The sequence below is a fragment of the Glycine max genome, chromosome 5, assembly GCF_000004515.6.
Source record: "Glycine max cultivar Williams 82 chromosome 5, Glycine_max_v4.0, whole genome shotgun sequence".
NCBI lineage: Eukaryota > Viridiplantae > Streptophyta > Magnoliopsida > Fabales > Fabaceae > Glycine > Glycine max.
The window spans coordinates 41,425,315-41,564,072 of record NC_038241.2 but is presented as its reverse complement, the minus strand read 5'-3'; the positions used below and the strand labels follow the sequence as shown (position 1 = coordinate 41,564,072).

Here is a 138,758-nt window from a genome sequence, read left to right as displayed (position 1 = left end):
AGTTTTAACAAATAAATTTGAAGAATGAGAACAAAAAACCCACTTGAATAATAATAATAATAATAATAATAATAAAAGAATACAAAACCCACCCCAGCTTCACCCTCGTTGTTGTACCTTTTTAAAAAATAAACACGTGCACGTAGAGCTACTAACAAAGAAAATAGTACATTTTAAATTTATTTAAAAATAAATGAGACAACGAATTTGAAAAAATAATATGTATTTTTTATATAAATTAAAAACAAACATATCCTTAATTTTGTTTTTTAAAATTTTTTATCGACGTGAAACTGTAACCGCAATAACACTCTCACGTTATTAGTAGCAAAACTGTTAAACTTTGTCTTTTTTAATAAAATTGTTAATAAATAGATATCAACAAAATTTTGAGAAAAAGGTATCAAAAGATTTTCAAAATTAATGCAAGACAATTTACTCTTTTTTCTTTCCCAAACCTAATTCAAACATTTGCTAAAAGACAAATTGAATAGTTGTGCCATTATATATTAGGGATGGTGGCTTTGTGGTATGGATGAAGGGAAAGGAATAGATGAAAGAAGGAGATGATAACAAAAGAAAAACTTAAAATAAAATAATTTAAATCTTGAATTCTCACAATTAAAAATGAATTTAAACTTGTAATCAGTCATACATTAAAATAAGACATACTAATTTATAAAAGAAAATCTATAAAATAACATAAAGAAGAAGAACATAAGATAAAAAAAAAAAAAAAAAACACAAGAGTTTTTTCTCCCTACTTGTTTTACAACTTTTTTCTCCCTCCAGAAATTTTTTCAATTTTTTTTTTATTTTCTAAAGTTCCTAAACTATCAATTAATATTTAATATTATCAAGGGTAAAATAATTTTAAAAAAGTAGAGATAAAAAACAGTTAATTAATGCAAATGATATCCCTTCATATAATGATATAATATAAAGATGATGATATAGATAAAACTATATCTACGTAGGTAATAATTAATGTCGGGTGAAGTGAGGTTGAGAACAAAAGGAATATCTGTTTTCGGTTATATTGTTTCCCAAAATACCTTGATCTCTAATTAATTAATTTAAACCAGAGAGGTGTGCATTTGAATTTGAAACAGAATTACTTATCAAGTAACTACCGACCAGTGTCATCAGTACATAACAAATCACAGTAAATTTAAATTAAATTCGTTCTCGGTTCTAAGGTCACAAACTGGTGAGCAATGGCCAAAATTCCAACTCAGGAGAAGGTTCCCAATCAATGTCCTGTCGTTCTTAAGGTCCTTGTCATTGATCATGATTCAAATGTTCTTGAAAACGTTAAGCAAATGTGCAATGGATGCCATTATGAAGGTTTTTTATACCATGTTTAATTGTTAACTATTTCTTAGAGAAAGTTTAGTCCATTTTTTAATGATTTTTTTATTTTTTTTATATGGCAGTTATCACATACTCTAATGCTCTACTTGCATTGAATCATGTACGGAGAAACAAAGAAGGGATTGATCTGATACTCATTGATGTTGGTATGCCAAACTTGGATGACTATGAATTGGTCAAGGAAATCCGCAAAGAAATTGACGTTCCTTTTATCGGTGTGTGACAAAACATTGTCCTACGTACAAATTCAATTGAAGTTGTTTTACTTATTAAGTGCAATCTCTGCAGTGATGTCATTTGATGATTCTAGGAGCAGTAGGATGGAGTCTATTAAACAGGGGGCTTGTGATTATTGGAAAAAGCCTTTTCATGAGGATCAAGTTAGGAATATGTGGGTGCATGTTGCTAGGAAAGCCTGGAATGATAATAAAGTAGATATAAAATGTGGCAGATTGGAAGATAATGATAAGAGAAAACGGGAGGAAAATGATTCTAAAGCAACAAGAGGAGGAGTCAAGAGGGGCAGGGAGCCAAAAAGGGTCAATGCAGGCACATCATCAAAGAGGCAACGTATAGTATGGACAGACGAACTGCATAACAAATTTCTCGATGCTGTCAGCCAACTTGGGGACATTAACAGTATGATTCTTCAACAATTGATTTTCTCTTTCTCTTTTGTTTTATACCCATACAATTTCTTAATTATTATTTTCCAGCTGCTGTGCCAAAAAGAATTCTTGAACTGATGAATGTCCCCGGTTTGACAAGAGAGCAAGTTGCTAGTCATTTGCAGGTTCGTTTCTCTGTGTATTTGGATTTTCCATACATGCATTTTGTGGTGTTCTAAACAGTAATTAATATCTCATTGCCATTGTGATGGGCAGAAATATAGACATCAGCTTCTGAAGAATAATTCTAACGAAGTGAAAATGCAACAAAAGAATGGGGAGCCATTGGCAACTACAAAACCTGCAAGACTTGAGGATCAAGCTTTTGCTGTTACTGGCCGTGTTCCTTGTGAGATGCCAATAGAGGAGCAATGGCCTAACCATCCTGGTCCCGGAGTGGAACAACAGGGAACATCTTATGGTCATCATCCTCCTCTTAACATTGGCAATGCCGAAACAAGAATTCCTCAGTCCATGATCATGAATGTAGATGAAGAATCTGGATATAGAGTATGGTCTCCATCTGCTGATACAATGAGACAACTGAGTATTCAGGATAACAATGCGCTGACGATGGTGGATACATTGCACTTGCAGCATCGGCAGCAAAGACAGGAGCCACTTATAATGCATCCTCCTTCAGTGAACTTGCATCCATCTTGCATCCTGCAGGTGTCTGAAGACTCCCCCATTTTCCACGGCTATACTACTCCAGCACCAGCACCAGCACCAGCACCAGCACCACCAGCTTTTCATGCTGCTGCAAATACACTTGTTCCCTATGTCTCTGGATCCAGTGATTCACTCTATCAGCAGCCTCCTCTTGTGAATTTTGGATATGATGACAAACAAATGTACATTCCAGGGACACCTCGGGGACATCAAATTAAAGAATCTGCAGGCGACGAGGATCACGATACTCTTGTAGACATATATATGTCCACCAATACAGGTATGGATTTTGCATCCAGAAATCACTTGGTGCGTGTATGAATTACAGCCACAAAATTGATTTTGAATTAAATTAATTTTGGTAACTTTTACTTGCTTCAAGTCTATCATCATGTTTATACCTCATAATTGGTTATCATAATTTTAAAAATAATCCAAACATATAAAATTTAATCAAAATTAAGATAGATACACTTCACCATGATTTACCATAATTTTAGAGACTATTCAAACACACACTCACTAAGGATAAAACACAACAAAGTGATGATGTCATTAAACTATTAAAACACTATTTCCCCCATGCCTATAAGCATAGTCTCCTTTTTCATGTATGCTCGTTCGTTTAATACTAACTAAACATTACTATCCACAAATTTAACTTGAGCTTCAAAATTTTAACAGGTGGCGACGACGTTGATGAAGCAGCCGCATAATCTCCACCTTTAGCTGTTAGAAGTTTGATATTTCTTTTAAGTGTAGTGGTATTATACTATGCAATTTTTTATTATTTTTTTGTTGGGGTGCAATTATTCTGTAAGACATTGGTTAGACGTAATTGTGTTATTTTTCTTCTTCTAATGATTACTTATTTAATGAGACGAGACTTATTAAACAAATTATGTGGAGGATGGTGGGCAATAGTTGACCAACATCATTATTACATAGATCTAAATATTTTACACAAAATTCGTTTTAATACTAAACTTTTATGAGTCCTTTCGTTAAAAAACAAAAATCTTAATTTTGTTACTCTAGTGCTTGTACAAGCAAAGTTTGGTTATATGCTACAACCTAGACTCAATTTTCATAATTTCATTTTCTTTATTGTTCTAGACCATTGCACTTAAAATTTAACGGAAATCCAAGAGAGAGCTAAGACCTTTGAGAAATACTGCCAGTTTCACGAGATTTCAATCCCTCGTTTTTTACGGCGTCATTGTATTTCTTGACCTTTTTTCTTCTCTCCCTTTATGGGTGCATACATTGTGTTGAGACTTGAGAGTGTCGTTTCTAGTTGCAGCCTTGCAGGGATGTTTGCTTTCCGTGATAAATAACCAAACATCATTCATTAGTTATTCTGTCTTGAAGTCAAAATTTGAGGAAATAGGTGGAAACTAAGTTAATAAGAAGCTTAGACGAATTAATTCATGACTGTTTTTTTTCCCACAGGATTTATGACTCTGCTTTAAGTAATTGTAAGTGGATTAATTTTGTAATGTTAATTATATATATTTCAAAATGGTTAAATGCTATTTTAAGAATCAACATAATTTATTTTTCAAAATAGAAAATAACTAATAATCTTTGTGTAAATACCTCTTAAATATAAATTGTTTGAGATTGGTTTTGTTGTAATTCATTTATTAAAAGAACCAAATATGTTCAATTTATCTAAATTTGATATGCATAATCATCAAGATGACATCACATAATTCAACAATTGGATTTACAAAGTATGTATTTATAAAAAGTTATTAAATACACAAATAATTAAATAAATACATTATAAAAATAAAACAAATTTCGAAATTTGGATATTGGAAGGGCATGCAACTTATCTGCATCAAATATCAGATGCAATGACAAAAAGGTTAAGGTTTGTGCATGTTGTTCACTGCCTAACACAACCCTACTCTTTTAGTTGGGCTTGGAACCAGTTATGTAAAGAGTTGTAATAAAGTACAAAATAGGCAGAATGTTTTGAGTCTAGAACTCTTCAATTTAAGTTTAATAAAATGTTTGTTTTTCTTATCTGTTAATTTCTATTAAGTGTGTATGTGTTCAAATGTAAATTTGCATTTTAGTTGGAACTTACAATTCATTTAGGACCCTAAACTCTACTCCCCTCCATTTGGCTGTGCTTTACAAGGAAAGAAAGACAGATGGAAGACCTTACGTAAACAACAATTCAAAGAGAAATGTTTCTCATTTGCACTTCCCAATAGCCTGAAATTGACCTCCTACAGAGTACATACTATCCAAGAGAAATGCTTCTCATTTGCACTTATAAACAACAGATTCCTCTAATGTACCTATTTTCTCTTTTTTCTGCTGGCTGAAGTAATTAGAAAGGTGAAAATAAAGAGTAACAGAAAAGTATATTAATGGAAAGCTTTCCCTTTTGAAGCTTGCGGAGATCGTTGGCTTTGTTCTCCAATTCGCGTTGAATGGCTACTGCTTTGCATTTTGTTGGGTCGGCCCAAACCATCAACGGACCAGCCCAATCACATTCACTCCATCTCTTCTAAAGGCAATTTGCTATTTCTACTCCCATCTTTTTATTTTTAATAAACTTCACCCCCTAAAATAGCCTGGTTCCAGAAAATTCACTCCCCTTTTGACCTCTTTAATGCATTGATTCATATTTGAATTTATTTTATGTTTTTGTCCTTTACTTTTTTGTTGTATAAGAAAACTACTAAATATATACAAACAATCTTGATCCACAGGACGATCCAAGAAACCTTATAAAGGGAAATATAATTTTTTTTCTTCCTTTATAATTATTTAGATGTCTAACTTTTAATAAATAATAATTTTAAAAAATTACTATTTTTACACATAAAATTGAAACTAATTTTTATATTAAATAATGAGAAAAACACATAATTAATTTTACACTAATTATCACTTTAATCATTACAATAAAACAACAAATACAATTAATTTATATATATATATATATATATATATATATATATATAATTCTCAAGAAAAAACATCTCGAGCCCCTGCTCCCTCCCTCTAGATCCGTGCTATTAATCTATGTATTGGGTAATAAAAACACACAAGTTTATATCCATCAACTTGACTTGGTATATGGTTATATTAGAGTGTGCCTAAGTTTATAATTTACTATTTTTATACTTTTTACTTTATTTTTCCTAATATTATACTTTTATTTGACTTTATTAAGTTATCTATTACTTCGTGCGGTATGTACAACAGCACACAATAAACACAACAATACTTTGTGCGGTACATGTTATCGTGTACATACGGCAACAATTTGCATTGCAAGAAACCAAAAAAATAAAAAAATTAGAAAAAATGTATAGGTTTTGCTTAATAAAATTAGTTGAAAAGTTGTTGGTAACAGAAAGCAATTGAAAGCTTGAAAAATTAATTTATTAAATTATAAGAGTTCAGTAAAATTAGTTGTTAAAATAATTAAAAAGTGTAAAATGATTGAAAAATAATAAAGTTATGATTTATTTAAAAAAAACTAAAAAATTATATGAATATGTTGAAGATAAAAATGGAAAATATATATATATAAAGTAAAAGGTTAACGTTTTAAAAAATATTATTTTAAATAACATTTAAAAGATGTTAGAAGTTACTTAAAAAAGTTTGTTTACCAAATAATCAAACAAAATTTTCAATAATAAATAACTAAAAACAAACTTAAATACCTTATCAAATATAGCATAAAGTCGAATATAGCCTTAGACTATATTCAGCAAAACCAACTGGAAGGTTAGTTGGTGGTTGAAAACTGAAAAGTTAGCTTATTAGATTATAAATATTCTATAAAACTTATTATATAAGTAGTTAAAAAGTATAAAATGATATAAAAATAATAAAATCATAATATATTTAAAAAGGTAATCAAGAAATTAGATAAATATATTAAGAATAAAAATGAGAAAATATACAAAAACTAGAAGCTAAAAAGCTTGTATTTTAAAATTTCTACTTCAAGTCACTTTCCCAAAAACATAAGAAACTATTAAAAAACTTGTTTACCGAAAAGACAAACGAATTTTTTCATCTATTAAAAATAATGAAAAACTATCTAAAAATTCTTACCTAACATAACCTTAGTCTCTTTCTTTTTGGACTTTTTTATCCTTATAAATATCTAAATGTTTAAAATTTATCCATATAAATTTTGGAGTATGTTTTTCATCATCACAAAATATAAATGTGTGATATTTTGATTCAAAATTATTTAGGAGGTCTAATCTTACGTGTCAATGTCAGATCTTTATTATATATCAACTAAAACTTGAGGTGTTGTCCCACTCATATTGACATGTAAGACAAATATCCTAAATCCGGTTTTAAGTTAAAATATTATACATTTATATTTTGTGATGATCAAAAAAATAATCAAAATTTCTTAAAGAAGGATTCCGAATATTTCGATATTTGTAGGGAAAAAATATTTTATCTTTTTTAAAAATTAATAATTATGCATTGTGATCGGCCGTTATTTCTTTTAATAGATTTTTTAAGGCTAAAATACACATAATTATATCTTGTGATTTTTTCAAACTTAGCCGCTAAACATTTTATTTTGATGGTGAAAAGCTGGAAATTTAATCAGACAAAAAGGCTAAGCCACTAAACATTTGGAACTTATCAAACCCAATGACAGTATAAATTTAACCGCGCAAAACACACTTTTATATTACCGAATCAATATACAATATTTTATTTTAATGAATCAAATTCTAAATTTCGACCCTCATAAATTTGTTTTGCAATTAACTTATCAAATTCTTTTTTTTTTTTGCACTTTAATCATATTTTTGTTTTGCTATGTCATATTGATTTAATAAGAGCTTTTATTTGGTAATTGATAATTATCCATGTGGTCATAATTTTGACGTGGATGGATATTTATGTGTAAAGCGAAGAAGACATGACTACGTGGGAGCAACTTTCAATTTTGAAGATATTTAAACAAAGACGTTTAAAATATTATTTTTCATATATCTCAATACGTCTTGAAAATAACTCTTTACCGGAAGGAGAAATAATTTCATACTGGACAAACTCTTTATTATTAATTCAAGTAAAAAACTTAATAAATCATGAATTTATATTAATTTTTAATAAATATCCATTGATAATAAAAAAAAATATTTGAAAGAAAGGGTGTGAGATGATATTTGTCTTGATTTGAAATAGAATAATAAGAGGTAGTTGTTGCAGTTGTTAGATTAGAGATATCCATTGTAAAAATATCTTCCTCCTTCCATTCCTATTCCTATGACGTGGTCGGAATTCACTTGCAGATATTTTTCTATCAAACAAAATATCATCTCATTCTCAGGTTAGTGTTCCCCACGTTGACTCCATTCCCTCTTCATTTGACCCCTCCTTTCCCCCACAAACTACGAAACTGCCACAGCCCCACTCGTAGTAATTCACGCCTCTCCCGGGGGCATTTCCGTCACACCACTCCAACATCTTTAATATTGTCAGAGAAGGAAGGGAAGCAGTTGTGCAGAGATTGTTGAATCATCACATGGCTGTGACAAAAGAGAAAGAGGATGTTCGGAACACTGGGAAGAGATTGAAATGCATGAGGAATGAAGAAGAAGAAGTTTATGAAGAAGAAGAGAGTGAGCTTCCTTTAAAGCCAGGATTTTTCTTCTACCCAACAACACCCACTTCCTTTGTTGTATCTGATGCTCTTGAACCCGATTTTCCCATCATATATGTCAACAAGGTCTTTGAAATCTCCACTGGATATCGTGCTGACGAGGCCCTCGGTCGCAATTGGTAAGGATTTTCTTCCTTTTCTCTCTCGTTTCCTTTTCTCCAAATTCTGACCCTTTTAAATCTGGGGTTTCGCTCTTTTGTGCATTTCACTCTAATTTTTACTTTATTGGGTTGAAACCCTTTTTCGGGTCTTTCAAATGATTCTGTTCTTTCAGATCTATGCTTCAGTTGAAGTTTTGGATGTTTTCCATTGTGTCATCTAGTTAAGATGCGGGGTTCTATTGTATCAAAATTCATTATTCTGACGGCTTTTGCAAGCTACATTTTTACTGAATTATGAATTTGGTTGCCAGATAAGTAATGTTTTATCCCTCAGTTGGGTATTTTTCGACAATTTTGCATTTTCTATGGTTAGCTCTTCTATTAAACTTCATGTTTCTCCATTTCTATGATTTTCCAAGCTGAAGTATTTTTTTTCACTCTTTTTTAATTCAATCCTTTTGGAACCCTTGTTTTTACTTTTTTACAATATGGTTGCATGGTGAAAGTTGTGATCAGCTGAGCACTTCTAATTTTCCTTGTTAGTGTCATAATTAATTTTCAGCGAAATTTACGAAGTATCCAATCCAAAACTAAATATAATAAATATTCAAATATTGTAAAATATAGATTTTCCTCTGTGTAACCACACACAAAAAAATAGTAGAAATGTGAATGATTTACTGTTTGAGGAATACCTTTTTAAGTTTGATTTTTAAAAAAATGGGTACTTGGAATTTTATGATACAATTTTTATCATCTGTTTGGGCCTGTTCTTCAACTGCCTCTGAAAAGGATTTTTGATAGGAGGATATTGATTAAATATGTGACTTTCCTATTGTCAATAATATAGGGAAGCTAGCTAGTTAAGAGTTTATTTTCTTTTAAATCCTTCTTCCAATTCCTTCCTTATTCATGTAATAACCGCAGATTGATTTCCTTTATACTGATTTGGGTCATTTTTAGAAGGAAAAAAAGTCCCAATAATTGCTTTGAAATTTCTCTTGTTTCAGTCGGTTCTTACAGTATAGAGATCCTCGAGCTCAGAGGAGGCACCCTTTGGTGGATCCTGTTGTTGTGTCTGAGATTAGAAGATGCCTCGAGGAAGGTGTTGAGTTCCAAGGTGAACTTCTGAATTTCAGAAAGGATGGTACTCCTTTGGTGAACAGACTGAGACTTGCGCCAATTCATGACGATGATGGAACTGTGACACATGTGATAGGTATCCAACTCTTTTCTGAGGCAAATATAGATCTGAACCGTGTCTCATATCCAGTCTTCAAAGAGACTTGCAATCAAGATTTTGATAAGACTGGTAAATATAATCCTAAGAGTGGACAATCATTGTACAGTCAGCACCAAGAGATGTGTGGCATTCTTCAGCTTTCTGATGAAGTCTTGGCTCACAACATTTTGTCACGCTTGACACCGAGGGATGTTGCATCCATTGGGTCTGTATGCAGGAGGATCCGTCAATTAACAAAGAACGAGCATGTCAGGAAGATGGTATGTCAAAATGCGTGGGGCAAAGAAGTGACGGGCACATTGGAACTGATGACCAAGAAGTTAGGATGGGGTCGTCTGACTCGGGAACTTACCACTCTCGAAGCTGTTTGTTGGAGAAAACTGACAGTTGGAGGTGCAGTGGAGCCTTCACGCTGCAATTTCAGTGCTTGTGCTGCAGGAAACCGACTTGTATTGTTTGGAGGTGAAGGAGTGGATATGCAACCTATGGATGACACTTTTGTTCTAAATCTTGATGCTAAAAATCCAGAATGGCGCAGGGTTAGTGTGAAATCATCCCCTCCCGGAAGGTGGGGCCACACGCTCTCATGCTTAAATGGTTCTTGGTTGGTGGTTTTTGGTGGGTGTGGTAGGCAGGGATTGCTCAATGATGTGTTTGTGCTTGATTTGGATGCTCAACAGCCAACATGGAGGGAGGTTTGTGGTGGAACACCACCACTTCCTAGATCATGGCATAGCTCTTGCACAATTGAAGGGTCCAAATTGGTTGTCTCCGGCGGGTGCACAGATGCTGGGGTACTTCTTAGTGACACATATTTACTGGACCTCACAACAGATAATCCAACATGGAGAGAAATTCCAACTTCATGGGCTCCTCCTTCTCGGTTGGGGCACTCACTCTCAGTCTATGGGAGGACTAAGATTCTAATGTTTGGAGGACTTGCCAAGAGTGGACACTTGCGGCTACGATCAGGCGAGGCTTATACAATTGACTTAGAAGATGAACAACCACAATGGAGGCAACTAGAATATAGCGCATTCACAGGGTTAGCGAGTCAAAGTGCTGTTGTTCCTCCTCCTAGGCTGGATCATGTTGCTGTCAGCATGCCTTGTGGGAGGATCATTATATTTGGAGGTTCCATTGCTGGTCTTCACTCACCATCTCAGCTCTTTCTGTTGGACCCCTCTGAAGAAAAACCATCCTGGAGGATCCTCAATGTTCCTGGGCAACCGCCGAAATTTGCTTGGGGTCATAGCACTTGTGTGGTTGGAGGGACAAGGGTGTTGGTGTTGGGTGGACACACTGGGGAGGAATGGATACTGAATGAGTTGCATGAGTTATGCTTGGCAAGTCGACAGGACTCTGACCTGTGAAGTGCATAAAACCAGACCCTCTTCTCTCAAGACAAGATTTTGGTTGCAAAAAGGTTTTGGGTGGCTTTCCTTTAGCAGTTTGGTTTTTGTATATGAGCCACTATTACATGATTGTTATATGAAATGACGTGTGTATTACCAGTGTTTTTGAATGATATATGATGTCATCTGGCTCCTCTGTACATCATAGAGTTCTTGGCTGTTGTATCATCCCTCCTTTTTCTTTTACAATTAGTTTTGTTAATAATTAATTCATTTATTATTATTTTTTTATATTAACTCTGATATATAATATTACGAAGAAACAAAGAAACTGGCGGGTAGATTCGGAAAGAAATTCAAGGAAAAATAGTTATGCGGATTAAAAGTAAATGAAGGCCTAAACTTTAGCCTATAGCGAAGTTATAAGCTCTCGAAATTTAACCATTGCACAAAAATTATAGGCTCTTGCTATTTACACCCTTGTTTTTCCAAGTACATCCCATACCCCCTCCCTTTCTACCTCCAATTATCCATTATACCATTTTTCTTAAAGAAGTAATCCCTTTTCCTTTCTAAAATCACATATACTTATTCCAGGGATGTATCTCCAGAACTATGATTCATAGTTTCAGAGATATATTTCTGGAATAAGTATGTATTTTTTTAGTAAAATATCACTTAAAAATTAAAATAGTTGGCGAAAAATTAAAAAAATGATAAATACTTATTTTATATCCATATTTGTTAGTCTTATTTTCGTCTTATCATTAATGTTCTTTAAATATTATCTAAAATCTTATTTTCATCTTATTTTTATTATTCTTTAAATCCTAATTTTTAACTAACTTCATCATATATTTATTATATAATACCGTATTTTCATCATTATTATATAATATTTTGTATTTTCCTTCATGTGACAATGCAATTCAAGGTATGTTCATCACTAATTTCATATGACATTGAACCATTGATGTAGACTTGTATTAGAAAATGCATGAATACACTTAAAGGAAAGAAATCATCGTCAAAAGCTTTACTTTGTAATTAAGGTGTATAATATATGAAATTAGTGATGAACATAACTTAAAATGCAGTACCACATGAAGGAAAACACAAAATATTGTATAATAATGACGAAAATACAGTATTATATAATAAATATATGGTAAAGATAGTTTAAAATTAAGGTTTCAAGAATAATAAAAATAAGATGAAAATAAGATTTTAGATAAAATTTAAAGAACACTAATGATATGATAAAAATAAGATTAACAAACAAGGAAATAAGATAAATGTTTATCACCTTTTTTTTTATTTCTCATCAACCATCTTAATTCTTAAATGATATTTTATTAAAAAAATATATACATATTTTGGAAGTATATTTCCAAAACTATAAATTATAGTTCCAGAAATACATTTCTAAAAAAAGTATATGTAATTTTTTGGAAAGACATTTCTAGAAAGCAAAATGAGTGTAATTCTTTAAGAAAAAGGATATAAGGAGTAGTTGAATAGAAAGGGGGTATGGGGGTGTACTTAGAAAAAATGGTATGTAAATAGTAAGAGTAAAATTATAACTATGATTGGCCATTTATTTATTTAGTGTAGGATGTCCGATGTCGTACACAGAAGTAAAGTAATAATATCTGTTATAAAAAAAAAATATTTCTGTTTCTACTTTCAATATGGCTGTTTTTCGATAACTTTTAGTAATTAAATTACTTTCGTGTCATTATAGTTGTGCCAATTTCTTCTTCACGTTATTGGACAATTTTCTAAAATTTACTAGTTTTCAATCAGGTCCTAGTTAATTATGAAATTTTATAACGAAGTCAGTGAAAATATATAACGATTCAACATCGCTAAAGTGCAAATGATGATAAATACTACTACCTATTAATGCAATTTACATGGTCATCATTCAGAAATCAGAAGGGTGAAATTCAAATTTTTACAACTGTGAATGGTCATTTATTAAAACATTTAATAAAACTATAAAGACTAGTATTTATAAGCTAGTTTATTGCTTTCGGTAAAGAAAAATAGGCTAGATTATTGCTACGCAAATGGTCACCTCGGTTTTATTTGACAGTTTGTTAACCTTTGACGCCTCTAATTCAAACTTATATAGCAGAGAAAGAAAATAAAGTGATTTAATAAAATGGAAAAAGTCCTTTGAAAATAATCAATATGGTCGTAAAAACCAAATATCTGAACAACTCGTAAGTTACATAATATCACAACATAGAACTCGGATGCTTTATACACTGTGGTCTGTGGGCCAAAAGAATTATTCGCAAGTGCGAATTCAACTTGCCATAACCGTAGACTTTTCTGTTCGTGTTTGATTAAAAAATAGTAAGAATGATCAATTCTATAACAAATCTTGCTCGTAACATCTGTTGCAAACCCTGGGATCTCATTATTTCCAAGCCACGGAGTCAATATCATCCCTAGCTTGCTTGTATAATTCAAGCCTTTTAGCTATTTGATTTCTCCTTTCCATAAGGGCCGGGTCTTCGTCCAACATAGCACCCAATTTCTCCTTCTGCATAATACCACCCAGAATCAGTTATAATTGCCACATAATGTTGCAAAATGCTGCTTTCATCAAATTCTAAACCAATAAATCCCTAATATTGTGCCTGACTATTTGCTAAAACAATTTTCACAAGGGAAGTAGCCAACTTTCTATTGTCTTTCCCATAAAACCTTTGTTAATTTGCATATATGAGCTATAGTATATGATCCACTAAATATCCTACAATACACTTAAATAAAGTACAAATACACAGCCACGGGGAGCCTGACTAACGACTGTCCCAAACATATCATCATTTCCAATCCAAATTCAAAACCAATATCTTCTCACGTCCATATTTTTATCAATAATTTCAAAAACTTAATCCAACAGTGTAGTTAGACTCATCGTATGCACCATTTTCTACATGTACTTCATGATATTGACAAAAAAAAAAAAGAATTATTCCGTAAGCTTAATGAGATACTTGGACCAAGTTCATTAAGTTTTCCCATGGACATAGGCATTGTAATTTTAATACAAGTAAATTCACACAACCCAAACGTAATTATAACTTATCTACACCTTGAAAATAACATATTCAAGGAACGAGAGAAGATTGTGCCTAAGATGGGAAAAATCATACCTCCTTCCTCCCAACATGAACATAAAAGTGGTTTAGCAATGATCTCTTAGCCTCTCTAACTTGACAATGAACCACGGCCTTTGGTATAGTATTCTTAAGTGTATCACAAACCATACCGATATAGGAATTTACATTTGATCCTGTAACAACGAACAGAATAATGAATGTATAACCTGGTAGATCTGTAAAAACAGTGACGAAGCCAATTCCAAATTAAGTGGGATTATCACATTTAAATTTAAACCATCCTTTAAAAAGAGATGTTGAAGGTTAAAATTTCAATGCATCTCACTATTTTATAGTACCAAAAACTTACACATAATATGAAACTATGAGAGATAAGGGATGTAAACATTTTCCCCAAAAGCCTAACTTTTTTTAATATTTTAGTGCGAATGAGCTTATGAAAAAGTTTGTCTATTAAAAAATCACCTTTTTTAATTGAAAACAACACATGCTAGCAAAAAATTAGAAAAAGAAGTTCCAATACATTGATTACAAACATAAAATAACTTACTTTTAATATAAGACAAGTTTTAAAAACAACAATATTATACTTAATTGTTGCAAAAAGGCTCAGAAAATTATGTACCAATTTTGCGCAGGTGATTGTCAGTATAACTATCCATATTGGGGGGACCATTCCGATTTGGATTTGGTGGTCCGTTTGGATTCTTTTCTGGTTCAAAATGAATCTTCCTGAAAAATTCCACTGTTAAATAGCTAGACTCCATATCGACCAACCGTAAAACTGTTTTCCTGCTTTCTTCTCGGAATTTTTCCAGAGCTTCATTTGCAGCAGTAGCTATATCATTTGAAAGTGTCGGAAATCTTTTTAGTTCCTACATGTCATCAAGTAGAACAACTGTAAGATTTAATTCTCTCTTCCCTAGTGTTTTTCCCCATCCAAATTCACCCTAATTCCCTTCAAATTCTAAAGTTAATGTTTGAAAAGGAACCCTAATAATTACCTTGGCCGCATGAATTAGATGTAAAATACAAACAGTCACATCCAACTCCCATGTTTATTTTAAAATCATGATCTGTCAGAAAAGGGTTGCATCAACTAAAACATTGCTTACCTCAGTTTCTGAAATTGACTTCCGCACAAGTTCTTTTAAAACAAAGTGGACCTGTAGAATAGAAGAAGCATGTAATTTATAAATGGAAAGAACAAAATCTCACTGGGCAATTTAATACAAAAAAGAACAAGAACAAACACTTATTACAGAAATGTAAATGAGGAAAACCATTCCTTGTGGAGTAACTTCTTTATTTCATTTTAGTAACAAAAAGAAAAGGAAAAACACGGGTTAAACAGCCATCATGTGGTAGACTGAAACATGCCAAGTGCCAACAATGAGTATGAGAAACAAATTTCAAATTTATAGTTTTTGGTATGGAATACAACAGGATTTCACCATGGGAAATGATCTATGATTAGAAAGAGATTCAGAAAGCAAAAAGAATTCAGCAGGGATCAATGATTTTGGGTTGAAGTGGGAGAAAAGAATGGTCCAGGTTTGGGTTGAAGTGGGAGAAAAGAAGAGGAAACTATTGAGGCCATTCACAATAGTGTGCTTATATATATTCATATGATCTCATGATTTTCACTAACTTCATTTGGCCTTGAAATCCTTCATAATTACCTTCTGCCGGGATCAACAATAAGATGGATCACTTAAAAGGTGATAAAGCTTTATTTTGAAAAAAAAAAAAAGAAGCAGTACAGCATCTGTAAAGGACACACGTCTAAACAAGTATTTCGTATCAATATCTGGTAATTTCATCAGACCGAGGAATAGGATGCCAGATTAAAACAAAATGTAATAAAGTCAAGAAGATTACAGCATCCACAGAGGCTTCAGCTGGGCCTTTGAAATAGCCAATAGACCCTTCAATGAGTCTTCTATAACCCTGCTCTGGAGCAATCAGATGGGGCTGATACCCATCAGCTTCAGTGACAACTCTCTGGACATTTTTTAAGGAAAGATGGCGATCGAAAGGGAGCTTTTTTAAAGCAGCCGGTAATTGGTGATCAAAAACTCCATATATCCGGTCCCCACCAGGACGTCTGAAATAGAAATTAGTTGGTTAATCAAATAGATTAACCATCTAAAAAGGTTAAAACCATAAGGCATAAAAAAAAGAGTTGCATAATTATTTGTTATGAAAAGAAAACAAAAGTATACTAGAAGCCAATTCTAGAGCTCAATAAGAGCACTTACCCTCCGTCCAGGTGTTCTCTAAACACTTTGTCAAATGCACGACACATCTCTAAAATAGTGTAAAGTTGGGCCTACATAATCAAAAAGCACCACTTAAAACACTCAGAAATCAAGTATTTTCAAATCAAAGAAGATTTATTTCAGCATAGGTTTCTGTTCTGACCCCTGAGTCCACAGCAATTGGCCTGCCAATACGGTCCAACTCTGCATTAAGCTCGTCAATAGTCTTATTTATTAAGGCAATGATACTAGGTATCTTCTGCCTGATAACTTGCTCCAAATGCTGTAGTTATTAAAAACCATCAAAGGAACAATCAGAAATCCATTGAAGAATAGCAAGTTAGTAATATATCAAAATGTTACTGAAAATTACTTGAATTAAATAAAAATAGGAAAGAGATTACCTGGGATAGAAGCTTAGCAAGATATTCTGAGCCCATTTTATGTGCCAAATGTCCATATTCAGGACTTGTCTCAAAATATTCACGCTCCTTCCTACGAGCAGCAATCATGTCTACATTTCTATTAATATCAGCTTGTGAACGGTTCACAATTCCAACCCATGGATGCTGCAGCCTGTATTGCCTTCCCTCGAGAACCTTCAGGATTCACATAAAAAACTTCCATCATTTTGCAACTTGCACTCAACAATAAACTATATACTCTTATTTAAATGCATCAAAGTCAATTTAAGTTACTGAACACTGAAACAGAAGATGGTGATATTTGTAAAGAAAACATACGTCAACTGCATTAGTTCCTTTATCCATAAGATCAAGTTTGGTAACAACACCAAATGTTCTTTCACCTGAAAAAAATATAAAAGAAGAAAAGTTTTTTCTAAATAAATGTTGGCCAAGAAAGAATGAGAAAAAAGAAAATTGGAAGAGACAGCGTCTACCCTTGGAATTCCTTCCAATATAAACAGCCATACCTGAAGGGTCAACTTCTCTTGCGATTTTTATGGCATCAGAAGTAGCAATATCTTGATTTGCAGGAGAGATAGCTAAGATAATGCAGTTTGGCTTCACAATCAAAGAGAACTCAGTTAGATCATTCAGAAGAAACATCAAGAAGGTAATCTATATGAACAAACATAGACAACGAATTTGGCAGAAGTATATTAGAAAGGTAGTTCAGTTTGCTTAATAGTTAATTACCTTCTCAACATAAGAACGGACCATATTTTCAATATCTTGAACAATACTCTCCTGTTGTCCCTCTGCAAATTTTCATTATGTCAGATTCTGATGAGTCTTCTCAGAATACTAATCAATTTGTAAAACCATACTGGGAAATATATTGAGGCTTACCTACTGCAACCTTTGTTAACCCAGGAAGATCTATGAGGGTTAAGTTCACAACTGCAAAAAAAGCCACATAAAATCATCATACATCTGACATCTCAAACCAAAATGTCATATAGAAAGAATTAACTACATCTTTAATATTCCCATTTCCCAACAAGGAGGGTAAGGATTAAAAGAGAGAGCTGATGTTCTTCAACCAAAAGAAATTAATTATGATTTCCAAAATTTAATAACCAGCTAGTGCATACGGCAAGGAAATTTTCAAACCTAAAAAAATGTTAAGCCTATCTGAAGTGAACTAGAAACTATACCAGAACTATCACTGTTTATAATGATTCTCAAAACTATTAGAGTCAACCTAAAATTTTCCCTGAAATCATTGTTTACCGTGATTTCCAAAAAACCAAAATCTTTTGCAACTAGGGCCCAAAACTTGAGAATACATAGCATTTACACAGAAACTAAATCAGCAACCTAAACAGCCATAAAGCTTCAATTGCTGCCAGAGTGCACTGTTAAGTTAATGCTATGAAATATGAATATTGTTCATTATTCACCAACTATTCTACACATCTGAGTCATGTAGGGCAGGCAACTTGAAGAAATAAAACAGAAGATTAAGTCCTACAAGTTTTGGAAGAGAAGATTCATTCAACTACTTCACAAAATGTAGCCATGTTTTAAATCATAAACCATCATTAGCCACCACAATCAAATGTTCAATGAGGTGGAAATGATAAGAAAGACATTCAGGACGGTTTTAAAATAATTTATAAGTTATCAATCAAATGCTTTCAAGATTTTTGTCATGTTATCAACGGCCAATACAAATACAAACCATTTGGAGAATAAATGCTGAGGTGAATTGGAATATTAGAAATTTGCTTTGTCTTCCCAGTTATACGATCTGTTTCATCCGATATTTCCTTCCTCACAGCAGCTGCACAGGCATTAAAGGAACGTTAGAGAACCAATTAATCGAGATTCAAGACATTACACTACAATTGTATAAGCTCTAACTGCAGCTGTTACTCGTTAGCCCCACACTGAACAACGGACACACAGACAAACATAATAAATCCCCAAGCTAAAACAGGCCCATCTATTTTCATTTCAAAGCTAGAGTACTAGCAAAATTATTTACACTTATATTAATAAACAAATGAACTGAAGATTATTCAAGCTGCTGGCTGTACGTGATGTTATCCACTCATTATTGCACATCTGGCTAAAACAGAAATAGAAAAATTTAGTTAGAAACTTCATTTACCAAAGTCGGTGAATCTCCTTCTTGGTATGTGAAGAAACTCAGCATACTCCTGTGTCCCATCTTCCGTCTTGTGAAGTTGCAGCACTAGTGGCCTCCGTGTAACAATACCTTCAAGAAAACAAAACCGAAAAAAAAAGTAAAAAAAAAAAACCATTCAGAGGAAAGGAAATAAGTTATAACCAATAACCATCTTCCACGGAAAACAGAATAATAATAATAGACCCCTGGGATAAGCTATTTACAGTTAACACAAATCTCTAAAAAAATCTTCATATTTTCTTACCAAACAACAGTAACCACTTTTGCTTAATGGTGTTTCATTTCACACTAAGTAACCACTTTATGAACTAAATTGCTAAAGAGATATCGTGAAATAACGAGAAATTTTTTTTTATTTTGGTCAGCGAAATAACGAGAACATAGTAAGAAAGAGAGTGAGATTCACCAGATCCACGAGGCAGAAAATCTCTTCCGACCACACTTTCTAGCACCGACGATTTCCCTGAGCTCTAATATTCCACAAAATGATTTTTTTTTTAAAAGAAGAAGCAGATAGAAAGCATTGTAGTTAGAATGGAGAAGATGTTGGTTCGGTACCTGTCCACCGACGACGGCGACGGAGGGAAGAGCCTCCCAAAGCGACAAGCCCTCGCCACCGTGATCGCCCAAAACGGTGCAGGCTCGTTGGATCTTATTGATGAGACCGATCAAGCTTGTCATCGTCGCCATTTTGGATTCGGAAAATAGATCAGATCGGATCGAAGGACAGGTTTACTGAACGGAAGAAGGAGATCTGACGAGACAGAGGTTTATGGTTTTAGATCAAACGCGCTTCGAGGGATGCAGGATTAGTGCATCCAAACAGATGGGAATTTCAAAACGGAGAAACCAGCATCAACAGAAAAAAAAAATTAATGGAGGAGAACCAAACAAGGAACCAAACGGTTCTTATTTCATTTGTATGTGATGGGGCAAATCGTCATTTCGTAAGTTCCTATGAGGGTTGAGCAAATGAAAAGAAGGTAGTTCTAAAGTCATTTTTTGAATGATATTGTGACATGACATTGACACCCTCCGAATAAATGAAATAAAAATTTAAATTCAAACATATTCGCAACTGTGTTTTCTTGTTACAATATTAAAAATAACTAAATTGCTTATTTTGTCTTAAAAGGCATTTCAAATTTGTGTTAACATATAATAAAAAAATAGCTATAGATAAAAATTAAATTAAATATGATCATTTTACGAATAAAAATATTAGCTCAAGAAACTGAATTCAAACATATTTTTTTTATTAACATGGTTAATATTCTAACATTGGCAACAAAGTATTAAAATAACTGAATTAAAAAAAAAGTAAGAAAATATTTATATGTTGGATGAGGCCTAACGAACAAAAGAGGAACTGTTGGGCTTTTGTTGGAGCTTCACTTCAATCAATGGTCACTAGAAGAAAAGTCCTCAACTTGTTATCAACCCTAAACGTTTCTGAGCTAATTCCCCACCACGCCAATGCGTTTTTTCAACACAACCCCCTTTCCAAAACCCTTAGGGTTTATTATGGAACCCAAGCATCAGTATCGAAACTCCCCGAATACGAGATGCCATCGGTAACATGGGGCGTAATCCAGGGTCGCAAGGAGAACTCGTTTCGCGAGTAATCATCTTCGATTACCTCAAGTGTTTGGGAATCATCCCCGACCAACTGCACGACCTCGAGCTTCCCTCCACCGTCGACGTCATGCGCGAGCGCGTCGAGTTTCTCCAAAAATTAGGTCTCACCGTCGACGACATTAACAATTACCCTCTTATGTTGGGGTGCAGTGTCAGAAAAAACATGATCCCCGTGTTGGGGTACTTGGAAAAAATAGGGATTGCAAGGCCCAAGCTTGGTGGATTCGTTAAGAATTACCCGCAGGTGTTGCATGCCAGTGTCATAGTTGAGCTTGCTCCTGTTGTTAAGTTCCTTAGAGGGCTTGATGTGGAGAAAGATGATATTGGTTATGTGCTGCAAAAGTACCCTGAACTTCTTGGCTTCAGTGGCTTATCTTGTTAGTATTGGTGTGAACCCTAGAGATATTGGTCCAATGGTCACTCAGTATCCTTATTTTTTAGGGATGAGAGTTGGGACTGTGATTAAGCCGTTGGTTGATTACTTGGTCGATATAGGGCTGCCGTAGAAGGTTTTGGCGAGGATGTTGGAGAAGAGAGCTTATGTTCTTGGCTATGATCTTGAGGAGACTATGAAATCTAATGTGGAATGTTTGACTAGTTTTGGTGTGAAGAGGGAGTGTTTGGCTTCGATTATTGCTCAATATCCGCAGATTCTCGGGCTGCCTCTTAAGGCTAAGTTGTCCACGCAGCAGTACTTTTTCAGTTTGAAGCTTAAGGTTGATCCTGAAGGGTTTGCACGTGTGGTAGAGAACATGCCACAGGTGGTTAGCCTCCACCAACATATGGTTATGAAGCCGGTAGAGTTCCTCCTTGGAAGGATGATACACGCGCAGGACGTGGCAAGTATGGTGATCAAGTGTCCTCAGTTGGTGGCACTGAGAGTTGAGCTCATGAAGAACAACTATTACCTCTTCAAGAGTGAGATGGGGAGGCCCTTGCAAGAGCTTGTGGAATTCCCGGAGTACTTTACTTATGGTTTGGAGTCCAGGATCAAACCCAGATACCAGAGGCTGAAGAGTAAAGGGATAAGGTGTTCCTTGAATTGGATGCTGAACTGTACTGACCAGAGGTTTGAAGAGAGGTTGCAGGGTCATTACATTGAAACTGAAAGTGTAGGCCCCAGATTCTGCATGGGAGGGAAATTAGAGCTACCAGGGAATGGCATAGTGTCAGATGAGGAAGAGGAGAGTGATGATGAAGTATTATACAGACGAACTGTTTCTCTTTAGCTCCACAATTTTTTGGTTTTTGCTACAGTTGGTAAAACCATTGCAAAGTAATACTGTCATCAATTGGAGAATTAATTTTATCTATTGTCCCCATTTGTACTGTTATTGCATTTGTATTGCCAATAGATGACATCAATTTTTCTATTTATTCGTTATGCGCAATTGTCTTTGGAGGCGGAATAAAGTTTGAAACCTTAATAATATGCAGTGTTAGTTGTTTCCTCCATTATTTAATAATAAACTAATAGTACAACAGAATTTTGAAGTCTCTTGGTGTATTTAAGTAAGCTGAAAATGTCAATTATTAAGGCTCTCTGCAACATGCAAATCAATCAAATTAAAATTTGTTAAAGAAATTTATAGGGCGGTATAGCTCCTTTGTGTGCGTGTGGATTTCTGTTTGAAAAGCTCCAAACATGGGCAAAAGCATGCCTGTTGTAGTTTTGACCCAAGCTATGGTTTTGATTTTGACTTTTGAAGTTTCTTAACAGGAAATTGAACACACCGTTAGAATGGTCATGAAAGTATCATCAGTATGGAAGTAGATCACAAAAAACCATAAAACACACAGGCTTTATATTTATAATTTATCTCCTTTCATGACATTTTTCTATACCGTTTCAGCAGCCAATGTGAAGTTCATATTCTTGGATGTTTTTGTCTTCAATTTCTGCAATCGTTTGACTGTTGAGACCGGATGAGACATACATACCACACTGTGAAGGCCGACGCTAGGCAAGGGTCGTCTCTTTCAACTCGGTTGGAATGGGTATGGTAGGGGGTGTGATTTGCAGAGCTTTTGACAATTGAATTTGGGGACATGCTAGGTGCACCCAACAATTAGGTGAATGGACAAAATTGTCCTTGTGCCAAAGTTTGAAAATAAAACTAATTTAAAAAAAAATAATTTCTTCCAGAAGAAGGTTCTTCCGGAGAAACTACCGAAAGAACTTCTTCCGGTAGCTTTGTTCTTCCGAAGAAGCTACCGGAAGAATTTTAACTTTGTTCTTCCGGAAGAACCTTCTTCCGGAGAAACTACCGAAAGAACTTCTTCCAGAAGAAGGTTCTTCCAGTAGAACAAATTGTTCATCCGGAAGTTCTTCCGGTAACTTCTCCGGAGGAAGGTTCTTCCGATAGAATAAATTGTTCTACGGGAAGAACCTTCTTCCGGAAGAAGGAATTATTTTTTAAAAAATTAGTTTTATTTTCAAACTTTGACACAAAAATAATTTTACTCATTCACCTAATTGCTGGGTGCACCTAACATATCCCTTGAATTTGGATCGATTTCAGCCCAAAGAAATCACATTCACTACGACTTTTTTTTTTTTTTTAAGAATAAGGTTTATACAAATCAATTATTAATAAAGAATATTAGTGGCTTATCCCGAATAAAGTATCATCATTCTCAATTTGAAGAGCCTCGAACAAATATTCAATAAGTTTTCAATTTGTGAACATTTAATGGAGCCAGAGGAGTATAATTTTCAAAAAAGAAAAGAAAAGAAAGAAAGACAATGCAATTTAATGGAGCGAGTTTTACTCTAAAGCATTACCAACAAATTTCCTACAAAAACTAGTTTTAGATTAAAACGTTGTTAGCAAACAACCACTTGTCGTGCATATATTCTTTAAGCCAGGTTATTGTGGCTTACTGGTACGGATATTACCAAGTTTTAACAACGGAGTAATAAAAAGGCAGCCCTTCGTGCTTCACACAAACATGAAATTGTAAATCAACTTGAAACTATTAATGTATAACACAGCCAAATAAGTTTAGATCTTGATCTGATTACAAAGATATTAACAAACCTGTGATGAGAGGACACAATCACACTATCTGCGTATTACAAATATCAACTGCAAAAAGGAGAAAGGGGGGATATAAAGCTACCTATACAACCACACAGCCACTCAAAGAAAAGCTGAAGGTTAGCTCCAAGTTAATTTTCTTCCTTTGCCTGGCTTCTTAGCCGATCTCTCTCTAAGCAGGAAATACAAGAGTCTATGTCAGACGCATACCGATTCCTTAAACTCTCTTCTCACCATCAATCCACGGCCAATAACATAAACAATGGACATCGGAATGCCAGTTACAATCTTATAATCAATTGGGGTGGGGGGGAAGACAAGAGAAAAAAAATTAAGTAAACAAAGAAGGGCAGAAGAACGATGCTATGAAAGTTCACTCCTTAGTGCCTCTTCAAGAGACATATTGTCATTGTGTGCTGCGTGTTAATCCTCCCCGTGCCACATTTCTGCGCAAATGTAACATTCCCGATCAGTCATTCAGGAGTTTTTGCAAATTGAACAATTGTTGACAAAGCATCAACAAAATAAATACTATGCCTACGGGGATTTTGACAATTACATGCAAACGTAGTTTAAGAAGTTTGGTAGAAATGACAACAATATGTTAAAAAATATTTGGTAGTGTCATTTGAAGGAAAATATTCTCACACAAGAGGACAATATAGAGAAACATTCTAGAAATAATGTGTATTTACAGAAGACCTGAAACAAAATCATAACATCTGACAGATAATTTATGTAAATAATGCCAAGGTGAGGTAAAAGATGTACCATATATGCAAAGAGATACCAAATATAAGTTAGGATCTATAACGATGTTCTTCCTTTTTCAGAAAATTGATGTAAAGTTTTTCAATGCACATCACTTCATCGCATTTGTTAAAAAGCCTAGGCATTGTTCAGTTACCAAAACAAGAGGCCCAGGTGAAAACAAAATTATCTAATAGGTAGATTACGGGTGATATTCAGTGCAAAGAGAGACCATAAACAAATGCACATCCCGTAAACTAAAATTCAGGAAATCAAAATAGTTCACAAGTAACCTTGAACAGAAACACTTAATGAAATATACCTGGAAAGTAACAGTGAAATACACAAACACAACAACAACAACAAAGTCTTATCCCACTAGGTGAGGAGAAAGTAACAGTGAAATAAGGAAGAAAATGAATCCATAAGATGCACAAAGTTCATAGTAACAAAATCATTTATAGAACAGCAAGACACAGTACTCCATTGAACAAATTGCACAAGAATTAAACCAAAAAACAAAAACAAAATGATACCTTCCAGAAACAAGCTGATGCTGAGCACTGTTCACAGTGCCCTTTACATTGCTGAAACGCTTTGCTCTGCTCTCTTGTTCTTTTTCCACACGCATCGCAGCTACCTCCTTCTCCATGGAAGCTACTTCTCTTCTCATCTTCTTTGCCTCAACTTCCATGGCTTTGGTCAATGTATCTACTTTCTTTGCCAGCATCTGACAGATAACAACCATTGCAACAGTTAGCTAAGATTATAATTATCAATTAGAAATCTAAGATTAATATCCAAAAACAAATAAATACTAACTTCAATGGCATCATCTTTATCTTTTAGGCTTTGATCTTTCTCATGACCAGCTTTCCTCAAGGCTAAGACCTCTTTCTGCAGCAAATCATACAAAACTCCCGGAACACTATCCTCTGTATCAACTGTAGGTAAGTCATTTGGTTTATCATCGGAATTTCCTTTCCATTTATCATTTTCCTCCCCGTCTTTGGTTCCTTCAGAAGACTGATTGAATGAGTAACTTGGAGGCTTTCCATTTAGAAGAATTTTACTCCTTTCTAATGACCTTGTGCCACCATCAAATGATTTAGATGTGCCTTTGGCATGCTTCAAAACTGTGCTTGAAGACACAGAAGACCTAATTTGAGTGGACGGTGATCTCTTCAAAAACCCATTAGATGCTAGTTTTGAGATGTTATCAGATCCCCCTAGGGATTGACGTCGAGAAGGCCCATTGCTAACACATCTTCCCTCTGAGGTGCCGCGATTAATACTGTTAGAAGTTTCTCTCAAACTATCCTGTAGCACTTTAAGCCTTAATTGATATTTTTCCTGAAAATTGTAAAAGGTTTACCTTGAGTAACAGCAGAAGTAATCTCCTAAGCTAATACATGGGGGCTGAAAAACCAGATTATTACTTTTAACTGTGCTTCAGACTTTGCAGTGCGCTCAGTTATAGCAAGCTTGTCCCGAAGTTGTTGCATCTCTCCCTATAAGAGTGTAGTTTGGTAAAAACAAAATGAAAACCACATTGAAGGGGAAGCCAAATGCAGGAAGATATATACTTTAAAAAAAACCACGAAAGTTTAAATCCAAAGGAATCAGAAATAATATTCACCTGCAAAAATCGTCGTTCTTCAAGCCATTGTTTCACAGGCATCACTTTGTCATTAGCATCTTTCCATTCATTTGCAACCACTACAGCTACTCTGTTTGCTGTTACCTTGGCACGAGCTAACTCTCGGTCAAGAGTTTTTCTTTCTTCCTATATAGTGTCAAAACAAATCATGCAACAATTAAGATGCTTTTAGGTGGATCAGTGTAATAATTGAGTAAACAAACTAGAAGAGTAAAGTTGGTAAATTTAACACATTACATTCATTTCTTGAACTTTCCGTTGATAATCTCTCACAGCATTGGCAGCTGCACCACCTGCAAGGACAGCCTCTTCTAGTTCTCTCACGGTTTGGGTAAGCTTTTCAACCTCTGCCACCTTCAGTCTATGCATTTTGTCCAAAATTTTATTTTCTTCCTAGGAGAGGTGATGATGATACCAAAACCAAATATAAGAAATTACATTATTAAGGCTGGCATACTTGGAGAGGGAAACACCATACGAAATTGCAAATACCTGGCAAATCTCAATCTGTTTAATTAGCTCTTGATTTTTATTTTGGAGATCATCCACCATGGAGGCTTTAGCCAAGGCAATCTGTACAGTCTTCTCAGCTTCAATAAGTGCTGCTTCTTTAGATTTGGTAAGACGATCTAAAGCTTTGTTATCATCTTGAAGTTTAGCAATCTGTAAGAAACAAATTGAAGAAAATAATGACATAAATCACCTATGACAAGTCAGCTTCGGTCCCCTTCATCAGTTTCTTCTCATGGGAATCACTGTTCATAGAAGACCAGTGTAATAATACCTCTTGCCGTGCAAGCTTAAGTTCAGCCTCCAGAGGAGCAAGAATGGCCTCTATAGGAGGCATGTCATCGTCCTTCTGAGCAGCATGGACCCTTCGAAGAGTGGCTTCAGCTGCAAACTGAGCTGCCATCGATGCTTTTTTTTCATCATTGATTTTCTTTATTTCAAGATTCTGCAAGAAATACCCAGTTTATTAAACACACCACGTAACCTAAAAAATTTACCTCTCACTAAGCTTGATAGAGGCTTCAAGCATTACTTTGCTTTCTAGAAGAGATTCTGTTAATTTCAGCTTCCCCTCAACCCTTGACAATTCTTCAGTAAGCTACAGTGCAAGGAAAAAAAAAAAACAGAAAATACAGTTACATTTCAAGTTGACGCAAAATGATGAAAAAACAGCAGTAGCATGAATAAGTGAAATTATGGCATAGGGACAAGTTTTCAAGTAAACCATGCACAAGAAATAATTGAAATCATTATAACACCACCAATAAGGTTAAAATATAAAACTGACAAAGTAACCCCACCCTCTACATCAGCCAAAACATAATTACAATTACTTGCATAAATATATGACACGGAAAAACTGACATAAATAATGACTCTAGAACAACAAAATATATACAATAAAAACACCAAAAGCAAACTCGAATCAATATCACCAACAAACGAACACGGACATATACAGAGTACTTTGTAGTAACAATAATATATATATATAAAAAAATCTCTCTTTGGTAAGTAATAAAACCAATCAGCAAAGAAGCATTGTCCAGCGCAAAAGTAAAAACCTGAAAAAATTAGTAATAAAGCTTCCATAATCCTAAGTCCTAACACTAACAGTAACAGCAATGATCATTTTGGAAATCTGTAATTAATTTAATTTCAGTTGAATAGTACAACGAAGGCGAAAATTAGAAGGTAACCTCTTCAACGGCCTTTTCTCTGAGTCGTTCGGAGAGCCTCAAGGCTTTGATCTCTGCCTGCGCTTCTGATAATTCTCTGTCCTTATCTACAAACACACAACACAGTGAGTGAGAGTCATTAGTGAAGGAGCAAAATCAGGTTAAGAACTCGTCAGATCGAGTCGCATTTTCGCACCTCTCACTTCATTCTCCAAGCGATTAAGCTCCACCTTCACCGGATCCGAACCGTGCAACAGGTTCATGAACTCGTCCGCGTCGAGGCTCGGCCTCATCGAATGCGCGCGCCTCCGCGAAGAGCTCTTCCCTTCCTTGAAAGATCCAGACACCGCCAACGGCGGCGCCGGCGTGGACACCGTCGCCTCCGCTACTCCCTCGCCGGAAACCTCCGCCATGGTCGATCTAACCGATGCCGAAACCAGTCACATCCAAGTGCTGGTCCGAGCGAGAGTCGCAGAGAAAATGCTGCAGCGGCTGGTCTGAGAAGGAGACGGCGGTTTTAGAGAGAGAAATTGGGAGATAGATGGTTTCATAGTCTGTGCTTGTTTCTCTCTCTAGATTGTGATTTTAAATCTGGGCTTTGTTTCTTTTCCACTTTTTATGATTTTTTAATTGTTGCTGTGTGAAGTGAGAGTGAGAGTGAGATTAAATAAATAAATCAGTGTATAGCTGGCTGTTGTTGTTAAGCAGACCAATACTGAGTGAGTGACAGGGAAACACTTTCTCATCATCTTAATAAAGGAGGGTTGGGGTTCAAGATAAACCGGTAGCGTAATGCGCACTCCATGCATTGCACTTGCAAGTCAAAACATCTTGGATATGGGTGCGTAGGATAGCAAATGGGGCCCAGCTAAATGAACCTGTTTGGAGTTCGACAAACTCTCTCTCACTTTAACCCTGATTTTCTTTATGCTATTATGGGGATAGTTTGAGTCAACTTAAATTGGTAAGAACTTGTAGATGACCAAGAGAATCATGGATAACATTCGAGTGCTGCTAAGATAATGTTAAAAAAGGGAATCGTATGCTCGTCTCCAAATTTGAAAACATCTCAATTTTAGTACAAATAACAAACTATTACATTCGGCTTAGAATATTGCTAATTATACATTTACACCCTTTTCTTTAACCATTGTTGCCAAAACCGGGTAACTATGACTATGAGTTATGCGCCTTTCTACAAATTGCTAAAAAGATTATTGATTATTTTAGAGTTAGTAATCGATCAATTTAGTTTTTCAAATAATACTTTCTCTTATATAGGCTTTAAAAAAATGAAATTATATAAATAATTTCTAAAATATTCAATATCTATTCATTTAGTTTCTAGATTGATATATTTTACAAACATCTAAGAATTAATTTGAGGGTTTTTTTTATTATTGGAAGATTATTTAATATTTTAATACTTGATGAATTACTTATATAATTTGTTTATTTTAACTTTTAAGAATAGGAGAGAGAATAATACATTTTGCAAAATTGATGGTTTATTTATTAATTTATGATGATCAACCAGAGAGTTCAAAAACTCCTGAGGTTTTCTTTTGATTGAAAGAAATTCTTTAGTCTAATAGTTCTTTGGTGCATTGCTCTGTTGATTTGTAAATTATGTCTGCCTTTACAATGAAATTAAAGTGTTTAGATTTTGATATATTCTAGCGGTGTTGGCATGCCTTTTGTGATTGGATTACAAACTCAACAGAAAGAAAAAAAAAAAAGGCCTCTCATATTCCATGTAGTCAAGTTTTCTCCAAATTGTCTAAGGTTAGTTTGGTCTTCTTTTGTGACACTGTCCCATGTAACAACACCATGTGAAATAAATCTTTCGCCAGTACTATGATCATGCTAAGAAATCTTTAAAATCGTCATTAGTGACAGATTTTCTAGAGTTGTAGGGGGTGTATCGTAACCACTTTATATTCGTAAGTTGTGTGCTCCCATGTGGAGGGTCCTTCCCTCCATGCTTGAGGGTGGCACCACAAATATTAGGGGGCCACTACTTTGGATTCGCAAAGTAGCATCGTAGTTTCGCTTGCACAACAACCTAAAATTTATAGCGGTGACTTTGTACTGCTATCAATTCAACAGTTTGATTATCCTTGGAGGAGAGGTTGTGATCACTTGTGTGGGGTATAAACAGGTTTCTTTCTAATATTTATGCCCGTAATGTGACCACTTACCTCATGCAACACCACTATACAACCAGTTTAATTCATAACCTGTAGGCAGAAAAAACACAATACCCAGGAATGTATTTTACAGCAGCACATAAAATTTGATTGTTAGTTGACATACAGTTTAAGGTATTATTGAGTATTGAATCAAAATATACCAATAATTTATTCCCAATTAACGATAGCACCTCATCACATGGGACGCAAGCAGATTCAGCACGCACATCCAATTAAAAGAATGCTTAGCGTTAAAAATGACAACCAAATACAACTAAGATATTGTATTAAATCAACTCTCATGGGAATGCAGAAACACATTTTCTTTTCTTTGAATTATGATTTAGTTGGGACAGCATGAAAAATTTAATAAACCCCTGTTTGAAAGTTCAGTAAATAATATCCATTCAACTAAATTTGAGAAAAAACAAAAAGCATGGAGATATATAATATGTCCTTCAATAGAAAATGAAATAACAAAAGGTAGCAAAACATATAATTACTGGGTCCTAGCATGCTTAAGACGAGGCACAATCATCCGATAACATCAAAACTGCTGCTGCTTCTGCTAACTCAAGCCTCCACCCTTTCCTCCTCGAGGATAAGGGCCTTCCCTGTTGGCTTTGCCAATAGATCAGTGTACTCTTGGAATGGTGATTTGGAGAACCGAGTCTCCTTCCAGAATTCAGGTGTTAGAAAACCGTAGGTTTTCAGCAAACAGTCAAAAGTAGCCTGTAAAAACACAAGTGGCATTATTATGAACACGGATAAATTAGAAATACCTAACAAGTTTCATATTATCATCAATTGAGTAGTTGTTTCAGAGTGTATACAAAGGATTTATACTTCAAAGGACCAAAATAAATAATAATAACTAAGAAAACATGCTACCAAAATAAATACCATAAGGATCTATAAGGAATTCACTTTTCAATAAGCACTGTTATAAAAAAGAAATCAAGGCAAAATTATCTTTTGAAGAAGCTAGGTGAGATTGACGTTACAACTAGTGCATAAGCGAATTATAACTTACGAAAGAATCCTATTTCACTTTAACTTCTTATTTCTTTGTACATTGCTGAGAAGTTTATTTAAACAAGGTTTACATTTAACATAGAACTTGTATTTCTTCGTAACCCTTTACAACCAGTACAATTAAGCATTAGACACAAATAAACGTCATAAAGAAGTAAAGAAAATCATTTGCATTCCTAATGTAAAATTGTGCACAATTCCAAGTGCTAATCCAATCAAATAAAAGATATAGACATCCAACACCATTAAAGTCGCGTAACAATAATGTTATCAACTTGCAAAGAGAAAGATACATATAGCAGCATCAGTAAAAGACTAAAAAAATGCAGCGCACACTCAAAAGGTCAAAGGGTGGGTCCTAACTTGGATGAAAAAAGCTTAAAACAAAACGAAGGAAAACATGAACGCAAGCACGCCATCACAAGTACTTGAGAGAATTCACGTTCACAGAAACATTATTATTATTCATTTAACAAATTCACACACATTTGATAACTTATTATAAACCACGATAATGAAGCTATATCAGACAATCAATTAAACAAAAGAAAGACATTAAATGATTATAAGAATAAGAGAAGTTAACAACCTTGACGAAATTTCCGAGGGTTTTGGTGGAACCCCTGGAGGAAGTGAAGACGTCATCGATTCCAGCGAACTGCAAGACCTTCTTGGGGACCCTAGCGGCGACGATTCCGGACCCACGAGGGGCGGGGACCATGCGGACGGTGACGGAGCCACACTTTCCGGTAACCTTGCAGGGAACGGTGTGGGGCTTTCCGATCTTGTTACCCCAATAGCCTCTCCTCACAGGAATAACAGAGAGCTTTGCGAGAATGATGGCGCCGCGTATGGCGGTGGCGACTTCCTTGCTGCACTTCACTCCGAGACCGACGTGGCCGTTGTTGTCGCCGACCACCACGAAGGCCTTGAAGCGGGTTCGCTGACCGGCGCGGGTCTGCTTCTGGACGGGCATGATCTTCATCACCTCGTCCTTCAGGGTGGGCCCCACGAGGGTGTCAATGATTTGGTGCTCCTTGATTGGGAGCGAGTGTAGGTAGATCTGCTCCAGGCTCCGAATTTTCCCCTCCTTCACCAGGCGCCCCAGCTTCGTCACTGGGACCCACTTCTCCTCCTCGTCGCGGCGCCCTCCTGCCCTGCGCCGCCCTCGTCCCCTGTCGCCGCCGCGTCCACGACCGCCAAAGCCGCGACCGAAACCGGCACGGTCTCCGCCTCCACGTTCGGCCATGTTGTTGTGATTGAAAGAGAGCGAATAGAGAGAAATGGAATGCGTAAGGTTTGGCTGCTCTAAGTAGGGTTTCTCTCTGGTGTTGGTGTTATTATATGCAGCAGGGGTAGTAGGGTTTTCAGTTTGCTGTGTGTGGTTAGTTTCCGGGTTTAGTCAAAGCCCACTTAGGGCTTATCCAACTACTTTTGGCCCAACTATTTCACAAACTTACCAATCTAACTTTTTGCGGTCTGTCTAAATATTAATTGCACCCATAAGTCACCAAATTGACACCCATACTTCACAAAGATTATTATCAATCATCCCTTTCTATAGTTTCTATATTTTTTTAAAAAGATATTTGTGTTTTTAGTTCTCAATGAAGGACTAAAACCATATCAATTTTAATAAATAAATGGACTAAAAATATATTAAATTTTTAGAGACCAAAATCAGCATTTTCATATATTTTTGGAGATCAAAAACATATTTTACTCTTCAATATTTTAGATTTGTTGTAGTCTTGCTATATTATACTTACCGTTAAGTGAGCTAATTGAATGCTTCAGTTAAGAAGAGAAACATACTTCTAAGAGATAAGTACAGTTACGCAGTTATGGATTAAAAAGAAAAGGGACATGGATCCTCCAAAATAGTGTTTGAAGTCTCCCATCCAACTTCGGTCCACTGGCATGCAACAACCGATTTACAAATAACAATATTTCACAAAATGTGAATACAAAACAAGGACAAATCAAGGAATTTAACACAAATAATTAATATATTAAAATTAAAATTAAATTGTTTTAATATTATGCAAGTTCGATCTTTAGCAAAGAGTTCAAGTATCAATTGCAACCAGAGCAGTTTAGACCAATGCTTTGTATTACTAAGATACAATCATTTATAATTTTTTAATAGTATAAACTAAACATTTTAAGAGTCAAGATCCATGCAATTTCAAAAACAGCAGAGGATCTAAAGTCCAATTAAAACTCAACAGTAAAAATTATAACTAATTTTAAAATTTGTCACTCTTGATTTGATTGCTATCAATCTCAACTGTAATTTACAATGAACAAAGAACAATTGTAAGTCAACTTTATTCTTTAAAGTACATCTCGTCAACTTTAGAAAAGTCGTATCTAATTTAATTTAGTGACTAAACACTTGGGAGAAAAATACCTAAGGTGATGCTTTCATTATTTCTTACACAAATTTTTAACAACAGAAAATGAAACAAAAATAAAAATATTTTCTAGCAAACCATGACCACGAAGTGTGGCTCAACCGGCAACTTAAAACAACAAAATCTCACACCTTCAAAGGACAGAAGACCAAAATCACTAGGACAAATCGTTTGTGCCCAAACTGAACACTGAAAAAGTTTTTTAAAGATAAGCTTTGAGAAGCAACAGTGTGAACAAAGGGACGGGAACGGTTCTCATGTGACCAAGCAAAAATAAAGCAATTATCTTTGTTTCTACCAAAACAAACAAACAAAGAACCATAAAATACACTCCTGGAATAAGCTGAAAGTTAGACTGCCACACTTTCCATTGTTTTCTCCCATATAAACAAATTTGATACAAGAAATAGGACGATTTTCAAATGACTAATAAAGGAGAAATAAGGATCAAATGAAATCGTTAACTTATTTAAAAGATCTCTATACGGCACCTTTCCTTCTTACCTCTACCTTTTTCTCTACTGAAGCAATTAAGCAACAAAACAATGACAGCTAAACCGAGCAAATTGGGAGACGTTCTATTTTTTCATGTCTTGATATTATCTACATATACGCATCAGCGGTTGAAAACCCTGAGCTGTTATATAATAAAACTCAGCTTGATATTATATATCTTTGATCGCCTTTAGTATTGTCACACCTGTTCATTTCCCTTGAGAATATTATACTTGCAAAGAGGACAAGTTGCATTCATCTTTAACCATTTCACTATGCATGTAGAATGGAAATGATGGTTACAAGGAAGAACATGAAGTTCAGCTCCATCCTCATAAGAAGAGATGCATATACAGCATTCCTGAAAAGGAAAAAGAAATTTGATTTATTACTTTCATAAATCTTTTAAATTTTATTATCCCAATGAAGAAATTAGATTTTTTTCCCTTTTTGGACAACCATAAATTCACACACAAAGAACTTACGGAGCTACTGCATGAATCTTTATATGCAGTGACTAAAACAGAAAATCAAGGAACCTCTTGCAGAAGTAATTAACTACACAAGGCTGAAAGAAATTAATTATGTGTTCTGTAAAACATACTGCATCCTCTGGTGAAAGTGTTCGTTCATTCACCGAATAACCGTTGCTGGTCTCCATAGGAATCATTGATCCTCCTCCCTCACCAGGTGTTTCCTCATTGCTTAACAATTGAAATCTGTATTTTGGAAGTATACTGAGATCTGATTCTGATGCACCCTCCTACAGTCTCATGAAATGAGGCAATGAGAACAAATAGAAAGCCAACAAATATTTGAAACTTTTTGTCATGATTTATTATTTTAAAAAAAGGAGGCATACCTGTCCTGCAACAGCATAGAGAATAGCAATAATACAGGGCAAACAACAACAGAGGGCAATTCCAATCAAGCATGCCAAAACAACACAAAAGATAGCAAAGAAGACATCAAATGCCAAAAAGACAACAGACAACCTGTACAAAACCAAAGAAGATATTTAATATCAGCAACATTGCATAATTCATCATGCAATCAACCAATTTTCTGTCAAAAAAATAAAAGCAATATTAAAAAACAAAATTAATTTTTAAAAAACCCTCTGTAAAGAAATTTTTAATTTAAAGAAAGACTATTTAGCTTTTTCTTTGGTCCATATTTAACATTCTGAGGTCTAATTTCACAAAACAAGAGTTACTCAATTGATTTCTCATATATTAGGATGGATTATGACATTGCAATCAAGAAAAAAAGGCCTTAACTTCATAAGAAATGGCATTAGTAATATAAGCATGGAGATGAGTGGTTTTCATACATAACTTTAAAATAAAAATAAAAGAGATACATCACAAAACAGATAGTATACTTGAAGGCGCCTTGCATTGGTCTATACTAACTGAAAATGGCATATCATTCTTATATAAATAAATAAACAAATATGAGCATACCTTTTGTAATCTTTTGAATGGAAAATCAAGATACCTCTGTATGCAGGTAAAATATTCTTATACAAGAATGCAATTTATTCATGCAAGAGCAAGTATTGTGTGTGCACGTGCACACCAATGTAAAGAGTTAACAAAATAATATAAGAATTATTCTTGAAATTCAGTCTAAATAAAGGCTTACCAGTATAAACGTGGAGCATCTTGCAGCAGAATATCACCACCAGAGACAACCCAATAAAAGCCCACCATCCACCAAAGTAATGAAATCATGGTATTCAATGACGCACATCGTTTTGTGAATCTGGGTTGTAGGTAATCAATTTCAGTATACCCAGTCAAGCACAGTCTAAAGGAAGTATATAATAATAAACCAAACAACATGTAAATAGTATATTAAAATGTTTTAGCAGCAAGGGCACTCATACAGTAAGAGACATTTAATTTTCTTTTCCCGCAGTGAATGGATAATCCAACAATTAGTTCTCATATTACACAAAATGAAGTATAGTTTCTGTACCAAAATATTCCATTGGCAAAAATCTTAATGACACTCGTACCTTTCAACATAACAAGCTAAATACCACTTTTACTAATCATACACATACACTAGAAAAGCTAATTATACCATAATGCTTTCACCCAAACATTATCTATAACTGCAACAGTCTAGTAACATCTCAGTCACCTCTGAATCAACTAAAGCTAGCATGAACTTGGTTCACATACCAGGGTAGGCCAGTAGTAGAGGGCTTCATTAGGTATTCAAATTAGCAACATGTCTTAGTTTTCCTCTTTAGTACTATGCATATGAAAGCCCTAAACTTGCATAATTAAAGTTTTAATCAGGATTTATGCATCGATATTGATGGTTTCATTAAGGGAATACACAAGAAGAAACAGGGAGCAGAACAAAGATTTTACGACAAAAGGAAACAGTCCCAGTGCGGCTATACAGTATACACATAACTCAGATTCTAGATCCTTTGTTGAAGTACATCTAAGATGCGGACATTAATAGGCAAAATTGAGTAAATGATTATTTTTTATGCCAGAGGGAAAGCCCTAATGCGACGGTAAAGTTACGTCTTAGTGATGGTTGGTCATGAGCTCGAATCACAAAACAATTTCTTTGCATATGCAAGAACTCATCAAAGTCAGGAAAGGCCTCACATCTTGACAAAAATACTTGCAATTATCTACAAACAAAGTCCTCATAGTGACAGCAAGATTCAAACTCATCTCCGTTGGCATAATTGAGTACATGTATAGGTAGTAGTGTGAATTCAAATGTCACAACTATTCATAACAACCCTAAATCAAACTAACACCAAGAAAACCTATGTTACCATGCACAAAACACTATTCGAAACCCACGCATAGCGAAAATTAACAAATTGGCGAGTTTACTTATCATCAAAATGGAGCAATTGAATTGAATTGAAATAAAATTGAACAAACCCGGAGGAAGAGGAACTCCCGGAGGTTCCAACATCGTCCTCGTCGCTATCGTTGACGTCGTCGTATTGGAGGCTGGCAGCAGATTCCTCGTCCCTGGGAGCGTCGTTCCTCCTGCGGTACTCGAGCCACACGAGGGCCACGTGGACGAGGCACTGCAGCGCGTAGCCGCAGATCCACCAGCGGATCGGCGTGTTGGGGTTCTCCTTGACGGTGCAGGCGAGCATCACCGCCGAGACCAGCACGAATGCCATGTTCCACGTTATGTCGAGCGCCACCACCGGCTTCGAGTAGGTCCAGTCGGCGCGGCGCTCCTCCAGCTCACGCGCCGCCGTCTCCCGGACCACGGCGGAGTGGCCGCGGCGGCCGAGGAGGAGCGCTAGGATGGGGAGGCGGGCGGCGGCATCGGGGCGCGGGAGAAGGAGCGGCGCGTGGGACTGAGGGACGGAGTTTGGGGATGACATAGTGATGATGGCTGGCTAGAGAGAGAAACGCATAACTGAAGTTGAAACAAATAGAGAGAAGATGGAAGCGTTTCTTCAAAGTATATTATGGGGTTGACGTTGAATTTTACAGTGCCAGACCCAGGGAGAGGATCAGTTCAGAACACCCTAGTGCCTTCACAAGGACGCTTATACCCTTCTTCACTCTCTTTCTTTCCCGGTGTTATTCTTCGGACAAGTTTACGCTTACGCCTCTTGTTAGTTCTTCCCAACTTTTCATACTCTTGTTTTCTAAACCTCAATTATTTTCGATTTAATACAACATATCAATTTTAATATTTTTATATGATTCAATCGTAACTATAAAATTATAATTAGTAATTTATATTTTACAATATATATAATATTATACTATACAAAAAATTATTCATTGTGTTAATAAATTATATTGATAATAAATATAAAACTTATTTTAACTTTATAGTTTTTGGAAATATATATAACATCGAGGGAGTCGAAACAATCTCAAAATATAACGAGAATTCATTCCTAAAATGCATTGGATATAATTTTTTTTAATTTAAACATATTTAAAGTAATTTTAGGCAAGTTCGAATTTGTGAAATGAGATAAATTATATAGACCCCAATGAACCAATACTTTATTTTCTAAGCAAAACACTTATTTTGATTTTGGTCCAAGAGGAAATGGTTATGCTGGAGAAGAAATTTTAGTTTGTTTTTAGTTTATTTATTAGTTGAAAAATTTATTTAACTGATAAATAAAAAAATTTTAGTAATTTTTATTTTTTTAAAAATGATATTTGAAGTAATATTTTTTAAAACATTGATTTCTAATTTTTTTTATATTTTATTTCATTTTTTAAATATATTTATCTGATTTTTTAGTATTTTTTTAAATATATTATAATTTTTTTATTTTTTTATCATTTCATATTTTTCAACTATTTTTACTATTAATTTTATCAAACACTTATAATTTTATAAACTAACTATTTTTTTTACAATTTCATAAGAATGTTGTATACAAAACTGCTTAATTGGACTATGAAATGTAGATCCTAAAAACAAAATGAAAAAAAATCGTACAACACCTTGAAATCATAAAAAGATAAAGTCTCGGCAATGGCACGACTTTAATAAAAAAAAGTTGTTATAAAAAACTTAAAGAACACCAAATTAGAAAATAAGAAATTTTATCGCCAGTTCGCTACTTAAAAAAATCAACAAATAAAAACTAAATTTAAAAACAGAATATTTTTAAAACACAAAATTGAAAGAAAAAAGTCGTGCTATACGACTTTTGGTATAAAAAAAACTAAAAATAAATAAAAGAAGTCGTATACACTTTCATGACTTAAAAAAATAAATACGAAAAGAAGTTGTAAGCAAAGTTACGAATTTATAGAAGATTATTTTTTTTGAAAAAAAAAAATGTTGTATCGGAATGCTTGCTTTATAAGACAAAAATGGTCGTGATTATATACCCCAAAAAAAAATGGTCAGGGTTTCTTTAAATACAGGAGTTGGGATAACTTGATTATTAAAAATGTTGAGATTAGTTAAGTTCAATACTAAAATGAACGTTTTTCTAACCGGACTAAAGCATTATAAAGTCGGTTACTTCAGGGAACTTCTTATACAACAAATCGATAGGTTACATATTTGCAATAGGATCAGTCACCAGCATTCTAGGTAGCTGAGAAGCAGCCCATAAAGTACAACCATGTCAGTAACCATCAACGGAAATTTGTGGTACAACACGAGTTGCAATATTATGCAGCATACAAGACACGGATCATTGAAATAGTCACAAAGCATTCTATAATAATACCCAAGATTGGCTACAATATTTTTATCCAAAAGAAAAGAAAAAGATTGACAGCAATATTGAACACACACATTCATGCATGCAAAGACCTCCACCAAAATCATCTATAAGTTAAAAGTATGAAGGAGCCAACAGTTACACACACTTACACTTTACTAGAAGAATGTGCCATTCTAAATAAATACAAAACCTCCAAGGACAGATGAGTGCAAATGGTCATACTATTTAATTAATACCAAATTTTAATCAGGCTCAGCAACTAGATAGGACTCATCAAAGCAACAGGTAAGGGCTACAAACACAAGTTAGTAAAACAAGTATTACCAATTACCATGGTACATTTCACTCCAACAATCTCATCTAAAATTGCTAGGATAGACAAATTAATCTCTTCTTACACTTTTGATTTATTTTTTCACAAATAATTAAAAGAATCACCCCATCTTCAAATATTATAAAAAATTATGAACCTTACCTTAAGTACCCACTATCTATACAAAATTGAGTCACAGTTCAAACAGTCAGGAGTCATGAAATTTTGAAAACTTGTCATCTGAAATTGAATTATACTACGTTTTTCAATCCGCTAATCCTCTTTAAATCTCTTAGAAATGATTTGGGGAGAGGATTTGTTATCATTCATTTATCATTATTGCAGACTTAAATGACCTTTTCAGCATAAATTAGTCCAAAAATCAGAATGATATCCCTTAGTGATGTGATTGAACACAATTACTTAATATATTTTAAAAATAAAAAAAGTGATTTGATGACAATCCTTTAACCTGGTCAGAGGCATTATCTTGCAAGGTCTTCCCTCTTGGAGTTTCGTGGTATAGTCTTCTCTGGACATTTGGAGCTCCAAGTCGGCAACGAGGTAACCCCTGATTCAGCATCTACATCACCGTGGGTTTCGGTGAGAAAAATGTGAAGAGAGGAATGAACAGAAACTGGCCCTAGGTTTCTTTCATGAGTGAGAAAAACCATTACGATTACAATTACCGCGCGTTCACTGCTCTCACTTCCCGCTGCCTCAACGGGTGCAGAGCGACAGCGACGTTGTGTGTATATAATACAACTATAATTTTCAAATGAGCATAACTACGTCTTTGTATTGAAATTTTTTTATTTTTTTCACAATAATTTTTTTTAATCTATTTTACTTCTTCCGTTTTTACTCAAAATAAGAATAATTTGATAATTAAATTATTTCGAAAATTAATAATATTTTGTCATTATCTTTACTTAAATATTTTATTTCATTTAAATATACTTTATGTATTTGAATTTGAATTTTTAACATTTTTTAACCTATCATTGTTGTTTCTGTAAAAATAAATAAACTATCATTATTCTTGTTCTAATTATTTTTATATTATATTTTACTTAAATTCTTGTATTTAGTGTAATTTATCATATAATTTATTATAATTTTTTCTTTTTTCTATTAATCGCTAATTTAAATTTAAATTTTGAATATATTTTGACCTATTATTATCTTTATTTCAACTATTCTTGATCTGTCACATAATATGTTACATATTTCTAATTCTTTTCATTTATTTTATTTTAACATTTATCCTTACCTCTCATTATTTCAATCTAATTATTTTTTCATTAGTTTTCAATTAAATCAATTGTACATGATATATTTATTATATATTATAAAAAAAATTGTCAAGTAAGCAAATGTCACGCAATAACACTATTCATTTTCTCACTTAGATTCATCACTTATTAGTTGATAAAAAAATAATTTTATAATATTTAAACAACCATATAACATTACACTTTAATCCAAAATCTTAACTTTATTGATTTTTTTCTTTACTTATATGTTGTTGGACCTTCTCATTCTTATTTGATGTAGAATTTCAGCTCATACTCGTATTTCAACCATTACATTTATAAAATCTTTTCATATTATGATAATCAATTACTAAGTAAGCATTTTTTTTTCTATTTTAAATTCATTAAAATATATAATTATATTAATATTAATTAAGTTAATTATAACTGGTATGATTCTGATTATTGAATATTCAAATTGATAATATATATATATATATATCTTAATTCCAATTTATAATATATTAAATTTAAATTACAAAATCTTACACGACTTGAGATTCATTAAAAACAAAACAATATGATAACTTCATTGGTCAATTCCTATATATAACATTATGTTTTTCATTTTCGTCATTTTTTCTAGAATAATCAAATGATATATAATAAATTTGTTGATTTTTAGGGTAACTATCTAAATAAAAAGTTATATTAATGATTTCTACATTAAGTATCTTCAAAGTCTTTCGGATTCTTATCAATGAATCCCTAAACACATGCATTAAATCTTTTGCTTAAGAAACAAACAAAACACAAGTTTTAAAATCTGATAATCTTATCAAAAGATTATGTTATGGAATATTGGTGATGGCAATTCTGTTAGTTTTTAGAATGACCGCGAGCGAGCTTGGCAACTTAAACCAGCATACCAACAGTTTGGTCCCTGTTGATCAGAATCTGAAGCTTATTTCTGATTTTATTACTGCTTTTGGAGTTTGGGATTTTCATATGTTTCAGAATATCATGACTCCTCAAATTCTAAATGTTGTTACAGCTATGTCACCTCTTAGTACTTGTGGCACTGCCAGATCCACCAGATCTCATTTTGAGATCCTACAGGAGATCACCTTAGTCTCCAGCATAGTATTACTTGTAATAGTGCCTCTGTCGTGGTTTTGAGCAATCCTTTTATTCAGATTTGTTTGCTTTTGCGGATGGTATCGGTTGTTTCTCAGCTCTTAATGCTAAGTTGTGGGCAATTTTTATAGGTATTTGTGTTGCTTGGGCCCGTGATTTTCATACCTCTATGTTGAATCGGATTCCCTCATTAATATTCAGCTCCTCAAATTGAAATATACAACAACGCATCCAGCTTATGGGATTGTTAAGATGATTCCGGATTTCATTGATGATGGAGTACATATCACGTGGTCTCGTGCCCTTAGAGAGGCTAATCAAGTTGTTGATTGTTTTGCAAATTATGCTCACTCTCTTGGTGTTCAAATAAGAGGTTTAGATTTTATTCCTATTTTTGCTTCTAATGTGCTTTTGGCAGATCTAACTGCAACCGCATTTCCGCGGGATTTTTAGTGCTTTGTGGGTTTTTCCCCTCTTATTATAGAAAAAGTAATGTCAATTAGAAATAGAAACAAAAATATTTTACAAACTAAACTTAAAGAAATAATATCATGACTTATTGTGTGTGTTTTTACCACCCTAATTATGATCTATGCGATTTATCATTGGTTTGAAATTTTAAGATGTGTTTGACAATATATTTCAGTTAATTTATAAATTTTTTATTAGTTAAAAAATTTGTAGTAAACAAATTTTTTTTAGTTTCTAAAAAATGTTAATTGAAGTAACATTTTTAAAACGTTAATTTATAACTTTTATATTTTTTATTTTGTCCTTTATATATTAATCTAATTTTCTAGTTGTCATTTTAAAATAAATCATGATTTTATTATTTTTTGTCGTTTTATATTTTTCAGCAACTTCAACAACTAATTTTATCAAACATTTTTCATTTAATAAGTTAGCTTTCAACTAATTTTTTAGTTTTCAAGTAACTTTTCTATTAATTTTATCAAACATAACCATATTATTAGAATTTGTATATTAGGTCAAGCAAATTGGATTGACTCACTACTATTCCATACATCAACAATTTATAATCAAATTAAACAAATGACTTATTGAATTTTAGTAACACTTAATATTCTTCATCTCTTTTCAGAAATATATTTTACGAGGTCGAACCAAGGGTTTTAGTGATAAAAATATTATTAAAACTAGTGGTTTGTATTTATATTGTGTTATTGTGTCAAAAGTTAATAAACTATAATATTTTATAATTACAATTTCTATATTTCATTCAATGAATAATACACTCTAGATGGAAAAATTTAAAATAAATTGAATAACACAACTAAAAATAAAAATAATTAATTATTCACATGAAAACCACAACAATCTCGTCTTTAAAAAAAATATTCTCCCTCCCACTTTTTCAATAAATTGTCTCTTTGTTGACAATGACATTTTTCAACTAACTCGTGAAAGGCTTGTTAAATGAGTTAAAACTGTTATTAGTAATAAACAAAAGAAATAAAATATAAAATGATGTGTAAGAATGAATTAGAATAAAAAAATTGGGGATAAATATATAAAGTGATGAGAAGGACAACCGGAGAAAAAAAATATGATAGTACCCGAGTTCTTGTCATTGAGAAAAACATTTGTTGTTTTTGATAAAAAAAAAAAGTGTAGAAAGAATGGAGAATGCAACAATGTTGAAATATTAGGAAGAAAAAAAAACACAAATAAGATTCAGGATAGAAAGAAAATTGAAAGTCACGAACTGAAAACTTTAAGAAAGAGTACAATTATGTTTTATAGATAAGATGCATAAAAAAGAGTGTGTAATTTTTCACGCCTAGTTCTCTTGCCCGCTTCGTTTGTCGGGCTTAAAGCGGAACTCAGATTCTCACTAAGAGGATTGAAAGCTTCATTTCATCAAACGAGACTTTGAAAGAGTGGTGTTAAAGAGGACTGAGGAGCCTCTTGAAGTCTTCGATCTCACAGATGGTTAGGTGTTCCTTCGCTTGTTGAGAAGCTTGGCTAGTTCTCCTTACTCGGATTCATCCGACCACCGCCCATGCTTTCAATTTCGTTGTGACGAGATCTAGTTCTGGAGTTAGAGTTAACATCTCTTAATGATCTAAGAGTTAGAATTAAATAACTTTGTAGGTGAAAGAGTGCAAGAATCGAGAAAAAATCACAGAATTAATTCGATAAAAATGGAGATCAAATAAGAAAATTTTCATTCTTTTTTATTTTCCATTTGTACATATGTTATTATTTTTGTTTTAAATATACAAACATATTTAAAAATAAAATCAACAAAGTGGAGACTTATAAGAATCTAAATGGCCTTGGTTTTGGATTATGGATGTTATTGATATAGATTTAAGAAACGAGTTTTGACCGTACTGAGTAAATAATTAACTAAACCCATAATTATTTATTTTGTAGTGGTCGGAAAACGAAAGTGTTTGCCCGCCACTATCAATTTACGAAAGCCTCCCCAAAACCCTACATTGCCATCTGTTCTCACACTTCTCAGTTTTCAGTTTCCTTCTCTCCATTCCTTTCCCCCTTCTCTTCCGCCAATTTCAATTTGCATTATTTTGCGTTTGTTTATCGGGAAAGCCGGGAACGAAGGAGAAAGAGGGCTTCAATTTCATTCCGGAATGTCGTGGGAAGACGAGATTGTGATGCGCGATGTCACGAATGCGGGCCTTGTTATCAGCGATCGCATTGGTCGTGAAGTTTCGTCTCAGCTCGACCTCGAAGAAGCTCTAGAAGCTTCCAGATACGCTAGCCACCCTTATTCCACTCACCCCCGAGAGGTATCACCTCAAAATCTAAGGGTTTCGATTTGTTATTGTTCTTGTTGTGTTCAACTATCCACGCTCCATAATTGCAGTTTTAGGGCTCGTTTGATTACACTTTTCACAAACAGTTCCTAGTTTTTTTTTTTAAATTAAAAATCCGCTTGATTAATACAAACAATGAGGGAGAGGCGCTTACATTTAGCGCCCGAGAACAATTAAAACCCGCTTCTCCCGTATGTGTGCTAACTTTTAGTTATTCGGCATAGGGATCCCTATGGTGTGCGTGCCCCGAATGAATGTTTGGGATGGGGAAAACTAAATTCCACATTTATTAGCGTAAAATTGTGCTAAATTTTATTTTCACTTCACACGAGAAGTCATATTTGTTTGGGAAAGTTCAAACTTCAAACACGTGGGAGAGGCACTTACATTTAGTGCCAAATGCCTCCTACAAAGGACACCTGCGGGAAATTGGGGAAAAGGAAATGGCTAATTGATTTTAAAATAGAATGGCTAATTGATATTTGGAGATATTATGGAGGAGGGAAATATCAAAACGACAATATGGATTCTAGATATAGGGTGTGTCCAAGGTTTTAAATTGCGGTAGTGTTTTTGTTGCGTTTCTTGATATTGTAGGAAACTGCGGGCAAATGTGGCCACAATTGCTGTTGCGGACACTTGAAAAACCTTGACTTTGCAGTCAAAATCACAGTCGCACAGTGTCATCAATGGCAGAAAGCCAAAATTCCACCATATAAACATGCCATTGCGGCCTATGGCACAACCATAGTCGGCCTCCCTTCACAAATTGCCTATGGCGGTTGGCAAAAAATCTGTCACGCCATTCCGCCATGATGGTCATGGCGCTGCCATTTAACAACATTGCGGTTGCGGACCGTTTCTTAAAACCATGGGTGTGTCTGTTAGCATATTTAATGAGGTTGTAGTTCAGTTTTACTCTCTCCAACTAATTGCATTATTTAATGCTGTTTCAGTGGCCCCCTTTAGTTGAGGTGGTGAATACCTGGGAGTTGCCTCCCGTGCTCATTGAAAGATACAATGCAGCTGGTGGGGAAGGAACTGCTTTTTGTGGAATATTTCCTGAAATACGAAGGGCGTGGGCGTCTGTGGACAATTCATTGTTTCTTTGGCGTTTTGATAAGTGGTAAGTTTTATGATGACGAGTAATTAGACATTTCCCGTACTCATTTTTTGAATGAAAGTTGTCTTTCCTTCTTTTCTTTTGGATGGAGTTGCCTTCTGCATTTTTTATTTGGTAGACATTCAAGCAATGAAAGGACTTCATATTTATTAGTGATCTACTCTCTCCCTGACCTTATGAAAAAATTAAAAAAAAATATTATTTCCCCCTTTTTTTTCTTTCACCTTTTAAATGCTTTACATTTGTGGCATGAGCCCTCACAGACTATTGCATGAATTCTTATTAGGTGTTATTTGCTGGTCCTTTGCAATAGTTTCTGCTTCTAGTTTCAGTAATAGCCTAATAGGTGTGTGAATGTTACTGGGACAATGTTTTTGACTAAGCTGTTAGAAAAGGTTTAAGGGTGCTAGACGTTTGAAGATAAGCTTTCTATGCATTTAATTTCTTTAAGTTTCTGTTTGAACTCTCGTTTTTTGAACTACAATTTCTGTTCTATAATTATTTTGTCTGTTTAATTGTTAATCTACAATAAATTGGTAAGGAATAATCTAAGGGGGCTAAATGTTGTTTCAACTGTTGCCGTGCTCTAATTAAAAACCTTTAGAGCTATTTGGTGGAACTCATATTTACATTTGCTACAGTACTTCTAACCTAACATTGCTGCTTCCACAGGGATGGCCAATGTCCTGAATTTAGTGGGGAAGAGCAAGCTATTTGTGCAGTTGGTCTTGCAAAATCAAAACCTGGAGTTTTTGTTGAAGCTATTCAATATCTTTTAGTTTTAGCGACACCTGTTGAGGTATTAACCATTTTATGTTTTAGAGATTCTCCAACGACTTGTGTACTTGAATATTGTATTTATGAACTAATTCTTTTTGTTATGCGTTAAATTGCTTATTTTTACCTTGAGCAACATCTCGTGTGTTGGTTTTCCTTTTGAATACTGTTCCTCGGTTTTTCTTCCTCGAAGTACAACATCTTATTTCTTTCTTGAATGTTTTAATTGAACATTTCTTAATTGTTGATCAACTTTTTCAACTTGATTTTATCTGGTTCTCTCTATGTGGACAGTTGAATAGTATCTTCTTGGCTTGTTGATTGCCCGCTGATTGGGCAAAAAGTAGCTGCTTTCCCTAAACTTTGGTATTGATGATGATAATAAGTAGTTTGGTTAGCTTTCTGAATTATTTATCCCTTCATTTCTATTCCAGTTCATGTTACTAAGAAGTTGGAGATTTTGTAATTTTGGCTCAGTCAATAGGGTTTTTTATATACTATTCTTTAATTCATAAGATAAAAGGGAGAAGAAAAATCACCTGATAGGAAACATAAAAGATCCATATACTTTAGTGTGGTGGTTTTGTTAGTTATATATTCAATATTCAATATATGCTGCTAAGTTTTCTGTGACATGCTATAAGATATTTTTTGTTCATCAATAAAAGGGTTTTGTATGACAAGTTTCCAATGAATGATTTGCAGTATGTTCTTTCCAGAACCCCATGTGGGAGCAGTATTGTTTCTTACCTTGTCCTTTTTATCAGTTAATTTTAGTAGGAGTATGCTGCTCTGGAGGAGCAGATGGTTCAGATCCATTTGCAGAAGTTACATTGCAGCCATTGCCAGAGCATACAATACCATCTGATGGGGTTACAATGACTTGTGTGGCATGTACTAATAAGGGCCGCATTTTCCTTGCTGGTCGGGATGGCCACATATATGAGATTCTTTATTCAACTGGTTCTGGATGGCAAAAACGGTGCAGAAAAATCTGCATCACTGCTGGTTTGGGAAGTGTAATTTCAAGGTACATTTTGTTTTCTTAATTGTTTTAGATATACTAGTCGTTAACTGTCATGCTTGATTGCAAATTAATTTTTTTAATTGTAGAATTGTTATGGTATATAAAGTTACCTGATTTTTTTGTAGCTAAACATTCCTTTGCTAATTTCTTAGTAATTTAATATTAGCTGTTATTTGCAGATGGGTTATACCAAATGTATTCAGTTTTGGAGCTGTTGACCCCATTGTTGAAATGGTTTTTGACAACGAGAGACAAATATTGTATGCACGAACGGAAGAGATGAAGCTTCAAGTTTATGTTCTAGGACCAAACGGTGATGGCCCCTTAAAGAAAGTAGCTGAAGAAAGGAATCTTGTCAATCAGAGGGATGCACATTATGGAGCTAGACAATCGACAGGGTCAAGAGTCTCTAGTCGATCTCCAAAGCCATCTATTGTTTGCATCTCACCTTTATCTACACTTGAATCCAAGTGGCTACATCTTGTTGCTGTTTTATCAGATGGCAGAAGGATGTACCTATCTACCTCTCCTTCTAGTGGAAGCTTGACTGGGTTCAACACCAACCACCACAAGCCTAGCTGTTTAAAGGTTGTCACTACAAGGCCTGCTCCTCCTTGGGGTGTTAGTGGTGGTCTCACCTTTGGAGCCATGGCTCTTGCTGGTAGACCTCCGAATGAGGATCTCTCCCTGAAAGTTGAGGCAGCTTATTATTCTGCTGGAACTCTTATCCTTTCTGATGCATCACCTTCGACCATGTCTTCACTCCTTGTTTTGAACAGGGATTCAAGCTCACAATCATCACCGTCGGGTAATCTAGGAACAAGTACGAGAAGTTCCCGGGCATTAAGGGAGTCGGTATCTTCTTTACCAGTTGAAGGACGAATGCTTTCTGTGGCAGATGTTTTACCTTTGCCAGATACCGCAGCTACTGTGCAGTCTCTATATTCGGAAATTGAGTTTGGTGGTTATGAGAGCTCTATGGAATCATGTGAAAGGGTGTCTGGCAAACTCTGGGCAAGAGGGGATCTTGCAACCCAACATATACTACCAAGAAGAAGGATTGTCGTCTTCAGCACCATGGGCATGATGGAAATTGTTTTTAACAGGCCACTGGACATTATAAGGCGGCTATTGGAATCCAACTCTCCACGATCAGTTTTAGAAGATTTCTTCAATCGTTTTGGTGCAGGTGAGGCAGCTGCAATGTGTCTAATGTTAGCTGCAAGAATAGTGCATTCTGAAAACCTTATCAGCAATGTTATTGCTGAGAAGGCAGCTGAAGCTTTTGAGGACCCAAGAGTTGTTGGCATGCCACAACTTGAAGGTAGTAATGCATTATCAAACACAAGAAGTGCTGCTGGTGGATTTAGCATGGGCCAGGTTGTTCAGGAGGCTGAGCCTGTATTTTCAGGTGCACATGAAGGGCTCTGTTTGTGTTCATCTAGATTACTTTTTCCTCTGTGGGAACTTCCTGTAATGGTTGTAAAGGGAAGTTTAGGCCCTTCAGGCACTCTATCTGAAAATGGAGTAGTTGTGTGCAGACTCTCTGTTGGGGCTATGCAAGTCCTTGAACAGAAACTCCGATCTTTGGAGAAATTCTTAAGATCTAGAAGGAACCAGAGGAGGGGACTTTATGGCTGTGTAGCAGGTTTAGGAGATCTGAGTGGTTCCATTCTGTATGGTAATGGTTCGGCATTAGGAGCCGGGGATCGAAACATGGTAAGAAACTTATTTGGTGCGTATTCCAGAAATATGGAGTCCAATGGTGGCAGAACATCTAATAAACGGCAAAGGTTGCCATATAGTCCTGCTGAATTAGCTGCCATGGAGGTGAGCCTACATTTTTAAATGTTTGCATATGTGGCATGTTTTGTAAGTAATTGGTTTAGTTTCTTCTCACTTGGGTTTGTTGTGCCACAGGTGAGGGCAATGGAGTGCATTAGGCAGTTGCTCCTTAGATCTGGTGAAGCCCTATTTTTGCTTCAACTTCTTTCACAGCATCACGTGACTCGATTGATTCAGGGATTTGATTCTAACCTTCAACAAGCATTAGTTCAGTTGACATTTCATCAACTAGTTTGTTCTGAGGAGGGTGACCATCTTGCTACAAGACTTATATCTGTTCTCATGGAGGTAAATCCCTGTTTAGGAAGCCATGAAGGAGATTTGATCTACAAAAAGTTTATGCATTAATGGAGTTTTCTTCTTTTTTTTCTTTCATAAAGTTTTGTATCTTCTATAATAATTAGTTTCCTGAACAATACTCTGCTCCAGTATTATACTGGTCCTGATGGCAGGGGCACTGTAGATGACATTAGTAGGAGATTGAGAGATGGTTGTCCAAGCTACTATAAGGAGTCTGATTACAAATTCTTTTTAGCCGTGGAAGCCCTAGAGAGAGCTGCTATGACTATAGATGCTAAGGACAAGGAGAATCTTGCAAGGGAAGCATTTAATTCCTTAAGTAAAGTTCCAGAGTCTGTGGACCTACGAACTGTTTGCAAACGTTTTGAGGATTTAAGGTACACCTTTTTTTCCTTTGTTGCTCTCCTCCATTTTCATGACGAGCATCATCTATTTTCATGGCCTATGATTTTAAGCCTTCAATCTGAAAGTCAAAAGCTCTTTCCCACTGCAGATTTTATGAAGCTGTTGTGCGCTTACCACTACAAAAGGCACAGGCTATTGACCCTGCAGGCGATGCTTATAATGATGAAATTGATGCAACTGTCAGAGAGCAAGCACTTGCTCAGCGGGGGCAGTGTTATGAAATAATTATCGGTGCTTTGCGGTCTCTGAAAGGTGACACCTTACAGAGAGAATTTGGGACTCCTATTAGATCAACTGCTTCACAATCTGCTCTTGATCCAGCCTCTCGGAAAAAATATATATGTCAAATTGTTCAGCTGGGTGTCCAATCACCTGACAGAATTTTCCACGAGTATCTTTACCAGGCTATGATTGATTTAGGTCTCGAGAATGAATTGCTAGAGTATGGGGGTCCTGACCTGTTGCCATTTTTGCAAAGTGCCGGTCGTAATTCTCTACACGAGGTTGTTTATTATCTCTTTCTCCCCAGTAACTAATTGAGGGATAACTGTTCACTAGGTCAAAAGGCACAAATATTGTCTATTACAATTTGACTGTATATGTTTTGTATGCAGACGCTACACCCTGCCATACTTTTCATAATATTTCGTTGTAAATTTAGTCCTCTTGTTTTTCTGGATCTGCTAGGTTCGTGCTGTGACAGCCACAATTTCTCCAGTGGGACAATCGGGAGCACCTATGTCATCTAATCAAGTCAAGTACTATGAACTTTTGGCACGGTATTATGTTTTGAAACGCCAACATATGCTTGCAGCTCATGCGTTGCTTAGACTAGCTGAAAGGCGTTCTATTGATGGAGTTCCTACTCTTGAACTGAGGTTAATCAAGTTCTCACTTTCCTTGTCTTTATCATCTCTTTTTTTCTCAAACAACTCCTGTTTCTTATGTGCTTGCGATGACTCAAGTTCACTAACGTGTCCATGACTGTACTTGCAAGACTCTGCACTTTACATGTATCAAGTTGATCTCCTCTTCCACTTAAGGCCTCTACATGGTTCTCTAGAATTTAGTAGGATTGCTGAATTTGTTTTATATGCTTGCATGGATATCTTCTAATAATTTTTAATTTGTAAAATTCAGGTGTCAATACCTAAGTAATGCAGTTCTACAGGCCAAAAATGCAACTAATAGTGATGGGTTAGTAGGTTCTGGTCGAAGTTCCATTGACAGTGGGTTCCTAGATTTGCTTGAAGGGAAGCTTGCTGTTCTTCGGTTCCAGATAAAAATCAAAGAAGAACTAGAGTCTGTGGCTTCCAGGTCTGATGTTTTACCTGCCACACCAGATTCTGCTGAAAATGGTGTAGTGCCTGAGGGAAGTTCTACTGCTGATGCTAATTTTGCAAATGCAACACGAGAGAAGGCTAAAGAGCTAGCTTCAGATGTAAAGAGCATAACCCAGTTATATAATGAATATGCTGTTCCCTTTGGGCTCTGGGAGGTACTTTCATTCTTTTTTTGTTTGTTTTTTGTTTTTTGGTTAGATTTGTGCAGCTTTAGATTTTTCTCTTCTGCTTGTTCACTTTATGTTAGTTTTGAACTAGTTGAATATCTAAGAGTGTGATAATGAAAACTAACAGGTATCCATCAAAGTCTTTTGAGCTTTAGTATCTAGATTATTGATGGCAACTGAAATTCAGGTGGGGCTGGAAAGGATGATCCATTGTTACATCCTTGCCCATCATCTTTATAGTGCATTCCAGAATAGGGCATGTGGCATAATAACTATTATGTTGACTGTTTAGCATAGAAGTTATATATTGTTATATTATATATTGTGTAGTAATAACTGTCATGCTGGATGTTCTTGAATTTAGGATCAATTATTTATTATTAGTATTAGATATATGTGTAGTATGAAGTAGTAGAGAGATTTGTGTGTTAATTCCCTGTAGCTTGGACAGAAAGCTCCTCTCTGTAGGAGTCTGTCTCTGGGACAGCAACTACTGCTGTAGTGTCTGTATTTTGTGCGATTCAATAATGCTATTCATCAATCTATTGGTGTTCTATCAATTATTCTGAGCAATTTGCTTTCAGATGTCACTTTGTTGAAATAGGGAAGAAAAAGGAGGCATTATTATTTTTAAAGAAAGAAAATGAAGGATTTGAGGTCCTCATACTCATTTTATTAAATTTAAATTTTCAAAATTCCATTACCACCTGTTTTATGGAAGTTCTACAAATCAATTATGTTATGTAAACTAGTAAATTTATTCATTCATGTTCACCTCCTTCCCTTTTTTCCATTTATTTATTTTAGCAAAACCAAATTGTGAAATATATTTATGATTTCTTTTCTTTCCTATGATACAAAATTAGATGTGGGGAATTTGTGACCTTTTTTTTCCCTCTTCTCTCTTGTCAAATTCTTTCTCTATTTTCAAGCCAAAAAAGCATTACTGAATATGTTGTATCTGCTACTGTACTGCGGATGATTTTGTCATTGTGGTTTTGAAGTATTTTTGTTGAAAAGATTGTCATTATAGTGTGAAATTTATTTATCGGAGTTCCTGTTAACAGTTCTTCATTTCCTACTTTTTCTTTAGATATGCCTGGAGATGCTGTACTTTGCCAATTTTTCCAGTGATACTGACAGCAGCATTGTCAGAGAGACATGGGCTAGACTTATAGATCAAGCTATATCAAGAGGGGGTATTGCTGAAGCTTGCTCAGTACTAAAGAGGGTCGGGCCCCGCATTTATCCTGGTGATGGAGCTGTTTTACCACTCGACATTATTTGTCTTCACTTAGAGAAGGCTGGACTGGTACATATTCCGACTCACTGATTGATTTTTACAGTAGATGCTACTCAAGTATTATTATTTCTACCCTTGTACTCTCTAGAACACCTTTCAGTTCTGGTGGGTAGGATTTGGTGGAATTATTACTTTAATCTTAGATATGAATTCATGTCTTTATGTAGGAGAGGTTAAATTCTGGGGTTGAAGCTGTTGGAGATGAAGATGTTGCAAGAGCCCTTGTTTCTGCTTGTAAGGGTGCAGCTGAACCTGTATTGAATGCATATGACCAATTGTTATCAAATGGGGCTATTTTGCCATCCGCAAGTGTTAGATTACGTATGCTGAGATCGGTTCTAGTGGTACTTCGAGAGTGGGCAATGTCTGTATATTCACAAAGAATGGGTAGCAGTGCCGCTGGGCATTCCCTAATACTAGGTGGAGGATTCTCATCGGAACGTACTATTGCTAGCCAAGGAATTCGGGACAAGATCACAAGTGCAGCAAACAGGTTGACTTCATGTATTCATCTTATTAATCTAGTCCTTTTGACATTTATTGTGGACATAATTTCTATCAATTTAATAGAAAGAGGTATAGTTCTTTGTATTTGTTCCTTGATTGATATGCATCATGTTGTATTAGCTGATTTCTCGAATCTTCCATTCTTTAACCTGTGCACCCGTTCTCATCTTCCATTGTATAGATATATTGTTTATATCCAATTATAGTTTTGATCTGATTGAATTTTACATGCAGGTATATGACTGAATTGCGGAGGTTAGCCCTTCCACAGAACCAAACAGAACATGTCTACCGAGGTTTTAGAGAACTTGAAGAATCGTTTATAAGCCAACATTCATTTGATCGATTTTGATGTTTGTTGCAATATATAGTGTTGTATCAATTGTTCTTGTCATATAAATTATTCTCAAATAAGTTGTTTTTAATTTTCCATATTGGAGCTCATGTGATTCTCTTACTATGATCTCGTGTATCAATTAGAAATATATAGAGCCTAATTTTGAAAGTCTCGCGGCCTGCTCAATGTATCGGCCAAGTTGTGATACCAATCAGTTCTCTACTGGCGTCAGGATTCACTTCATAATCCAAACTCCAGATATGTCAAGTAGTAAAATATGTATGGGTTGCTTTTAAGCATTATTTTCATTTCAATTCTGAAGAATGTTTAAACGCTTCGTAAGTCCATATTTCATGGTTGATATCGTCATGCGTCTAACATCAAGAGTGTCTGTATAGGGCATATCCGCGTTTTTTTTCTTTCCCTTAACTCAATTCAAATCAGAGCGTTTCAGTGTATATTAAATCTTAAAATATAAATTTGAATAATCATTTTCGAGAGTGAAAACCTTTCTTTCCCAATTAGATAGTGGTTTTTACATAATTTAAGAGAAAGATAGTAAGTGAGTTTGATCTTTAACGAAAATAATTTTTAATTGGGTTTTACTTATTTTTTGGTCAAATTTTGAATTAGTTAAAAAAAATTTCTCAATAAATTGAAGAGTCAAGATTAAAAAAATATTAAAATATATTTTTTGCTTTTATAAAATATTCAAAGTTTGTTTTTAGTTCTATAAAAAATTGTTTGATTATTGTCCTTACAAATTTATAATGTGAACTTTTTACTTTGAAATTAGGTTTGAAAGAGATTCAACCTACCTAGTGTTCTTTTTTATTTTAAAATTTAAAATACAGGATTTGCGGTGGTTAAAAATATCACAAATTTCATAAAATCTCAACAAGATTCATTGTTCATAAAATCAAATGTCTAATTTATCAAGTTTAAATATATCTTAAACCAATTAATAGTTCATTATCATTATGATCACAATTATCATTATCACCGTGATAATTATCAGGTCACTCCCATCATGATCATCATTAATATGACTATTGTCACCAATTTTTATCGTGTCATCATTGTGATCATTAATCTTTAGAAGAAGAAATATAATATATTTTATATTTGTATATTTGCTAACAAATGAAGGAAACTGCAAAAAATAATTTATCTTTTAAATCATAAAATATATTTGATTTCTCTGTTTCTTTTTATTTGGTCTCTATTTTGAAAGGTTAGTATTAAAAATATCTATACCAATATATAAAGTAATTAAATAAATATATATACCAGTAACTACTTCTATTTAAAGGTTTGTATTACAACTTTGTGTAACTGTTTTTTTGTCTTCACAATTTTTATTTAAATCATTTCATCTTTAATATTTACACTGAGATGAGAAACTGAGCATGGAAATTAAAGAAGGGTTGTCATGTGGGGAGGAAGGGTTACCCTACAGCGTTGACTTTTTGTGTTAGATGACGACGTAAATACAAGATAAAGCTTCAAGGAATTAACTTTTATCCTAGTTTTCTTTTTATTCCAACTCATTCTTACACATCTTTTTATATTTTATTTTCTTTATTTATTGCTAATTACTGTTTTAATAATTTAATTGGTCTTTCATAAATGCAATTAAAAACTGTCATTGCCAACAGCAAGGAGCTAATTATTAGTGCTTTGATACCCCAACTCTTGAGTGATTTGATCTCTAATATGCCAATTGACATTTTTAGAGAACAAGACTTGCGTTTTTTCATGCTCGCCTTTTGACCTGAGCTATCACAAAACTAGCGGAGATCATGCTTAATGATAGCCACTTGATCCATACTTGCTTCTGCCAAAATAAGTAGGTCACCTTCGAATGCGAAATGAGAGAGATAAGGACCTCCTTGAACAAGCTTAATTGGCTTCCAAAGCTTATGGTAAACAACAACATTTATCCAATGGAAAAGTCTTTCAAGGCTTAAGATAATAAGATATGGTGATATGGGATTGCCTTGTCTAATACCCCTAGAGGAGGTAAATTGGTCCAACACCTTATCGTTCCAAAGACATGCAAAACCAAATCATCACTGTAAACCAACCTGGCAGCCCTATATCCTCGCAAAGCTCCATTTAATCCTATCATAGGCTTTTTTGAGGTCAATTTTGATCACCAGCTAGCCATGTCCCATTGGCTTTTGTAGAAGACTGCTTGGAGACCGTCTATTCCTGGAGCTCTGAAATTACCCATAGAGAAAAAAGAGGTTCTTTTTATTTCTTCTCTTGTTAGTGGCCTAATACAAATGGGAATAACAGGAGAGTCATCAGTATAAAACTTAACATAAAAAGTCTGTGATTTGTGAAATGCAGGACTAAAAAATCCACATAATAAACATGATTGTCCAGAAATACAAGACGTTTATGTAACTTCCTCATTATTTTCAACTTTCAACCTCGGTTTTAGTAGCTATTGGACACTGGACTCTCCTAAAATGATCACTTTTAATTATTATTATTACTACAGGGGAAGAGAGATATGTCTCTAAATTTTTTAAATAATAAATAAAAAAATAACAGAAGTTAAATACAATTAATAAAAAAATATTAACAAAAAACTAACAATATAAATGTAATGAGAAATTAGCATAGTTTAGATTTTTTTTAAGTTTAAGAAGTAATTTAAAGATAAAATTATCTAATAAAATATGTATATCAAATGAGAGGTATTTCTTTTATTCATATTAAGGAAAAATAAACACTCCGTATTTAATGATTTTTTTCATATTTTTTTTAAATGAAAAGAAAAATAATAATAATTAGTGGGTGATTTGTGAGGATAGTTATAAAAATAAAATAATAACCTATGAATGTAATCATAAGAATAAAATAAACATAAAAATATGTATATTAAAATATCTTATAGTTATAAATTATCAGTATGATTACTAATAGGGGAATTCTAAATTTTTTAAACGATAAATATAAAATAACAAAAGTTAAATACAATTAATAAAAAAGTGACTGAATAAAAGAATTAACTAGAAATAGTAAAAACTTACTACTTACTTACTGTATGTTAGAAGAAAAAATTTAAAATTTAAGAAGTAATTTAAATATAAAATTTTCTAATAAAATATAGACACTAATCAAGGCTATTCATTTTAGTATTAGTAAGTATAGATTATTACTGTTATTATTACAAGAATCTTAAAAACTCGACAAAACTTTCCGTTTGTTTCATTTAAATAAAATTGGGGGAAAATAAAAATTAGGCTTCAATTCAATTTCAATTTCAATTTCAACTTTGCTTTCTCGTTTCAATTCGCGGATTTTATCAGATCTGATTGATCCGAATTCCAAATTTTCCAATAGAAGTCGCTTTCCACGTCACTCGTTATCCCGAAAAAAGAAAATTGAATTTCCGATTTGGTTTGTGATCCCCAAAAAGAAAATTAGAGAGGGGGGGAAAACCTGCAAGAAGAAACATCAAAATGTTTCGTTTCGAGCAGGAAAAGATCCGAAAACGAATTTGATTCGTAAAGTTAATTTCTTTTCGACAATCAAAGAGTTCCCAGCTTGTTGGTTGTGGCCATGGTCGACGCTCTCTCTTTGATTCCGGCAGCCGTGCTTCGCAACCTTGCTGACAAGCTCTACGAGAAGCGCAAAAATGCTGCTCTTGATGTTTGTCCTCTGCCCCTTTTCATTTTCTTTTTGCAATTCGCTCAATTTGGGGTTTTAGGGTTTTTGGTGTTTGATTATTGGTGTCTGTAGATTGAGGGGATAGTGAAGCAGCTAGCTGCTGCTGGGGATCATGATAAAATAACGGCTGTGATCAATTTGTTGACTACGGAATTTACTTATTCACCACAGGCCAATCATCGGAAGGTATTTTTTTATAAAAAAATTTGGTTTCAATATATTGGTCATGCTGTATGGTGCTTGAATTTATTTATTTTTTTCTTAAAAAAAATCAATGAAGGGAGGATTGATAGGATTAGCAGCTGCAACTGTTGGGTTGACTTCTGAAGCAGCTCAGCATCTTGAGGTGAGGGGTTACTAACTTTTGAACTTTTGCTTTTTTTTAATCCTGCTTTTTTTGTTTGTTTGTCATGGCTTACAAGTTGAACTCCTTCATCTTGAGAAGTTATGCCAAATTCATTTCGGTACTATGTAAGCTTATATCAGTGATCAGTTTTCTTGTACTTGTCATGGATTCTAACATGTCAACTTTATGATCAAGGACCATCCGAAAGAATTAATTTATAGCAAGATATAACTGAAAAATGTTAAATTATAGCAAACGAAATTATGTCTACAGTTTGTAGAAATTTATTCTTTTGGAATGAATTTATTAGAAACAAGCATTAATGTTATCCTTCACTTTGTTGTTTAGCTTATTTTAACATGACTAAGCATATATATGCTTTTCATTATCCTTACCTAGATATATTATTGTACGTGACAGCAAATTGTGCCCCCTGTGTTAAATTCGTTCTCTGACCAAGATAGCAAAGTTCGTTATTATGCTTGCGAAGCACTTTATAACATAGCAAAGGTGAGGATTTGATTTTACTGACATATGGTCAGATTTAATCTGATCGTCTACTATCCTCTAATGTGCACCTTTTCAATTTGATGTCAGGTTGTGAGAGGGGATTTTATTATTTTCTTCAACCAGATCTTTGATGCCTTATGCAAGCTTTCTGCTGACTCAGATGCCAATGTACAAAGTGCTGCTCACCTCTTAGATAGGCTTGTGAAGGTATAGGTTTTTCTTGAAGTCCAACAAAGCTTTTGTGTGCACACAGCAAACATATGCTGAATAGGGATTGATCTAGCAATGATTTGAGTTGCTGTTCCCTTTAGCTCAACTGATGATTAAACATTGCTTTGTTGGAACAGGATATTGTGACTGAAAGTGATCAGTTCAGGTGCACCATTCTCTCAAGTCTATTTTTTTTTTTTTTGTTTCTCTGTATCTAGTGTTTTAAATTTTCGAAAGACTTGTAGGTACTAGGTAAAGAGATCTCTGAATGTAATTTTTGAACAGAGCTTCGATAGGCAAGAGGTGTAAACACCACAAGGTGTGAAGCAATCTCGTATTAAATGAAGCAATTTTCACTTTTCATAACCAAAATGAAATAGTAAAAGTCAACCTATTCCTCCTCACTTGAACTTACACTGCCTCATTCCCTTCAATTTTGTTTTTGATCTTTAGTATTGAAGAATTCATACCACTGCTGAGGGAGCGCATGAATGTGTTGAATCCATATGTCCGCCAGTTTTTGGTAGGATGGATTACTGTATTGGACAGTGTCCCAGATATTGATATGCTGGGTTTTCTTCCTGATTTTCTTGATGGTAAGTGTATTGTTTGAAGAATGGTCATTTTATTTCTCAACATTTTATATGAAATGAAAGCCTACCACCTAATCATCTGTAACATCTCAGGCTTGTTTAATATGTTGAGTGATTCGAGTCATGAGATACGTCAACAAGCTGATACAGCTCTTTCAGAGTTTCTTAAAGAGATTAAAAACTCCCCAGTAAGGCTCTTACTAATGTATTTTTCCTCTTTTCTTTGAGTTGTAAAGCTTCTTGAACTTTTCATTGTCTGATTCTTCTTTTGTGCCATTGCTTTTTTCCCCTTGTTACCTGCCTGGGAAATTTTTGGAAGCCATTATCCCTTTTTTTATGGTTTCCCCATTTCTGCTTGTATATCATTAGATTCTCATTACTTGTACGAGTAAAATTTATTGCAGCCATTGTCCATTTTTATATCTGTCCCCTAATCCATCTTTTAGGATTGATATACCTGTTAGCTTGTGCTTGTGTTGATTAACGGAGCTGTGCTTCATTTTCAACTACTACTTTGATCGAAAGCAAAGTTTTTTGTTCATTTGTCATTTTCTGACTCGAGCAGTGGTACTCTTGAAGTCTGTAGATTATGGTCGCATGACTCAAATCCTGGTACAGAGGGCAGGTTCTCCGGATGAATTTACTAGGCTAACAGCTATCACATGGGTAAGTGGTACTGCAATTCTTTGACTTGATAGTAAACTATTTGCTCTTATAATAATACTTTATGCTTAGGGTTGGCATCTCCTGAAAGCTAAAATTTCTTTCTATATCAAAAGAAAATTTATTAGTAAATGCTTTGTGATTCATTTACTTTTTATTTAAATTTAAATAATGTCTGTGTTCTCATTTTAACAGATAAATGAGTTTGTCAAGCTTGGTGGAGACCAGCTTGTTCCATATTATGCTGACATTCTTGGAGCCATTTTGCCTTGTATAGCAGATAAAGAAGAGAAAATTAGAGTTGTAGGTTCTGTTGAGCTTTTCTTTTATTCTTTCCTCATCTATTGTTTTGCTTTCTGTTTTTTTTATAGATTTTTTTAATGACATTGCTTCCTTCCATGTAATCAATAAATTTGAAATTATCTATTGCTTATATATAAGGTTGCTCGTGAAACCAATGAAGAGCTACGTGCCCTCAAGGCAGATCCAGCTGAAGCGTTTGATGTAGGAGCAATCCTCTCCATTGCCAGGAGGTGTAGTTTTTCTTTCTAGGGTAGTTTGACCACTGTAGAAGCTATTGAGAAATGATTGAGGGTCCTTTGTACTTAGCCAACTACTCTATGTTGCACTGATTATTCTGTAGAATGATTTTTGGGATGGTTTGACTGATCAGGCAATTATCTAGTGAATTGGAGGCTACTCGAATTGAAGCTTTGCACTGGATATCCACCCTTTTAAACAATTATCGTACTGAGGTGACTAGATTGCTATTTTTGTTTACCTGAAATGCTCTGTAAAATCTTTTGTGTGATCTCCTTCATGTCCAAAACAGGTTTTGCAATTTCTGAATGACATATTTGACACTCTGCTCAAGGCACTTTCAGATCCATCTGATGAGGTAGTGTTATCCAGATATAATTTTTTTTTCAACTCTATTTCATCAATCATTCATTTCTCAAAATCTTTGTGCAAATGTGGTTTTATCTGTTCACTTATCTTATGGATAAGTTACTGTTTTCATCATTTTCTTAGGATGTTCACATTCAGCGCTCCATCCACCCTTTTTTCCTTGTGTACTAGAAATTGATTTTAAAAAATAAGTGACCAGTTGTTGAAATGCCAAACGCCATCCTTAAGTGTTTGGCAAGAATGTCGAGTGGCCTTAGGCCCGAGCATTACTGTCTCAATAACTCGTCTGTAGGTTTCATGCATCAAATTTACTTTGTGGCATCCACTAGAATATTTGGTACTGATTGGGTGAACTTTGAAATTTGATTATATTTACAGGTCAAAACATCACACAATATTAGGTAGTATCAGATGCTATTGAAAAAGATCAGAATTTTATTTCCATTATGGATTTTTTTTATATTTATTTTTTCTGTTTAGGTCTACCGTCCCCCAGATGTACCTTGCCTTCATTTGTTCTATTAAAAGCATTTATGCAATTCCACCCTTGATGAACTTCTCGTAGATACCTTTTTGACTCCTGATTCTTGATTGCAGAATAAAAAAAAATGATTTTTTGAAGTTTTTCCTATCCTTATTTGCAATATTGTTCACTTCTTTTGTGCAAATTGAAACTCACTTGAATTGTCAGTGATTCATTATAGTTTTTTATTGAATAGGTTGTTCTTGTAGTTCTTGATGTTCATGCATGCATTGCAAAAGACTCTCAGCACTTTCGGCAACTTGTTGTCTTCCTGGTGCACAATTTCCGGGTAGACAATTCCCTTTTGGAGAAGTAAGCCGCTGTTTTCCTCCATCCTATTTGTTTAAGCTTCTTTTTTTTTTTAAAACACTTTTTAATAAAATAAGCAGTTTTCTGCTTGTTTTGTGTTTGTCTAAACTTTTTTTTTAAAATGTAGTTTCGTGCTTTTTTTTAATAAGCAACTCCTGTTTGCTTATTAGAAAATCACTTTTTAAGAATCCTTTTTTTAAAGTTTAAACAAACTAGTCCTATATGGTTTTGCTAAAGTATGTTTTTAGTTTTTACAACTAACTTCCACTTTCTTAATTATTGATTTTAATTTATAACATTGTAGGCGTGGTCCTTTGATAATTCGTCGACTTTGTGTGCTTTTGAATGCTGAGAGAGTCTACCGTGAACTTTCTACAATACTGGAAGGGGAATCGGACTTGGATTTTGCATCAATAATGGTTCAGGTTGGTTGTGACTTTTTTTAGAGCTTAATAAGGAGCTGCTATATACTCCTGATCTGTATTGTTCACTGTCTATGTCCCACTTCACCATAAAAATAAAAAAATCTAATGAAACACTTGCATGAAGCTTGTACTTATTACATTTTATTTGCTTGTATTTATGGGCAGGATTAACTGGTTTTTATGTTATTTTGAACTATTATTCTATTGATAGCTATCTTTGTATTTTTCCGTTGAACTTTTGGGCTGCTCTATAAAAAACTTGTTGAATAATATGCGTATACCTGGCTTTCACATTGATTTTTAATATTTAATACTGTTGGGAAATCAATATTTTTGCAATACCTAATAGTGTCGAGTAACCCTTTGACTGTATTAAGTGCACTTATATATTTTGCTTAAATGTTTCTTAATAGGCTTTTATCAGTATGCTCTACTTTCTAAATTAAAAGACTATTTATGGTGTGACTATATTTTAACAAGCTATTATCCCTTCAGATTTTTTTGAAAATTTTGATTCAGTATAACCGTTTGTGAGATCCGATTTTTGAAATCTGAAAAGGAAAAGTGACAGAAGCTTAATCCTCCTTCAAATGATTAATGTGGGCTTGTATTTAAATTTCAGGTACAATCACATTAATGCATCTCTTAGAAAGGATTGTTGAAGATGTTTGATTTTCAATGATTGCATGATCTATTTAAAACTTAATAGAATAATCACAAGAATCACAGGATCTGGTTGTTACAATATTTTTTGCTTCGGTTTTAAGCATTATGGTTTTAATTATTAATTTTTTGCTTCTTGAAATTCATTATTGTCCATTAGTGTAATATTCGATAGAAGTTGACAATATTCATTTACTATAAGATTGGTGTTGAGGCCAAGTATGACTAGGGGAAATGAACTGGCAGGGAGTTTTATGGAACTGTTGAGAAGTTGACCATTGTATAACACTTCTGTTTAACTTTATGCTCTGTTATATTTTTTTTACTTTTTCAAGAGCAGGACCTGAAGTGACATTCATTTGCATTTGATCCCCCCCCTCCCCCTTTTTTTAAATTACAGGCTTTGAATTTGATCTTACTTACATCGTTGGAACTATCTGAGATTCGAGATCTTTTGAAGCAATCACTGGTAAATCCTGCCGGGAAGGATTTATATGTTTCTTTGTATGCCTCGTGGTGCCATTCTCCAATGGCAATTATAAGTCTGTGCTTATTAGCTCAGGTAGGTATCTATAAATTGGCTTTGATTATTATTGGTTCTATGTTTAACTCTCGAAGTTGTGCACTCAGACACACAAACACATATTTTTTTACTTCAAAGTGTATTTGTGCATAATGGCTTAGCTTTATTTGGATTGTGTGTCCCCTCTTCTATAACATGAATTATCTTCCTCAACAGACTTACCGACATGCGAGTGCTGTGATTCAATCTCTGGTTGAGGAGGATATTAATGTCAAATTCTTAATCCAGCTGGATAAATTGATTCGCTTGCTGGAAACTCCGATCTTTGCTTATCTAAGATTGCAGGTGCTTAATTGAATTATCTTCACATCTTACAATCTTGTAATAGAATATATTTTTCAAATACGGTTTTATGTTTCTGATGATTAAGGCAAAAGGTTGACAATCTTTTTGTTTCTTTTTCCTTGCTAAACTGCTGCTATTTTGATTTGTATGTCCTGTTTCAATTTTCATTTGTCTTGCCGCATACCAAAATTAATTGTTCCTGTTTGGATGAAACCTCAAAGAGTATAGAAATTTAATCTCATGACGAGCAGATTTCAGATGCCATCATTTATTTTCTTTCTTTTTCCCCCTAACATTTATTCTAATAAAATAAAATTTTGAACTATTTATAGTATGAGTCATATCCTAGACAGACTTGTATCATTCATTTGCATCCTTCCTTGTAAAGTAATTTGGGGGTATGTCATATGACATCCTTCCGCTGGTGTTTCTTTTTTATTAAAAGAAAAAGAATAATGGGTATATTTATTATTTATTAATATGTTACAATTTGAAAAGCTGATTTTTTGGTGCAGAAAAAAAAGCTATTCAAGAAATATTTCTATTTATTTTAGGTGGAAAAAAATAGCTGGTTGCTGCGTTTTATTGTAGCTTTCAATATCCATCATAATGAAGCATTATTTTGTTATTCTCAACCTACAATGCATATGCTTGATCCTCATAGTACTATCTCCAATGTTATACATATGGAACAAATAACTAATTCATCTAGACCAACGAAAATAGTTAAGTTAATTTTAATTAATAATGTCTCAAAGTTTTAATTTTATTTCAGAAATACTCAGAATTTAATGGTTTAAGTGGTAGTTATATTTAATGACACTACCTATTATTCAAGAGATAATTTATTCCACCAATGAATGCATCCACTTGCAAGGGAAATGTGTTGAATGATTATTTAATTTTGCAGCTTCTTGAACCTGGAAGATATACATGGTTATTCAAAGCATTATATGGTCTTCTGATGTTGCTTCCTCAGGTCTGTGCAACTTATACAATTTCTTTTTATCATTAAAAAAAAAAAACTTCTGAGCCATCCCATCCCTTCTGCCCGTGACTGTGTTCAAAGTTCAAGCATCCTTTATAGGAGGCGAATTCCTAGACTTTAACATTATTTCAACTCTTTCTTTACTTTAGCATTTAGGAACGGCATATTGCTTTGTATCACCATGTTTACTGGTGTACATCTTAACATTTTCAATAAAACTATTTATCATATAATTCATATTTCTATCATATTAATCTAGCTATTTACTACTGTGAGATAAGAGAGAGCATGCTTTCATTGGTTGTGTAAACTAATGCGTCTAATTAATTTTTGAATGTATCAACTCTCATAATCTTGACCGTACATATGTTTTGCGGTTTATATTGACACTTCATTTCATACCATTATGCAGCAAAGTGCTGCCTTCAAGATTCTCAAAACTCGTTTGAAGGCTGTGCCATCGTATTCCTTCAATGGTGAGCAATTGAAGAAGACATCCTCAGGAAATCCCTATCAATTTCTCCATCACATGTCTGGTGGATCTCAAATCAGTGAGGACGGTGACATAGCTATGGATGGTGGGAACTCACACAATGGGATAAATTTTGCTGCAAGGCTACAACAATTTCAGCAAATGCAGCACCAGCATCGTGTGCATTTGAAAACCCAGGCACAGTCACGCAAAAATTCCTCCTCCTCATACTTTTAGACCCTGTTTAGATAAATTTCTCTAAACATTCATAGGAGAAAAAAATAAGAAACTAAGACGAATTTTCTCCTTAAGTTAAAATTAACTTAAATCCTTAACTTTTGTAGAAGCTCTATTATTTACTTATCTAAAAAATGAGATGCATAAATTGATTTTAACTTATGAGAAAAATTCAATTCATTTTACCTTTTGTTTTTTCCTTGTCTCGTAAGTGTTTATGGAGAAGTTTATCCAGACATGACCTTAAGCATGAAGTATAGAGATTGGGCAACTGTTTCTGTTTTATGATTATTTAACAAACCTTATTTTGCAAGTCATGAGTTGCGATTTCTTTTAAAATGCAGGAGGCACAGAGACAGGAAGTACTAAAGCGACCTCAGTTGAGTGAGGTTAATGTTGTTGCTACATCAAGATCATCTAAAAGAGCGCTGGGTAGCTAGAATGTTGTTTATTGCCCATATTGAGTCAAATCTTATTACTGAACCCAATTTATGGGATGGGATATTGATTTGTAAAATTGTAAATCATATCATAGAAGGTTGGGGTGGTGAAGGAATCATGAATATGCATAAAGCTTGGGCGTTGCTGGGCTATTCTTTTGAGCTTGTAAACGAGATACATGCCCACGTGGTTCTGTTGTTTTTGTTGTAAACCATGTGGGTTAGAGGGCATATTTTATTTAGAAAATTTGCTTTTTGTTTATCATGTCATGTGCTGCCATATATATAATAATATAATAATAAGGAATTAGCTGCTTAGTGTTTGAGTTGACGTACCACAAGATTTATTTTGTATTTGGTTTGATTTCATTATTTCAGGACAATGCGATTGCCTGTATAAATTGGATCAAAATTTGGTATATTATTCGAAAAGTGTTGAATTTGAATTCCAAATTTTAGTATTATAAGCGTAATAACAAAATAAATTGAATCAATTCGATGATAATATACGGACTTAGAGTAATTAATGTCAACACCCTTTGTTTTTTAGTCATAAAGCTTTGGTTTTAGCTTCTATTAATAAAGCTCAAGCAACCACCAATTGTATGCTAGTTGTGATTTTAGAGATTGAAATAGACTCGTATGACCTTTAGTCGCGCGTCACTTTTAAGAGAGGAAGCTCTAGTTCTTGCACGGTGAAATATAATGCAGATGGAAGTTTAGAGGGATCTGAAAATTCAATTTCGTATTGTAATGAAAATGCTCATTCCAATATCAGACTTAAGTAGTGGACTTCCCTTTCATATTATTTTAATTACATATACATAAATCTACAAGTGTTGGTTATGAACTATAATCACATACTAGCAAATGCAAATCCAACCGAATTGCCTAGTAGTACAGCCTGAAACCAAAAACTGAAAACTCAAGATGAATGATGAAATCCCGGTGAGCTAACATTATCACTTAGCAGTGGTATAACAGTTTCAGTTAAAAGGTTGAAACATTGCTCTTCTGTTGTGTGGTAACATGATTCTTGACTCACAGGGCATAGATCTTCTCAATGTCAGAATTGTATTCATCCAAATCTGATATATTTGCAGAGTAAGACCATGAGAAAGATTTGCTTCCACTTGTTCTCTTGATGCGCCTCTGGGAATCACTGCGGAAAATGCCAAAATGTTGTCGAAAAACGAAGTAGCACATGCTCGCTAGAGTGCCAACTAGAATAGGTACCCCCAAAAGGGTTATGGTGATAGCCATCCATGTTTTCTTTCCAACAACCTCAAAAGCTATTGCTAGAAAAGCACCACAAGTGCAAGCACATGCAGCCCACATCAACTTGTTAACCACTGACACAATCTGCTTTTGAGCCCTTGTGTCCCAGGCTACCAAAGTAATTTGAACTACAACAACTGCAAGAGAAATGAATAGAGATGTAGAGTTCAGAAGGCAGAAGACCTGGAAACTAACATGATCGGCTATATTAGCTTTCCCAATCTCTTGTCCTTCTTCCGTTATATATTGACCCGGCAAATTGAAGATGGCCAAGAATGCTATTGAAGCAAAAAGGACAGCAACCACTGTGACCGAATTAATGGTGTTTTGAACTGCTTCCCTATGAAGTTTCTTCAACTCCTTGGCAATACCAGAAACCCGTCGGCGCGTTGTTTCATTTTGTATAAGTTGCGACTGCACCTCATGCTTTATATCACTAACAGTTCTTTTGAGTTCCATTGCTTCATCTTCTTTGCCAACATACCTGGCATGCTTAGCACCATATTCTGCAAGGGCTTCCTTTATTTCCAAAGCTGAATCTCCATATGGCAGTTTATCTGCCAAATCCATGGCTGTTTCCTGCTGTTTGTTGATGGCATTAACATCCATAGCAGAATAGCTTAGCAAAAGGCTCACTATCTGAAAAAAAAGAACATGTCAGTAAAGGCAGCAAAAATAAAACTCACTCAAAGGAAACAAGTGCATTCATTTTATTCAATTTATGCATATAAATAAAACTCAACTCATATAGCATGAGGACAGTTTGGGGAAAAAAAGCCACATGTATGGTTTCTTAAACCACAGGTTAAATATAAATAACCCATTTCCTAAGATCCCCGACTGGTGCTTTAGACTGTTACTATTAATAAACATAAAATGTACTGATAAAAAAAAAAGTCACAGATACAGAACCCCTTAAGTAGCTAGTTATACAATGATAATTGATTAAAAAAAGTTGAATTGCTTCTCAAAAGACTTCACTGCATATAAAAAAATGAACTACTGTAGCTGCTGCAACCAGCAAGATCTTCTTCACAGGGTATAATATGTTCTTATGACAAGAATTACATGAATACTGACTTGAAAAAATACATGTCATAGATAATGACAATAACTTCACGGTTCACATGAATAACCCACTCTCACTTAACAAGGGAGGGCCACCCAGTGCACGGGAGGAGAGGTTAAATACAAAAGACCCAATAGGCAAGTTGTATGGCCAAACAATATAGGATGTTCATGCATTTCTTGTATTCTGTTAAAATCATCGCATGCCACTTGGATTTTCCCACATCAAAGTTGGCAACTTGTTTATCTTCCAGAAAACTATGATCTTATAGATAAGTTTGAAACCAACACATATATGGTAACAAAAAGAATAAATATAGCTACAGTTCAATAGAATGTGAATTTAACCTGTGAACGGCATTTTCTTGTTGCCATGTGAAGAGCTGTATTACCCTTCTTATCTCGCTCATTCAATATAGAAGGATCAGCTAGTAATATCTCCTCCACCACTGAAGTACACTGTCCTTTGACAGCCATATGAAGGGCAGTTTGACCTTTTTTATCTTTGATGCATACTATTCCTGGATCCCGAGCAATAAGTGTTTTTACAATACGAAGGACACCATACCTAGCAGCATTGTGCAGTGAAGTTTTGCCGTTTTTCCTAACTATGAACATGCAACTGACATCGACATCCAAGATAGCATCCACCACATCCAAGTGGTCTTGAACTGCAGCAGAATATAGAGGACTGGTGTTTGAGGAGTCGCATAACTTGCAGACCTCAGGCCAAGTATTCAAAAGCTCCCTCACAATATCTGGAAAAGGATTGACAATGATAAAGATATCATAATTGAAAATCCTTATTTAGAATCAAATATTGAAACATGATAATACTCCATTCACCTTGTCCCTGATTTCTAATATTGTTTGACCTACAAGCATTATAAGAAAAATTGCATCCAAGAGTACTATAGATGATGACATGTCACTCTGCAGCTATCTACAATCCTAAAAGCTTACACATGTGTCATCATCAGGTCCATGGCAATCAAAAAAGACTCGAGTATTCAGAATGCAAGTTAGAAAGAGAAAAAATCAACACTGAAGACACATCCATGGTCGTTCATGATTTTGGTGCATTGGTATTTGATAGTTGGTCCTTATCCAAAGAAAGAAACAACAAAAGCATCCAACTTTTCAAACATATTATTTCCTATGTGATCCCTCTCCAATATCCTTTTTGGTCTTCTGTGCAATTTACTCTTCTGATTGGCACTTTCGGTGACCTCCTTTGTACGTGTCAAAACTACCTCAACCGATTTTTTATTTTCTTTTTTTCTGAATTGGTGCTACACTAATATTTCTCCATGTAGGGTATGGTGTTAAATACTATGGCTATGCAATTCTGGTTGAACCGTTTAGGATTTTCCGATTCTATCATATGTATTTATATTCCAAGTCCAAAAGCGAATCATAAAAACATTGACTTAACTGAATTAATAGCAACATCCATAAGAAGAACTTATTCCATGAAAATGAAAAAAAAAAAAAAAAGGAACCTAGATTGCCACGCTTGGCAGCAACGTGAAAGGCGTTCATATCAGCCTTCTTGGAGCGAATCTTGACGACCTCGAAGTCACACATGCTGAGCAAGAAGCTGAAAATCTCTTGCAGATTGTTCTCTGCAGCGATGTATAGCGCAGTCTCTCCAGCATCGTTCTGAAGAGACATCACATCAGAGAGCGATGACCATTCTTCATTCTTCACTTTCTCCACCAGTTTCTTCACCCCATCAAAGTCCCCAGATCCAACGCTCGAAAATATTGATTGGTACGCTAAGAACCGCACACCCTTTGCCTCCATCATTCATTCACTTTCTCTCTCTCAAGTTTCAATTCAACAAACAAAAAACAAAGACAGGGGTTGGTTGTTGTTTTTCACTGTTTCAGCTTCCTTCCATCATCAGTTGCAGAAAAGGGTGTCCTAAAGTATGAAACTTTTTATTTTTCTTTGTATCAAAAAAGAGATAGAGATAGCGATGGATTGGAGAGAGAGGGAGGTTAGTGGAAGGAAGGGATATGGATGGATGTGAATGTGATTATGGACTCAATTATTTAGATTTATTTATTTATTACTGTTAGTGTGTTAATTAATTAAATAGTAATAAATGAATGATAAGAGAAGATTGACAGAAAATCCAAGTGGGCGGGGTGATAGCATTGACTAGAGCAGTGTTGATGTCACAAGCACTCCTGCACAGTTTCATGTTACTCTCAATCCGTACTACCATCTTCTAAGTTCTTTACTATAAATTTACTGCAAACTGCAAATTCGGTGAAGGTTTACAAGGTTAGTTAATCTATGATTCTTAAATTTCTGTCTACTTATGTTTAAATTTATTCAAAATTACACAATACAATATAAGATTTAAAATATGAATATTTATTTTTAGTTTATACACATTTTATTTATACAAAGGCTAACTTTTTTTTTATGATTTGTATATTAATATATTTTTATTTAAAATTTGTATTCATGTGCAATATAAATTGTTGTGCATGAATTACATCTTTATAAAATTTAGTCTATCGTATTTATTCCCATCCTATATAAATAAATACTCAACGAATTAAAGATCGATATGCTTTAATGTAAAGTTCTATCCAGTGCTGAAAATTTTAATATTCTATCAAGCAATACACTCTTTTTCATTGATTAATGAACTCATTGATAATTGCAAAACATATTTAATTACTTGATTATAATTTGAAAAAAAAAAATCAAGACCTTATCCGTGTTCGTTATATATGTGTGTAAAGATAACAAGGATATTGAATTGAATAAATATTTAAAGAGTAAATAGGGTATAAAATATAAAAATTGTAATTCGGCACTTATAAGTTTATATAAGCCTGTTGCCTCTGAATTAGTCAATATATGAGAATTGCAGTAGTCTTGAGTGTTGAGTTCCTAACTTATTAGTAAGCAATGGCCAAAATTCCCTCTGAGGAGAACGTTCCCTATGAGGGTCCTCGCGATTGATAATGATATGTCTTGCAGTTTTGCAATGACAACAAGGCTCTTGAAATCATCAAGCAAAGATGCAATCCGTATCATTATGAATCGTAAGGTATCCTCCATGCCCTTCCAGGGAAGCTGATGATGTTCCAAACAAGACCAGAACTGCATGATCAATTTCTCAAGGCTGTCACACAAATTCTTCAGCAATTGTTTCCGTTTTATTTTTCTCTATTCATCCAATTTCTGGATTTTTTATGTTGCTATCATGATCTGACACTTTTAATTTTCTTCCTTTCAGAGGTTGTGCCAAAGTGAATTCTTCAAGTGATCAATGCCCCTGGTTTGACAAGAGAGAATGTTACCAGTCATTTGCGGGTTTGTTTTAATTTTAAATCTAGATGCATTTTTTGTTATGATTTATTGTAATTTTGAAGAATATTTTGATGAATTTTCATAGTCAATTAATTGAAATCTGAAAACAGCTTATATGTAGAAGCTTACATGAAATAAGGATGTCAACTTCTTTTCAATTCAAGGAACTCAGCATAGCTTTAGATTTCAGATGTATCGTTTTTAAAGCAAAACAAGGCAATAATCACACCTGTATATTGTTATCATACTAGAAAGATTTGCAACGTATTTTATTTTTTCGCATGACAACAACTTTACAAATTAAATTTGAGTTTAACAATTACTACAACATACGTGAAGGAAAACTTTATTCCAAAATTCATAAAAATAAATTTTCGTAGAAGTTTTCTTAAATTTTAATCATAGTGTCTTTTTTTAAAAAATATGTCTATTTCAAATGAAGTTATTTTTATGTTTGTTTCAAATAAGATATTTTCAAGAAATTACGATAATGATGATTTGTAAAAACAGTAGTCGCTGACAGTAAGCGGAATAACAATAGGAAAATAGAAAAAAATTAACAACATTTTTAATCCCTTCAAATATTATAATTGTATAGTTTTAGTTTTTCTAATTTCAATTACGTCAACTTTTTTTAAGTGCGAATTACGTCAATTTAATCCTTCGATTTTTATCATTCATATTTTTTTTCTGGTACAGTTACTTACTGTCATATTATGCCCAATTCGTCACATTAACTAATTCGGTTAAACATTAGATAAAATTAAAATAGAGGAAACTAATTATAAATGAAAGATATGAAAAAAAAAATCATTTTTACAAAAAATGAAAAAAAAAACTTAAGAAACTCACTTGACACAATTGAGACTTAGGAACCAGAACCACATTAAAAATGCAATTAGACCTAAAAATAATAGTTTTATTAACAATAGCAATAGTAACCCTCTGAAAAAATATAGCAATAATAAAAGTGACCACTATTTATGATGGTTTAATTAAAAATAAATGAGACAACATTGGTAGTAATAATAGTAATAGTTACATTAACAAAAAGGAGAATAACTATGATGGCATGATTAAAAATAATCAAGTTTATGAAAGAAAAATCATTGTTCGTGCACATTGAATTAATAATTCGTACCCATTTATAAAAATAAACTCAACGTCTTTTATTTACGAATAACTTTTAAATTGTACACAATTCTCATATTCCGAAAGAAAAAGTTAAATGTATAATTAGAATATAGACTTTGTTTAGAGCTTAACAATTCACACACAAGATACTGATTACTAAATACTGTTAATAATAAAGCTCGTTAGCATTTAGAGCTTTTTTTTGTTACATAGAACTTGTTTATTTCCTATGCTTGAAAACTGTCTTCTGATTTTAAAAACTAATTCTCTTTTAATAATTTTAAAAAATATCTTTTCAAAAGCAACACTCCTGTTCAATTTTAAAATTAAAAAAAAAAAAAAAACTAAATCATCATTAAGTTGTCTTAATTTTCTACTTTGAATATTTCATGTTTTTCCTTACTTCGTCTCATCTTTCTCATTCTTATTATTTTAAAAAGCTGCTCTATAAAATGGTTTTTAAAAACAAAAACAAAAACACTATACACAGCATGTTACCATTCAGACACGATTGCAACCCTCGTCAAGAGCTTCGTTCACAAGTAATCAAAGGTATTTTCTGTGGCATCTACTGGTCTATCTACTGCTTATAATACAATAAATAAATAAAAGTTTTTGCAATAGACATCGATCCATGCATAGATCAACAAAGTAACTTGCTTTAAAAGTAAAAGGCCATTTTAATTTAACCCCGTAAAGAATACTTCTTCCCTGAAAAAGGTTGAAATTTCGGCTCTTCTTTCTCTTTAGGTGGCTCTGGTTTTGACTCTTTCGCCTGCAGATGAGATGAAAGATGTAAAACTTAGCAGTCTATCACTTACCGAAAGGAGTAGAATCCCGAGATAAACGATAAACATGTGATTTGAAATATTAGCAGCAAATTACCTTTCCTGTCTCTTTAGTACGGTTAGCATTTGACCCAAACACAAGCTTGCCCTGAGATTGACGAGCATTACTTTGTGAACTAGAAGCTGTAGAAGACTGCAAATTGACAACATCAGGTTTCTGGTCCTTAGACCCTGAAGAGGAAACTGGAGGAGGCTGATAATTCAAAGGTTTTCCATCCAAGCGTCTCCCAGTTCCAGAAAATGGGTTGAACTTGGGCTCATCTTCAGCAGGGATCACCTCAGCTGTGAGGAGGAACAAGAGTTGTGAGTCTTCAGAATAATATGGTCTAGAGGAGTATCACTGCAGTGTACACACTACCTTTAACTTATATAACACTTACAGTAAAATCTTTAAATAACAGTAATGGTTTTCTTTAAATACCAGTAAAAGTTCAATGACCAAATGATATTTTCGGATGTTTACATTTTCCACATTCCAAAGTTAAAAAAAAAATACATATTCCTTTTGCTGCAATACCATGAAACAACTCCATCAGAATCAACTCGTATTTATAAAAACAAGTATAACCCTCTCATTGATTGAATATTGTACACATCCCAATTAAAAAAGAAAGGATAGTGAACCAATCATCGTCAACTAAACAGAAACATGAATGTTGTAGTCACCAACACCAATCATTTAAAAATAAAAGTAATGCAAATGAATCAATCAACTTGCAGATATATATGGTCAGAAGCCGTACAGAGAGAGAGAGAGAGAGAGAGAGAGAGAGAGAGAGAGAGATCCGACCAGACAGAGAAAAGAGACATCTATGACAAAAATCAGTAAGTCAAGTGCATACCAGCCACTGCTGCCTTCCCAGCAGAAAGGGGTGCAGTGGGTTTTTCAGGTTCCTTGTAATCCAAGGGAGGAGCAAAGTCCACCTCACAGTCAGTCTCAATTATGCTTATGGCAGTGTCAGGCTTAGTTTCTATAATATCTATGTAATATTTCTTGTTGTTGTAAGCCACCATAATGCTATCTCCAGTAGTCAAGCAGGAAAAATTCCTCAATGTTGTTTCTAAGCTGCATAAAAAAGTACAATCAAATATCTAAATGAAGATCTAACTGAAGTCAGTGTGCGAAAGTAAATACAGAACCAAGCTAACAGAGGATCCCCACATCCACAGTCCACATCTGGACAAGGAATTCATATGCTGAATTTAGCTCTGAACATATCAAATATAGTTATATGGAATAATTAGTTTACACACTTCTAAGATTGTATACCACATTATCATGTATTAAGGAACACATACAAAAAACGAAGCCCAAAAACCAGTATGTGCCAAATACCATAAACCACTGAAGTTAGAATATGTGTGTGTGTAATTGAAATAACATCAAACAGCGTGAATATCCTGGAAAGATGGTATAAGATGATACGTATTTAAAATTCAGAAGGAGAAACATATTTGAGTGACAGAATTGCACTTTTACAAGAGAAACTCATTGGTAGGTAAATATCATAGCTTTATCAAACTAAACTTAATAAATGTCAACTCACATAGCTTTTGGATTGGAAATATCCAAAAAGTCTTTTGTGTGGGGCTGTAACTTAACATATGTCCCCTTTGGAAGTGTCACATTTTTCACTTTGACAATGTCCCCCTCTTGTAAAAGCATGTTCTCCATCATCTGTATATGAAAACAGCATCAATTAAAAAAACTAAAAACTCAAAGCAGAACCATATTAGTGAAACAAGCTTACACCTATATTCACAAACAATTACTTTTGAATGCCTACCCAGTATGGCATGTATATCATGCCTTCCTCAGCAATGAACTCCAGAACCCCACAATGAGAAACCCGCTCGGCAGCATCATTACGGAGTTCAAACAACATTGGGTAATCAATATGCAGAGATGCTGCAAATTAAACTGATGTTAGAATTTGAAAACTCAAGATATATATTCGCCTGGAATAAAAGTAAGCAAAATAAAAAACAGTTCAACCATGACAAAACTAACCTAGACGGTCAAGGGCTGATGGAGGCATGATAACTGAAGAACAACAAGAATTTAATTTTGACATCAGACAGGGGCAAATAGAAAATTATATTCTAAAAACAAGAACTGGTACAGACATGGAAACTTACTTTTGTCACCACTTTCGATTTGGGGCTGCAGTATTAAGAATGAAAAAATAGAAAGACAAAAAAGGTTAGATTATTTTACGAAATATTTGGTTTCAATTTAAGAGTGTCATAACTCTCACACATTAAACACAATACATTAAGGTCACTTTAATTGAGTATCTTTAGTTCCTTTCTTTAGATTTGATATTTCATGCTTCAACATTCTACATTTCCAACCATATGAGCCATGACTAATTTTAGCTTGTTAGAAGCAATGCAATTACATTTAACAGTGGATTATGACCACAAAATGGAAATTAAAGGTCAAAACTTTTTATCATTCTATGATCGATGTAGCTACACAAGATTAGCAATGAATACATGGAAAGAATGTGAACCTTTTCAATAAAGGAAGCTGGGTAGCATCGATATATCTGCTCAAATGATGTCCCATGATATCCATATCCGTCAAAAAACTGTGACAAATGTACATATCATCATCATCATGGCATCAATATTGCATAATAAATTAATTGATTAACATGTTAGAAAGGGGGGAAGTAAAATAATAGAGATGATTCAAGAAAAAATAATTCTAGGAAAGACAAAGGAGCTGAAATATAAATTATTAATCGGAACTAAACAACAAAAGAGTAGTAGATATTTGGTTTATGGTTTTGTGTTACTATTTTACGCTTTCACTAATAATAACAAAAAGGTTTAATTAATCATTTGGTCCTTAAAACTACACCAACTTTTCGTTTTGGTCTTTATACCTAAAAACTGTATGATTTAGTTCCTATCCGAACAATTTATGTTTTAGTCCTCATGCCTCCATTTGGTGGCAGTTTTACAAATTACAAAGCCAAAAAACAAGTGTTGTTAAATAGCAGTCATGGCGGCACCATGGCAAAATGGCATGGCAGGTTTTTGCAAACCTCCATAGGCAATTATTGAAGGGAAGTCCTCCATGGCATGTTTATATGGCAGAATTTCAGCTTTCTGCCATCCACCATTAATAACACTGAAAAAACTAACAAGAGGAACTAAAACATAAAAAAATTGTTTGTAAAAGGAGTAAAAAGTACAATTTTTAGGTACAGGGACTAAAACAAAAAGTTGGGGCAGGTATAGGGATCAAATGATTAATTCAGCCTAACAAAAAAAAGTATCTTGCTTTCACATTGTATTATGATATTTGCAAAATATTTGCACTATCAACGATAAAAACAACATCAGGAAACAAAAAAATAATAATAATAATAGTGCAAACATTTTCAGAAGCATACCATTTTCTATTGTGCTGATTGCTACTACACCAGAGAATCAACCCTCAAAGCTCCCTGTAAGAGTAAACAACCATATGCGTCAAATAACAAAGATAAGCAGCCGACCATAAAAATTGGCAATGGAATAAATTCCGAATACGGAAGAAAAAACCTTTATAATGAAGTGCATATAAGTAACTTTCACAAAGCGAGAATGATGTAATACGAAACAATTAGTTAATTAAAAGCATTATCCACAAAACTTGCGAAACTGGATGAGCGGAATCAAAATTAGAAGAAAAAGAGACGCAATTGAGGAAACCCTAACGAAGACCCAGGGAACTGTAACAGACGTGGCTATCATCCTTCAATTAAAGCGAAAACAAGTGGCAGTTGAACAAGATACAAGTAAATTTTGAAGCAATAGAAGGATTTGGTAGGATCGATAGTTGAACGAGGATAGATAGTTAAGGAGCTTCGGAAAGCGCAGAGGAAAACCTGATGCTTGATCGATCCGATGAGATGAGAGAGAACAGAGAAGGAGCGAGCGAGGTAGCCGAATAGAATATAAAAAGTATTTTGTTGAGTTGGAAGGAACTGGTGCAGCAGCTACCAAGGATTTGGGCTGGCCCTTCATTCGGCCCAGACATTTATAGCCATATTATGCTGGAATTAATTCATACACACTAGTTAAATTCTTTTGGATAAGTAAAATTAGTTTTGATCAATGAATTGGAGAACATTCATCTTATCTTATCCATGACAACAAAAATTATTTACACTTTGTAAAAGATGGTTGAAATAATTCAAAGATGAGTGTTAGGAACATAATTTTTATTTGATTATAATTTATTAAAAGTTATAAAATCAGAAAAAAAAAACACATTAAATGTGATGTGTAATTCATAAAATTTTATTATTTTCAATTAATTTCATCTAATAAAAAAGAATATGTTAAAAAGGATACATTAAAAAGTGTTCTTAACCTTTCTCATGATTCAATTAAAAAAGTACAATGAAATACAAATACAAATAATAACATAAAAAACATACATGACTTTATAGTTTCAATCATATTTTTCACTCAAAGATAAGTATCACATCTTGCCTAAAACTTAGACAGTGATCAATTCTACCAACCAAAGATTTTTTTAAGTACTACCAAGTAAATATATAAAAATTAAAATATAGTTTACCAATTTCAATTAAGGATGCCAAACGAACCAAACTAATTTGCTTTTAGCCCGATAAAAACGATTAGAGATAGATTGACTCAGGGACGGATCAATTAATACATCAAAGGGGAGGATTATTTTTTCTACATAATTATTAAAGATTAAAATTTTAATAAATAATTGTTTAATAAATGATAAATTTCACAACAATGTTTACTATTAATTTTATATATAAATTTATATATACGATCTATTACCAGTAGAAAGTTATCAAATTAACAACTACTTTCTTAATATTTCTCAGATTATTCTTTTTTATTTATTTTTTATTTTTTCTTCTTTTATATGTGTAAAAGCCCAAAATTTTACATTATTTTCAGTATTTTGTATCTATTTCTTAAAAGAAAAATAAGATTGGTCCGACGGTTGGCTTACCGTGAGTTTTTTATTTATTTTATTGACAAACCAAGATTAGATCTTATGAGTGACTATTGAGTCTTAAGATATTGAGTGGGTTTATTTAAATTTATTTATCAAAAGAAATACTTATTTTAATAAAATAAATAATTTTAAGTTTTCTTAATGTATTTGTCTAAACTGTTTTAATTTTAAAAAAATATTGTTTGTTTATTTTGATAAACAAATTTTATCTATTTATTAAAAAAATACTTATTTTAAAATTATTTTTTTAAGTTTAAAAAAACCAACTCATTAACTAGCTTGTTTATGCTCCTAAGCCCAAATCTTTCAGAGAATATATATAATTAGTTATTTGTCACATGCATAATATTTTTTACACAAATTTAAATTTAATAAGTTATTTGTCTCATGTCTATATTAATGTTTATAAAATTAATATAATAGATACTGATATGTCACGAGTTGTTAGACAAATAGACAGGTATATTAAGAAATTATTATAATAAATTTACCTGCATATGTCACGAGTTATTAGACTAATTAATAATATCTCAATGTAGGAGAAACGACAAAGAGAGAGAGAGAGAAAGAGATCAATTCCTTCATGTTTTTCTCGTTTTATTTCAGTAAAATTTTAAATCAAAAATATATTTTTTAAATAAAGTTTCTTTTTTTTCCTTTATTTGCCCCTAAGCTAAACATTTATATTAGACAGATTCTTTTAGATCATAAAAAAAAAAAAGGAAACAGTGAAATATAACTAATTTACAACGTCCCGATTCCCATGGTGCAATGAGCTAAAAGTCTCTCCAAATATAGAAAAGCAACACACATTTGACAAACATTAACGATCCTCCCATTCCCATTACAAGAAAAAACCAAATTCAACATTCATTCACAATGGGTTTGAAATCGCTCTTCAACCGCAACAAGGACGCGATCTCCTCCGACACGGCGTCCCGATCGACGTCTTTATCCGTGCGTTCACGCACGCGTATGGCGGATGAGCTGGAGCAGGTGTTCAACAAGTTCGACGTGAACGGCGACGGCAAGATCTCGGCGTCGGAGCTGGGGTCGATCATGGGGAGCCTGGGGCAGCCGGCGACGGAGCTGGAGCTGGACAACATGATCCGCGAGGTTGACGGCGACGGCGATGGCTGCATCAGCCTCCCGGAGTTCATCGAGCTCAACACAAAGGGCGTCGACTCCGACGAGGTCCTGGAGAACCTCAAGGACGCCTTCGCCGTCTTCGACATCGACGGCAACGGCTCCATCACCGCCGAGGAGCTCAACACCGTCATGCGCAGCCTCGGCGAGGACTGCTCCCTCGCCGAGTGCCGCAGGATGATCAGCGGCGTCGATGGCGACGGCGACGGCACCATCGACTTCGAGGAGTTCAGGGTGATGATGATGATGGGCTCGCGCCATGACACCACCGATAGAGTTAAACCTGCTCCAGAAACTTGACTTCCTAGTAATCTCTTGCTTCCCGTTCGTTAATTATATATCTGCGTCTTTCTTTTTCTTTTTTCATTATAGAAAAATATAGTATCATTGTATGCCAAAGTTTAATGGCAATTGGTTGAAAAATACACGTATTTTTTTTTAGATTTTAAGCTTCCTTCCTTCCTGGATCCATTTTCTGAGGCAGATTCAGATTCTTCTTTCCTGTTTGTCCCCCATTTATTATATTCTTTATTTGTTGGATTTATTATCTGCGTCTTCCCTTGTCCCCTCCCCCTCTCTTTGAAATTTTGAGTTGCAAATGCTTATAACTTTATGCTTAAGTTTTTACATCTTTTTAAAACTAATCACTTAAATTGAAAATATATGATCTCCTTCGGCGCCGGGTGGTTGGGAGTTTTTTATTTTTTATTTTTAAATGTAATTTTTAAAACAAAATATATCTTTTACACTTATTTTTAAAACTAAGAAAAATATTTTGTTAATTTGATTCAATTTTTTTAATATATATATATATATATATATATATATTTCTTATTTGACATGGATATTTTTTAATGTCGTCACATATCATTTTACGGTCACCATAATTATTATTAATGTCTTTACAACTACTATCATTATTGCCACCATCATCACCAATGTCATCACTAGTATCACCGTCACTTGTCACTACCACCAACATCGTCACTATCAACACCACTAACGCCAATTACATTACCACCACTACTATCAACGTTGTTGTCATAGTTATCATCAATATCGTTGTGAAATTGTCATCACTAACTATCATCATTATCCCCACTGATATTACTATTAACACCAATGTCACAATAATTACCACAAGTATTTCTACCGATGTCGTTAATGACACCATCATCATTGAATTTATTTTTGAAACTAATCACATTTTAAAATCTGATTTAAAATGATTTAAAACAAAATTAGTTGTTATATTTTTAAAAAAAAAATAAAACTCAAACCTATAAACTATCCCAAATAATACCTTAAACTTGAAGTTTAGAAACAATATATTGTATTAAAAAGAGAAAAATGATTAAACATGTTTTTTATTTAACTTTTTAAAGTGAATGTTTATACTATAATATTCTAAGATAAATTTAAATAAACTATAAATAGACACATAAGGAGAAAATGGATCTAACATTAATTCAAATTAAAATACATCATAATCTTTTATATATATATATATATATATATATAAATATTATACACACTACTATTTTCTCATTTTACATATTTTGAAATTCATATGTTAGTGTAATCTGAGAAAGTTTAGCAATACAATCTTTAATATAAGCTTTTGAAGACATTATCTATTACTCCTTAGTTTCAAAATTAGTTAAATATTTAATAGGTCTCACTCAGGATGTTGCATTTCTTTTAATAAAATTTAACCTTTAGCAAAAAATATATTATTAATATTTTTTTCATAATTAACTCATTAGGGTGGGTCTAATTAATGGGAATAGAAATAGAATTCATGAGGTCATAGGTTTGAATTTTTATTATTATTTTACACAAAAAAATTACTTATGTATAATTTTAGTGAATCTTAATTCGATTTTTATCTTTTAAAACAAGACACTTTAAATTAAGCTCATATTCAATAAAATTAACTAAAAAGTTAATTGAAAGTGAAGGAAAATAATCGATAGCTTAAAGCTAACTTATTAAATTATAAATATTCGATAAAATTAACTATTAAAGTAAAAAAAAACATAAAAATAATAAAATTATGATTTATTTTAAAAAAATAATAAGAAAATTGAATAAATGTAATGAGGATAAAAATGAAAAAAATTATAAATTACTAAATAATTACTAAAAAATATATTGTTTAAACAAAATTTATAGTTAATAAAAAAACCAAAAATTAAATAAAATGTCTTTTTCAACTAACTTTATATATATATATATATATATATACACACACATATACACATTCACGTTAAGATGAATGTGAATAAAGTCATCTTGAAGTTTGTAAATAGAGTATTCCACCGTGTTAAGGTTAAGGACAATAATGCTTCAAGGAACTAATTTTAATATATACATATAAATTCAAGAATTCAATTTAAAAAGCAAAGAACACAAAAAACAAATTAAAAATATCAAATAGTTCATCAAACTATAAATTAATTTAATCATAAGAAAACAATAGACACAAAATTCATCTAGTTGCTTGCACTCACTCTATTTTCAAGTGAAAAAGCTGGCAAATTTATAAGAGTGATAATTTTTAAATAAATTATAGAAATGGATAGATTGTAAGGATATTACATGCTATGGGTAACTCAGTCCTATTTTAAAACACAACTTGATATAAAAAAATTATGTTTTAAAACATAACTTTAAAACTGTAATTTTTTTGAAAAAAAATATTGAAGTCGTGTTTTGATCATAACTTCAAATATATATATATATATATATATATATATATATATATATATATATATATATATATATATATATATAATTACATTCTAAAGTGGTGTTTTAAAATAGGATTTATACATAATCTATAATATTTCCAAAATTTACGCATTACTGTAATTTTTTTAAAAAATTACCCCACTCCTGTACATTTGCCCAAAAAGCTCCTAACTTTAAATTTTTTTCAGAAAACTTCTACATGTAATTGTGAAAATGGAAATGTAACAAAATAATACTTCAATTAATGAAAAAGGAATAAAATAACAACTGAAATGAAATAAAATAATACATCCATTTTATTGGTTGGATATGTTACCACAGGATGGAACAAAATTTGCATTTCATTTAATAGGTATAGATTGCATTTAAGTGATCATAACATTTGCGCGAAGTATATGTTAATTTTACTGATAATTAATATTAAAAAATAAAAATAAACAAAGAAATGTAATGAAATAAGTTATACAAATTTAATTACATTCATCTTTATTTTTTCAATTTAAACAATTGAACATGATGCCCATTATATTTGACTTAATTGCAAACTATTTTTTTAGTCTGAAATATAGTATTTTTTGGAAGCCCACGTGAATTGTAGAAGTTTATGTTAAAACTGGGTTCGGTTTTACACTGTTGCGGCAGGCCATAGGAAGAGGAAGGGGGATATTTCGGGAAGACGGTAATGTGTTCGCTGACCCAGTTGCGTCCGCTAACATGCGCCGCTTCCGCACCGGACCTCATCAAGTGGGTAGCTAGAGAAGGTGGCTTCGTGCACCGCGCGGTCAAAATAGCACAGCTCGACTCCTCCAATGGACTGGGCCTAGTGACCAAGGAGGAAATTCCACGTGGCAGTGACCTTCCCCTGCGCTTCACCTCTCTCGAACGAGACCCTCTGCTTTTGATAATTAGGCTGTACTGAGTTGAGTTTTCAATGTAAATGAATTGGAACACTGTGGTAGCATTTGGCAGAGGAACTATGGGCAATGAAACTGGGTTTGAAGCTTCTGCAAGAGAGGGCAAAAGTTGGATCTTTCTGGTGGCCATATATTACCAATCTCCCCGAAACATACACTGTGCCGATTTTCTTTCCTGGGGAGGACATAAAGAACTTGCACTATGCTTCTCTTCTTCATCAGGTACTGTACTCTAGCATGCCTAAATTCTCCAAGCATTCAAAAGAAAATAAGAAGGTAGTAGAAAGGTTAAATGAATTGAGTTTTATCTATAAGCTATAATTAATTTATGCACTTTAGCTTTTGGAGAAGTTAGACGAGAGACAATTTATAAAAGTTTAGCGCATAAGTTTATTTTATCTTATGAGAGAAGCTCAATTCATTTTACTTATTTTCTTTTCCTTCAAGTGCTTACAAAGAAGTTTATCCAACCATGATCTGAATCTGAGCTATTTTGCAAACAATAGTTAATAATTGATTTAGGGTCTGTTTAGGTAAGCTTCTCTAGAAGCACTTTTAGAGAAGAAAATAAGAAGAAAAAAATGAAATGAGTTTCTGCATAAGCTAATTTGTAGATGTCCTCTTATTTTTTTGAGAAACTATATGAGAGAACTTCTACAAATTAGTTAACAGATAGCTCATGTTAACTGATGAAGAAACTCATCTCATTATTTTCTTCTTTTAGAAGTGCTTCTAAAGAAGCTTACCCAAATAAGCCCTTAGTAGATTTTCATTTTGACAAGAGAAACGAATATACATACCTAGTCGATCTCCAACGTTAAAGTTGTTCCAATATTGTATTGTAGTACACTATGTACTGATAAATTTCGATATGCATTTATGTGTGTCTCTTATTTTTCAATTTTGAAGCACATAGCCAACTTTGATTTTGCTGTTGGGTAATGAGAGATATGCACTTTGATTTGAGTCCTGTAGCTAACACTCAAAGACGCATTTGTAAGCAACACCAAAAGCTGAACTTGTTTGTCCTTCATTTATAAAATATTTTGAGTGCTTTGCACGGACATGGAGAATTTAAGTCAATTTCACGAGGCAGGTAAACAAAAGGTGTCGATTTCTTCTTGATTTTGAGAGAGAAGTCAAGCGTGCTTTGGTAAGTCTTACACCAGATAAGCATCCTTTTGGTGGTCAAGAAGTAGATGCATCTTCTCTTGGATGGGCAATGTCAGCAGTATCATCTAGAGCATTTCGATTGTATGGTGAAAAGGATCCCAATGGGATACGCATTGACGTACCGATGATGCTCCCCCTAATTGATATGTGCAATCATAGTTTCAATCCAAATGCTAGAATTGTTCAAGAACAAGATACCAGTGACTCGAAGATGAAAGTGAGGCATGTTTTCTCATACTCTTTCCTATATAGCCCCCAACCCCCACCAAATCCTTCTTTTCATGCTTTTAAGAAACAAAGTAAATCTGAATTTATCTTTGCTGTGGTAATTCTTTCTTTGGTCAGGTTGTGGCCGAGACAGCAATTAAAGAAGATGATCCCCTGTTACTCTGCTATGGCTGTTTAAACAATGATCTTTTCCTTCTTGATTATGGATTTGTGATGCACTCAAACCCTTATGATTGTATTGAGCTCAAATATGATGGTGCTCTTTTGGATGCTGCAAGCACAGCAGCTGGAGTTTCTTCGCCAAATTTCTCAACACCTGCTCCATGGCAGGAACTGATCTTATCTCAGCTGAATCTAGCTGGAGAAACTCCAGATCTCAAGGTTACATGAGTGCCTCTCTTCTATCTTGTATAAGCTTAATGTATATTGTAGCAAAGATTTAATGTTTTAGCTGTTAATGTATCAACATCAGATCAATTTTATTTTTTGTCTTCCCAGTTTTCCCACAGTTCATAAACACCTTTGAGTAATAAAGCTGGCCAAAGCATAGGATCACCAAGAATAAGTAACAGTTTGCATGTTAATTAAATGATCATAACACAAGAACCATATGGTATTAGTTTTCCAATCCACAGTACAAGTTCATTACTTCATCTATTTGTTTTCTTGAAACAGGTGAGCTTAGGTGGTCAAGAAACAGTAGAGGGCCGCTTGTTGGCTGCATTGAGGGTAATTCTTTCAACTAATGTGGAAACTATGCAGAAGTATGACCTCAGCATACTCCAGTCTTTAGATGCTGAGGCTCCTCTTGGTGTTGCAAATGAGATAGCTGTATTTCGCACCCTAATTGCTTTGTGTGTCATTGCACTGGGACACTTTCCCACCAAAATAATGGATGATGAATCACTGTTGAAGCAGGGTGCTTCAGGTTCAACCGAGTTAGCCATTCAGTACAGAATCCAAAAGAAATCTGTGATTATAGACGTAATGAAAAATCTCTCAAGGAGGCTAAAGCTTGTATCATCAAAGGAAACAACAACCGCAGAAGGCTAAGTGATAGTTAACGATTAAGTATTTGCTTGCTGTCATGAATCTCTCTTTAACATTTTAATCTGCTTTTGCTTTATTTACATCTTACTGGAGAGTGCAATTTTGATTGAAATTACCTATGTTTTCACCATTTGGCAATCTTCTATTGAACTATGAGCAGTGATATTTTTTGTTAAGTTGGTCATTCTGAAAACTCCATAATTTATCTTTTATAAGTATATGATTTATTCTCGTATTGATTGATTAACATAATTTATTATCTGTATTTTATATACAAAATCGAATATTCCTTGGTTAAGATAAGCGGAAAGAAAGTAAAAAATAAATAGAAAAGTTACACCCCACTGGCATGGCTCTCTCTTTCAGTCTCGCTCTCATGAATAATAATAACCAGACAACGAGTTTGAATAAGACGTGGAGGTAGAGAATTTCGTCTTTTATTATTTTTGACGTGGCATAAGCACGGTTAGTTGTAACGTGACGTTCCGTGTTAGATTTAATCTTTGCCATAAGGGAGCGTTTGGAAACACAATAATATGTTTTGCCCTGTTCATTTTTCGGTCCAATCTAATAGTTGGCTTCAAACCGTGTGACATACAACAAGAGAATGGTTTAAAGAAAATCTGTTTTATAGACAGGGACAACGAATCTTCTCCTCCCTTTTCCCGACCAAATACTAAAAGCTAGTATTTGTTAAGTCGCAGGATTCATTTTATGACAATCTGATGCACCATGTATGTATGCCCTCTAAAGAATTAAAAATTATAGGAAGAATCCGGTGTTTGCAAAAAGATATACACATGGAGAAATTATGAGTTAAAAAGGGTGTTAAAGACTTTAGAGAAACCATGTTGTAAACTTTTATCACCAAAAACATGTACAAGGAAGTACACAAACAAGAAGAAGAAACACAGAATATAAAAGAAACAGAAGGATTATATATCATATGATAGTTGAAACTTCCTTCCAAGGGAAGTCTCTCTCTCTCTCTCTCCCTCTCTCTCTCTCTCTCCCTCTCTCTCCCTCCCTCTCTCTCTCTCTCTCTCTCTATATATATATATATATGTACATGTCTGTGTGTCTATAGTAAGTTTCTAACATCTAAGGATAGCCCTGTCTCTGTCTGCCAATCCGAGGGGTGAGCGAGAGTGAAGGTGGTTGACATCTCTGAGAAGGGCACGCCTCATGTGTAGCTGAAGTGAAGGGTGCTTTATTTTCTCAATTTCTTCCTTAATTTTGATCACTTGGCTGTGAACTGCAAAACCCATGCAACCCTCTCGCGGAGGAGTAGGGGTCCTGTTCTCCATCTTCTTCTGCAAACTCACAAACAGAGCCTTTTACAGGAACCAAATATGTGTGAAATGTAATTTTGGCGTTAGGGATACCTATTCAAGGATATATATATATATATACCCGGAAGAAGGAAAGAAATATCAGATTTTGAGAGAGAGGAAATAAGGAAAAAAAATCTTTATTTATTATTTATTATAAAAAAAGGAAGTTTTATATGGGCTCCTTCCCGTCCACCTTCTCCATTTGGATGTAGGCATGAAAATGATTGTTTAAATCGGTTATGATTTTGACCGGAAATATTTGAGTTGATTAGGTTTGGATTTGAGGATTATTAGATTTTTTTAATCGGGGTCTGGGTTGAGGACAGAGATGTCAGTACCTGTTTCATATTCATTTTCATACCGTTTCGATGATAAAATTATTAAAATTTTATTAATTACTTATTAATTTTTTTTATAATTTTTTACGTAATTTAAGATTTCTTTCTTGATGGTTTTTGTAAACAAATGTCCTGCAAATAGAAGTAGTTAAACAAATGGTAACAATCATTTTTTTTTAAATATGATTTTTAATATAATTTAAAAAAAAACTTGTTTACAAATCTAAACAAGTGACGGGACAAGGATAGGATACCCGATACCCAATAAGTACGGATAGGATATCAAATCTTAACCCATCAAGTATCAAAAAACAGATACAGATATATGTTGGAGAATCGAGATATGGAGAAGTAATACCCGTCCTCACCTTGAAAGGATTTGAAGCACGCGTTTCAATCCATGCCCCCTAAAATGTTATTATTTTGTTTATTTCCTATCAAAACAATCACCCTCCATATATGATATACTTTAATTTAATTACAAATCTGACCCATTTAATTTGTTGCTTTCTTTTCTATTAATAACCAAGAAACAAATCAAAGCAGACAACCCTGACTAATTATTTCCTTTTACCTTTGCAAATGCAAATATTCATTCAACGCCAAATGTCCAATACACAATACAATATTTATGAACAAATCTTATTTTATGGGTTTATGGGGGTAATGCTATGTATAAGTCTTAACAAAAAAAAAAAACAATCACATTTCAATTTTTTTAATATAAAACTTCACAAAAAGTTATATTGATGTGCACCAATTAATTGGCATATTGTTTCTTTAGAAAATTTAATGTTTTCCCAAAATTGATTAGATACAGAAATAGAGGTGCTATAACTTTTTTTCAAAATTTTATAAAATGTTAAGTACTTTCTAAGTTCTTAAATATTTGACCCTTTATGTGCTTTTAATCCTCACTCTTTTGGTCTAGTTTTTTTAGCATGTCTTCTTAAAAGGATAAGTTAGGCCAAACACTTTTTATGAAAAACTCTTAAAAATAACTTATTTATATATATTTATTTTTGAGAAAACCATGATAAATGAATTTCTTTTCACCTATGCAATATTAATTCAACTCCAAATGTCCAAGTCCAATATACAATACTTATCAACACATTATTTTACCTATTAAAAAAATCTTATTTTATGTAATGCTAGTATGCTACACAAAGTGTTGAGAAAATAAAAACTCACATTTCATTTTTTTTATGATTGTTAAAATTAAAAAAATATTTATATGCATCAATTAAATTTTAAAATAATATTTACTAGTACCTTTCAAGTTCTCTAAATTTAATAATGACAACATAATTGATCATGATCCTCGATCTATATTAAGTTTTGGTAGCTAAATAAAATAAAATATCAATCATGTAAGATTGAGATTGGAAGTTGATCGAACACGTGGAGGAAAGCCGTCGTGTTTACAAAAGAAATGATAGGCATCAATCCATTTAATATTTATGTGATGTGACAATGAAAAGTCAGAAAAATTTCACATATGTTTCCTATTTACGCTCTATAAGCTGTCCCTTCTGTACTGAGAAATGGTTTCCACGACATAAGAATGCTCCAAAATCAAACTTCTACCACCCTCCATCCGTGGCCATGATCCACCTAAAACGACCACTAGGGAAGCCACTTAAACCAATAGAAACCTACCAGATCCACTTATTCAATATATTTTATGGTCTATTCACATCCACTTTGCCTTATTGTTTTCTACTTTTTTGTTCACATTTGCCATTTGTTTTCTATTTTCCACATCCAATTTTGGGTCAAATCTTTACAGATTTTTCAAACAGTTGGTCCTATTTTTTATTCCTTGGTGCAAGCAACTAGTAAATCTTAGGCTGCCAAATTAGTGCTGGTATGACTCCAAATGTCTTTGTGACTTGTGATGGCAATACTTTAATTATATGGCCTATTGCAACCCATTAAATTGTCTTGTCAATGGTTCATAAACGTGTGATAGGTTCATTTGGGAGACCAGTCAACAAAAAGAACTTTGAAAAAGACAAACAAAGGGGCAAAATATAAAAGCAGTTGACCTGTATACTCCAATCATCTATACTAGCTACTGAACTTTGACAAAATTAAGAACTGAACAATCAGTTAATTCGAGGTAACTAGTTTCATTAGTTTAGTTTAGTTTTTGATATCTAAAAAGTATCAAATTTAATTATTTTGTGGATTGAAAATGAGAGGATTAATCAAGAAAATAGAACTTGAACGGAATGTGTAGGACAATCGTAATGTATAGTTGATGAAAAATGGTAAGTTAATTAGCAAAAGTGTCATATATTTGTTCTTTGTATTATTTGTGAAATTGATTGACTTTTTTATCAATAAATCTTGCCCGGTTGGGCGGGCATAAAACATTAAAATTTGGTGTTATGGAAAATTCACTTAACCTAGACTAAAAGTTATTCACAAGCCGAATGAGTTTGACTGACCGGTTGAACTAAATATTAATGTTATTTATATAAGAAAAATGATCTAATATGAGACAGTTTTAAACCGATTCTTAAATTTTAAGAGTAGATAGTTTTACGTATTTGAAAGATAAACTTATTTTAAGATGAATTTATTTATTCATAGAAATAAGTACATCCATATGTGTGTGTGTTGTTAACAATCAGTTATGACATTGTCAAAATGAAAACATGTTTCTTGTATTTGGACAAGATTTTGTTGAGGTACACAATGAGAATATGTTCTTGTCTTTTATCTTGACAACTCTTGTCTAGGTACATTAAGAAAATAATTTTTTGATGTGTGTCTTGACAAAAACCTGTCTTTGTCAAGATACATATTTGAAAATACATTTTCATCAAGGGTATTTTGATAAAAGAAAATCATTCGATGTTAGAGGGCCAACTTAGAAAATGGAAGGTGAGAATAACAATGTTGGGCTTGTTCATTTACCCATACTGAGTTGAATATGGACCGGTCCTTGCGGCCTATTATGTTTTGGATGGGCCGTACCAAAATCATCATAATTTTTTTTCTTTGTGGGGAGAAATTGTCATTATTATTAGTTGTTTGTTAACCCGACCCTGTCTTATGTGTGGTGTGATTGGGAGTTAGGCAGGTTATCTTTTTTTAGAATAAACTTTTATCTTTGCCTCTAAAGATACGAGTGTTATTACATTAGTCTCTATAATTTTTTTGTTTGTCATTAATATAGTTCTTTAATTGTTATCAAATTTATCATGGATGTTAAAGGTCAATTCATATCAAATAAGGTTCAAGGTTTAGAAATTAACTTGACGTATTTTTAGGTTATATTACTTTAAATTTTTTTTTCAAATTAATAATAAATTGTAAGATATTTTGTTCTAAACTAATTTCTTTTGGTATAACATGATAATGATAATATTACATTTCTTAATACAACTTGTAGTGTTTTGTCTTCTTTCAAACAAAAAAAGAAAATATTTTTCATAACATATTATAAGAGAAAGAAGAAAATAAAATAGATAAAAAGGATGGAAATAATTAAATTCATTTGAGAGAACATAATTTTTTCTCTTTACTATTTTTGAAGCCCATTTATACAAAATACATACTATTATATTTTGAAAGTTAGAAAGAAAGAAAGAAAGAAAAAAAAACCGTTGTGAGTGGTTCCATCCATGGTCATTATCCAGCAGGGTGCAATTATGAAAGTAGAGTGAGAAGCCATACATATGGGAGAAATTAACGTGTTTTTCCAAAGTCAACTTGGGATCATATTCTATCAGGCCGTGTCGACTCTAATGTAGAGACTGCTGTGTTGCTAATAAATAAATTAAATAAAACTTCACCCCACAAAGTAATATTCTTTTTTGCTAGCTAAACTGATCATGAACTTAGCATAGCAACAGCAAGTTATTAATGTTGACTTAATAATGCAATGCGAATTAATATGCCACGCCAAATGTAAACAATTTGTTGGCGAAACGATAGAGAATCCTCAATCTCAATTTTATTTTATTCTATATATTTGGTCCATTTAACAACTTTTGGTTAATTATTATATTATAGATGTTTAAAGATACATGGGGCTCGAGGAAGGCGACAATTACGCGTTTCAGATGGGTTTGCTTGCTTACCTCAACGCTTATATTCTATATATGGCTTCCTCTTGTCACTCTTTATCTTCACCCTAGCTTTATTCTCTTATATCTCCAACTAATCACACAGATCGATCATAATTATATCTATAGCTAATTAATTAACTTAATTATTTTCATCCCTCTACTCTTCTTCTTTTCTATATTCTTGCTTTCTTTGAGTTTTCTTAATTGATTTGAAAGATGGCTTGCTTGGTATCTCGCTCAGGAAGGGAATTGCAGAGGTACAACAACATGGGTGGCCGGCAAGTTGTTGGGTGAGTTCGATCGGTCGCTATTGTGTCTTATTGCGTCTTCGAAATGTTTCATTTTGTTTTTCACGTGGGTCAATTTATTTTCAATAGGATTAATTATTTGGTAGGTCCCTGATGGCGCACTTTTTCTATGTATCTCCCGATTTTTTGTTTTGGCATTGAAAAGGGTCATAGATCCAAATATTAGATATATTAATTGATTACTCTATCATGCATATGCATGTTGTGTACTGTATATATCTTCAGCGCAATTTATCATTCATTTTTGTTTGTTTCCCTAATTTACTCGGTTATTATAATGTCCATCTCCGCAGTTGCATACCTTATAGATATAAAGAAGACATAGATGGTAAAATGAGCAACGAATTGGAAGTGCTAGTGGTTAGTTCACAGAAAGGTCGAGGATTGATGTTCCCAAAGGTACTTTTGCTATAACTAGTTGTATTCATTTGAATATATATATATGCTCAATTTGGTATTCATTGGTCATTTAATTTCGTACCACATTAATTAACATCCTATTTATCTGATCTCAGGGAGGATGGGAACTTGATGAATCTGTAGAAGAAGCAGCTTGTAGGGAATCCCTTGAAGAAGCAGGAGTATTGGGAATCATTGAGGTATATATTTTCTTCATCAGATTTTTTTTTTCTTTTCTGTTTCCAAAAGATTTGGTTATACATTGAAACTTAAATGTAGTTTTGTTATTCATATGCAGAGTGAACTAGGACAATGGAATTTCATTAGCAAAAGATATGGCATATACTATGAAGGACACATGTTCCCCATGTTTGTCAAGGAACAACTTGATACATGGCCCGAGAAAAATCTACGGAGAAGAATATGGGTATGTTTGGGCCCTACTCTTATTTTACACATGTACGTTACTTGATTTTTAAAAACACGTAATTTGCAAATTTTCCTAATATTTTTTTTGTGGTCACTTTTGTAGATGACTGTTGCTGAAGCTAGAGAAGTTTGTCAGCATTGGTGGATGAAGGAAGCATTAGATATATTGGTTCAAAGAATCGTGTCTTCACAACAACGAAAAGAAGATATAGCATTGGATGATTCTTTAAGTTTTTAAACAATTTAATCTAGGTAGGCCTAGGTCAGTTTGTCAATATTTTGTATCTTCATAAATTAAGAGTTGCTATAGAGAGGATTGATTAAGGGAGAGGAACAGAATTGTAGAGAAGGATGGAGTTGCAATTTTTATGCAATTCAAATTTACACGCTTATATATACAACTTACGAGTAGACTTCCAAGAGTTAAAATAATTTCGTTTTCAAGTCGTACGTTCTCCTTGTGTCTGTCTGTCTTATGGTTTATCAAACATATACTCCGAATTTTGTAAACACGATGCACTCGAGTGTGAATCCAGCAATGATCAATGAAGTACAAACCCTCGTTTCCAACTTCCAACCACCTCAAATCTTGTCTCACGTGAACCTAACTTATTGTTTCTATCCTAGAACAATTTTTAGAAAGTTGAAGATACAATAAGCGAAGAAGCACAAAGCAGGTAATTCTCTCACAAAAGCCAACTTTATGATATAAAGTAAATACTGTAAAATAAAGATATAAAGTAAATACTTTCATGCCAATCTTATAATTAATAAAAGTTTAAGATACATGCCAATAGTTAGGGGTGTGAGGGTGTCTATTTATTTGTTTGTTTTAGGAAACTTTGTGGTATTTATTGGATTACATCAAATTGATTGTTTTTTTTTTTTTGTTACACAATTGGATTTAATTTGAATCAAATTAAATATTTTTTCTTTTAATAAATAAAAATATATTAAATATCATTAAGTAGATCAACTTGTGTCGATTCTATGTTATTGACCAAATTTGATGTAATTTATTTCTTATACACAAGTATCAGACGTGTACATGTCCATACATACGGTAATATAATGTGACGATAAAGTTGATTTTTATTCATTTCTATGTAAAAAATATTTTAGTGCATATAAATTGAATTCAAATAAGATTTTGTAAAAATATTAAATGAAATAAAAATGTAGAATCCTAAAATTTATCAATTTCATATTTAAAATAAATTATAAATGAAAATTTATTCGTTCTTAGTTTTATAATAAATATTCTAAAATTTATTAAGATATTCAATAACTAATAAATATTTAGTCATGTGGTATAGTTAAATTGATTGATAAAATGTACGAGTTATTATAAATTATTAACATTTGTTTTTTATTCTTATTGATAAAAAATATATGAAACTCTTATTTGAATATTGTTAACCATTTTTTTTTAAGTAGAAATTCTCCAATAGGCAATTGGTCAAGTTCAGCACACGCGCATTCTGCCCTTGGCTCTTAAATTGTCGGGCACGACGAACCCAGCGTCGCCCACGGTCCACCCGAGGAATGTGAATTGTACAGATAGTTTCATTTAAATAAAATTTATGATTGTAAATTGAAAATATGTAAAATTATAAAAAAAAAATCAATTAAGTAAAATAAATAATTAAGTAATACTTACTTAAAGTAAAATAAATTCTTAAAAAATAATTAATTTAAGAATATGAATAGTTGAGATTTGAGATGAAAAGATTAAGAAAAAAATATGTTTTCATTTTTTATATTTTATAAAATTCTTGATTTTATTTCTTGTATTTCACCGTGGAACATTTTGGTCCTGAGTGTAAAAATATTTATTTTTAATTCTTTAGAACATATTGTTAGTCATGTTTTTGTGATGTCTATTGTGAGGGATTAAAAATATATATATTTTTTCAATATTTAAATATTAAAAACTTAAAGTTAATTAAAAAATTGAGATCGAAGAAAAAATAATATAATTAAAAGTAAAAATTTTATTAATATAAAATTGTGATCACTTCATTCATATATATCTCTTTCTTTTTAACAACGGCGGAACTCATAATTTTTAAAAATTATTATTATTTTTAATTTGGTGTGGTAGGTGAATATAGATCAATTAACATGTGTTAGCCTGAATAAAATAAATTTAAACTTTATCATTTATGCGTATAAAAATTTTATTGTAGAAAGAAATAGTCTTCATTTCAGCAGTTGATGATAACCTTAAAGAATTACTGTAAATAATACTAATAAGTACAACTAATTGAAGCCATTATTCTGTTATCACATTGGTCTGCATGTTCTCTTTATGTGCATAATATTTTGGGAAACCTTGCATCGAGTCTACACGTGCAACGTGAATGAGCTTGATTTGAAACAAATTGGTCAGAAACAGGCAACGGTGGGAGAATCAGATTCCATTATTTTCCTGCTATACTACAGGCGACTACGTGTAAAATCTCTTGAATTGTTGAATTAAATTAACTCTTTGGTCCAAGTGCTTTTGTGAAACTTCCTTCACAAAAAATTCAAGTTCATGAATCCACTTGAAAGTTTTTTCTCAATAATATATGTTTTATAAATATTTACAGGAAAAAAATCACTATGCACTGAATTTATAATATCATTCCATTCTAAATTATTATTTATGATAAATTTATTAATTTATATAAAATTATCTTAAAAATCATATTAATTATGACTTGTATTGGATGTGATTAAAAAATGATTTATATTATTAGTGTATTGTCCTTAAATTCATATTTATATTGGAAATCAACGTAAGTAGCTTAAAAATAGATCAACATAAATTATTGAAATAAAATTTTAATTAAAAAATACCAAAAGTAAAAAAAGTTACATTTAAATTTTATCTAAAATTCATGTCTTACCTACCAAGTGGAACCCATCGGATGCGATTGGTGGGGAGGAAGAGGTAGAGTCAAAAGGTTGGACAGAGGTGTTTCGTTTCCGTACCAATACCATTTTGAAGTCAAAATAATTCAATTTAAGATCGTAATAGTTCTTTCCATCGTCAAAAAAGATCGTAACAGTTGAATAGCTACGAGTATGTGGCCATTCAGATTTCAGATCCAACTTATTTGTTTTTTCTTTTGTAAACGTGATATTATTATTATTATAATATAGAGTTATTGAAAAGCAAATACCATTAGATAAGCGTTGATCCAAAAGAATCAAATGATTATCTGCACTTAGCTTTTGATCTAAAGGACTTAGAAATGCCATCCTCTGTTCAAAACTTTACTATCAAATTAATGGGTGTCGTCATTTAAGTATCCATATAATGATTAGCAGTAGCGCCATATTTGTGTTACACATGTGTATTAAATTATTAATGAGGTGAACTATATAGGTAGGAGTTCAGTTGTTGGCAGTGCTAACCAAAAATTGTCATACGGTGTAACAAAATTTTAAGGAAAACCATGTGGAATAGAATCGTTGAAATGGTTGACCTTTTCTGCTAATTTTAAGATCAACCTATTCAAGAGTTAACTAGTTAGGTACTTAAGATAGAGTAAAAAGAGTCTTGAATGGGAGATTTTATTGGGCTGTCAGGGACAATAGCTTCCTTAACACTGCCGCAAGAGGCCATGTTCAAGAATTAATCTTGGGGTAGTAAAATAAATGCATGTTTGGAAATCAAATGCAAGTGTATGTTTGAGCAAAAATACTTTTTGCAAAAGGATCATAATCTTGTTTTTGCTTTTATTTTTCTTTTATCTGTTGAGTTATATTAAAACATTCATCACAATAATTTTAACTAAAAATAAAACAAACACTTCGGAGACTATTAATTGAAATGAATGAAAAGTTTTTAAAGAGACTATTAATAACTATGTCTAATTGTTTAAGTGTGGGATTTCATTTGAGTTTTCAAACCCTTTCGACAACTAGAATTGGAAGTGTGCCAACATTGCAATTAAATTAACTCTCCAGTGGAAATTTCGACTCCCCATTATTATCTTTTGACATTAATTAGTTTATTTCCAGTGGAAATTTCGACTCCCCATTATTTCTCAAACTCTTTTAAGAGTTTGAGAAATTAATTTCAAAAGATAACGGAGCTTCAAGCTTCATTGTCACTTAAATAGCTTATTCAAGATACAAGTAATAATGCTTTCATGTTATTTTGTTCCAAGAGTGATACACTAATCTTTTTTTTTTTAATTATATCATCTATTATTTTTCCTTTCTAGCTACTTTTTTTTTATACTTATTTATCACTTCTTTTTCATCCAAATTCTCGTCTCATTTTATAGAGTAGACAAATATCATTACACTTTCTTTAGCTCTAAACAATATACCTTTAATTCCATACATATTTTAATAACAAAATCTATAACTAAGAACACCTATCTCAATTCAATTGAATGGTTCAAAATTAGTTTTGTTAATTAATTTTATTTAACTTAAAAATAAACAAACGATCACTTAGTGCACGTTCACCAACGGATCTCCCCCCTTCCCTTTTCAAACAACCGTTAGATGTGCCTCACAACGCATGCTGTCGCAAACCAAACGGGAAAACAAAATAGCCTTAGTAATTTGTCAAAGTTGTTCTTCTCGTTCCCACTAATAAATACACACACTTTTTTGTTTATCAACTTAAAATTTCTGAGTAATGTGAAGACACGAGTAACCAACTATGTTGAACTAAATTCCAAAGTAAAGGAGAAACATCAAAAGACGACCTTAATTTAGTTAATTGACTTGTGTTGACTGTACAGATAGAGACACATTGTCTAACATACACATTCAAATTCTAGATAAATATAAAGTAAGAGGGTGTAAATGAGACAAAATATTTGTAAATTATTTGAGCTCGTTTGATTAAATGTTTGAGCAAGTTTGTTTGTTTGTTTAATTTAACAAAACAAACTCAATTATTTAAACGAGCAAGTCCAAGTTTTACAAACTTGACATTAAAAGTAAAAGTTTGTGAATAACTCGTTTATATAAAATGTAGAAAATTAAAATTACATAGATTCCACACCATTATAACAAGTGTTTAGTACATATTTGTATTTGTAGATTATTAAATATTATTAAAATATTTTATTAAATTCTACACTGATAAAGTTATAAACTAATTTAAGAATTTTTTTGCAAATTAAAAAGTAATTAATTTTTAAACGAATTAAACAAATCAAGCTCAAGCTTTTATTTTTTTAAACAAGTGAAGTTGAAGCTTCTAATGAGACTTGTTTGAATAAATTAGTTAAGCTTTAAGTCACCCATTTCTTTGCAAGTGAAGTTTAAATTTCCAGTCCTCCACTCATTTACATACCAATAAATTAACTAGTAATTCTGTCGCAATAGGTAAAAAATAAAAAAAGTAGGCTTCGTGCAGACATCATCTTATATTTGGGCTTAAAGCCCATAAATTACAGGTTGTTGGATTGCTCCATAAAAATATTGAGCCCAAAATTATATGCAAACAGAGATCTAAAATAAGGAAAGATTAAAATTTGCAACATGAACCGTCCACGTGTACACGAAGTCCGATCTTGGTCGTTCATTCAGTCCTTATAAACACGTTTAATCACAAACCCTAGGGTTTTCTTTTCACTGCGAACCAGTAGGGACTCCCATTCCGACTCTTAGCCGCCGATCTCTCAGGGCTTGCATCTTCTCAGGTAAGGTATGTGTGCTCTAGACCCATTTGCCCCTTCTATGCATTCTGCAAATCAATTATTGGAATCATTGAGTAACAGAAGGAAAGTTCTCATTTTTACTTTTTATGTTTTAATTGATTTACTTTTTCTAAGTTTTTCTGTTAGCCAACAAAACGTGTTAACCTTGAGGCGGGGTTGTTGTTGGGGGTTTGAAGACGGCTATTTTCATTTTTATTAGTTGGAGTTAGGGGGATTTAATCCTTTGGAAAATTGGAATTATTTAAGGAATGTTCAAATCGAGGCTTGACCCTTTTCTGTTCTCCTTAATTTTGTTTAGGGTTTAGGGGCTAGGCGCTCTAACATTATGTTGTTTTTGTACAGCTGTGAAGATGTACACATCAAGGAAGAAAATCCACAAGGATAAGGATGCTGAACCAACTGAATTTGAAGAGTCAGTTGGACAGGTAATTTTTAGCCATTATCAAAATGTTTCTGTTTAATCACATTTGTTTCCAATGTGTGAATATTTTGGTTTAACTTTTGTTGCTGCAGGCATTGTTTGATCTGGAAAATACCAATCAGGAGCTTAAAAGTGATCTGAAGGATTTATACATAAACTCAGCCGTGTAAGGATTCCTATTGCATGCTACTGTGTGTGTGACGAAGGTTGATTAATGTTCTGTCTGTCTTATGAATGCTTTTTTACTATCTGCAGGCAAGTTGATGTTTCTGGAAACCGCAAGGCTGTTGTTATTCATGTCCCTTACAGATTAAGGAAAGGTTTCCGTAAGATTCATGTTAGGCTTGTCAGGGAGCTTGAGAAGAAGTTTAGTGGCAAGGTAGGTAAAGCTTAGCATATTTTTGACATCTATATATTGATATGTTCTGGCATCATTTTGGTAGTTTGAATACATTTGATAGTGTTCATGGTCCTTTACTCTACCATTTTGATTGGATTTTTACCCGAAAACTCCAACTGCAACTTGAGAAATATTTCATTATAATATGTCTCAACACTTATCATTAGCAAATATTTTGGTGTAACCTCATGCTAATTAAATAATGATTAAGCTGCAGACTCACAATACGAGATTAATTCACCTCTGTAATAGTCCTAAGAGAGTTATGTGCAATTTACTTAATATGTGTTTAGTATATAATAGTCTGGAGTATTCCTTTGGGTCGTTGTGTAACTTTATTAGCTTCTATGAAGTGTTTTCTTCTAATTTAGACTGCTTCTTGAACTTATTAATTTCATTTTCAATCTTCTATTCATTTAGTTTCTCTCTTATTCAACAATTTTAATCTAATTAAACATGTAGGATGTAATCTTGGTTGCCACCCGGAGGATTTTGAGGCCACCGAAGAAGGGTTCTGCTGCTCAGCGTCCTCGCAGCCGCACTCTTACTGCTGTTCATGAAGCAATGCTGGAGGATGTTGTATTGCCTGCTGAGATTGTTGGGAAGCGTGTGAGGTACCAAATTGATGGATCCAAGATTATGAAGGTAGAGCTATTATCACCATTTAACTCTTGTTACTTGTGTTATATGGTTGAGCATTTGTCTATGGAATTTCTTGACCTTTACCTTTGTATTAGTTTTTTTATGCCTACATAATTTGTATGTAATTGGTTGGGCAGGTTTACTTGGACCCAAAGGAGCGAAACAACACTGAGTACAAGTTGGAGACTTTTGCTGCAGTATACAGGAAGTTATCTGGAAAAGATGTTGTGTTTGAGTATCCTGTCTCAGAGTCTTAGTTTCACTTTTGTTAGCTTTGAGAATTTGTTCGGAGAATTGCATATGGAGTATGCTGGTTAAAATTTTGGTGACAAATTGACTTTCAATCTGGAATTCGTTTTCTGATTTTTGGAAGTACTATTTCTGGTTTTTTCAATGTAGTATTTGAGCTTTATTTATTATAAAATTAAGTTTCTTTTATTTGCAAATTTCACAATTATTATATTTTTCTTGAATTAAATCTGTTGCATTCAGCTTACCAGAAGAAAAACTGCATCCATCTTTTAATCCTAGTATTTCGAAAATCAAATTGATACTAAAATGAACTTTTCTAAAATTTGAGTTTTTAAGTTAATAGATTATACTTAGATTTATAATTGTTGAATTTTGGAGGATGATTAAATCGTTTTTTATTGTGGTAAATTTGAGGAATTGAACATTGGTGAATAGTGCGGAATTTATTTGGCAAAAGCTGCCCAAAAATTTTGTTGGCGTGGTTTTCTTCAATTTTTTGTTGTATTCATTTAAAATTAAGTCTAGACTGTTTGTCATCACTTTCTTATGAAGTAGTGAAAAAAAGGTTTAGTTGCAATTTTTTCAGATTTCAATTTTTAGTCCTTTAATTTTTTTTAACAAGTTTTACCCTTCTGTTAACCCGTCTGCCATTTTTAGTTCTTTTAATTTTTATCCATTTTAGTTTTTTATTTTATTTTTTTATAGTTCAAGATGAGTCTTGTTTTATTCATATTTAGTTCTTTATTTTTATATGTTTTGAAATAATCGAGTAATAATAATAAATGAAAAATTAAAAATAGGCAAAAAAATATTTAAGGACCAAAAATACTATTTGAAAATAAGAAAAATAGAATCTAAAAAAATCTAGGGACTAAAAATTTAATTAGTGCTAAAAAATAAAAAAAGGCAGATATATTATTATGTAATAGAAATAAACTTTTTATATATTTGACGAAATTCTTAAATTTTAATTGGTCATGTTTATGTGCTAAGCATTTTGATTGTGCATATTATAGCCATCTCATTTTATTCAAGAAATTAAAGAACATTGATATAATAATACATCATGAAAATATAAATATAGTGTTATTTATAAAGCCTTAGTAATGGCAAATTGATTTTCTAATAGCATCCGAACAATGGTCAGCGTTACATTTAGTTTTATGTAATGTTAAAGCTTGAAGGTGGTTGGGTAGATCAAGCTTTTATGTAATGCAAGGAGGTAATTACACGAATGCTCAAACTTGAAATTTCTACGTAATTAATACTGTAATTTCAGCTAATTTAGCAATATATTATTAATTAAATTAGTTGTACTTAAATTGCATTGCATAAATCATTTTATCAACTACTTTTGCTTTGCCATTCAATTGTTAGTTTAACCGTGCATCCTGGTATAAACATTGGTTCAAATTAAAATGAAAAATCATTCTTTTTTTTTAGAAGAAATTAAACTCGTATACCTTGATTTTATTTTTTCAAATTACACGTAACATTATTTTTTTTCTTTTAGTCTTATATTAATTTTTCTTCTTTGAAAATATTACATTGATATTTCTTTATATATTACACTAATACCTCTTTAATATTTGAAAATATTACATAGATAAATAATGTAATTTTTTCTTTTTTATTATGACATATGTCATGTTTCTAACCTAAGCTATCAATTAGTTCAGTAATTGGAGTTAAGAGGAACTATTTGCTTTGCCTTTAGGAACCATTTGACCCAAATCACAAGCTATTTTCTGCATACAGATAATTTATCAAAATAACCTGTGTTGCACTTTTAAATTTTTTTTTTAAGAGAAACCTGTGTTGCACTAAATACTACACATTCAATGACTAGGAGTTGGAGTTAATAGGGAAAATCTTATGAATTAAAATCTTTTTTTATTTTATAAATATAAAACAGAAACAAACACATGATATGTACTAATAGTATTTAGAATTAATTAGTCATTTAGTTCTTGTGATTTCCAAATTTATCTCTTTTGTTTTTAGTTAATAAGTGATTTTTTTAGTTTCTAAAATTTAATAAATAAATTTTTACTTCATAAAATTTTCTGAAAAAGTTTGTTAATTTTTTTTAACTCACCTAAATTTTAGGGATTAAAAAATTCACTTATTAACTATAAAAAAAAATGATAAGTTTGAAAACTAGACTAAATGGGTATTTATATCAGAACTACTTTTTCATTTTAATCTGGTATAAATCACCCTGAATATGATTAGGAATGAAGCCAAACTGCCAAAGGACCTGACTCGACAATATTCAGAATTAGTCTGTAAAAGCAGTAAAGCCAGATGGATTGAATCACATGGCTTCTCAGCGGTCATAGAACTTGAATTACAATCTTCTTTCCTGCACTTAAACATAAAAATTCAAAAAAGGATTAAGATGGAGTGATTACCATTTGTTACTTAACAACTAACAAGTAAATGTAAAGAATGAAGAAAATGAAGCTACTTTATCAGTTATGACAAGATCACAGCACCCAGATACACAGCTCCGCAAAGAAACACAAAAGATATTAACCCCCTGCAAATAGAATTAAGAATTGGTCAAATAAAACAACACAATGAAAATGTGATTCAAGGTTACCTGGCTTTCCTTGTCAGCTCAACTAAGTAAACACCTTTAGCAGAAACAACAAAGAAAACTCTTTCTAATAACAGATCCTCACCAAATAACACCCCATCCTACACCAGTACAAGGACAGGGGCACACTTCCGCAAATTTTTCTGCATCACTGGAATGTACTCTACGGGAGATCAGATCGTCGTAAATATCTGTATTCTCAAGTTAAAGGGATTTTACTATTTCATATAAGGTAGTTGTAACACCAAATCAATTTGATTTTGCATTTCCAAAGACATACCATATACTGAAAATAAGCTATTCATTACACCTGCATTTTAATTTTTGAAAAAAAGAAGTAATGTTGTAATTTCAATGAAAATGATCAAAGTAAAAGGGTGTTACAATATTTACCTATGAACAAGATAATGTACCGTAGTATTCGAACTTTGGTTGTCTCTTGCAGAATCCATATTACACCAAGAAAAATGATAAATCCTGAGACCTCAACATCCAAACATAAAATACTTTAAGAGAAACATGATGCATTGTGTGCATCTCCTAGAAAACTTAGGAAAATAACTTACCAATGCAAAGTCCCCGAAGAGTCCACTGCACAAGATTGAGAATCAAGAATAAAGGTTCAGTCATAATATAAGGCAGAGATAGAATACTGGATCAATATTGTCTCAGAAAATGCACATATATTCCACCCAGAACATAGTTCCACACACACTGGCACAGAGATGCAAGGTGGCAGGCATGTAAGTTATAACTGAATTTTAACAATGATAAAAATGATACTTCATGTTATCAACATGTTTGAATCTTCATAGTGACATGGATGCTTGAAATTGTTCAATCTGTTTCTAAATTTTCATATTCTCAATAGACACTGTAGCATCAAAGGAGAAGGATCCGGGGTAAAATAAATGGGTATTCATCACCTACATTTTTGGCAATGAAGAGGACAATAAGTAGAGCAGCAATAAAACAGCCAGCAGCTATTCTAGCGGTAAGAAGATTTGTTGATGCAAGTATCAATACCATGCCCCAGAAAGATGAACCAAGATCTGAATCATCAACACAAGGATAAAACAAATAAGATAAAGTAAACCTAAACATTTACAGAAAATAATAGCAATGATGATACTATTCCGTGGAGGTTGTAAATTGTAATATTCAAATTAACTGCTACATGTAAGATGAAAGGCAATAGGAACAGAAAATATTGCATTTATGATAATAGAATTGATAATTTTGAATGCTCTTGCATGTCAACTGTTTCATGAGAGCTACAAATGCAATCAACACGTCAAGGTAAGAAACGTAAAATATTTAAGCAAGAATTGTAGACTATACATCCAGCTGGCAAGATTAACCAGTATATGCCTCCACGTGTTTGGGTTGTTCCACCTTCATCTGCATGAACCTGGATTCCTTCTATCTGCAATTACAGGTCAAGGTTGCTCAGTTATTCTTTACCGAAAGATAGATACTTTTTTTTTATGTTTAGAAGCAAAAGAGTATTACATAGCCGTAGAAGATCCATAATTAGTATTTTAGATACCCCAACAACACTTAACACTACAGATGAGTCTAAATTATCACAAAGTAGATGGTACATTCCTTTGATTAGCAAATAAGGAAAATAGAAAGAGATGTTGAACCTTGGAACATGGACACTTCTACCTCATGGGGAGTTAGATGCGCCCACATTTTTTTTTTCTAAATCTAATTCTACCTTAATTTTTAAGCTCTTCTTGTCTGTCTGTCTAATTAATTAGTTTAACTACAATATTTTTCTCTTCTACTCATATGTTGACATCTTCAATTGATAAAAAACAAAGAACTCAACCATAGGCATAAATGAAAAAAAAAAGTGAAAATAAAAATTGTACAGTGAACTGCAGGAATAACAACAACCAGTCAACCGCTAATGCATGGTCATGAGTCTTAAAAAAGGCAAATTACTTGATCGATTGTATGCATTTGAAGATAACCCATCCCTTTTTTGTTTTATGATCTACTAAACCAATTTCAAAATCAAGCGAGAGAGGTAAGTTAATAAACACAAGTTCACTAGAGATCACTGTCAACTGTCAATATATGACAAATATGGTAACATCTAGCAAAGAAAAATAAAAATATGAAAAACGCACAAGAGAGATATTTGTGACAGATTGATCAAAATATATAATCTGGTAAATCAATTAAAAACTAAAGCAGAAGTTATGTTTTCTTCCAAAACTGTTATCAACATCTGAAATATTAATCGAATAAACAAAAGCACGAATATTAAGCTCTTACATGACCGCAAGTAAGTTTACAAGCAATTGCATGGCTTGCCTCATGAAGAAATACGGTAACAAGCTTAAAGGGTCTGAGTAAAACTGTTCTCCGTAGCTGCAAGAAATGCAGGAATTACAAATTAAACAAAAATATTTACAAGGAAATCATAGATATCAGAAAGTTGAGAAGAGATGCAAATCACACAAAGTTGATGCGGCTATTCACTGTAAAGCTCAAAGAATAGGAGAGGAGTTTCATAAGAAGTAACTCATTGAATTGATTGAAATGATAAAAGATGATGAATGATTACAGCATACTCTTGTTTTGATACGATTACAAAATCCATCCTATAGATGGATGAAATTCAAGCGAACTTCAAATAAAAAAATGCACAAAACTAACCGTTCAGATTCTGGCATTGCAACAGCAATGAATCTGCAGATTAGGAGACCATGTTCATAACCGATCTTATGCTTAGCTGAAGCAATTTAGGAAAGTAGGGAAAAAGAAAACTATTGGCAAATTTGTTTCGTTGACTTTGAAAATACCTATTTAAACTTAGCAAGGTAGCACTAATATATACCCATTTGCAAAATGCCATTTTTTTTTTTAAATAGCACAATGCCACAAAGATCATACCCAGAAGAAATAAAGTTCCTTTCTTGGATCCAATGCAAAAGAAAAAGAAAAAGGAGTGGGAGAGCAGAGAGGTACATTACATACTGCAAGTATAACGACAGTGCAGACAGCAACAGTGACCAGAAACACCACCTGGTCGTGGTTGCAGCAGTTTTTGAGTTCCCAGTTTGGTTTCATCAAGTAAAAATGCAAGATTAGAATGAATGAAGTTGATTGTTATGCTTCTTCTTGGGATCTGCAAAATGACAATGCGGTGATCAAAGATATGATTGGTTTGTGAAATTCAATCTTCCCAATGGAGATGGTGGCGGCTAAATGAGGCTCGATTTGTATCAAAATTGAATTTTATAACACTCTCAAACGTTGCTTTGCTCAAGTTAGGAAGATAGCAGTAATTTTTATCTTTAATTTTATTATGATCCCATCATGATGTTAATAATATCAATTAGTAGTAATATAATAATACAATGACTATTCCATGTAACCAAGACAAATGTCACAATCAACTGTAGCAGTAAAAGTCTATATTGCCCATTTTGTTTATCAGTTGGACTGCGTTGATGCTTGGACTTTTGTTCATATCCTAGTTCAGCTGATATTGTGATTAAATTTTCACATCTGAAAATTTAAAGTATGGTAGATGTCCTTAAGGATTTAATTTTTATCTAACGCCTTTGTACAACTTTTTTAAATGTTGTATTGAGAAATTTTGGTTGAGAGTCTTAAGGCCGACTATTCCCTGTAACCATCTTCAAGAATTCAACCTGTTTGCTATGTTATTATTATTCAATGGAATAGTAAAATTAGTTAAGGGGGTATTGTTAAAAGTAAAAAGAAAAACCGTGATTTTCATACATTTGGAAAGATGCAGCACGATTGTGACTGCATCTCTGAATCCAGGAATGTGACCGAATTTAGTTATGCATCGTCTCGGGTTCGTCAGACGATGAAAGGAAACGATACTGACGGTGTTAACTATTAAGCTTATTCTGTTAATCTTTTCCAGATGTGGAAAAAATAATACAAGTGCTGCTCAAATATTAATGCACAAAAAGGAAATTTGGTTAACAATTTTCCTTAAGTAATCCCAGACATACACAAATGTTGTTAAAAAAGTTCTGTCATTCTCTTGTACTATTGTTGATTTGCATTCATTCACGAATAAATAATGGGTCAACTTGTTAACAATTGAAATAAGTGTTTATAAAATAATTGATTATTTCATAAGGATATAGGATTCGCTTTTTGAAATAAACAAAAAATTGTTTTTTTTTAAAGTAGAAATAGTTTAAACAAATACATTAAAAAACAAAAAAAATACTTATTTTAATAAATATTTAAACAAACTCATCCAACATAATTTTCATAACCATTTATTTCCAATGGTAATATTTCTCATATGCAAGGACAATACTCATGCTTCCACGTGGGTGATTAAGTTGTTTTCACATGTTTTAAATTAGAAAAAAAATTAAAATAAAAAATAAAATAATTAAAAGACTAAAAGGTATTTAATCTTATTTGAACATGTAATGATTTAAAATAAAAAAACATATACAAATGATGATTGTAAATAAATATGACAAAACGACAAAATGAAGACCAATATGTTCTTCCTTGTCCTCGTTCCATCCTCATCCCTTTTCTCCTCTCCATCCTTGATGTCTGCTGGAATAAAATTTTATATTCATCATTGTCTCCTTTTGGGATTCCCATTCATGTTTGTTGACTACTTTAAAACAATATATTTTGTAAACTTTTTTATTATCTAATTTTAAATTTAAAACTAATTTTAGATGTCATTAAATTAAATAAGCCATAAAATACAATGATCCGCAACATTAAACCTCAACCCATTACAACAAAAAAATGTGAAGTCTCAGAAAAAGAATTGTATTTTAAGAAAACATAATTAACTTTTAAAATTTTCAAAAATGCAGAAAAAATAGGAGTATTTAAATAGAGAAAATATATTATATTATAGTCACACAATTATTTCTTATTATATTTTTAAAACATAGAAAATTGTTTAAAAAATCGATGCTTAAATTTTTTTAAAAAGATTTAAGTTATGTTAAATTTTAAATATTTTTTGTAATTTTATTTAAAAATGTTGAATATATAGTTATGTTAAATATTCATATAAAGAATTTTATGGCATAATTCTAGCTAAATTAACAAGCACAAGTTCACTAGAGATTCACTGTAAACTGTCAAAAAATATGGTAATATCTGGCAAAGAAAAATAAAAATATGAAAAACACACGAGAGATATTTGTGACAGATTGATCAAAATATATAATCATAATCTGGTAAATCAATTAAAAACTAAAACAGAAGTTACATATGTTTTCTTCCAAAACTTTATCAGCATCCGCAAATATTAATAGAATAAACAAAAGCACAAATGTTAAGCTCCTTACATGACCGCAAGTAAGTTCACAAGCAATTGCATGGCTTGGCTCTTGAAGAAATACGGTAACAAGCTTAAGTGTGTGTTTGGGAATCAATTAGAAATCCCGTTTCACACTTTCCAAAGCAATTTCCCACTTTCCTAGGCTGCAAACGTGACTGAAGCAAATTCAAGATTTTATGTTCAACGTAAATGTAACGTAAATACAAACATATCCTAAAGGGTCTGAGTAACACTGTTCTCCATAGCTGCAAGGAATGCAGGAATTACAAAACAAAAAGATTTACAAGGAAATCATAGATATCAGGAATTACAAAACAAAAAGAAGTAACCCATTGAATTGATTGAAATGATAAAAGATGATGAATGATTACAGCATACTCTTGTTTATATTAGTGTTATGTGCCTAACTAACTAAGTAAAATCTCAGTAATTGATTACTTCCTAATCAATATACACAGATGAAAAAGTAATGCTTAACAGTAGATACTAGATAGCATAGTCCACATTTGTAAGAACACTAACACATCGAGAGTTTTGATACGATAACAAAATCCATCCTATAGATGAATGAAATTCAAGCGAACTTCAAATAAATAAATGCACAAAATCAACCGTTCAGATTCAGGCATTGCAACAGCAATGAATCTGCAGAATAGGAGACTATGTTCACATATAAATAACCGATCTTATGCTTAGCTGAAGTTTTTTCTAATTTTTTTCCGTTAAAATTAACCATTCCTAATTTAACTACAATCAATTATAATCATATTTAATTTTGTCTGTTTAATTTTTTTCCACTAAAATCAATCATGCCTAATTTTTTTCTGTAAAAAACGATCATTTCTAATTTAACTACAATAAATTACAATCAGTTTTAATTTTTTTCATCTATTTTTTTTCATTAAAATCAATCATCTCTAATTTAATTACATAAATTATACTTGTATTTAATTTTTTTTAGTTAAAACTAATCATCCCTAATTTAACTATAATCAATTACAAATGTCCAAACCCTTATTTCACATGTTTTTTCACTGTCAATGACAAAACATGTTCCACGTCACCTGTGTTGCCAACATACATGGCGAAACATGTTTAAAAAGAGATCTTCTCCGATAATTATTTCAAAACAAATCCATTTTAAGAAATTATTTATAAAAAAAACCACATTAGGTCAATTAGCCCTCCACTTAATGACTTAATGCAGTACACGACATGATACATTAGAAGTGAAAAAGCATCCCGTACCTCGCATTAAAAACATGGGTGATGTAATAACAACCTTGTCTAACAAAACTGACGAAAAAAGACAACCATGAATTACCAATTTTACCCTTGGGAGAAACCAAAATGACATGATCTGATCTGTGCCTAAGTCGCCATTAACGACGACTCGGCTAAGCTGAACTGCGAGAGGAGCTGCGTCCACAGGGAAACGCATAGCATATTCGTATTCCGGGGAAGAAAGAAAGAAACATCATGTGTTCTTCGGAGACGATCAACATCGCTGCGAGTACACAGAAACTTGATGTTGATAATCGAATTGCTCTTCGCTTCTACTACAGAATTGCCGATAATATCCTCAAACAGGTCTTTCTCCTTTGCACCAACCAGTTTTTAGATTTTGTAACATTTCATTTGCTTTTTGTAAGCATATATAGGAAGAGGATGGGGGCAAACATAGATAGGGTTCGCTGCGATATTACAATTTTCACCGGTTAAATAGTAGTATTTGTGACTAGTATGAAATTATTGCATGCATGGATTTCACTATCCAACTTTCATGCTATTCTTATGTTTGGTTTTTCCTTACAGTCATGTCATGTTATGTTTTGCAGCATTGTGTAAGTAATACTTCAGTACTGCTAATTGCTTGTACTGGCATTTCATATTTTATTCTCTGCTCCTGAATTTATTATCCAGCTTTAATATCTTTTTAATGGGGTAATGTTTTCTTTTCAAGATAAATTTTTCAATGTTTGCTTTGCGTGACCTTTCAGCCCCAAATATTGGTTTTGGTATTGCAGGCTGATATCTTTCGTGCAGAGACAAATATAGTTGATCTGTATATCATGCTCCTAAGATTTTCCAGGTAATACTAGATGGTCCTTGGATTTTTTTCTCATAAATGGTGTGTACTGTCTTCAGCTGAATGGTTTAAAATACGTGGTCAATATTATATTCTATTTCTTATTTTTGCCATCAAACTGAATTGAGGGTCTTTCCCCTTCGTTGATGTTAGTTTGGTCTCTGAGACAATACCTCGTCACCGAGATTATAGATCATCTCCTCAAGGCAAGAAAGAAGCTTTGAGAAAGGTTAGTTTTCATCTCTTCTTTGGATGATAACTTGTTGCACATTCTTAAATGTAAACTGATTTTAAGGTTCTTGCTACAGAAATTGTTACATTCTATGAATGAGCTAGAGAAATTGAAACCGAAAGTGCAACAGAAGATCAATGAGTTTAACAGCAGGCGAGCATATCAACCCAATGGGTGGGAGAAATGTCATTCAAATAATTTTATGGATTTTTCTCCAGCAAAAAAGCAAACTTTGACTAGTTATAATAAAAAAAAGGTAAAAATTGCCTGAGAATTTGCATTGAAGGTTGTAGCTCATCAATAATAATCATTCCTTATAATTATATATGTACTTTTGGTTGAAAGCTTTTTGGCTATTTCTATGCTCCCTAACTCCCCTTTCAAAGAAGTTTTGTATCAATATGCTATTATATATGTGACCAGGCAGTCATACCAACCACTGGAGAGTTTGTTTACCAAGGATCAAGGGGCCAACAGTTTTCTAGTGTAAGGCCTGTGGAAGAGAATATGAGGAGACTGTAAGTATTTTACATATGGACTTTTCCTTCATGTATTATTGTACTTGCTTTCTCTGCAGGATTAAGTTATGCGAAGGTTTTCTTATTCTGTTTGGTTACTTTGATTGTCATACTAGAATTCTGCATATGAAAGTTGATAGTGTTAGATGGACTTTTTTGTTTGATAATTCTTAAAATTATGCTTGCTTTCTGTAGATCTCTAAGTCTCCTACGCCCAAAGGAGGAAACTCTCTCCAGACATTCAATTCTAGGTCCCAATGGGCTGAAAGGGCAGTGGCGACCACCTGCAAGTGATAAAGGGGTATGCTTGGTATTTTGCTGTCTTTTAATTCTGTTCAAAAACCATCTTGAACGTTCTATCTGGATGTAGGTCAGGTATCCAACCATCATAGATCTGTCTCCAGTTGAAATTCCAAGGTTATGGCCTATTATAAGTTTCTGTTGTTTCTTTTTTATGTTTTTTGTTGCCTTTTCTAAATAATGGTACTTTATTTAAATAATTTATTTAAAAAAGGGGTTTCATTTGATGTATATCTGAGGCTTGTCAAGGTATCACCCTTTATGGCCCTCAAGTTAGTTAAGTTGGTTAAGCTATTTGACATCCACCCTTTTCTTATTCCCTTATCCCCTTCCCCTCCCTTCTTGGATCAAAAAAGAAATGTTATTTTCCTTGATGCACCTTGAGCTGGTTTATCTATTTACTTTTTATATTAACTAAATCTATTCTGTTGGATTCCCTGTCTGAACAAACAGCCTTCAACAACCCTTGGTAGATGGATCTCTGACTAAAAAAGATAATAGCATTTCAGAACAACATAAATCAGATTTAGAATCAATTCTTACCCAGAGTGATGACTGCAAGGCAAAGCATGCTGATGAAGCTCCTTCGCTTATCTCTTTTGAAGCAACAGAAATTCCTGCTCAAATAGAAGTTACCAGACAGCCTTCTCCTCCACCTGTACTTGCTGAAGTACAAGATTTGGTTCCTGCAATGTTACCTCATGTTATTGAGGAAGGATGTAAGACAGAGATTCCAATGTCGGATAGTATTGTTCGTGCTGAGTCTCCGCTGCAACTACACATAGTAAGAGCTAATAACCTCACTAATTGGATATTGTCCTCTATTCTTGACAACAAAATACCTAACTATGTAATATTACTTCATAAGAGATGTCATTTTATTAAAGAGAAAATTTTGTTGGGTGAATCACCACTAGCTTTGACAATTCAAATGATCATCTGGTGAATGTTTTCACCAAATCATTGAGAGGTACTCAAGTCAGTTATATATGTAGCAAGCTTGGTGCGTATGATTATATGCTTCAGCTTAAGGTGGAGTATTAGAAATAATGTAATTATAATAACAATGTAAATAGGACAGATTATTTGTTATGCAATAATGTTAAGGGAAACTACATATTCTTGTATTTATGGCCCTTAATATAAATATATGCTCTGGGGTGTAATTTTACACAGAATTCATCACTTGCCATTTTCTCTCGTTCTCAACACTCATTTTTAGGTTCATTTCAGTATTCCCTATTTTCCTGATAATTGTTTAATGTGCAGTCAACTTCTATGATGGAGAGTTTTATGAAGCTTGCCAAGTCAAACACTGACAAAAATTTAGAGACTTGTGGAATCCTTGCTGGTTTGCTTGTAAGTGATTTTCACATTTTATTTTTGGTCTTGAAGCAACGAGCAAGGTAGATCCTAGATGAGCTTGGGACCCCAAGATATATATGCATTAGCCTCATGTTTTTTTCCTCTTGTATTAAAGGTTGTGCATTTACTATCTTAGAAACAAAGTTAACCTATTGCTGGATTCCCAGCAGCTAAAAAGAAATTTAAACTTGCGTTATAATTTCATGTTATGTCCATAGCAATAATTTGTGGACTGTCTTTTAGTCGTGTGTTTGGGCATGCTTGCTATGCACAACATTTTTATACATTGGGTTCTAAATTTTTCACTGTGGTTGGTTTTAAATTTAGATGTATCTGTTAGCTTAAACCATGAGATATTGATTGCTATTTTGTTAATGCAACTGATCTGCAGAAAAACAGAAAATTTTATATTACCACTCTAATAATCCCAAAGCAGGAGGCAACATCCAGTTCTGTAAGAAATAATTCATCGTAATCCTTTTGAGTAATATATTTTACAATTATTTATTCTAAATTTGTTACATTTATTGTACTTCTTGAGCAGTGTCAAGCTACAAATGAAGAGGAGATATTTGAAGTACAGGATAAGCAGTCTCTTTTCCCCCTTGGGTGGATCCACGTGAGTTCAGTTTTCTGCATGTGGACACTGGTTATAAATTGCTCTTGAACTTATTGAGCCTTTATCACTTTTTGTGCCACATTTGTAATTGGAGTTAACAGATTGGTGTTTTGATTTTTTTCCCTTTATATTTCCTAACTTCCAAAGAAATATATAATTTAATGCAGAATGAAATTTTTTTCTTGTGTTACTTATAGTCTATAGTCTCATTGAAAAATGTTTGGACACTCTTAATGCTCTATTCTTTATTGGGTGAAATTCCATGTGAACTCTACTGTTATAATGTGCGCCCCATAAAGTTTGTTGAAACGAGAATGTTGTTAATATTCCTCAGTTTCATTTGTATTATATCCAAATTTCTTATTCTTAATTTGCTAGTCTTCCCATGTTGCAACACTGATATATATAGTTCTGCATTGCCAGACACATCCTACACAATCTTGTTTCATGTCATCAATTGATGTACACACCCATTACTCTTATCAGGTAAGTTCAAGAGAGGTTTCTTAAATTTTAGTTGAGATTGTTATTTTGTTTGCCATAGTCTTTGAGATATATTTTTGCTATTTGTGATGAGGAAATGGTAGGAAAAGAAAGAAGATCTTCTCATGGAAATGTTTTATATGTTAGTGATTTTGCTAAAATTTATTCTTCTATCTTTTTTGTTAAAGATGGGAATTATTTGTAGTACCCTAGAGGCCTGTCTCTCTCTCTCATACATTTGTTATGCTTTCAATTACTAATCAAGCTAAGTACATTTTATTGTTCTGGTATTTTCTTTATATTTTTTTTTGTATCTTACACAAATCTTGTCTCCATAGATTATGCTGCCAGAAGCTGTTGCAATAGTTATGGCACCAACCGACAGTTCAAGGTAACATGTGTCTCAAGCAAGATGTGTCTGTCTTGATGTGGGATAATGGCAAAGAAAGCATATCCATAAAAAATTAAGTTTTTGGTGAGACTAAATTTGATATAATTATCAACCATTTGACTGCCTTAGACAGTTAGAGTAAAGGCTATTTGTACTAGAACGTTATTTTATTCACTAGAACTGCATGACTTGGCTTGAAATCCTAGGATCCCTCATTGGTAAGTGATCAGTAATCTCATATAGGAATATTTGTAGAACTATAATTCTATGATAATTCTAAATTTTTTCAATAGGTTAAACTAATCACTTGCCCCTATAGGTGTCACTCATTTGCGAAGTCTTATTTAACTAGATAAGGTCCATTACATAGATCATACAATGTCATTCAGCCTAGTTAATGATCAAAGTTTCAAGATGTTATTTAGCATGAGATTCCTTTTGACAGCTTCCTCCAATTTCTTTTTTTGGTCTCCTTCTCTTCATAGGACTAAAAACCATGCAGTTTACTCTTTTCACTGGTGCTTCCTGGGACTTCCTTTGAACATGTCTAAAATACCTTAACCCATTTTTTTTACCACACATCTATTTTAGCATTTTCATTTCTACCGCTCTCACATTTTTAATGCCCAACATCTAGTATTATAGAGTACAGGCAGATATGATGTAACAGTAAAATAAAATTTGCCTGAGCTTGGTAGGTAATAATAGGTATTTTGTGATCATAAATCCTTTCTTCATTTTAGCTGCTAAGAAAAATATATAAAAAGATAAAAATAAAACATTAATATAATGGCTTCACTCTTGGTTGTGCTTCTCCTACGTCAGCTTGTTTACTATTCTTGCCCCACTAACACTAAGGAAAATAGCTGGAATCTTTTGAGATTTGCGTACTGAATTTCGGTTACATGTAACAGAAACCATGGCATTTTTCGGTTGACAACCCCTGGTGGAATGTCGGTCATTAGACAATGCCAGCAGCGTGGCTTTCATCCACATAATCAACCTCCAGATGGCGGTCCCATTTACGATACATGTACAGATGTTTACATGAACCCAGATTTAAAATTTGATGTCATTGATCTTCGATGAGAAGGAGAAGGAGTTTGTTGTTTCTTGATCTAGCCATATATAATTGTTCATATTACCATTGAAGCAACCGTGGACATCATAATGCATGTCTTGTCTGGCTGTGTTTGTAAAAAGATCGGAACTATTCACCCACGCATGGTCATTCACCAGGTTTGGTCCAATCCTGTGCAGATATCTATGATTGTTTCTTTTCATTCTGTATTATATTGCCATCAATTCAAAGTACCTAGTAGCTCCAATCTATGGGGTGAATCAAATATAGAGCTTCAGCTTTTGGACTGCTATTTTTTATTCACAAAAAGTCAAATACTATTCATTTAAAATAAATTAAAAAAGACTAAATAAAATAACCATCCTGGTATTATTTTCAGACTAATTCCATGGATAATTGAACAAAAAAGATCAAGAGCTATGTATTCAGACAAGCGAAATTTCAAGTTTTAGAGATGTGATAAATCTAAAAACAACTACAGATTTGTTGATCTTTTGAGAGAGGAAATGTAGAAAAGTCGAAGTTTCTTAATTAGTTTTTAGGAATTAATTTGCATACTTTGACATTATAGAGTTTTAGAAGCTTCATGCTGGTGTTTGAATAACATAAATTGAATGCGAACTCAATAGCGAAGAGGAAAGAGATTTGCGCCTTTTTGTGTTGAATTGGGGGGTAGCACCCGCCAAGAAATTTTTTAATTCATAACTGTTCCGATTGTTCTTGATTAGTTTAAATGATATTAATTTGATTGTAATTTATTCTGTTTTTACTTAATGCGATCATACACTTACTGGGAGATTCTATCACTAACAATTGATAACAACTAAATATTTTCTTTGTTGGTAGCAAATCATAATCAGTTGACAATGTTTAATATGCTGCTCTTTCATGATCTCCCGAGAAATGCTGAGGCTTCATAATAGAAGTTTACAAATGAGCATTTAAGCATTTTCTCAATTTTTTTAAGTGACATTAAGTTGATTCTTAATAATTAGAATTTTTAAAAATAAAATAAAAATCAATACGTGATGTTGGACTGTTTGCCAATCCTTGGTTCATTTTTGAAAAAGTCATCCTCTTAAAATGAATGAATACAATAATAAAACATGGATAAAGATGTTTGATAATAATTACTGATGGAAGCGACAAAATCGGTCACTTCCATGGAAGTAGGTGAAGCTACTTTCAAATTAAGAACTAGCGTGAGATTTGTCAACTAGATTAACCTGAAAAGACTAGTCTGTACTAATGTTTAAAATTGTCTAGAAATTTGAATGAAATGTATTTATTATTATGAAGATCTTAAAAATTGCTTATTTAGGTGTGCTTCTACTGTTTCGCTTGTGGTGGAGAAATTTTATTTTGTTTTTGAAAATTTCATAGGAGGGAATTGTGTTTCAATCTAAAACAGAAAAAAGTCTCTTAACTTGAAACATATTTATCGAAGACTCTCATTTAAAAAAATAAAGAAAATAAGGTTAGATGAAGTAACGTGAATACGTGATGACTTGAAGAAGAGAAAAAAAATCTAAATCTCATTGTCACAGATTTTCTTTCATTTTTGAATGAACTATGCATAAAAGAATCACAGTTGTATTCAATTTCATATGCAAGAACTAGAGTTTAAAGAATTTCAAACTTTCGGTCTATAGCTAAATTCTTTATTTTAATTTTGATATTATAAAAGTCTATTACTTTAAATTTTATATTACAAAATTTTTGTCTTAATTTTGTAAAAGTAATTTATTTAGATAATTTATTTATTTCTTTTTTACTATGTTGCATGAAAGAAAACCGATTAAAATAAATGACTTTACAAATAAGTTGTTGATCTGAATGGACTTAATTCTTTAAATAAGATTTTTAATTTAAATTTTATGGATGAAAAAATAATTAAAAGATGAGTCAATTTTTTTAATAAAGATTGATTATTAATAAAATTAATAAATACTTCACATTAATAATGATAAAAAAACTGACTTCCTGATAACTCACTTACAAATTCAAGCACCAGAACATGAGTTTTTTTTTTTTTCCATTTCTTCACACATGAACGAGGGAATTATACGGGCACCATCACCACCTTTATAATTGGATGACTCTATGCGAGTGATATATTTGCTAGAGTGATGACATTTTACTTTCTCTTTGGATCCACTAAAGCAATCACGTCCAAGTCTCTACATCATTTATTAATAAAATGAAGATTGGTCACACTCAACGAAGTGTACAACATTTCTCGAACAGATTATGATTTTGGTTACATCTTTTCTTGCCCCAAATAATGGTTCCTGTTAAGGACAATATTTTTGGTTGATGGATGCTTTGTGGGGTCCTTCAAACAGTTGGTGAGTGGGTTCCCATGCTGTGGGCATCGGAAATAAGGACTATTTTGTCATCATCATCAAGCCTCTGGGTTTTACTCATCGAGAGATTGCTCACATGGCAGCTTGTCAAAAAGGGGTTTTCTGTCTTGGTGAAAAAAACCAATATTAGTTATCTGTCATGCAAGAATTTGCTCATCAAGGTACCAATCCTATACTTTGAACTTTGATCTCTTCTTCCCAACCTAATGCTTGCAAGACAAGATTTAGATGTAGTGATTTTTTGTATTATTCTCTGACTAGAAGTGAAGTTTCCTCTTATTAATATTGACATTTAATGTAAATTTTTATTATGTAGATTATTGAAGCAAAACTTCAATTCTAATTAGATAAGAAAATACAACTAATACGTTAACCTCAATTCACCCTTACATTAGAATGAAGGTTTCAATATTTCCAACTTTGACAATTCATAATAGACTTGTGTCATATAATACTAGCAATGTTCACGGTAAAGAATTATTAAGTCAGTATCATCCATTAATTTGACCAAGTTATAGCATATGTTTGGATAATGCCGTTTTCGCGTCAAATTATAATACGTGACGACTTCTTTAGAATATAGGAAGGGCATGATAATTTTGGAAGGTTTTTATCATTGGAAAATACGCTGTAATTATTAGAGAAATATAAATAACTCTTGCGGTTGCAAGTTTTATTAGATTAACACGATGTTTTTTTACGGTCTTAACACGATGTTGCATAAGCATCTAACAGCTTTGGTTTAAAGGAGTTGGTCCTTTCTAACTTAATCAAGTTGTTGAACTTTTATAAACAGAATTTATAAAAATTAATGAAGGCAGAGTGGTGGTTGAACTTTTGTAAACAGAAACTAAAAAATTAATGAAGGCAGAGTAGTGGTTTAATTGTAAAAAATTTGCACCCTAATCCTCGAGTCCTTCAATAAATTTAGTTAGCCGGTAGAACGTTCTTTCATTTCATCAGCTCCATTTTTTAATAACGCAATTATAGAAAGATTTAACTATCATATTTCAAAGATATTGAAGTAGCGAAACTTCTTTTTCCCTTTTTAAAATTTTTCTGTCTATAGAAACTCTCTAATTTGACTATGCTTCAATAAATAGTGATCACAACCAGGATTTTGTTAATCGGTGAAGATTCTTTTTTATTTTTTAGGAAAAAAATTAAGAAAACGTATTTAGTATAATTCTAATCATGGGGGTGATTAACCCAGAAAGATTGCAGTTTGGTCCATCCCACGTGTTATATGATTATTCAAACTAGTATTAAATATGTTATAAGAAATCATCCTCAAATACAAGGAACAAGAGATAATTGCACACACCTAGAGCTAACCTAATTCATAAATATTTATTTGACAGTGCTTCACCATCTAAATGATTTTTTTAATTGTATAATAAATTGTGATTGTTTACGCTTTATGTTAGAAAAGAGACTATTAATATTCCTCCACCTTAAAATTATATAAATGACTGTGCAAAAGAATATACTATTTCATCAATTGAGATAAAAACATTTAAACTCTACACATCTTAACTAGTTTCCAGTTTAAGTATAGATAAAAAAATATAATTAAATGAAAAGAATTTCATTAAAGATGATCAATTAGATTTTTTTGATAAAAATTAATTATTAATAAAATCAATAAATACTTCATATTAATAATATATTACAAAAAAAAAAATTTACACATCTTATGCAACAAGTTTTGTTGGGTGGCTATTTTACAGACCAAGACCCCAAACATTATTCCTTCAATTCAGCAGAATTAGATCGTGATTTCAGTCACATACCTTTAACCTTCACTGACTTTGCAGTTCACATCCTTTTTTTACAATTTCCAAATTGTCACACATTACATTTTCTCTTTTTTTAAGTCATATTCTCTGTCTTCCTCTTTTGTTTCTATTATCCAACAATAATAGACAAAATATCCCTTGTGCCTCCTATTCAGAGAAGAACATTGAATCTCCTTTGATCTTCCAATTTTCACAGAATATCTCTATCCTTTGAAAATAAAATGGTTACACACGCTCTTCCTTTTGTACACTGTATCTGGATGTCTTTTGTTTCCGTGTATTTCTGACTTGTAAATCAAAAGCAACCCCATATTTTGATTATTTTCAACCCATAAATCTCTCTTCCCTTGTTTTGATTTTCTCGTTTGAATTCTCTTCCTTGCTTTTTTTCTCCTTTCTCACATCATCATACCTTGAAGTCCACCTTGGTTTTTGCTTCCCTCTTCAATTTTCCTAACTGGTGGGAACTGTGTAGTTATCTATGTGTTCTAAAATAGTTCCCCCTCGTTTCTCTTTTTCCCATGATGTCCCTGAGCTACAAAAGCAGCAAGATGTTCCACGCAAAGACACAATGCTTCTTGAGTCGAATCATGACTTTGAGTTCAGCACTAGCAGAAGAAGCCTTGAGTTTGAATCATCTTCTGCAGATGAACTTTTCTCTAATGGGGTAATCCTTCCCATTCAGATGCAGAAAAAGCGAAACACTACTAGGAAACACACCCTTTGTGGAGAAGCTCCATATATGAGACTTCCTCCACTTCCATGTACCCCGTCTAGCGTTGACAAAATAAAGAAAGAGAGCACTAGAGAAGTTCTAGATAAGAAAGCTTACTCCGCCTCTTTCTGGGGTTTCAGTAGAAGCAAAAGTCTCAGTTGTGATACAAAGAAAAGTTTGATGTGTTATTCACCTCCTTTGTCAAGGAGCAACTCAACTGGTTCGGTGCCACAGCCAAAGAGAGTGAGTTCAACCAGGCAGCATTCAGCAGCTAAGCCACTATCATCTTCAAGCTCTTCTACCTTAAATTTGTATCCTATACAAAGGTCTCGTTCAGGTAAGAGTTATGGAGGATCTTATGCCAATGGTCTTTGGATTAGTCCTGTTTTGAACCTACCAACTCCCTGCATTTCTAAAGGAAGTGGTAGTCTCTTCGGGTTGGGTTCTTTTTTACGTGTTGGGAAGGCCAAGAAAAGCAAGAAGTGATTTGTTCATGTTAGTTCGTGGTTAATCTTGCTAGTTGGCTTATCAAATTCATCATTGTTTATTCTGATCAGCGATCATGCTAGAAAGAAACAAGTAATTAGCATGGTACTAAATGAAGTTGATTATGTTTATGCCAAGCTAATGATTTGGAGGGATAAAAAAATCTCTGATGGTCATTCAGTTAATAAGGTACAAGCTTGGGGGCCAGAACAATGGGAATCTGTCCATTTTTAATGCTTTGTCCCATCTTGTTTTCTGTGATGAATCCTCCAATGAATGGAAGCTTTTGTGGCTAGTGCTTGTTCAGATTAGCACTTGTTTATTTATGAGAAATACTCTTTTGTTCAACAACTAACATTTTGTCTTTAATTGTAAAACATATGACAACTAGAACTAGTGGTGGCAGTTTCATGGACAAACAAATTCTTGATGAAACTTTAACTTTTGGAAAGTTAGTTTGTCTGAGCCTTTGTTAGCTACTAACTCAGCTAATCATGGGCCATCCTTTGATTTATCTAGTGGCATGCATCGGCTTAGACTATGCATTTAATCTGGAAATATACTGAATCCTCCAAATTAGTATGTGTTATTTATTGGACAACCAGCATTCGTGTCATAAATGGTGAAATTCCAATTAGACATGCTTGGCAATATGGTTAATCATATGCTGCCAAACAGCTAACACATTAGAATTGGATTCCTATCACTACCAATCCATTGTTTCTAGTAGTTTTAACTTTGAATTAGTAATATTGTTTTACATCAGCGGTCCTGAGTAAATTAAGTAATTAATGCGTGAGTTATCCTGGGAGTAAATTTAGTTCAGTTGCAATGTTGATAAGATAATGGCATCCCAAATGGTCCTAAAATTCACTACACAAGACCAAAAATCTTGAATCAATAAACTCGTGATTAGCTTTTTGGGGTTATAAATTATAACCATGATGGACTTCAATGGAAATTACTAGTCTTCTGATCACAAATTTATGTGTTTAATTTTTATCAGAATTAAGTGCGCCTTGTGTGTGTTTTTCTTTGGGACCATAGAATGCTTTGTACTAGTATTATGCATGTAGGGCATGTGCTATGCAGCGGGCTTCTCCATCCTTCCTCGATTTTGTGGTGGATATACTATCTTTGTTCATTTTTAACTGTGATTTTAATAAAATAAATGTGAAATTTTTTATTTTATCTCTTTTTCTTCTTACTTCACAATAAATACATGTTAAATTAATTAAATATTAAGAGTAAAATAAAAGTATAATTAATAAATGAATAATTAATGTCATCTTGAATTTTATAAATAACAGATAAATAAATAAAAACTTTTTAAAAGTCTGGCAATTAAAAAGAAAGAAATCATTTATGCCTATTTAGGATTTTATGGCATCTTATCCAAGAAATGGACTCGTTGGAAAAAAAAGAAAAAAGAAAAATCCAGCAAATAGACTCACGACATCGAAAGGACATAACTACAATTAATTGGATGGTACTGTCTATTTTATTTTCGCATGCATTAATGCCCGTGATTGTGACCTATACTATGCTTTGTCCTTGTAGATTAAATTTCTCCACCAATTATAATCCTAAAACCTTGAAATCAATATATTGCACAATCCCCTTCCTAAATTCTTGTTAATATTTTTAAACACTTTTCGTTCAGGGATAAATCAAATCGTTCAACGTATATCTAAGGGAAGATAATTCTTTTTTAACTTTAGGAGACTTTTACTATTCTAAGAATTCTTTGTTTACTATACTAAAAGAACAATATCTTTATTTTCTCATCATTATATCAGCGAAGGGTGATTATAATTTACTACAAAACCAAAAGGAAAAACAAACAGTTAAACATCATTCCTATTCATCTATTTTCCTTCAATTTACATATTATTTCTTAATCTAAGAGTATTTATAGTTAAAATCAACTTGTGATTCAACTCAACTTAATTATATAAATTGAACTTCTAAAGTATTTGAGTTGAATTCAATCCAACTTGATCAAGATCTAATCAAGAATAAGTTTTATTTTTTTAACCTAACACAATTCATACCATATGATTTAATTTATTATATATAAATTAATTATTAAATATAAAACACATTAATAATTTTTAGCTCATATAATTTATTAAATTATTAAAATAAACCTGCTATAACTTTTTCATCTTTTTTAATTTGCTTTTATGTTTTTCTTAATTTTATTTATATTTTCACATACTAGTATCATACTTTATTTCTATCCAAAAAAATTATATTAGTATTAAAATCATTAATTCTATTATTAAAACATTTCCATAATTTGGTTTCTTTTGAATGCATTTAATTATTATATACTTAAAAAATTTAGGCAAAGATACATTATTGTTCTAAATTTTTTTAATTTTTTTTAAATATTAAGACCCAATTAATTCCAACTCGTTTATGATTAGATTGGATTAGATTGTGTTTGCAAAAAAAAAAAAATTACACAAATCCAACCCATAAAATTTTAATATGGTTAGATAACAGATTTAGTCAAATCTGACCTGTGAACACTCCTACCATAATCCATATTTTATTCATCTACATGTTCTAATAATAAATTTTGTGTTTGTATAATTGTGTATTTTTTTATTAGAATCGCATTAGAACATGTCAATGAATGAATAAAATAATATGTAATTTCAATTCTATTCAAAGTATTAGAACTGTATCTCAAGCATATCGATGATTAAAATCTTGAATTTTTTTTTAAAAGATGCTTCTTAAATACATATCTAAGAATAAGGAGCATCTATATTAGTATAGGATAAGTGTACTATACCAATACTTTATATTTTTTGTTTTTGGACTTCATAGCTTATAGCCAAACAATAATAAAAACTACACAGGCTTTGTTCAATTCCTGCACATAAAACCGTTCCTGTTGCTGTAAAAGTGCAAACTCAAAATGATGTTAAAAGAATTATGTCAAGTGGTAATGCCATGCAGCTGTGCAGATGATACCTTATAGGGCAGAAGAGTTACGTGAGACATATAGCTAATTACTAGCCAGTACTTGAACCAACAAATAAAAGTGAAAACAGTAGTGAGACATATCGATGTATCTAGGCCATTGCATTGTCATTTTTCACTTACTCCAAATTACTCTTTACATTTTCATTACTAAGAAGCACACCTTAAGTCAGCAATTGGTTCTGTATTTGCTACTTCCATATTTTACCCTCAATGTCCAAGCCTCTCTATACTTGCTAATCACAGTAACTATCTACGTATGTGTTCCCCATGCGAATGACAGCAGAATTCCAAAAATCATCACATGCCTAATATACATGCAACATTGCAACTGCAATTTGTATAATTGCTTCACCTGTGCTGACATGAACCAGAGGAATTCTAGCAGAGTTGATGAGGGTCAGAGAATTGAACATGTTTATGGTGAGAGAATCCTTAACTTTTGCTACTATTCATCAGAGTCATACAATGTAACTTATGAAAACTTTTGCTTCACATATTTGTTGAGTTGTTCTCCAGTAACAGATGTAATCAACATTTAGAAATGTCCAGAGCCAAGAATAGAAGAAAAGTAAAATATGCTTTCTTACTTTTCTTTCTCCACTAACAGAAGCTTTCTATAGCAATTTTTTCTGATTTACATCAGTGCGGGAAGTTCTTGAATGGAAACACAATTATAGCATGTACATTCTGAATGAACTCAAATGGAGCTAAACAGCGTCTGCAAATTTTACCTGTTCCTTTTTAGGGAAGTTGGTCTTGCCCAATGGAAAAGACTCCCTTAATTCACCTCAACAATGGCTCAGACTACGGACCTGTTTGGGTAAGTTTCTCTAAAAGCACTTCTAGGATAAGGAAATAAAAAAAAAAAAAATTAGTTTCTCCATAAACTAAAATAGCCATTCATTAGCTAATTTGTAGATGTCCTCTCATCTTTTAGAGAAGCTATATGAGAGAGTTTCTACAAATTAGCTAATGAAGAACTCATTTTAGTTTATGAAGAAGTCCGTCTTATTTTTCTTCTTATTTATTTATCTTAAAAGTGCTTCTAAAGAGGGTTACCCAAATAGGCCCTAGCTTTCCTAATTGGAAAAGCCAAGCAATGAACAATTTTATTTTCTTTTTAGTATTTATTTTATTTTTTCTGAAGATGCATTTGGCTTTAATATAGTCTAAAACTAGTATTTCTGACTAAACCATTTGGGTAGGATAGGATGTTAGCAGCAAAATGGAGAATTTCATGCATTCATTATTTATCTATCACTTGGCATTTATTGCAAGTCAACCAAACAAACCATATATTTCTACTCTTATTTTTCACAAAATAGATGAAAATGACCATTTTTCACCATAAAATCCAATATCTGTTAACAGAAATGTAGAAGATTTCATTAGTGGTCACATATTTGTAAACATTAAAGTCACTGGTACAAGCTGTGCAAATTTAAATATGCCGATTTTACTCTTCTTCATGTCATAATACCATATTAACAAGGGACAAGATTACGTTCTTTCTTGGATTGAAGGTAAAAAAAATAAAATAAAATGAGCAATTAAAACTGCAGCATCCAGTACATTAGAACTCTAGCAAATTGATAAAAGTGAAACAAAGATCTTTCACAGAAGCGAAAAGGAAGCAGCAGTAAAAATATTGTTAACGTATAGAATGTACAAGCTACTATATTTTCAGATAACCAGCGGCAGAATTCAACAAAAGAATCAAGTTTTGGATTTATTTAGATGGTTGATTTGATTTGGCAATTACCATTATTTATTTATATGACACGGTGGTGAAAGTAAGAAGAGTCAGCAAGCATCGGCAATTGGCCCCGCCTCATTCAGGGACTTTGTAAGATTCTGCAGTAACATCGGTGAGCCACAAACCAGGAAAAAGTGTCTGCAAAAAATGAAATGAAATGAATTAAGAGAAAGAAAGCATGAATTGAATTGATGGTGTGACTATTTACATACATCCAAATTCTTCTGGACAATTCTGGGCCTCTTCTTGGGCCTCCTGGGAGGTCTGGTTCCGAGAAAGGCCCAGAAATCCTGTTCCACCTGCTCCTTCGAGAGTGAAACCGAAAACTTGGCTCTCTCTTCCATCTTCTTCTGGAGTTGGTTGGTGTGATGTGGATGTGGTGCTTTGGTCCTCAAAGTCCAGGGTTTGAGATCGATCATGGTGGAGTCTTTGACGCACCTCAGGAATCTCTGGTTGCCCCATTTGAGGCAGGGCATGGAGAAATTGTGGAGAGGCTTCGATCTTTCTCTTTCTGCCACCATAGCCGTAGCCATAGCCATGCTCTTACTCCGCAAATTGCAGCCAAGTCTAAGTTTATAAATGCAATATGCTGAGTGGTAAAATTAGTTATTATATGAGGCAGAAGAGTCAATCTGATGTCTAGTTCAGCAATAACAAAAATTACTAGAAAAAAAAAGGAGATTTGGATGGTGACCTAAATGTTGAAAACTAAGTTTTACATACAACCCAGATACATATCAAATGTAAATGCTTCTACTTTAAGCCGCATTTATTTGGGACTTGTTGAAAATGATGTGTTATGGATCATTACTCTACAAGACGGGGCAGTTTTGTTGAGGCTTCGTGTTGATGGATCACCTCTTATAACACCAACAAATTTAAATTGGACGGATTAATGTGAAAAGTTATTTGGAGTTACATCTGCATAAAAGGAGATAGACGAAAGTTTTGTTAGAATAAGTTGGTTAGCAAAATCATTTTGGTGACATTGCTTAGTTGGAAGGCAATGACGAGGAGGTATACTCGAGCATGGATTTTAAGATTTATAGGTGATTTCCTATTTGTTGACAAGTCAAGTCGAAAAGTCTTGTTGAGATATATCTAGTTTTTACGAGACTTTGCCGATTGTAGCACCTATGCATGCGGTGCTGTTGTACTTGATTTTTTATATAAGTTGTGTTGCAACAGATTACAAAAGTATATAGTTGGGGTATTACAAAATGTATGTGTACAAAATGTTGTGGCTAACTATCTGACCCATTCAATAAATAATAAAATCTTATCTATTGCAAATGTGGGAGCAAATGAAATCCATGAGGTGTCACCCCACTGTTGTTTCTTACACGGCTTATATCAAGTTTCTGTTTGATAATCAAAGAGTGAAGGAGGCCAGTCCTTGCTCCTCATTGCCAGACTTGGCCTCCATCATCTCCTCTCATTTTTATTTCATCCCAAGCTCAAAGAACACCTCTTCTAACCTCGCTCACCTTTTTACTCTTACGATAAAAATACTTAAACTTAATTATTCTTCCTTGTGGGACTCTATTTCATTGCCCTAAAGATGAAGAAAAGGTGGGCAGTGTTTTTATTCTTAGGTATAAGAATATAAATTTTACTGATAAACCGACTTCGGAGAGAGATTATATAAGAACCTTGCACAGAGAAATGCTCTAGCTCAGCTGTTAGACTTCGGAGACAGATTGTACAAGAACCTTGCACAAAATGCATAGATCACCGTGCTGTTGTTTTCTTGTTGATTGAGCACCAAAAAATGCATTAATTATTTTTCACATGACCCATTAAATTAAGCATGACATTGAGGTTCGTTATTGAAATTCAATTTTGATGTTTAGAAGTTTGTTTAAAATTGGAATAACATTTTTAGAGTGCGTTTTGTAGGAAAGAAAGAAAAAATAAATAAAAAATAGAGTGAATGTAAATATGGAAGTAGAAAGGAAAGAAATAAATAAAAAAAATAGAGTGAAAGGAAATAGAAAAGAAAGAAATAGAATAAATGGAAATAATAAAAAACCAAACTGCATTTTTTTTAATGAAAACTAAACTTCATTTGTTAATGAGTTGTTAGACTAGTTCCTTTTTTGGTTTCGGAGGTGGGTTGTCATTTTTTATGTTACTGCTGCTCCCAAACTTATTTAAATCTCTTGAACGTAGCTGATAGGCTATAAAATAAAATGGAACATTCTGACAATTATACTATGGAAATTGGACAGAATTGCTGGTCTAAACCTTGAGGAACATGCCATAGAGGAACTTCTCAAGGTTACTGCTACAACTACAATCTCCTGATTTAAAAGAACTTGTAATTCGTTCCTTTTTACTTTGCGTGAATGTGAAATTATTTCACAGAACCTGCAAGATGCGCATGGTATATCATGGTATCCAAGCAAGGTACAAAAATATATACATACTATATTTTTCCTATCCTCTTCCTATGATTCAAGAACTATGTTCAGGACTTCAGGCTTTCAGCTATTTTTCAGTTCAATCAGTTGTGCACTTGTTAGCCAACATATACGTCTAGCCAGTGCCAGTAGCTAGGAAATTTGGAGATAAATTGCTCAGCGTGATCGCAGCAAAGTCAGTGAACTTAAATGAAGTTAACGATCAGAAGAAAGAAATGAATAGGAGCTGCAACAATATATGTTGCATTAATAGAAAGTTGATCTGTACATAATTGCTATAAGACTGATTAGGAGCATCTGTTCAAGTATAAGACGAAAAGATAAGGGGGCTCCTATTCATGGAAAAATTTGGATTCCTAATTTGCTATACAAGTATTTACAAACTCTGTCTACCTCCCGACAAAAGAAGCACACTAAGAGCAGCTGGAGTTTGACGTCTCACACTTGATAACCCGGGTATTGTAAGAGCCACAAAATCCACATTTGTGATACAACCAGTGGAAGCGTGAAGTGCCCTTCCGATTACAGTCATGGCAGAGTATGTCCTGCAATGCCATTACAAAACTGGCTTAACATACATTGATCTTACAAATTCTTTGCAGGTCAACTAAAATGTCAAAATGCTCTCTTTCATAAAATCCACATTAGCTTTCGAAAGGAATGAAGTGAAGAGACAAAAGTACTCACCTGACAGCGGTCCTTGTACTCTTCAGGAAGCTCCTCAGCAGCCAATAGGGCATCAAGCATACCAAAGTAAACCTGGGTAGATAGAGAAAAAACTAAGAATAGTATGTCGGGTAACCTCTTCAAGCATTTCAATTTATTTGACATGAATATTCTAATTATATCCCTCATCTTTTCAATGAATTTCTTGATCAAAGGAATGCATTTCTTCTTACAATCTTTAGATATCTTAAATTCCAAATTTAAAAACTGCAACTTCATATGCATAAATTTGTTAAAGATCAATAGACATATACTTTTCAAGTTTTAATTTTTCCAAACTAAGCAATATCAAGCTTTACATTTAACTAAATTATATGAACAAATGCTAATTGTTAACATCTTTTATTTTGCTTCAACTTGAGGACTCAACTCTCAAGTACATGTTAGAAAGATAGTAGAGCATTATTAAACTAATAGCCCTGTTTAGTTTTCCTTTGCAGATTTTTGTGAATCTATAAGTATTTTGTTCTTTTTTATGGAGAATTATAAAGGTGGAGAATAAAGTCTTAGTTGAGTGCAAAGGAAAGATTTAATGAAAGAAAATCATCTTACCGCCATATCTCCCAATGACTTGCTGCAGATTGGACATGTGTAGTGGTTACAAGTGTATGCCTAACATAATTTAACAAAATATAAGATTGAATCCACAACCCTTGAGAATAGGGTACCCCCGGTTTGGGTAGGGAATTAAAACCTAAAACCTAAAATAGGTGTGAAATAGACCTGGAAGCAAGCAGAATGCATATAGTGGCCGCAAGGTAGAGCTCTGACTGTGGCACTTGAAGTGAACAGGTCATCACAACAAATTGGGCAGTTCATTTCTAAACCTTTCTCCAGGCACTTATGAGATGCTGATTTAATCCCCAGGCAACAATTGCATTTCATGCAATGAAAATAATCAATCCCAAGCCCTCGTCCAACACGGCATAAATTGCAAAATGGGCAATGATATACATTCCTGAAAATGAATGATGCAAAGTTTGATGTAATAAAAGTTACAAAGGAAAATAGAATTAACCAAAAAGTTGAAAGACTAAACTATAATCAACTAGATCTATTTCTTGCTAAAACATTCATATACACAGACTAAATTTTTTTAACTATAGATTGTTTTCAGAAGTATAAATATGTATGCCTCAAGCTTCAACAGGTAATAGAAATTTTAATACCAAATTTTTTAGACTCTGAAGAACTAAAAGATACCTTTCATCATCAAAAAATTTGCATATATTGCAATAGTACTTTGCCATTGAAAACCCATTACATGAAGGTGTCATGCATATGGGCCCTATTGGCTGTATATTCAGGCAGCGCATACACATAATTTCTGATGTTGCTTTTCTGTAATGACCAAGCAGATGATTAGAAGTAAATACTATTATAAAATATAAGACATAAGAAATCCCATGAGAAATTTACCTATCCATAGAGTGATCACTGACATTGTCATGACAAAATCTGCAAGTAAATAACTTGCCACAACATGCAGCCCGAAGCTTGCAATTTCTCTTATAGTGCTCACACCCAAATACATGTTCCTCTGGGTCCTGAAATGATGGTGAGAGTCCTTCTATTTCTACACTGTTAGATGATCCTTCAGATAAAGCTTTAGGTGATTTCTGCTGGGCAGCTATCCATCGACTAGTAAAAGACAAAAATAACTAATCAACAATTGAAGCTTGATGACAATAGACTAAAGTGCTATCAAACAAATATACAGCAATTTTTGTCCCTATTAAATAACACCAAAAGTATGATCACTGGAACCAACCTTGTCAGTAGATTCTGCACAAGATATGCTTTTCTCCTTGGATCAAGAGTTGAGTCTCGATATACCTTGCGGATCTCTGACTCAAGTTCATTCTGATTCATCCGAAATATGTCTTTCCAACCTGGCTTGAACATCTGATCATTGTGGTCCAAGCTTTCTTGATATTCAGCACCTAGGAAAGAACAATAACACACTATATTATTAAATATTCAATCCCACAATTTCCACAAAAGATGAAAGAATCTAAAATCTTATTACATACCTCTCCGAGAAGTGCTGTGATCTGACGTTTCTGTCTGTGCTGTAGACACTCGACTCTCTTTCCAGCATTCACTAAGCCATTCGTTGAACATAGTGTTCTTAGTTGCCTGCTTCCATATATCCATCATTTTGTTCTGTTCATCCTGAGTAAGTGCAGACGTTACCCATGGTAACATTGATTGGAGAACTTCAGCACCTGTTGTTCCAATTATCCGACCCACTATCTTGTCTTGTTCTTCCACAGTGAAATGTCTGCCAAACAATGGCCACAGTTCGCATTCTTCTCTAAAAAGATGCTGATCCAGGGTCACTCTTATAGATTTGCACATCCCCTGAAGCTTAGTAGCAAGTTCATTATATTTTTTGATATCATCACTAGTATTGGCATCAGAGGTTCCAAAATTACTTTCACTTAAATTGTCGGACATATGCGTCATCTGCAAGGCTTCATGAAGGACAGAAAACTCTGAAAGAACACAGGAAATATCTTCAAACAATTGTTCTTCCTGCTTATGGTCCAGCATGTACGAATGACTCACATTATGAAGTGCCTCTTTGGATTCTAAAGCTGGAAATACTATATCATCTTCAGCATTACTATGAGCTCTATACAAACCCCACAAAAGACGAAATCTTCCATTAAATTGCCGAAGAATTGTCTCATCACCATCACTCAGCTTTCCAGATTCAACATCTAGATACTCCAAGTCTTTGCGTATAGCTTTATGGAATTTAAATATGGTATCAATTGGTCTTTGTGTAGATCCAACATTGCATGAGCTGCTCTCTGTTTCCCATATGAAAAGACTGGAATTAAGAGATGGGGCAGAAGAGCAGAAAGACAAGGACCGTAAGGACTTGGCTGTAGAAAGAGAACTCAGCCCTAAATTGTTACTACTTACTCCTAAACCTGGCACACAACAAGACCGTGCACTACAACATTGTTTCTGAATATTTTCAGTCTCTGAAGTTTCAGGTAGATCTTCATTTTTGTGCGACTCCAATATGTTGCGCTTGACTGATCTTTTGTTCCCACCTGATTCAGCTAATACCGAGCAATGTCTATTAGATAATGCAGATGCACAAGCACAGGATGGCCGAACAATATTTTCTTCAATATCAGAAAGTCTTTGAGCAGGACAGCAACCTGATGCACTTGAAGACAAACACAGACCTTCATTACGAGCCTTGCAAGCCCATCCACAGAAGAGTGTGACAAGAGCAGAATCTGTTGCTGGAGCTGAAACATATTAAGTTGTCAAATATAGATTACACATAAATAAAATTCTCGGAGATATAATTTCTTTAAGGCAAGGAGGTTTGAAGAGACATAGAACCTGCCAACTGCATATTTCTCTGAAACGTCTTTGCTTCATCTTCAGTTAAAGATCCTACCAACCATGGCAGGACACGCTCAATCAATTTCAGAGGCATCATGCATAAGCTTTGATACAAAAGTTCACATTGCCTTCTAAAGCTAAAGTGCTTTCTTGCAAGTGGAAGAACCTATAGATGAGAGGAATTCAGAACACTAATAGATTAAAACAGAGCTTAGTTGCAAATTCCTTACAAAGAACTTCCCGAGTTAATTAACTAAATAGATAAAACAATTACCACATTTATCAACTTCTGCATATATGACATTCAAATCCCAGCAAGAAATTAATTACTCTTGTAGCAATTAGCATTGCATTTGCATAACACTCTCTTATCTCACACTAGTCACTTAAAAAGATTATCACATGAGCAATGAAGGCTCACCTGAACTTCTTCATTATGGAAATGCCTCTGTATGGTTTCCATTATATGATCAGCATGTATGCATAACTTGGAATAAAATTCAACATCTGAATTAGACGATGCTCCTTCACTTTGAATACTTTCAATCAAACGCCGAAAGTCATTAAATTGGCTTTCTTCTTCAGCATGCTCCTGAAAGAAAGAAAATTCTCCATCTACTGCTGGAAAAATAACCTTGTCCTCAGCAATACTGCATTTATAAAAATAAATAGTCAGCATTTCAGATAACAAGGTATGTCTTATGATAAATTAAGTATGGAATTGCTAATAGAAGAGAGATGTGATACTTCCAATAGACAAATATTGATCAAACTAAATTAAGGTGATACCTGTGAAATATGCAAACTTCAGCTATGAATTGAAATCTTTCGTTAAAAGCAGATAGATTAGTAAAATCTTCAGAGTGCTGTATCTTTCTAGTCTCCACTGCTATCTCACTTAACTCTTTTTTTATTGCACTATGCCAGAGCAATATTTCATCTATAGGATGTGTTCCAGTGGTATCAGAAACATCTATCATAGATCCAGAATGTTTCCTTTTTCCAGTTGTTGTGGATTCACAAGCACAGTTTACTTTCTCAAGCTGATGGGTTAATGCCCTAGAACTACATTGAACTTGAGAATGATCTGCACAAGTTTCAACTGTGTTAATGCTACTTCTTCCTTCCATCCAGGTGAAAACAACCTTCAATAAGCAAGAATATAAGATTAAGATATATTACAGTTACATATCAATTATCAAATCAAATGAATATAAATAATAGAACAAGACCAGAATATGAGACAGATGAGTAGTCTTCATTGCAAAACAATCAATCTCTGCAATAGTGCCAATGCATACAGAACAGAGATGAAGAACACATGTATTTGTGAAATAAAGATTTGAGAGACCTGGCCTCTTCTCTCTTTTTTCTCAAAAACAATTGACACCCCCCAATTACTCTCCCTAACTTCCTTATAACTATCTGTACAAACAGTTATTACTATAAATGACAGTTTCTGTTATTTCTATTAATAGAAGTTTAAGCCTCTAATTCCCTAAACTCTCATTCTTCCTAATGTAGAATCTCCTTATTGGCGGTCAGCTAACAATAAATAGCATCATCATATTCAACACATAAAAAAACATTAACAAAGAAAAGGAAACAACAATGCTCTGTTAGCATTTGAAAACCACACCTTTTGAAGGAGTTTTTCCTCTGGCACTATCTTGATTAAGCAATTTCGCAAATCCTGAGATTCATCAGGTGATATAGATGCTGAAAGCCACGGTAGAAATTCAGCCATCATATTCACAGGAATACTGCAAAGAAACTGCCACACTAAGGATGCCTGTTCCTCAAGAGAAAACTTCTCAATAAGCAGAGGAAATACCTGATATCACTCGACAAACAAAAAAAGTCAGAAACATCCCTGAGCAAATAAGATTATGTATCCATTTAAATTGGCCATAACAAAATGATACCCCAAGAATCCTCCTTTGGGACACCAGCTTATAAACAGATTTCAGTATTGTACAAACTTCCTTAAAGAGAACTAGCAGTGGAACTTGATTATATGTTACCTAGCTAGTATACCAACCCATTAATAAAAAAGCTCCTCAGTACATATGAACCCCATTAATTAATCACAGGAAATTACATCATAAAAGAAAAGCTTCCATGTACATGTTAAACCATTAACCCGTCACAATAATAAACAATTTACTCCATGTCATAAATTCTAAATGCAATCGGATTTGTAATGCTTTCTTGAGTTCAATTTTTTAGCAGGAATTTTTATACAAAGTACTCATTTCCTTACAAGGCTGAAATTTTAACAGTAAACAAAATTATAGATAAAGTAATAAGGTAATATTCAGTACCCATAAAACAATTAATAAGTTGATAATAACAATAATAATAATAATAACTTTTCAAGAAACAATGTGTGATTGATTAACGTGATATTTGAAATACTCAATTTCAAAAGAAACTTCCAAAGGTGATAAGTGTAGCAATAATAATATATTTACTAATATCACATTAATGATAGTAGTAAAAAAGTGAAAATGATAAAAAGTAGACTTGGATTTAGATGGTGACTGATGATTTCTATCTAGGAAACTTTTATGTTTTTTTAAAGACATCTATGACTTTTTATTGATAATTATGAATGTCATTAATTTTTATCATTTTTGAGAACTTATAGGTATATAGTATACATGATGTAAACTATATAAAAAAAATCCAATAGCGGCTATCTACTAGCTGCTATCTGCTATCCCACAACATTGTGTTTAGGGCAGGCCACTACATGCCGCAATCCAGGATTTAAAACGCTGATTTGAATATGTTTAATGCAAGTGGGGCAATGGCACCCTGAGCACAAAAATTGCATGCAGCTATCATTTTCATTTGGCAGACTATTTAATAAGACAACCCCCACCCCCACCTCCCAAGGCCATGTCAAAAAGCAAGGTAAGTCCAAAGAAGTTATCTTGTTTGGCTGGGAACAGAAATAGTTGAATGTTTTGGATAATTTTTCATAAGAGCAGAAAAGGAGAAAAGAAATCCTTCGTAAGCCATAAATGTCCTAGAAATTATTAAATCTCATGATAAGATCTGTAAGTCAAGTGTTACAGATAAGATCCAAAGGACATAAGAAGTTAAAGTGGACACAAAACCAGATCAAAGTATATAACCCAAAATTGACATGTCGATTAAGATCATCTATGATAATCTTCTTACAAGAATCATAATTAATTCAGTGATCTGGAATTCTGGATCTGATGTACAATATTGTCTAACAGGGATCATAAAAGGATCTGGATGTGCATTGTTAAGTGGGAAGAATTTTTTTATTTTTTTATTTTTAGTGACTTATAGAGGTGTCATATGCTACCCCTACTTGTAATTATTTTTGTTCTTTCAAATAATATCTCAATTTCCTCCCCCCTCACCCCATCCTGAAAAAAAAAGTAGGCAGCTTTTGGGCCAATTACTTTAAATTTAAAAAAATGATTATAAAAAAAATGTTTATTTAAGAAGCAGATAGGATTTACTTCTTAAAAAAAGCAAAAAACTTTTTTTAAGAAAAATAGTCTTGACAAATACATCAAAAAAACAGAAAACTGCTTATTTTACTAAAAAAAAGTGTTTTTTTAAATAAAAATAAAAAAGCTTATACAAACAGGCCCCTTTTCTTCCTTCTTTAGCTATCATAAAGATAAATTTCCACCAATCCATATAAAAGATTGACTTGCCTTCTAGGCATCTTTATAAAGATCAGCAAAGAGTCTTGTACTCTCGTTAGAATGACCACTATGATAATCAGGACAAATTGGAAGGCTGCATTTTGATTTGTTTTTCGAGCTCAATAAAGGAGGTGTTTGCCAACTACCAAAAAACAGATAAGATAACTAGATACAATAAGACCAGTTCAGATATATTATGTGTTTGTTTGGCACTCAATTGTAACAAACTAGTTCTTATTCGAGGGCTTTTCAAGTCAAAACTAGTTCAAAAGAAGTCCCACTAAAACTTAATTTCATAGTAATCAGTTTTTATATAAATCAAAGTTTCATATTTTTTTCTACTCTCTTTTTGCTAAAATTGAAATTTATATAAATTTCACAAAGATTTACCATACATTTATTTTCAATATCCCCATCACTTTGTAGGAAGAATCCAAAATACCTAACCAGCACAAATTCATGGTAAGATGTGATCCAAGTTTTAACCTCCAGCACACTGCTAACCCCAGTCTTGTTGAACTTGTTAACCATAACTCTACCTTACTCCTATCTTGTGCCAGGAAAAACTCTTCAGTTCCAAAGCCTTTCTATGTAAATGAAACTCATCAACCAGGACAGTATCATCCACAAAAAGTATGCCTGAGGCACTGGTTCTTAGAATGCCAGATCATTTTATATACTCTTCCATTCATGTTTATAATAAAGTTTCTTCTATGATAAATTAAACAAAAAGCTTTTGTTTTATTAATTAGGGTTACTTGTATAATCCAATAATGTTCAACAAACATTTCGCAACATCTAACTATCCATTCATTATATCCTCAACAACTGATGCAATCTTATGATCCTGAACAATTTAACTATCAAGATTCCTTCTTTAGACTTTGATGGATGGGGGGAAATGGCAAAAAGCAATGGCTTCAAAAGTTCAATATAGCAAGTATTGATAATATAGGAAAACATTAAATACCACGTTGCATGCTTCAATAATAATTTACAATTTAGATAAAACAATAACTTCTAGCATAAAAAACCCTAATCGACTTAATTGGTCATTCTAGGACATACTAATGATTACTTCTCTAGTTGAATCACTAGACAAAGCCCATATGGTTGCATTAAAAGTACTCCACAAGAATACTTAACCCATCAAGTAAGCAAAGCATGAATGATAAATCAATTAGTAAACATAAAAAATTAATATAGTTTTTATAGTTATACGGTTGCAACGTATAATAGCCTCTCTGGCACTTCCAATAGTTAATATTAGCAATTGTTTTTTGCAATATGAAGGATTCTTTACTCTCCAAACTCTTTGTAATTATATTCTCTTCGTCTTTATGAATTTCTGTTAAGCAATAATAATAATTCTATCTTTTAGAGAGGAAATATCATCACATGATATTTATCTCATTGCATGAGTCCAAGTGGGATACAAGGTAAGAGCTATTAAATAAACTTTTACCTGCTCCTCTTCCTTCGCCATGTGTTGACTAACTGACGTCTGCAAAGCTCCTGTGCAGGATGCCAACTCTTTTGGAAAACTTTCAACATTATTGATGGAAGAATTTAAAAGCTCAAATAGATGATCAAAAAGGTTGCTTTCACCCTTGTGCTCGAGAGAATATGTCTGTGCTACATTCTTCACACGTATATCTAGAGCTGGAAAAATCACCTACATCCCAGAATATATTTCCCTCAGAATGATCAAAACATAGCTGAAGGAGTGATAAAGCCAAATTATGAAAATATTGCTTTCGAGAAAGTATGAAAGAAGCACAGCCAAAAGCATATAGCCTTAATATTACAAAAGAAAAAGCAGTCATCAAACTAATCAAGAAACCTATAGGAAGCTCTGATAATTTAAATTTTGAAACAAAGCTTTCCCATCTAAACAATTTATTACAAGAAATGCATTGAAGGACTGACAGTAAAAGATCACTTCATATCTAGTAGGAGAAAATGAAATAACTTTATGCACCAGAAGCTGTTAGCTAACCACATTAACTTACAAGCTTATAAAAGCTCGGTTTAGTAATGAATGAGCATCAGCATTAGCATTCAATCTGGTCTTTTTCTTTTTCTGCTACATAGCATTCAATCAGTTTTATTGTGGATATTTAGTGACAATGTCACAAACAGGGAGGTTTTTACTTCGTTTTTTTTATGCACAATACACAGTATAACCACGACATGTGCACAAACGCGTAGATTAAAAAATGAGAATAAACAAAAAGATCAGAAAACGCCGCTGCAATTAAGGAAATGATATCTTCCGCTTCAATACTTATTTTTCTTCCTCCGCAACTGAACTTAGCTTCTGCCCCCAAGCAAAAATGCTATATAATACAGTTTTCCTTTTCTATTTTATCATCTCTTGGTACGAACAATAACAGAAGAGTAAAGAAGATTAAGAAACATGCATAGCCTGCAAATCAATTTATTCTGTAAAAGCAAAATCTATATTCAAGCTAGTTAGGGAGTATCAAAGTTTGACCAAAATTTAACAAGAGGAAATGACCGACAGAAGAAACAAGAGTGTCATTTCGTTTCGTCATTGAAAATGCAACCAGCTATGAAATCTCCACTCTCTACGCCATTTTTCTCACAACGGGAAATTAGGTTACACGATTTAACAAGTCCGAAAACGTAAAGGTGAAGGAAGATTAGCACCTCGTCTTCAGCATTGCAGTGGTGCCTGTACATGGAGCTGAGGAAATGGTAGCGGCCGGAGAGCGGCTTAATGTCGGAGCGGTTGCCGGTGGCGAATGCGACGGCCAATCGGTGCAGCGCGTCAAGCTCATTCCGAATCGCTTTGTGAAAGAACAAGAAAATCAAAATTGGCGACTCCGGTTTGGAGCACTTCAAGCCGCCATTGAGAACCGAGGAGGAGTCAACCTTGTTGACGGAATTCGGGAGCACCGCCACTCCTCCTCCGTCCAACGGCGACGCCATGCGCGTTTTAACTTTCTTTTTTGTTATTTCTTTCTTATTTTCGAGGGAAATTGCGTCTGAGTTTAAGTGGTTGAGCACTTTATCATCATCTTTGTTGTGTATGTTTCTACGAAATCAGTTGTGAGTTTTGTACGTTGTGTATCCGGTGGAGGCATGGACGGTTCCAGAAAGAGAAAGTGGTTGAAGAGAAGAGAAGAGAAGAGAGAGAGAGAGAGTTTCTCTCTCTAAATCTTTTTGTTGTGAAGCGGAGAAGAAGGGGGAGATTGGTTTGGTTTGGTTTGGTTACTACGCCGATAAGAAAGAGGACGTACGAGCGCGAGTACGAGGGAGGACCAAGATTTTATACTTGAGTCCATGCCACGTGGCTACATATGCCACGTTGGATGACGATGTACTTCCTCATGAATAAATCATAATAATTCCATCTCTTTTTTGCATTTTCACTTTTACTCAAAATAAATACACATATGATATAAGAGTCATTTTTTTCTGAAAAAAAGTCATTTTTTAAAGT

At 33.2% G+C, this 138,758-nt stretch overlaps 19 protein-coding genes, 1 long non-coding RNA gene and 1 pseudogene across 37 annotated transcripts; 12 read left to right on the top strand and 9 right to left on the bottom strand.

Moving 5' to 3' along the window:
* The first annotated feature begins 1,217 nt into the window (after positions 1-1,217).
* LOC121174869 (two-component response regulator ORR21) lies at positions 1,218-3,430 on the top strand. The gene is made up of 6 exons (XM_041015308.1): positions 1,218-1,347; positions 1,437-1,589; positions 1,663-2,013; positions 2,091-2,167; positions 2,259-2,994; positions 3,399-3,430. The coding sequence occupies exons 1-6, from the start codon at positions 1,218-1,220 to the stop codon at positions 3,428-3,430; spliced, it is 1,479 nt and encodes a 492-aa protein (XP_040871242.1).
* A 4,802-nt stretch (positions 3,431-8,232) lies between these two features.
* On the top strand, positions 8,233-11,321 carry FKF1 (circadian clock-associated FKF1). The gene is made up of 2 exons (NM_001248957.2): positions 8,233-8,513; positions 9,506-11,321. The coding sequence occupies exons 1-2, from the start codon at positions 8,257-8,259 to the stop codon at positions 11,109-11,111; spliced, it is 1,863 nt and encodes a 620-aa protein (NP_001235886.2). The 5' UTR covers positions 8,233-8,256; the 3' UTR covers positions 11,112-11,321.
* A 1,930-nt stretch (positions 11,322-13,251) lies between these two features.
* On the bottom strand, positions 13,252-20,142 carry LOC100795694 (dynamin-related protein 1C). Its single transcript, XM_003525176.5, has 16 exons — positions 19,672-20,142; positions 19,520-19,583; positions 19,075-19,182; positions 18,643-18,744; positions 17,808-17,858; positions 17,655-17,716; positions 17,429-17,519; positions 17,238-17,302; positions 16,899-17,093; positions 16,658-16,777; positions 16,495-16,565; positions 16,115-16,340; positions 15,349-15,399; positions 14,859-15,108; positions 14,267-14,406; positions 13,252-13,647 (listed from the first exon to the last, which is right to left on the bottom strand). The coding sequence occupies exons 1-16, from the start codon at positions 19,801-19,803 to the stop codon at positions 13,522-13,524; spliced, it is 1,854 nt and encodes a 617-aa protein (XP_003525224.1). The 5' UTR covers positions 19,804-20,142; the 3' UTR covers positions 13,252-13,521.
* A 301-nt stretch (positions 20,143-20,443) lies between these two features.
* LOC100811472 (transcription termination factor MTERF4, chloroplastic-like) lies at positions 20,444-22,064 on the top strand (annotated as a pseudogene).
* Positions 22,065-23,712: 1,648 nt separating this feature from the next.
* Positions 23,713-28,607, bottom strand: LOC100796575 (microtubule-associated protein 70-2). The gene is made up of 11 exons (XM_003525178.5): positions 28,087-28,607; positions 27,912-27,997; positions 27,245-27,310; positions 26,987-27,157; positions 26,695-26,865; positions 26,440-26,595; positions 26,182-26,328; positions 25,982-26,053; positions 25,365-25,895; positions 25,079-25,272; positions 23,713-24,238 (listed from the first exon to the last, which is right to left on the bottom strand). Exons 1-11 carry the CDS (start codon positions 28,301-28,303, stop codon positions 24,199-24,201), a joined length of 1,851 nt encoding a protein of 616 aa, XP_003525226.1. The 5' UTR covers positions 28,304-28,607; the 3' UTR covers positions 23,713-24,198.
* Positions 28,608-30,462: 1,855 nt separating this feature from the next.
* Positions 30,463-33,011, bottom strand: LOC100797105 (40S ribosomal protein S2-4). The gene is made up of 2 exons (XM_003525179.5): positions 31,707-33,011; positions 30,463-30,814 (listed from the first exon to the last, which is right to left on the bottom strand). The coding sequence occupies exons 1-2, from the start codon at positions 32,364-32,366 to the stop codon at positions 30,656-30,658; spliced, it is 819 nt and encodes a 272-aa protein (XP_003525227.1). The 5' UTR covers positions 32,367-33,011; the 3' UTR covers positions 30,463-30,655.
* An 862-nt stretch (positions 33,012-33,873) lies between these two features.
* On the bottom strand, positions 33,874-37,650 carry LOC100797651 (E3 ubiquitin protein ligase RIE1). Its single transcript, XM_003525180.5, has 5 exons — positions 36,954-37,650; positions 35,677-35,796; positions 34,892-35,024; positions 34,634-34,792; positions 33,874-34,390 (listed from the first exon to the last, which is right to left on the bottom strand). Exons 1-5 carry the CDS (start codon positions 37,412-37,414, stop codon positions 34,229-34,231), a joined length of 1,035 nt encoding a protein of 344 aa, XP_003525228.1. The 5' UTR covers positions 37,415-37,650; the 3' UTR covers positions 33,874-34,228.
* Positions 37,651-44,346: 6,696 nt separating this feature from the next.
* On the top strand, positions 44,347-54,056 carry LOC100798527 (nuclear pore complex protein NUP155). Its single transcript, XM_003525182.5, has 13 exons — positions 44,347-44,727; positions 45,711-45,880; positions 46,550-46,676; positions 47,422-47,684; positions 47,861-49,511; positions 49,602-49,814; positions 49,956-50,203; positions 50,320-50,734; positions 50,919-51,109; positions 51,372-51,729; positions 52,835-53,053; positions 53,212-53,537; positions 53,786-54,056. The coding sequence occupies exons 1-13, from the start codon at positions 44,569-44,571 to the stop codon at positions 53,901-53,903; spliced, it is 4,458 nt and encodes a 1,485-aa protein (XP_003525230.1). The 5' UTR covers positions 44,347-44,568; the 3' UTR covers positions 53,904-54,056.
* Positions 54,057-57,088: 3,032 nt separating this feature from the next.
* Positions 57,089-65,990, top strand: LOC100812004 (protein VAC14 homolog). The gene is made up of 20 exons (XM_003524312.5): positions 57,089-57,554; positions 57,645-57,758; positions 57,853-57,918; positions 58,339-58,428; positions 58,516-58,635; positions 58,776-58,804; positions 59,092-59,234; positions 59,325-59,419; positions 59,811-59,897; positions 60,090-60,197; positions 60,336-60,427; positions 60,568-60,649; positions 60,727-60,792; positions 61,523-61,638; positions 61,940-62,060; positions 63,124-63,285; positions 63,463-63,591; positions 64,502-64,570; positions 64,992-65,249; positions 65,633-65,990. Exons 1-20 carry the CDS (start codon positions 57,465-57,467, stop codon positions 65,726-65,728), a joined length of 2,133 nt encoding a protein of 710 aa, XP_003524360.2. The 5' UTR covers positions 57,089-57,464; the 3' UTR covers positions 65,729-65,990.
* A 512-nt stretch (positions 65,991-66,502) lies between these two features.
* LOC100799055 (ankyrin repeat-containing protein At2g01680) lies at positions 66,503-70,139 on the bottom strand. Its single transcript, XM_003525183.5, has 3 exons — positions 69,577-70,139; positions 68,423-68,832; positions 66,503-67,645 (listed from the first exon to the last, which is right to left on the bottom strand). The coding sequence occupies exons 1-3, from the start codon at positions 69,881-69,883 to the stop codon at positions 66,770-66,772; spliced, it is 1,593 nt and encodes a 530-aa protein (XP_003525231.1). The 5' UTR covers positions 69,884-70,139; the 3' UTR covers positions 66,503-66,769.
* A 94-nt stretch (positions 70,140-70,233) lies between these two features.
* On the top strand, positions 70,234-71,545 carry LOC121174922 (uncharacterized). The gene is made up of 2 exons (XR_005891637.1): positions 70,234-70,366; positions 71,337-71,545. It is a non-coding gene; the product is annotated as an uncharacterized lncRNA (long non-coding RNA).
* Positions 71,546-73,038: 1,493 nt separating this feature from the next.
* LOC100799569 (ubiquitin fusion degradation protein 1 homolog) lies at positions 73,039-77,395 on the bottom strand. 4 transcript variants are annotated; one of them, XM_003525184.5, is made up of 10 exons: positions 77,277-77,395; positions 76,800-76,853; positions 75,909-75,986; positions 75,532-75,556; positions 75,404-75,436; positions 75,180-75,301; positions 74,940-75,070; positions 74,235-74,458; positions 73,430-73,674; positions 73,039-73,319 (listed from the first exon to the last, which is right to left on the bottom strand). In XM_003525184.5, exons 2-10 carry the CDS (start codon positions 76,800-76,802, stop codon positions 73,230-73,232), a joined length of 951 nt encoding a protein of 316 aa, XP_003525232.1. In that variant the 5' UTR covers positions 76,803-76,853; positions 77,277-77,395; the 3' UTR covers positions 73,039-73,229. The 4 variants fall into 4 exon arrangements, with proteins under 4 accessions (XP_003525232.1, XP_040871681.1, XP_040871680.1 ...); XM_041015747.1 differs by having other exon boundaries at positions 77,107-77,321; XM_041015746.1 differs by lacking the exon at positions 77,277-77,395 and adding an exon at positions 77,091-77,110.
* Positions 77,396-79,042: 1,647 nt separating this feature from the next.
* Positions 79,043-80,082, top strand: LOC100813092 (probable calcium-binding protein CML25). The gene has a single exon (XM_003524314.5). It carries the CDS (start codon positions 79,274-79,276, stop codon positions 79,838-79,840), a length of 567 nt encoding a protein of 188 aa, XP_003524362.1. The 5' UTR covers positions 79,043-79,273; the 3' UTR covers positions 79,841-80,082.
* A 2,894-nt stretch (positions 80,083-82,976) lies between these two features.
* LOC100813630 (actin-histidine N-methyltransferase) lies at positions 82,977-86,999 on the top strand. Its single transcript, XM_014776068.2, has 5 exons — positions 82,977-83,117; positions 83,254-83,430; positions 84,305-84,598; positions 84,727-84,990; positions 85,285-86,999. The coding sequence occupies exons 1-5, from the start codon at positions 82,977-82,979 to the stop codon at positions 85,660-85,662; spliced, it is 1,254 nt and encodes a 417-aa protein (XP_014631554.1). The 3' UTR covers positions 85,663-86,999.
* Positions 87,000-91,467: 4,468 nt separating this feature from the next.
* Positions 91,468-92,981, top strand: LOC100800108 (nudix hydrolase 17, mitochondrial). Of its 2 annotated transcripts, XM_003525185.5 has the most exons (5): positions 91,468-91,706; positions 92,018-92,123; positions 92,240-92,323; positions 92,422-92,550; positions 92,656-92,981. In XM_003525185.5, exons 1-5 carry the CDS (start codon positions 91,633-91,635, stop codon positions 92,788-92,790), a joined length of 528 nt encoding a protein of 175 aa, XP_003525233.1. In that variant the 5' UTR covers positions 91,468-91,632; the 3' UTR covers positions 92,791-92,981. The 2 variants fall into 2 exon arrangements, with proteins under 2 accessions (XP_003525233.1, XP_040871678.1); XM_041015744.1 differs by lacking the exon at positions 91,468-91,706 and having other exon boundaries at positions 91,713-92,123.
* Positions 92,982-98,143: 5,162 nt separating this feature from the next.
* On the top strand, positions 98,144-100,147 carry LOC100499772 (40S ribosomal protein S7). Of its 2 annotated transcripts, none has more exons than NM_001363215.1 (6): positions 98,144-98,212; positions 98,573-98,655; positions 98,744-98,817; positions 98,907-99,030; positions 99,514-99,696; positions 99,831-100,147. In NM_001363215.1, the coding sequence occupies exons 2-6, from the start codon at positions 98,581-98,583 to the stop codon at positions 99,948-99,950; spliced, it is 576 nt and encodes a 191-aa protein (NP_001350144.1). In that variant the 5' UTR covers positions 98,144-98,212; positions 98,573-98,580; the 3' UTR covers positions 99,951-100,147. The 2 variants fall into 2 exon arrangements, with proteins under 2 accessions (NP_001350144.1, NP_001235812.2); NM_001248883.2 differs by having other exon boundaries at positions 98,144-98,217.
* A 1,901-nt stretch (positions 100,148-102,048) lies between these two features.
* On the bottom strand, positions 102,049-105,835 carry LOC100814166 (uncharacterized). 12 transcript variants are annotated; one of them, XR_003267124.2, is made up of 10 exons: positions 105,542-105,830; positions 104,837-104,932; positions 103,889-103,973; positions 103,478-103,599; positions 103,114-103,138; positions 102,941-103,024; positions 102,828-102,857; positions 102,551-102,738; positions 102,416-102,487; positions 102,049-102,315 (listed from the first exon to the last, which is right to left on the bottom strand). XR_003267124.2 is itself a non-coding variant. In XM_006580369.4 (10 exons), exons 1-9 carry the CDS (start codon positions 105,632-105,634, stop codon positions 102,424-102,426), a joined length of 705 nt encoding a protein of 234 aa, XP_006580432.1. In that variant the 5' UTR covers positions 105,635-105,827; the 3' UTR covers positions 102,049-102,315; positions 102,416-102,423. The 12 variants fall into 12 exon arrangements, 6 of the variants coding, with proteins under 6 accessions (XP_006580432.1, XP_006580431.1, XP_025984320.1 ...); XR_003267123.2 differs by having other exon boundaries at positions 102,049-102,310; XM_006580369.4 differs by having other exon boundaries at positions 102,633-102,738; positions 105,542-105,827.
* A 3,263-nt stretch (positions 105,836-109,098) lies between these two features.
* LOC100800636 (AMSH-like ubiquitin thioesterase 1) lies at positions 109,099-115,243 on the top strand. Its single transcript, XM_003525186.5, has 14 exons — positions 109,099-109,463; positions 109,901-109,965; positions 110,116-110,191; positions 110,271-110,450; positions 110,618-110,712; positions 110,908-111,013; positions 111,083-111,129; positions 111,466-111,796; positions 112,282-112,371; positions 112,769-112,831; positions 112,922-112,996; positions 113,420-113,482; positions 113,818-113,870; positions 114,785-115,243. The coding sequence occupies exons 1-14, from the start codon at positions 109,353-109,355 to the stop codon at positions 114,957-114,959; spliced, it is 1,530 nt and encodes a 509-aa protein (XP_003525234.1). The 5' UTR covers positions 109,099-109,352; the 3' UTR covers positions 114,960-115,243.
* A 3,832-nt stretch (positions 115,244-119,075) lies between these two features.
* On the top strand, positions 119,076-120,612 carry LOC100814700 (uncharacterized). The gene has a single exon (XM_003524317.5). The coding sequence runs from the start codon at positions 119,598-119,600 to the stop codon at positions 120,315-120,317; it is 720 nt and encodes a 239-aa protein (XP_003524365.1). The 5' UTR covers positions 119,076-119,597; the 3' UTR covers positions 120,318-120,612.
* Positions 120,613-124,141: 3,529 nt separating this feature from the next.
* Positions 124,142-126,236, bottom strand: LOC100801179 (uncharacterized). Its single transcript, XM_003525187.5, has 2 exons — positions 125,286-126,236; positions 124,142-125,211 (listed from the first exon to the last, which is right to left on the bottom strand). The coding sequence occupies exons 1-2, from the start codon at positions 125,610-125,612 to the stop codon at positions 125,149-125,151; spliced, it is 390 nt and encodes a 129-aa protein (XP_003525235.1). The 5' UTR covers positions 125,613-126,236; the 3' UTR covers positions 124,142-125,148.
* Positions 126,237-127,718: 1,482 nt separating this feature from the next.
* LOC100801725 (zinc finger protein BRUTUS) lies at positions 127,719-138,553 on the bottom strand. 2 transcript variants are annotated; one of them, XM_003525188.4, is made up of 14 exons: positions 137,963-138,553; positions 136,755-136,964; positions 133,234-133,428; positions 132,384-132,739; positions 132,016-132,244; positions 131,592-131,760; positions 130,256-131,494; positions 129,994-130,165; positions 129,642-129,863; positions 129,426-129,563; positions 128,946-129,180; positions 128,775-128,834; positions 128,184-128,255; positions 127,719-128,041 (listed from the first exon to the last, which is right to left on the bottom strand). In XM_003525188.4, the coding sequence occupies exons 1-14, from the start codon at positions 138,242-138,244 to the stop codon at positions 127,910-127,912; spliced, it is 3,711 nt and encodes a 1,236-aa protein (XP_003525236.1). In that variant the 5' UTR covers positions 138,245-138,553; the 3' UTR covers positions 127,719-127,909. The 2 variants fall into 2 exon arrangements, with proteins under 2 accessions (XP_003525236.1, XP_014631388.1); XM_014775902.2 differs by lacking the exon at positions 129,426-129,563.
* Between the last annotated feature and the right edge of the window lie 205 nt (positions 138,554-138,758).

Bases quoted from the DNA above. Each gene is read 5' to 3' on its own strand.
- LOC100801725 (XM_003525188.4), bottom strand. From the start codon at position 138,244: ATGGCGTCGCCGTTGGACGGAGGAGGAGTGGCGGTGCTCCCGAATTCC. The intron at 133,429-136,754 runs GTAAAAGTTTAT...GAGTGATATCAG, and splicing joins TGGCGAAGGAAGAGGAGCAG to GTATTTCCTCTGCTTATTGA. The intron at 128,042-128,183 runs GTGAGTACTTTT...ATGGCATTGCAG, and splicing joins AGTACAAGGACCGCTGTCAG to GACATACTCTGCCATGACTG.
- LOC100814166 (XM_006580369.4), bottom strand. From the start codon at position 105,634: ATGAAACCAAACTGGGAACTCAAAAACTGCTGCAACCACGACCAGGTG. The intron at 102,739-102,827 runs GTATGTCTTTGG...TTGAGAATACAG, and splicing joins TAGCTTATTTTCAGTATATG to ATATTTACGACGATCTGATC. The intron at 102,488-102,632 runs GTGAGGATCTGT...TTCTATTTGCAG, and splicing joins GTAGGATGGGGTGTTATTTG to GGGGTTAATATCTTTTGTGT.
- FKF1 (NM_001248957.2), top strand. From the start codon at position 8,257: ATGGCTGTGACAAAAGAGAAAGAGGATGTTCGGAACACTGGGAAGAGA. The intron at 8,514-9,505 runs GTAAGGATTTTC...CTCTTGTTTCAG, and splicing joins GAGGCCCTCGGTCGCAATTG to TCGGTTCTTACAGTATAGAG.
- LOC100812004 (XM_003524312.5), top strand. From the start codon at position 57,465: ATGGTCGACGCTCTCTCTTTGATTCCGGCAGCCGTGCTTCGCAACCTT. The intron at 57,919-58,338 runs GTGAGGGGTTAC...TGTACGTGACAG, and splicing joins AAGCAGCTCAGCATCTTGAG to CAAATTGTGCCCCCTGTGTT. The intron at 60,793-61,522 runs GTAGTGTTATCC...TTTATTGAATAG, and splicing joins TTTCAGATCCATCTGATGAG to GTTGTTCTTGTAGTTCTTGA.
- LOC100799055 (XM_003525183.5), bottom strand. From the start codon at position 69,883: ATGATGGAGGCAAAGGGTGTGCGGTTCTTAGCGTACCAATCAATATTT. The intron at 68,833-69,576 runs GTTCCTTTTTTT...ATCCTTTTCCAG, and splicing joins TGCCAAGCGTGGCAATCTAG to ATATTGTGAGGGAGCTTTTG. The intron at 67,646-68,422 runs GTTAAATTCACA...CTTTTTTTTCAG, and splicing joins CAAGAAAATGCCGTTCACAG to ATAGTGAGCCTTTTGCTAAG.
- LOC100796575 (XM_003525178.5), bottom strand. From the start codon at position 28,303: ATGGCGGAGGTTTCCGGCGAGGGAGTAGCGGAGGCGACGGTGTCCACG. The intron at 26,054-26,181 runs GTGAATATTATT...ACACTCTTATAG, and splicing joins AAGAACGACGATTTTTGCAG to GGAGAGATGCAACAACTTCG. The intron at 25,273-25,364 runs GTTAGTATTTAT...GTTATCTGTCAG, and splicing joins ATAAAGATGATGCCATTGAA to ATGCTGGCAAAGAAAGTAGA.
- LOC100813092 (XM_003524314.5), top strand. From the start codon at position 79,274: ATGGGTTTGAAATCGCTCTTCAACCGCAACAAGGACGCGATCTCCTCC.
- LOC100814700 (XM_003524317.5), top strand. From the start codon at position 119,598: ATGTGTTCTAAAATAGTTCCCCCTCGTTTCTCTTTTTCCCATGATGTC.
- LOC100798527 (XM_003525182.5), top strand. From the start codon at position 44,569: ATGTCGTGGGAAGACGAGATTGTGATGCGCGATGTCACGAATGCGGGC. The intron at 49,815-49,955 runs GTAAATCCCTGT...ACTCTGCTCCAG, and splicing joins TTATATCTGTTCTCATGGAG to TATTATACTGGTCCTGATGG. The intron at 53,054-53,211 runs GTACATATTCCG...GTCTTTATGTAG, and splicing joins ACTTAGAGAAGGCTGGACTG to GAGAGGTTAAATTCTGGGGT.
- LOC100801179 (XM_003525187.5), bottom strand. From the start codon at position 125,612: ATGGCTATGGCTACGGCTATGGTGGCAGAAAGAGAAAGATCGAAGCCT. The intron at 125,212-125,285 runs GTATGTAAATAG...CATTTTTTGCAG, and splicing joins TTGTCCAGAAGAATTTGGAT to ACACTTTTTCCTGGTTTGTG.
- LOC121174869 (XM_041015308.1), top strand. From the start codon at position 1,218: ATGGCCAAAATTCCAACTCAGGAGAAGGTTCCCAATCAATGTCCTGTC. The intron at 1,348-1,436 runs GTTTTTTATACC...TTTATATGGCAG, and splicing joins CAATGGATGCCATTATGAAG to TTATCACATACTCTAATGCT. The intron at 2,014-2,090 runs GTATGATTCTTC...ATTATTTTCCAG, and splicing joins CCAACTTGGGGACATTAACA to CTGCTGTGCCAAAAAGAATT.
- LOC100797105 (XM_003525179.5), bottom strand. From the start codon at position 32,366: ATGGCCGAACGTGGAGGCGGAGACCGTGCCGGTTTCGGTCGCGGCTTT. The intron at 30,815-31,706 runs GTTGTTAACTTC...GTGTTTTTACAG, and splicing joins CCCTCGGAAATTTCGTCAAG to GCTACTTTTGACTGTTTGCT.
- LOC100797651 (XM_003525180.5), bottom strand. From the start codon at position 37,414: ATGTCATCCCCAAACTCCGTCCCTCAGTCCCACGCGCCGCTCCTTCTC. The intron at 35,797-36,953 runs GTTTGTTCAATT...CCTACAACCCAG, and splicing joins GGGAGTTCCTCTTCCTCCGG to ATTCACAAAACGATGTGCGT. The intron at 35,025-35,676 runs GTAAGCCTTTAT...GGTTTTGTACAG, and splicing joins GATGCTCCACGTTTATACTG to GTTGTCTGTTGTCTTTTTGG.
- LOC100799569 (XM_003525184.5), bottom strand. The intron at 75,557-75,908 runs GTTCACATTCTT...TTAATACTGCAG, and splicing joins CAGCTTCCTTTATTGAAAAG to CCCCAAATCGAAAGTGGTGA. The intron at 73,675-74,234 runs GTATGCACTTGA...TCCTCCTCACAG, and splicing joins TGGGAAGGCAGCAGTGGCTG to CTGAGGTGATCCCTGCTGAA.
- LOC100800636 (XM_003525186.5), top strand. From the start codon at position 109,353: ATGTGTTCTTCGGAGACGATCAACATCGCTGCGAGTACACAGAAACTT. The intron at 110,713-110,907 runs GTAAGTATTTTA...TGCTTTCTGTAG, and splicing joins GAAGAGAATATGAGGAGACT to ATCTCTAAGTCTCCTACGCC. The intron at 111,014-111,082 runs GTATGCTTGGTA...ATCTGGATGTAG, and splicing joins CACCTGCAAGTGATAAAGGG to GTCAGGTATCCAACCATCAT.
- LOC100795694 (XM_003525176.5), bottom strand. From the start codon at position 19,803: ATGGCGACGATGACAAGCTTGATCGGTCTCATCAATAAGATCCAACGA. The intron at 18,745-19,074 runs GTAAATGAAGTT...ATGCCTGTGCAG, and splicing joins AAGGAGATTCACCGACTTTG to CTGCTGTGAGGAAGGAAATA. The intron at 17,303-17,428 runs GTATGGCTGTTT...TATTTTTTTCAG, and splicing joins AAGAGAAGTTGACCCTTCAG to GTGAAAGAACATTTGGTGTT.
- LOC100499772 (NM_001363215.1), top strand. From the start codon at position 98,581: ATGTACACATCAAGGAAGAAAATCCACAAGGATAAGGATGCTGAACCA. The intron at 98,818-98,906 runs GTAAGGATTCCT...TACTATCTGCAG, and splicing joins TTATACATAAACTCAGCCGT to GCAAGTTGATGTTTCTGGAA. The intron at 99,031-99,513 runs GTAGGTAAAGCT...TTAAACATGTAG, and splicing joins AGAAGAAGTTTAGTGGCAAG to GATGTAATCTTGGTTGCCAC.
- LOC100813630 (XM_014776068.2), top strand. From the start codon at position 82,977: ATGTGTTCGCTGACCCAGTTGCGTCCGCTAACATGCGCCGCTTCCGCA. The intron at 83,431-84,304 runs GTACTGTACTCT...TTCACGAGGCAG, and splicing joins ATGCTTCTCTTCTTCATCAG to GTAAACAAAAGGTGTCGATT. The intron at 84,991-85,284 runs GTTACATGAGTG...TTCTTGAAACAG, and splicing joins GAGAAACTCCAGATCTCAAG to GTGAGCTTAGGTGGTCAAGA.
- LOC100800108 (XM_041015744.1), top strand. From the start codon at position 91,914: ATGCATATGCATGTTGTGTACTGTATATATCTTCAGCGCAATTTATCA. The intron at 92,124-92,239 runs GTACTTTTGCTA...ATCTGATCTCAG, and splicing joins GAGGATTGATGTTCCCAAAG to GGAGGATGGGAACTTGATGA. The intron at 92,324-92,421 runs GTATATATTTTC...ATTCATATGCAG, and splicing joins GAGTATTGGGAATCATTGAG to AGTGAACTAGGACAATGGAA.